General features: G+C 46.0%; 10 protein-coding genes, 2 long non-coding RNA genes, 1 other non-coding gene and 2 pseudogenes across 26 annotated transcripts in view; 7 read left to right on the forward strand and 8 right to left on the reverse strand.

The window, feature by feature from the left end:
- The first annotated feature begins 3,278 nt into the window (after positions 1–3,278).
- On the forward strand, positions 3,279–7,247 carry LOC120654619 (glucan endo-1,3-beta-glucosidase 6-like). The gene is made up of 2 exons (XM_039932194.1): positions 3,279–4,122; positions 5,841–7,247. The coding sequence occupies exons 1-2, from the start codon at positions 3,773–3,775 to the stop codon at positions 6,958–6,960; spliced, it is 1,470 nt and encodes a 489-aa protein (XP_039788128.1). The 5' UTR covers positions 3,279–3,772; the 3' UTR covers positions 6,961–7,247.
- A 1,931-nt stretch (positions 7,248–9,178) lies between these two features.
- Positions 9,179–14,088, forward strand: LOC120654620 (squamosa promoter-binding-like protein 3). 3 transcript variants are annotated; one of them, XM_039932195.1, is made up of 6 exons: positions 9,222–9,370; positions 9,469–9,727; positions 10,031–10,755; positions 10,897–11,039; positions 12,031–12,300; positions 13,493–13,944. In XM_039932195.1, exons 3-6 carry the CDS (start codon positions 10,088–10,090, stop codon positions 13,828–13,830), a joined length of 1,419 nt encoding a protein of 472 aa, XP_039788129.1. In that variant the 5' UTR covers positions 9,222–9,370; positions 9,469–9,727; positions 10,031–10,087; the 3' UTR covers positions 13,831–13,944. The 3 variants fall into 3 exon arrangements, with proteins under 3 accessions (XP_039788131.1, XP_039788129.1, XP_039788130.1); XM_039932196.1 differs by having other exon boundaries at positions 9,232–9,370; positions 9,517–9,727; XM_039932197.1 differs by having other exon boundaries at positions 9,179–9,727; positions 10,897–11,033; positions 13,493–14,088.
- An 866-nt stretch (positions 14,089–14,954) lies between these two features.
- LOC120654624 lies at positions 14,955–17,516 on the forward strand (annotated as a pseudogene).
- LOC120654621 (cycloartenol synthase-like) lies at positions 17,362–26,181 on the reverse strand. Its single transcript, XM_039932199.1, has 18 exons — positions 25,624–26,181; positions 24,136–24,321; positions 23,745–23,834; positions 23,473–23,667; positions 23,294–23,378; positions 22,769–22,935; positions 21,629–21,817; positions 20,793–20,906; positions 20,506–20,628; positions 20,302–20,424; positions 19,958–20,056; positions 19,611–19,667; positions 19,322–19,368; positions 19,101–19,244; positions 18,832–19,009; positions 18,335–18,415; positions 18,157–18,240; positions 17,362–17,838 (listed from the first exon to the last, which is right to left on the reverse strand). The coding sequence occupies exons 1-18, from the start codon at positions 26,179–26,181 to the stop codon at positions 17,719–17,721; spliced, it is 2,640 nt and encodes an 879-aa protein (XP_039788133.1). The 3' UTR covers positions 17,362–17,718.
- Positions 26,182–26,867: 686 nt separating this feature from the next.
- Positions 26,868–28,067, reverse strand: LOC120654625. The gene is made up of 2 exons (XR_005667127.1): positions 27,628–28,067; positions 26,868–27,521 (listed from the first exon to the last, which is right to left on the reverse strand). It is a non-coding gene; the product is annotated as an uncharacterized LOC120654625 (long non-coding RNA).
- A 7,607-nt stretch (positions 28,068–35,674) lies between these two features.
- LOC120654304 lies at positions 35,675–36,340 on the forward strand. Its single transcript, XM_039931807.1, has one exon. The coding sequence runs from the start codon at positions 35,675–35,677 to the stop codon at positions 36,338–36,340; it is 666 nt and encodes a 221-aa protein (XP_039787741.1).
- Positions 36,341–37,001: 661 nt separating this feature from the next.
- Positions 37,002–53,913, reverse strand: LOC120654622 (cycloartenol synthase-like). Of its 2 annotated transcripts, XR_005667126.1 has the most exons (16): positions 53,320–53,913; positions 53,063–53,243; positions 49,484–49,650; positions 48,336–48,524; positions 40,115–40,228; positions 39,842–39,964; positions 39,638–39,760; positions 39,366–39,464; positions 39,003–39,059; positions 38,756–38,802; positions 38,537–38,680; positions 38,268–38,445; positions 37,936–38,011; positions 37,778–37,858; positions 37,599–37,682; positions 37,002–37,223 (listed from the first exon to the last, which is right to left on the reverse strand). XR_005667126.1 is itself a non-coding variant. In XM_039932200.1 (15 exons), the coding sequence occupies exons 2-15, from the start codon at positions 53,124–53,126 to the stop codon at positions 37,107–37,109; spliced, it is 1,587 nt and encodes a 528-aa protein (XP_039788134.1). In that variant the 5' UTR covers positions 53,127–53,243; positions 53,320–53,902; the 3' UTR covers positions 37,002–37,106. The 2 variants fall into 2 exon arrangements, 1 of the variants encoding a protein (XP_039788134.1); XM_039932200.1 differs by lacking the exon at positions 37,936–38,011 and having other exon boundaries at positions 53,320–53,902.
- A 194-nt stretch (positions 53,914–54,107) lies between these two features.
- LOC120654623 lies at positions 54,108–56,148 on the reverse strand (annotated as a pseudogene).
- Positions 56,149–61,644: 5,496 nt separating this feature from the next.
- Positions 61,645–71,762, reverse strand: LOC120654626 (achilleol B synthase-like). 3 transcript variants are annotated; one of them, XM_039932201.1, is made up of 19 exons: positions 71,680–71,762; positions 71,176–71,374; positions 68,077–68,265; positions 67,860–67,949; positions 67,443–67,637; positions 67,226–67,310; positions 66,982–67,148; positions 66,174–66,362; positions 65,873–65,986; positions 65,363–65,485; positions 65,157–65,279; positions 64,818–64,916; positions 64,486–64,542; positions 64,301–64,347; positions 64,068–64,211; positions 63,811–63,988; positions 62,950–63,030; positions 62,782–62,865; positions 61,645–62,133 (listed from the first exon to the last, which is right to left on the reverse strand). In XM_039932201.1, the coding sequence occupies exons 2-19, from the start codon at positions 71,185–71,187 to the stop codon at positions 62,005–62,007; spliced, it is 2,106 nt and encodes a 701-aa protein (XP_039788135.1). In that variant the 5' UTR covers positions 71,188–71,374; positions 71,680–71,762; the 3' UTR covers positions 61,645–62,004. The 3 variants fall into 3 exon arrangements, with proteins under 3 accessions (XP_039788135.1, XP_039788136.1, XP_039788137.1); XM_039932202.1 differs by lacking the exons at positions 71,176–71,374; positions 71,680–71,762 and adding an exon at positions 68,388–68,776; XM_039932203.1 differs by lacking the exons at positions 71,176–71,374; positions 71,680–71,762 and adding an exon at positions 68,388–68,776 and having other exon boundaries at positions 68,037–68,265.
- An 18,312-nt stretch (positions 71,763–90,074) lies between these two features.
- LOC120654628 (molybdopterin synthase catalytic subunit-like) lies at positions 90,075–91,106 on the forward strand. The gene has a single exon (XM_039932204.1). The coding sequence runs from the start codon at positions 90,300–90,302 to the stop codon at positions 90,879–90,881; it is 582 nt and encodes a 193-aa protein (XP_039788138.1). The 5' UTR covers positions 90,075–90,299; the 3' UTR covers positions 90,882–91,106.
- Positions 91,107–91,297: 191 nt separating this feature from the next.
- Positions 91,298–91,369, forward strand: TRNAH-GUG. The gene has a single exon. It is a non-coding gene; the product is annotated as a tRNA-His (tRNA).
- Positions 91,370–93,879: 2,510 nt separating this feature from the next.
- On the reverse strand, positions 93,880–95,656 carry LOC120653903. The gene is made up of 2 exons (XR_005666891.1): positions 95,515–95,656; positions 93,880–94,116 (listed from the first exon to the last, which is right to left on the reverse strand). It is a non-coding gene; the product is annotated as an uncharacterized LOC120653903 (long non-coding RNA).
- Positions 95,657–96,037: 381 nt separating this feature from the next.
- Positions 96,038–96,956, forward strand: LOC120654305 (AIG2-like protein C). The gene is made up of 4 exons (XM_039931808.1): positions 96,038–96,151; positions 96,270–96,362; positions 96,495–96,578; positions 96,674–96,956. The coding sequence occupies exons 1-4, from the start codon at positions 96,038–96,040 to the stop codon at positions 96,746–96,748; spliced, it is 366 nt and encodes a 121-aa protein (XP_039787742.1). The 3' UTR covers positions 96,749–96,956.
- Positions 96,957–97,178: 222 nt separating this feature from the next.
- Positions 97,179–105,246, reverse strand: LOC120654629 (auxin response factor 5-like). 6 transcript variants are annotated; one of them, XR_005667129.1, is made up of 16 exons: positions 104,792–105,246; positions 104,470–104,609; positions 102,700–102,798; positions 102,566–102,622; positions 102,326–102,481; positions 102,137–102,221; positions 101,799–101,889; positions 101,560–101,724; positions 101,328–101,450; positions 101,113–101,188; positions 100,889–101,018; positions 99,163–100,772; positions 98,926–98,974; positions 98,181–98,371; positions 97,731–97,944; positions 97,179–97,648 (listed from the first exon to the last, which is right to left on the reverse strand). XR_005667129.1 is itself a non-coding variant. In XM_039932206.1 (15 exons), the coding sequence occupies exons 1-14, from the start codon at positions 104,865–104,867 to the stop codon at positions 97,746–97,748; spliced, it is 3,435 nt and encodes a 1,144-aa protein (XP_039788140.1). In that variant the 5' UTR covers positions 104,868–105,240; the 3' UTR covers positions 97,179–97,648; positions 97,734–97,745. The 6 variants fall into 6 exon arrangements, 4 of the variants coding, with proteins under 4 accessions (XP_039788140.1, XP_039788139.1, XP_039788142.1 ...); XR_005667128.1 differs by having other exon boundaries at positions 97,179–97,944; XM_039932206.1 differs by having other exon boundaries at positions 97,734–97,944; positions 98,926–100,772; positions 104,792–105,240.
- Positions 105,247–139,232: 33,986 nt separating this feature from the next.
- LOC120654631 (L-arabinokinase-like) overlaps positions 139,233–139,975 on the reverse strand; it is an 8,820-nt gene continuing 8,077 nt past the window's right edge. For 2 of the 4 annotated variants that reach the window (XM_039932209.1, XM_039932211.1), the window contains one exon: positions 139,233–139,833. In XM_039932209.1, the coding sequence (XP_039788143.1) occupies positions 139,723–139,833 (111 nt within the window). In that variant the 3' untranslated portion in view covers positions 139,233–139,722. The remainder of the gene's footprint in view (positions 139,834–139,975) is intronic. The other 2 variants (XM_039932210.1, XM_039932212.1) reach the window with 1 other exon arrangement.

The following is a 139,975-nucleotide window of genomic DNA, read 5'->3' on the forward strand; positions in this document are numbered from 1 at the left end:
CACATCAAGCAACATTTTTTTTTTCAATTTTAGATGATAAGAGAAACAAAGGTTATGGGATGGTCTGCAAGGGCACAAATTTTACGTGCTAGCATTGTCTTTATCAAGTCATCTATAGGCACTCATAAGAGACTTAGGTGGGAAGTATCACACACCGATAATACACTCTTCTTCCTTCACGCTAAGAAACCAGGTGTGGTATCCTATGGGCAACTCACACGTGGTGCAGGGCAAATCCAAATCAAACTAACATCAGGGTGTCCCTCTGAATTACAGTATTTGCTCAAAATACACGAACACTACAAATCCTACATTAACAACTGCAAATATTAAAGTACTAATCTCAAGAGAAGATAAATAAATGTTGTAGATGAAGGCATGGCCCATAATTCTAAGAGTACGCTATCTAACACCTTGCACCAGCGACTTTTTCTTTAGGCACTTTAGATGGGAAAAAAGGATGCGCAGAAACATGTAGATACTTATTAGTAGACTACCACACCCTCGACACCAACAACGCCAGTATCATGTCTTTGTGGGAACTTATGTGAAGTATAGATGAAAACCAAACAAAAGACCCAGTTGGTTGAGCTGGCCACTTATTGTCTAAACAATTATCTTTTATTTTTAAACTGTGAACGCCTTTTTTTGAGTTTAAAGGGGAGAACATATCCTATTTATACAAGGCCTGGCCCCTCCAAAGAGCCCTCGTGTGCCCCAACCAACCGGTAAGTAGGAACCTAACAAATTCTTAGATCTTTCTTTAACAAAACGAATTCTCAGACCTTTTTGACAGGATTTATAGTATTTCAATTTGCAAGTTTCTTTTTTTTTTGAAAGAATTTGCAAGTTTCCAATTACTAGCTCAAATCTAATCAATCATGCGCCTGGTCAGTCCCTCGGTCCATGCTGCTGACGTTGTGCCAACGAGGCGCCCTACCTGACATTTTAACGGTTACTGTAACTGTCGACGCCCTGCTGTCCTCACTAGTTTGTTCCCTTGCCAATTTGTTTGCTGGCAGTTTATGGAGTGTTGGCTTATTTTAATGGTCCCAGAATCAATGTGAGCCATAGCAAACCGACAGGGATAAAGAAAAAAATATAAAAAAACTGACAGCAAGAGCAACATGTGCGAACAAAACATTGTAGCCTTTTTAGGATGCAGTGGGCGGATATCCAATGCATTTCTGGAGGCTTTTCAAAGTGGAGCAGCAGGGGAATATTGCTAGCCTTTTTTTTCTTTGGCACTTTATTTTCTTTTTCTTGGAATTTTAATATAAATCCCATCCTCTCTGCACAAGAAACAGTACAAATATATTTATTTACGTGGTCTTGCCGATCAGTCGCTCTTTGCAGCTGCAGTGTGTGAGTTGAGTGCTCTATGCCATCAGCTAGTGAGGTTCCTGGAGGTGAAGGCGACCATTTCACTGTGCTAGATTAGCTCAAACACTCCTATTCTTTTCAGCAGCTCTCGCCTTTTTGTTCAATCCTGGGCTCAAATTGTATCTACTAGAAACCTGGCGCGGCTTTTGCCGCGCCCTTCGTGGGGTTTAGCCGGTGTTTTTATGTTAGAAAAAAATTTATACTTGTTTATTGTATATAACTGGAATTTAAACATGTGTGAGGACTTTGAATCTATTATTTTATCTATAGTGGTAAAGCATATTGCGAGGGCATCGGTAGAGAAAATGTATGCATTGTCGATCAAATATACGCACATGTTGAAACTCTGTTGTTATTAGGATACGGGGAGTTAATCTAAAGTTCGAAGTATGTGTGTTTATCTAAAAAAACTTAAAATTGATACTTCATTGGACAACTTCACCAAAGGCATATTTGAGTAAACAATAATCCATTGAAAAGAGTATTTGATATTAAATTAGCATGAAGTTGCGAGGAAATGTAACTAATATCAAAGGAAGAAAGGGAGTTGCGTTTGCTGCGGTAGGTATTGGTCGCAGACCATGACCATAGCTCCAGCTTTTGCATGACACCTCAGATCTAAAATGTTGAAGAAAATGAGTTGCCAGTTATTCTGTATGAGATACCTTGGGTTGCTGAGGGATTTTGCCTATCACTATCATCTATAATGATATTCATTTTATGAAATGGAGTGCCTAATTCACGTTGCTCCTAATCGACTCAAATGGGCACCATATGGTAAATTGTAAGTGAACACTAAACAGAAAAATCCTACTATAAGATTGTTGCTGTCAAATTGATCACCATAATTACTGCTCCTAAATACTAATGATATATTGCTACACATCAGCGATTTCATAGATCGTCTGATGCAAGTCTACATAGGATTTTTGATTAGGTGGTAGAGAGAGGGAGGGGGAGAAAGAATAAGGTGGTTGTTTCGCGAGACAATCGTCTCAGAGGTTAAAATATAGGAATGTAAGACCATGTTCTCACCATTATACGGATTGTTATTGTTGCCACGCAACTCATAATTTTTTGTCTATGCTGAAATTATGATATTGTGTATTTATTATAAGACAGCTTATAAGATAACTTATTTTATGTATTATCTTTTACATCATCTCAAGATGATGTAGAAATGTATGAGACCGCTTTAAGGCCTAAGTATTTTAGGAGAAAGAAATCACTACAGCTGCCGAAGTTGAAGAATCACTACAACTGCCGAAGTCGAAGAGTTCCTGAGATTTTTGGAGCCGAGTGACTCGAGTAACGTGCTGTGGGAATGGAAAATTTTCCTAAGACTAATGATGCCACGTGACAGTTTGAGATTGGAGTAACTCAGCCGAAGGATCTGGAACTGAAAACAATCCTTGCGGTAGCTATCTGGCCGTCCGATTAAATAAGTTGGTGATCCAATGGATAATATTTTATTGTAGACGTGGACTAACGTGCGCTCGAGTTCAGCCTGGTAGCAGGGTCAGGTTTGCTTTCCTTTTCACCCTTGCAAATCAACTTGGGTCGTGTTTAGATCTGTAAAATAGTGGTAAAAAAAATCACAGCGGACACTGTAGTATTTTTATTTGTTTGTGATAATTATTGTTCTATCATGACCTAACTAGACTCAAAATATTCGTCTCATCGTGTATATCAAAATTATGTAATTAATTTTTTTACATATTTATATTTAATGTTTCATATATGAGACAAAAGATTTAATATAATAGGTGAATAGTAAATTTTGGAATGAAAAATTTTAGAACTGAACACAACCCTAGAATTCCAGGCCATCTTGCTTATCGCCTCTGCTTGTTTTGAGCAATCTTTAGCAGTGTTCTTTATTGCTATCTACCTGCCTTTTGCTGTCCTTCTCAGCCAATTTATACTCACACCTGGGGCCTCGGGCTGGGGGCTTGCATGCCATCAATGCTCCCCTGAGGTGTTTATCATGTGAACATCTGCATTTTGCTATCACGGGAAATCCCCTCTCATGGTCCACTGTACGTATTCTCTAGGTGGAGTTTGGCTGGACTTCATTTATTCCCGAAGATTTGAGCTTTTGGAGCTTTATAGGTCACAAAATTCTCGTGGCGCTGGGGGAAACTCTGGCCGCCCCTCGGGAGGAGCTCTTGCCCCTTCCATTTCTTTCCAGCGAAGATTTCAACTTTTTTTAAGGCTTTGAGAGCTCAAGAGTTGGATTTCTGAAACCATTGTCAGAGGCTTGCCCTCGCCGATTTCCAAGATTTCCTCTTTATCTCTTCGTTTCCAAGATCTGAGCTTGGGATTCTTGGTGCAAAGCAGAGCAATCCACCAAAACCGCCCTAAGATTTGGAGCCGGAATAATCCATCGATGGGTTCCGGGTCCGGCCATGGAGCGGCGGCGGTGGCCGTGGCGCTGGTTTCTTGGCTGTGCTTCGCATCGGCAGGCGTCGGCGCGATAGGAGCGAACTGGGGCACGCAGACGAGCCACCCGCTGCCGCCGGACACGGTGGTGCGGATGCTCAAGGACAACCGGTTCCAGAAGGTGAAGCTGTTCGACGCCGAGGAGGGCACCATGAACGCCCTCAAGAAGAGCGGGCTGGAAGTGATGGTCGGCATCCCCAACGACATGCTGCTGACGATGGCCACCAACATGAAGTCTGCCGAGAAGTGGGTCGACACGAACGTCTCCAGCTACCTCAATGACGGCGTCAACATCAGGTATTTGCTTCTGTGTCTCTGCATCTTCTGATTACGGTTGCTGCTCTTCAAATCGCTCTGAAATTTCAGTCCTAATGATCTAGCGGGAACACTGTGACTCTAAGGAGATAGGATGATTTTCATGCTTCCGTTGCTTTGTGTTGATTGGTGGCAAGTGATTTATGATTGAAGCTCATAGCTGGTTAAATGTTTGACATGGAAAGTAGTAACTCTTCATCTCCGCACACGACAAACGCTTGCCATTTTTGTGCTAATGATCTAGGGTGGCAATTGATTTAAGCTCATAGCTGGTTAAATGTTTGACTTGGAAACTAGTAACTCATCATCTCCGTACACGACAACGGTTGCCATTTTTCATCGCACTTTTAGTAAAATTGTCTGCATGCTGTAGTTTGGACATGAAACGGCTGACATTTTAAGCTGCCCATCTATTACTTTGCATGCTTGCCTGGGTGCATCGGAGCATGTCATTGTTTGTATGTGAGAAATGGTCAGCGTGTTTGTTTCATTCGCAAATTGGGAGCTTTATGTTTCACATCACTAGGTCAATGCCTGTGCCGTTTTGAAGAATATACTTTACTGATAATTTTGTTAAGTTTGCAAGGTATGCTTAGTTGTTAACTTGTTATATGGAAATCTGAAATGTCTAAAGTTTTCACGAGCATTGCAGCAAGGTGTTGCTTGGCTGCACTAAAAATCATGTACATCTGTACTCACTCTACAAAAAAACTATCCATACCTCAACTGTAGCGATTCTCTCTGTTTTGGGAGTATTAACATTGTTCACATGTGATCCATTATTCCACGTATCAAAATTTCAAGTTTTTTTAAAAAAAATACAAAACTGCTAAATGGCATGTGCCTGGAAAAGTACCAGTAAAACATCAGAACTAATGTTAATACTGCATTGCAAAGCACTATCACATTATATACTGCATTGTGAAGCATTATTTCTTATTTATTATTACTTCAAAATCCGACTGATTATAATCTACGCGGTGCCCTACATTCGTCTTTCCGCAAGTTTTGAATAATCAGCATATTTTGTACATGCACCATGTCTTATTAAATTGGCCACTTGACCACTTCTCCCTGCCTTGATCCTTAATGGCACCACTGCTTGCAAGCAAAGCTCTTTAAAAGCAAAAGTACGCCATGGAAGTATCACATGTAACAGGCACAATGGGCACTTCCTTTTTTGCCTTCCAACAATAGCTGATAGCTTAGATAGAATAATACCAATGGCATTCACAAACTCAGATTCATGAATCGACTAACAGAATCCATAAGCTATTTAATTGATACTCTCTTTTCCAGTTTTTACGGAAAACATACAACTATCAATCTTTTCATATCTTCTGTATAAAATTTTCATGTACACATCTTGTTCGTGTAAGCTATTTCAACCTCTTTGTTGCATGAGGGAAGAGTCTACCTTGATTGTTAAGCACTCCCTTGCAATTTACAAAAATGCTGTACCAGTAACATATTTTTCTGAACTAGCTATCTGAGCTACTTGCGTGCATGTGATGACACTTCTGCTTGCACCGCATGTTGCAAATGAAAGATAGTCTATGCAAGATAGTACTTTGCTTCATGTTCTGAATCCCGCAACCAATTCCATTGACCATTCTGGAATGATGTGTTCTTGCTGTTAACTCAGTCAACCATCTGCATGATGTGGTCTCACCTTTTTATTTGTCCTATTTCACTGTTAGGTACGTTGCAGTTGGGAATGAGCCGTTTTTGGAGACATACAATGGAAGCTTTCTGCAAACCACTTATCCTGCCATCAGAAACATACAAAGTGCACTTATAAAGGCTGGTTTGGGCAATCAAGTTAAAGTCACATGCCCTCTGAATGCCGATGTCTATGCATCACCAACCACCAAGCCTTCTGATGGGGACTTCCGCACGGATATTCATGATCTGATGATCGCTATTGTAAAATTGCTCAGCGACAATGGTGGAGCTTTTACTGTCAACATATACCCTTTCATAAGCCTCTACATTGATCCAAACTTCCCTATGGATTATGCCTTCTTTGAGGGGGCCTCGTCACCCATTGTTGATGGTTCCATTACTTACACAAACATGTTCGATGCGAACCATGACACACTTATATGGGCTCTGAAAAAGAATGGCTATGGAAACCTCCCAGTCATTGTTGGGGAGATCGGATGGCCTACTGATGGGGACAGGAATGCTAATCCTCAGATGGCTCAGCGCTTCAACCAAGGCTTCATGACTCATATTGCCTCTGGTCGAGGAACGCCGATGCGGCCTGGACCTGTTGATGCTTACTTGTTCAGTCTAATTGATGAGGACGAGAAGAGCATCCAACCAGGAAATTTTGAGCGGCACTGGGGTATCTTTACTTATGACGGCCTGCCAAAATACCAACTGAATTTCGGGACAGCAAATTCAGGCGGCCTTGTGAAAGCAAAGGGCATGAAGTACCTCGAAAGAAAGTGGTGTGTACTGAAGCCTTCGGTGAGCCTCAACAATCCGAATCTCGCAGACAATGTGGGCTATGCGTGTTCCATGGCAGACTGCACCAGCCTTGGTTACAAGACTTCGTGCGGGATGCTGAACTTAGGTGGCAACGTCTCATATGCATTCAACAACTACTACCAGAAGAATGACCAAGATGATGTCGCCTGTGGGTTTCAAGGCCTTGCGACAACAACTGGCCAAGACCCCAGCACTGGGACATGCAGATTTGGTATCATGATTGAGGTCGACTCCGCCTTCTCATTGCGTCTGCAGCGGCTTGGAAGCAACTTCCTCTTGATGCTCCTGCTTGTGCTTCTCCAGCTATGCCTGTCATTCTCATAAATGCTTATTTTGCTGGAGATGAGCATAAAAGCATAAACAATCTGACAGCTTGAGGGTATTTGATGTCTGTTGTCAGTATCATTCATGTAGGAACCTTTTTTGTTTAACCTTTTTCCTTCTCTTCTGAAGGAAAAAAATTGCAGACAGCGGTTCCATCCATGCTTGGATTATTGTTAGGTTAGATTTGATCCATCAGCACCATTTGTGATGGGAATGAGGCATTGACCCAGCCATTTGCTCCCAGAAATGTGATGGCGCTGCCAACCTTTGCAAGCGTGACAGGTTCAGACTTTCCTGTTGCACCTGCGATCCATCTTCCATCATGCGTCACCTTGAGGGACCATGCTTTGCGCTCATGGCCTGAAAGGTTTGGTTCTGCTTCAGCATCAAACCAAATGCTTCGCGGAGGGCATTCTCTTCTAATCTTCACAGTTTACACATGTTTTTTTCTGCATTCTTGCTCAGTGAAGTGTGATCCACATGTTTTCTTCTGCATTCTTGTTCAGTGAAGTGTGATCTGATCACTCAAATGGGCAACGGGACCGCCAAGGACTACCAGGTCAGAGTCAGGTTTGGATCTGAGTTAGTGTGGCCCTCTGATTGACCAGATGATGCAAACAACTAGGATTTATGCTATCCTATTGAAAAAAAAAGATTTATACTGTCCAAGGTTACAACTTGCTGCAGTTGCTGATTGTGGAATCATACTCATATAAGATAGTAAAATAAAAATAAATGCAGGACCACATGAGCATCTGAGACGCCAATAGATCAACTTGCAGTACATGCTCAAGTGGACTCATGACACTATTTTGCCCAGATTCCAAGTACACACAGTAGATCCTAAGAGCCAGCAATTTTTCCTGTTCAGTCCAGACTCGAGACCTAACGAGCTGCTCAAGTGTGTGTGTGTGTGTGTGTGGGGGGGGGGGGGGGGGGTTCAAATCTCATTTCTAAAACTTGGTACAAATTTACCCCAAATATACCATACATGCATATTTACATATACAGAAAGTACCTGAAGAAATCCCCCTTATCCAACACGGCTAAAATCGAATGCTGATGATAGCTTGGATTGCTGTATATTTTGGAGGATAAAACGTTGATCAGCTCTGTTGATGGAGACGAGGGGGGTGGTCTGGTGGTCTGAATCCGGTTGGCGTTGGTTGCTGTCCTTTCAGATTCTGGATTCATTGCGAGAGAGAGACAATTATCAGCAATCTGTCCCTGTGGTTATATGTTTTGTTTCCGGTCGTTTTCGATGTCGACGTCCTTACCCCGTTTGTGATTGTGCTTGGATGGCGACGCCACGAGTTCGAGCCAAATTTGTACTGACATGACACATCAGAGGTCAGTTTGATCCAAACCTGTGCTGAAATCGCACAGCACCTAGCAAGAGCTGCAACATCCCCAGAATTACCACGAGATCATTGAGCAAGTGCGACGGCGATCAGGAGCACGCTGACGAACTGGCACCGGCACACCACCATTTCCAGTCCAGGTCACTGTCGCCGCATCCAGAGTGTATACCAAACCAAGCAAGCACCACCACGTAAAAAGCGCCACTACTTTTGTTGATCCTTTTCATGCTCACCGCTCTTTCCCTTGAGGCTGGAGCCGTGTGCCACTGCGGTTCAGAGAGGCCGGCCAGCCATTGTCGATTGTCCAGTCGTTCCAAATGTAGCAACAAGAGCTTTGCCATCAGAATCCTGGCAATCCGCCACAAAAGGCCTCTCCCTTCGTGTGGCTTGCTGTAGTACTGGGCACTGGGCAGCGCCGGCGTGGTGGACGCCCGCCGTAGGAGCAACTGGAACTGGAAGATCATTGGGCGGTGGCAGTTGGGGTTGGTGCAGCCCGCAGGGCCGCAGCAGTAGCAGTCACCGTTGGTGAGCCCTGCTGTGCTGGGGGTGTCAGAGGCAGACATGTGCATTGGTTGTTGCGGAGGAGGCAGCCATCCACTCACTGCCACTCCCTCTCCCGGACCAGCCACGCAGGTGGGGTGGAGACTGGAGAGAGAGATGGATGTTGATAAAGAGTTAATTCTCTGAATGCTATTTAAAATTTCGTCAATTTTTTGAATGTCATTAAATGGTATTGAAAGAATTTTTTTGTCTATGACATGTGGAATCAATGTCAATCAAGAAATTAGCTAAAATTTTAATGGCATTGAGGGAATTGGCACCGAAATAAAAGGCTGGTCACATCTCGGGTGCACCTGGGTCGATCGATTATTGGGAAAACCAACCCATGAACAGGGCGAGAGTTGGGTCTGTTCGCTTTCCTTCCTCGTCTTTTTGGTTTTTTTAGGCCCTGGTTCAGTGGTTCCCCTTCCCCACTGCCCTTGCACAGTTGATGCGCAAGAATTTTCAGCAAGACACAGATTCTTCATTCTCCATCATCGGAAAAGGAGGTGAGATTCTTGCTCCTTCACCCCCTAGCCTAGGAGCAGGTCGGGACCCGGAAGATGGGAGGGGGTGAAACTGGGGAGGTGGTTGTCATGGTGTGTAGGGTCCAGCACTGGAGTGGTTGACGACTTGACGGCACTGTGGTGTCCAGGCTGAGGGGAGAAGAAGACGAATAGGATATAGATCTCAGCAAGCCAGGGATGAGGGTGAGCCAGCTGAGGCCAAGCTTGTGCTCTCGTGGGCGACGCTGAGCTTCTTGCTCCTCCAGTTCATTGGAGCTCCATGGCTGCCGTCCAGCGCGGTGCTGCGGATTGAGTGGGAGGAATCTCTCGCCCGCTCCTTTTTCTGGGAGCGAGGAAGTGGTGAGTACTTGGTCTTTCTGATGCACCTTGATTGGCGTACTTGTGTTTTTGCCTTTCTTGGCGCTAGAATGATGGCGCTGCTGTTCTTGCCATGATTGACGATCCCTCTAGTAAAAGTTCTAACTGCTCTCTGGTACATGGCATCTGCATCTGCTGATAGCACCTTGCGTACTTGTTTGTAAATTTAATGATGCATAGTTGAGTGCTCAAATATATTACTGCAAATCTGTCGAATTTCTGCAACTCTCTATGCGAATCCTTTCTGTTTTTAACCTGGTTTGCCCTTCCATTTTGTTGCTTCAGAGGTAGGTGCTTTGGGATACAGATAGGAGGAGCAGCACTGGGATTTACGATTCTGGAATGAGTTCATTTGGGATGGACTGGAACCAGAAGGGTTCTGTGTTGTGGGACTGGGAGAATTTGCCGCTGATAGGCACAAGTGGAAGCGAGAGCGCTAAGGCGATCGCGACTCAGGCTGAGGCCAAGTTTTCAGCCACTGAGGTCACAAGGCATGGATCAGTGCATTCTTCCTGTGGTACTTTCTCTTCCAACTCGGAGATGGGGTATGGCTCATCTAAGAGCTCCATATCCGCGTCGATTGATTCTTCACCCAAGACGGGGAAGAACATGGAGCTCAATTTTGCACCTGCCAGAGTGTCTGACAAGAACACTGTTTTGGGAAAGGTTTATGATGCCAGAACCTCCCCATCATCAGTGATAGCCGTAAGTAGTGGAGAGCCAGTGCTTAGCCTGAAACTTGGCAAGAGAACCTATTTTGAAGACGTCTGTGGAGGGCAGAGTGTCAAGAGTTCTCCGTCGGATACAAGTGCAGTGACTCCTGCTTTGGTGAAGAAGGCAAAGGCAGCACAAAACGCACAGAACACCTACTGTCAGGTTGAAGGTTGCAAGATTGATCTCTCTTCTGCTAAAGATTACCATCGAAAGCACAAAGTCTGTGAAGCTCACTCTAAGGCTCCCAAGGTGGTTGTTGCTGGTGTGGAGCGGCGGTTTTGCCAACAGTGTAGCCGGTGAGTCGCATTAGCTTGTAAACTGAGCATCCATTTGTGTTGAAAAAATGCATGCTTTCTGTTTGTTTGCTTGAATCCCTTGCCTTGGCATCCTTTACTAAGGAAACATGTTGTACTATGTTGGCTCTCCAATGCCTGCAGGTTCCATGGTTTAGATCTCTTCGACCAGAAAAAACGAAGCTGCCGCAGGCGTCTCAATGATCACAATGCCCGCAGACGGAAGCCACAGCCTGAAGCAATTTCTTTTGGTTCATCAAGGCTCTCTGCAATGTTCTATGGTACTGATAAGTGTTTGGTTGCCTTGTGGTTTTGTGAAACCAGTGCATTAATCACTGTTTTTCTTTAACCAATTATTATGTTTAAGAATCTTTCCTTTCACGCACAGTCACAATTAAATGGCGTAAAAACTAAGGAATACAAACAACAACAACAACATGGCCTTTTGTCCCAAGCAAGTTGGGGTAGGCGTAAAAACTCGGTGTCATGATTTTTGACTTTTGAGATGTCAAATATACTTTGTGTCTGAAGTTTGCCTTGTTTATTAAGAACTCGGTGTCATGATTTTTCTTACTATGATATTAGATGGCATGATGACCCTGGCACTACCGGTAATGTATGAACTCCATCTTAAGAAGTGCTGTTTGTGATGATTTCGATAGATGGAACAAAGGAGGTATCAATAAAGTTGCATTTGTTTTATTGAGGATATGCTCTGTTCTTTTCAATTTAGATATCCAAGAAATGATTGAACTTATCTGTCCCGATGCCATCTCGCTATACAGTTATGTTTCCACATCATACTTCACTAGGAAAAGTTATATTGCATAATTTTACAAATAAATTGATCTTTTCTAGTTTGGAGACACTAGGAAGCCTTTAAGTATCTGAGTGGAGTATGGAATCAAATCTAACAGTGCTTGATGAGTCCACTATATTTTCGCCACTACATCCGTTCTAAAATGTAATTCGTTTTACTTTTGTCCTAAGTCAAACTTATTTAACTTGACCAAGTTTATAGCAAAACGCACCCAACATCCACATCAAATCAATTTCATTAAATCCACCATGAAATATATCTACTTAGTGCATTTATTTGGTACTTAGTGCATTTATTTGGTATCGTAGATGTTAATATATTTTACTATAAACTTGGTCAAAGTTGAAAAAGTTTGACTTAGGACAAAAGTAAACCAGCTTTAACGTTAATAATAATCAAATATTTGTTCTCTTGCTGAATCTGTTTTAGTGCTGAGATTGTTGTTACCTTCTTAACAGATGCAAGGCAACAGACAACTCTTCATTTTGGTCAAGCCCCTTATGGTCAAATGAGAAGCTGTGCAAGTTCTTCATGGGATAACCCAGGAGGAGCCTTCAAATTTGCAGAAACTAAAGCCCCTTGGTTAAAGCCAGCAAGAGCTGCTGGTATTGATGCCTTGCATTTATCAAGTCAGCAGGTATGGAACAACATTATGCCACATGGTGGCCATCAAGATTTTGATGGGTTCATGGGTTTCAAAGGAACCAGTGCAAAGGTCCTCAATCAAGGTAGTTTTTCCACCATTGTGAACTGATACAATATTAATAAGAATTGGTCTTTCACATGCATTAAAAGTATTTTCCTTAAAATTCCTAAACATGAAAATTCATAGATAGGCGCATGCGCATCCATGATTATTATAGGAACCTTTCATATAATTTATCTTTTGAATGATTGTTCTATCTGTGCGTTAGTGCATTACTGCTTTGAAGCTACAAAGTTGTTAGCTAACATAATTTACGACAGCCTGACATGAAGTTTTATGAGTTCTGACATTACCTGTGTCATTTCATATTGTTCATAAGTTTGCGCACACTAGTATATGGCAGGTTTCTAAATTTGCAATATGAGAACCTTTCTTTGCAAGGGGTGGTATCAGAACTTGATTGCTAGGCCACATTTGTTTCCCCATGATTTTTTCGTAGTCATGAAATGACCGTCACCTACCATTTTTAGCAACATCCTAAGTAATCTTATATTCTTATTCTTGTCTTTTTACTTGCTTCTTGCAATATGATTGCACCTTTTGCTCTAGGCTTGAATGCACTAGTGTATCATTTGTGTTTTGCAAGTGTTGAATCAGCAAGGATCTGCAGTCTCATATAAAATTAATCCAGTTTACATAATTTTCGCCATCAGTGGTTGCCACCTAAACCAGCACGCCAAGCCAACGTTTTCAGACCACTAAATAATGTGCAACCTGGGGCAGTTGTAGTGTTCTGTGTGTAAGGTAGGTCAGTATGTGGTCTATAGCATGGTTGGTTCCAAAATTTGGCATGTTGTGAAATAGATTGCACTCATGGTTGGTTCCAAAATTAGGTATGTTCCAACATAGACTGCAACCACCAAAATGTTTTCCCTTTTCTCGTACGTTGGGGAAATCAGTAAGTAGCCAACTAATGTCATCCACATAGCCAATATGCTTTGTGTCTTTCCAGGGAAGACTTAACTGATTGATTGATTTTATCATGTTGAATGGTCTAATCATCATTGATTTTGGTAGGAATATATCGTCTATATGAAAAACCCTGGCCCAACTATGCCATTTGCTATTAATGAGAGGACTAATGCACTCTTATCTTTCATATAGTTGCACTTACATACGTTGCAATTATTTTATCCTAAATAAGCCAGTTCAAAAAGTCGAGAATTTCGAATATTGATGAGCATAACAATATCCTACCTTTTACCTCTTTTTAGGCGTTGAAGCTTCTGCGGCCATCTCCGATTCAAATGGAAACCCGGATCTTCAGCGTGCTCTCTCTCTTCTGTCAAACAATTCAGCTGGTGCTGGCAACAACCACCCGACCACTCAGCCGCACCCTGGCCTGAGCACCCTCGCCAGCACCTCCAACGCAGTGATGCAAGCTTCATCACAAGGGCTCTGGCAAGACGGCACAGCGCTTGATCTTCATGCGCGGTTTCAGGCTCTCGATCCCCTGGGCAGTGGCAGCGCCATCCCAACAACTCATGAGGTCCAGCTCCCGAAACCGTCCTTGTTCGACGACTCCTCTTCCCACTATGACCTGATGCACTGACGCTTCCTTCGGTTGGTGCCTCCATTGTCCGGTTGCGAGGAAGCGGACTTGGTTTCTGATGTCTGAAACTCTGAATTTTGGATTGTTATGGTGTTCTGATTCTGAAAAAAAAAATAAAGGCCGCACAAAACTGAGGCTCGAGCTGATCCAGATTTGAGCCTCGTTGCCATGAGAATTCCTGGGATTATTGCCAGTAGCTATGTGCTTGAATAATCCGTACTTGTGATTCTGTTTATGCAACTTGATTGCTTCAGCAAAGTGACCATGGACGATTTTGTTCTGATGCCAAATTCTCAATGCCATGAATGGAACCCTTGTATTCGATGTTGATCACCGATTCACCTAGCCAACAGCACACGGGCGACGCGCCGGCTGCCCGTCATCCTTGCTGCCCGTGCCGCCACCTCCCGCGTAGCCCGCGAGCCTCGCCTCCTGTGAATGTCCTCCTGATCGCCACCTTCCCCTGCGACACAACCTATCAACCTCCACCCTCCAGGAGCCCCCGCCGCCCATCCATGATCCATCCTCCCATTCCTCCGCCGCGGCCCCCGGCTTCGCCTGGGGCCAGAGGGTGACAAACTGCCCAGGGATGTTTTAAAAAAATCTTCCTGCTCCAGATCTTTATTTACAAAAACACATCCAATCCGATCGCGATGGTTAATCGCGATCCAACTGGGCCCCGTCTTTGAACGTCTGATCATTTGTCGCTCAGATTGGCGAAACGAAAACCGACGCAGGTACTTCTGCAAAGTACACCATACTAGTGAAGTTCCCGTCAAAACAGCCCCAAATTTGGATTGGGATCCAATTTCTAGGTTGTTTTTAGGCGTCCGATCAGTCCCGTGTGGCTCGGATCGAGCAAGTGAAATCCCGGTAGGGTATTCTTATAAAATACACCCTACAAGTGAATTGCCATCAAAACACACCAAATTGTATCGCCATTCTTAATCGTGATCCAACTTTTTTTTCCTCTAATATGCAGAAGAGCTGCGCATCATTGTATTAAGTAGGAGAGAAATTTTTTTTACAGACCTAACGCCAAGTTTAGGCCCGGCAGGAACAAAGGCGTGCCGTTGAACAGAGAAGAAACAACGGACTAAAACTAGTAGAGCCTGCTCTTATCTAAGACAACTTGCCGGGCTGGGAGCGAGGCGGGGGAAAGAAGCAGCGGCAGTTTTGCGAAAAGGTCAAGGACCATGGGAAAAAGACAACAGCGGCGGCGCCACTACAACTACCAGCGAGCGCAGCCTCCCCCAGCTCACTGCTGCCAGCCGCCGGGCCCCGGCGTGGGCAGGCAACAACTCGCACTATAACTAACACCCGCAAGCGCAGGCGCGCAGCAGCTTCCACCAAGCTTCCAGAACAAAAGACTCCGCCGCCGGGGCGCAGCCCACGATCCATGGCTTCCGGTGACGAGCACCGCGGGGAGGGGGACGACTACGGCGACGCGGCCACCATGGGGGCGCTGCGGCAGCTGTACGCGGGGTACGCCTGGGCGGACGTGGCGTCGCTCGAGCCGGCTGCCGCGGCCGGCCGCGCCGTGCGCGTGCGCGGCGCGTGGTGTTCCTGGTGCTGCGGCAGGGGGCGGCCACCGTGCAGTGCGTGGTGGCCGGCGGCGGGACGGCGCGGTTCGCGGCCGGGCTGCGCCGGGAGTCCGTGGTGGACGTGGCCGGCGTCGTGTCGCTGCCCCGGGAGCCCGTCCGCGGCACCACCCACCAGGTGCTCGACGTTTTGACCCATCTCGATTGGCGTCTCTGTTTCTTGCGCCGCCGATCTCACGTCTGCCCGTCGCCCGTGTTGAACAACAGCTCGTGGAGATCCAAGTGGAGAAGCTCCACTGCATCAGCAGGGCCGTCTCCAACCTCCCGATCAGCGTCGAGGACGCCGCGCGGAGCGAGGAAGACGTCGCAAGAGCCAAAGCCGTAAGCTCCTGGTTTTGCAGCTCACACGCATCGACATTGCACAATCCTTGGTAACCTTTCAAATTCTCTACTATGTGCACAATGGATTCACTGCAAAAGCATGCATGCCACATGTATTCACGCAGGCAGGGGAGCAGCTCGTTCATGTCGGGCAGGACAGGCGGCTGGACTACCGGGTGATCGACCTCCGCACCGCCGCCAACCAGGCCATCTTCCGCGTCCAGTGCCAAGTCGAAAACGTAAGTTCTTGCCATTTCATGGGTCAAAAACATGGAGTCCAATCCTAATCTTTCGTCACAAAATCTGAAGAACACATAAAAAAGAGGTGTAATTCTGACACCACTGGTGAGTGTTTGCAAACGGCGTGCAATCTTCAGGCAGATGCCGCTGTCGGAAGGGTTCGTGGGCATCCACACGCCGAAGCTGATCGGCGGGTCGAGCGAGGGCGGCGCGGCGGTGTTCAAGCTGGACTACAACGGGCAGCCGGCGTGCCTGGCGCAGTCGCCGCAGCTGCACAAGCAGATGGCTGTGTGCGGCGGGTTCGAGCGCGTGTTCGAGGTCGGCCCCGTGTTCAGGGCCGAGGGCTCCGACACCCACCGCCACCTCTGCGAGTTCGTCGGCCTCGACGTCGAGATGGTGCTCCGGGACCACTACTCCGAGGTGAGGGCTCGTCGTCTCCACAGTCGAATGGTTTGGCTCCATAGACACATGAGCACATTGTTCTTCTCTTTCTTGTGGCAGGTGTGCGAGGTCGTTGACAGGCTGTTCGTCGCCATGTTTGATCACCTGAACAAGAACTGCGCCAGGGAGCTGGAGGCCATCCAGAGGCAGTACCCCTTCAAACCGTTGAAGGCAAGCTTCGCATCATGCTGTCGGATCCAGTCTGAGACGGGATCGATTTCGGATTCTAATCGATCGTCGTGCTGATGCTTGCAGTACTTGGAGACGACGCTGCGCCTCGACTACGACCAAGGCATCCGAATGCTGCAGGAAGCCGGGGTCCACGTGGACCCCATGGGAGACCTCAACACGTAAGCCGAGAAGAAGCTGGGTGAGCTTGTTCGAGACAAGTGAGCCTCCCTGGAGCCCTGCCAGAGATTCAGCGTTGCGTGCTTGATCTGGGATTCTGGGTAGAATGAGAGACTGATTTGGGCGTGTGTTTTCAACAGGTACGACACGGAGTTCTACATGCTCTGCCGGTACCCGTCGGCGGCGAGGCCGTTCTACACCATGCCCTGCTCCGACGACCCGCGCTACAGCTGCTCCTTCGACGTCTTCGTCCGCGGCGAGGAGATCATCTCCGGGGCGCAGAGGGTGCACGCCCCCGAGCTCCTGGTGGCGCAGGCGGAGGCGCGGGGCATCGACGTCCGCACCATCGCCGCCTACATCGACTCGTTCCGGTCCGGCGCGCCGCCGCACGGAGGGTTCGTCGTCGGGCTGGAGCGGGTGGTGATGCTCTTCTGCGGCCTCGGCAACATCAGGAAGACGTCGCTCTTCCCGCGCGACCCCAGGAGGCTAGCGCCATGACGAGGACGGGACGGCGCTGACGGCTCGCCCTGTGCTCTGACAGAGATCCCCCGTGCATGATGGGACTTGGGACGCACATAAATAAGCTTTCATGTATGTTTTTAGGGATTGGACTGCTTCTGCTTCTCCCAACATTGCTCAGGATATTGCAAGAACTGTGTCCAGACTTGCCTAAAAAGTGTCCACCGTGCAACTCCAGGTACGGAGCAACAGAACCTATCAACTGACCTGAATCTAGCTACATTATTAACCACATTGAATATACATTATTAGGATTAGGAAGGCAGCCCCTAAACGTAACGTAGCTAATTATTCGAACTACTAAACTCACCGAAGCTGATTCACGAGACAGACCTCCCATTCAAGCAAGTAGCTAGCCAGCAAGACAGTCCTCCGCGTGGCAAGGTAGAGCGACAACACAGAACCATTCAGTGGGGCACTACTGCTTGCCAGCGCCCAGGACTCGGCACCGGTACTCTCCCAGAGCCCAAATTGGGAAGATGTTCCTGTACTGGGAGTAACTGATCATGCAGTTCTTGTTGAAGACTCCAATGATCTCCTGCATTATTTTCAGCAAAAAGTTATTCAGCGTCTAAGAAAGGAAGTAATCAATAGTGGGTTGAAAGGAATAACTGAGATCCATGCAAACAGCGTTTTATCCTGGTCAGTAAACAAAATTTAAGATACCTCGAACAATCTGATGTTCACGTATCCAAAAAAAAGAGAGGAGATTATAAGCTGCCAATCAGGACACCAGCAACATATATATCTAGAATATTCCAACCATTTTGCACCTTGAGCAAAGTTTCATATTGATGGCATATGAGATGGAACGATGCATCAGTGTTAGTATTTCTGTAGATCGATTGTAACTTACTTGCTGAGGAAATTCTCCGTCTTCTGATTGCAAGTTGATCAAAACCCTCGCTGCTCGGTGTAGAGGTGTTGGATCTCTCTCAGCCTGTATGGATGAGATTTAAGATTTACGTACCATTCGGAATGTGCAAATTGTATCAGAGTATCAAAAGCCACAAGCTAAACAAAACAATGCAGACCTGTCCTGCACCAATCAGTGACAGCATGGCCCAACCAGTGTTCACTGCATGAGCTCGCTTGCCTTTGAGATTGGTGTAAACCTGAACGAGTGCAAGTTAAAAGATGTTTAGTGCAAAGGTCTTTCCAATTTCCAAGAAGGCAAGAATTATCACTGCACCCCATTGTTTTTTACTCACTAGCAGGTTAAGCATTCCAAGAAGGCAAGGGCAAGAATTATCAACTGCTACTTGTGCCGAACAATTCAGATAAATAATGTGCAAATATTAAACAGGTTTTATCTGGGCTTAGTGTCCAATGATGATTAATTACGTAATTATGGTACATTAAATATTCAAATCCAAGACCAGGTCGCACTAAAATCTTTAGTATAGTACACAGATGACGAAATTTGGAATTGACATACATAATGCAGCAAGCAGAATTGCAAGTATATCCAGGATACTGGTAATGGTCAAGTGCTGTTAAATTCTAAAGAAACTGCTAGAAGTGAATTTACTTGGTCTTGAGACGACAAATAGCTTTCTCCCCAACCACCGGAAGGAAGCTCTTTTGATAACAGAAATTCACACGCCTTTCTGATTGCAGGACTGTTCTCAAATGTCCTACCAGCAGCAACTAATCCCTTCACACCGAACCAAGTGCCGTAGGTGAAACAAACAGCCCAAGAGCCATACCTGTTGGGAAACATTGGATCAAGTAGAGAACAATGTAGAGCTATTTGGAGGCACCTTATAGAATAATATACAATTTCTGTTAAATACTGACCATGAGCCGTCGCTTTTCTGAATACTCTCGATGAAACTAGCAGCTTTGCTGATACAGTAGTCAACCTCTTTCCTGCGGTGCCCAGGGTAGAGCTTTCTGAATGATGTCAGGGCCTGAATCGCTGCTGATGTACATTCAACATACCTGCCAAACGAGTATTATATTTTTTCCAGTTTGTTTTAAACATAAAAATAAGCACAAGAAAAGTTATTGCATCTTACGGGTAATCAATCACAATGTCCCCAAAGGTCTCAGCAGGATTAATAAGCTGAATAATTTAAGAAAGAATGTCAATATAGATGAAACGTGAAGATTCGATGAACGATGAATATTCTACTTTCCAAATGAAATGTCTTATTAACCTGTATTTTATTCAATGGCAAACTGAAATAACTAAGAAATTTACTAGTGTTCTGATTAAATTGGCAATTGGAACTATATGATTCCAGTTACTAGGTTAACTTTCCATTTCAGATGAGAGTACGGTGACCCAAAATGGTTAGCACCTACCTCCAGCCAGGCATAAGACCTTGTGAGCTCATATGTCGCAAAACCACCATTATCATTCTGTAAAGGTTAACACAAACTTATGATACATGGTCCCTCCAACAGAAAAATGCATGTGACTAATTCAAATCACAGATACATAAAACAATGGAATCAAAGAGAAACTGCTAAAACCATAGTTTGATTTTAGTGTTCGATATGATATTTAAACAAGATACAAGGCGCTGCTTCCCTTTCAAGGAGTCTTGTTTTCCATAAAATAAACATTTTTTACAAGTTCACATTGACTATTTCATAAAAAACTCATTCAACAGCAACAATTAAGAGTAAAAAAAATCAAAGGTACTTACCATGTAAGACATCAGACAGCTGACAGCATCATAAAATCTATTATCTTCCAGCGATTCACCAACAATTTCAGGAGATATCTTTGATAACAATAATGAGGCCTGGAGTAAAGGAAAACAAAACATTAGATACTTAAGTCAAATAATTATGACAAGATACTGGAACATATATGATAAGGAACAAAACTAAGCCTCATCACAAGTGAGAGCTAAAAATACCCATATAGTTTGGCAACAGTGAAAAACTTGAGATGCTGAAAGAATAAAGAAAAATGTAGATCTCAAAAGGGAAAAAATTCAAACTTATAAAGTATTTTCTTATTGGTATTTCTGATGATCTAACTGACCTTCAGTCCCTCTGCAGTGCAGTCTGATATAGGCCAACCATGATCAGCAGTAGAGAATGGCCATGCACCTTTAGATGTGTGGCGGTACCAGTCATCCAGATTTCCAGGGCAGTCGTCACGAACCTTTCATAATAAATAGCCTTATCAGTACTGTAAATGGATCTGATGTTGAACCATATGGATGAAAATGCATGTTGAGTGTACCTGTGAATTCTTAATGTAGTCGTGTGCTAGTTTAAGGGTGGGACCAAACTCTTCAATAAGGTTGGTAGCCACAATGGCTTGAACTGTGAAAGCTGTATCCCAAAGCTGGCTGCCATTATAACCCTACAGTGGAAAGATTCGACCGGATTGAAGATACCAAAACAATTTGTCAATCCCATTAAGAGACAGTTAAGTATTTTATGTTGACAAGTTTGCTGCTGCGGTAGCTACCTAATGGAAAGTTAATGAGGTAAAAGGAAATGGGGCACAAAACAAGCAATAATCACCTGCATCTTCATGCCATCTTCAGCAAGCCACAAGTAATCATAGACTCGCGGAATGTGGAGCTTGAATGCCTCTGAGTTTGGATCTTCAATCCAGCAAGCAAGCATATTTAATACCTGCATACGATTTCTTGCAGTGATCAGTTGAACAACATCAAGAAATAATCAAGAAATGTTATACTAATCCAATATTGAAGGTATACACTGCTGAAACATTTCATAAACTATGAGCACATCATCAAATTTGCAGAAGTCAATTAAGTCAATAGAAGTGGCAGACAGAGTCAGAAATACACTATGCTCATGGCTGAGGAATCCAACTCATACATCAAGGCACTAACAGAAGGATTCTGATTTTGTTAACATTACAAAAATGTTGGAAATGAAAGAGAAAGAAAAGAAGTTCCACAATATGAAATTTAATGCTTATTCAAGTAGTATCTTGTTTGGCATAATCCTATGCTGTTCCAAAGGACTGTAGATTGCACGTACTGGATACTATTAGCAACATCACAAGTACTTGGCAGAATACATGTTTCACCAAATACATCACAAGTACTTTGCAGAATACTAAAAGCTGAAAGTTAAAGGAAGCACTGAAATCGCAAGTGCCTCAGCTTTTCTTCTAATTGGAGAGCAAAAATAAAAAAATTATACTAAAGTTGCCAGCACATTGCCTTGTGATGCAACAAAGTTCCTCTGATGCTCGCAGTAAGAATAGGACAAAAGAAGACTCCACTTTCTTTTGTAAAGGTTCAACGATCAAATTTTTCTCGAACACGCAGGAGAGCTGCGTATCATTGTATTGATTCAACGATCAATCATAGTCCTCAATTTACCTTGTTTACAGGACCAATGCAAATGTACCGAGTGTTCTCATCTTCATAGTGAACATGCTCCATGACAGTTTCCAAAGCTTTTTCTCTCAATTTGCTCCCAGGCCAATGCAACATAACTGGTTCAACAAATTTATGGAGTGTAGCCCATAAGACATCTTGAACAAATGGGTGTGGATAGTATAGATCTTCCTGCAGCACAAGGATATAAAAACTCTTTCAGACAGAACAATCATACGGACTTCTCACAGACAAAGGAAGACAAACATAAAAGTCCATATAAGCTTCCGTAAGTAAGCAACTTTTCAAATAGCACATCACTTGCCAATTAATGATTGCTATGGACAAAAGGGACTTCAACACAAATTTGTGTGAAACTGTGAAAGATGGATCCTAAACTTACTACAGATCTAGATCACTTGGCCCATTGGTGGTGATAAGTCGTTCTCCCTCCATTTGAAATTATAAGACTTATTTTGTTTTGTTAAGCCTTCGAAAAAAATATTCTAGTAATAAATAATTTTTTGTGACACAAAATTGATATCACTAAATTTTGTATTAAAAAACTTATGATTATGCTGTTGTACCATAGAAATTAAATATTAGTATAGTAATATTGGTCAAAGCCTTGTCCGAATGAAATCAAATACGCATTGTAAAAGAATGGAGTAAGTAATACATGCTCACAGTTTACAAATAACTGTGAAGTTTGATTTTACTACTCAAAGTAAACAGAGGGACTAAGGAGTATTTACTCCAGCAAGAATTGCAGAAGAGTCTTCCAGTTATGAGAATACATGGAAAGAAATCTCTTCCGAGAGAAAAAATAAACTTTTTTAAGCTTCTTGACAGCTTATATATTTAATACTGAGTTATGAGTACGAATCAAAGCCACAGTCTGCCAGAGAGATTGCTGATAAAGTATTATTTAGCACTTGCATGGTTACCACGAGGTTTTGTCAGCAGCAAAACATACTCTTTTGGCAGTGGGATTTCTGAACAAGTAAGGACAACCTTGGCCTCACAAGATCAACTTGGGGACTAGTAGACAACTTCATGGCACCTCATGCAATGAACTTGTGCCACAAATTGGCCCATATGTATCAATTCCTATAAGAAGGGTTAAGCATAAAGTTAACAAACCTTAGCACATTGATTGCGGGCCTTGTCCCAATCAATCTCGCTGTAAGGGTCTTTGTAGAGTTCCTTTCTTAATTCCAACACAAGTGGCGTGATTCGGCCGACAAACCTCTTCCCGTAAATGTAACACATTGGCAAATACACCATTCGGCAATGACACCACATCCTCCCTGCAAGACATTGTAACCCGTAATAGAGAATCAGCAAGAGACAACATAACAACCAAAAATAGACTACTGTTCAGAATGCGGCAATGCAAAGTAATTCAACCTATTAAAAATGAAAAATGGCCGATTTACAAATGAAAAGAATTATGATATAAGATCTATGGTCATTGTACTATTCAATTCTGGTCAAATAATTTTTTGTGAAATCTTTTGGATTGACTGTTTGCAGTGTATACAACCTTTTGGATTGAAGTACCCCTGGACTCTAGCAAACAGTATCAACTACCTCTTAGTGATAGAATGTATACATATACACCTATAAAACACTGGAGTTACATACATGTATAAAAAGAAAGCAGACCTGGATGAAATGGCAGGATATATGGTAGCAGCCATACTTCTGGTGGCACTGGGTTGTTACCAGACCATTCAAACACACCAATTACCTTAAATAAGCCAGGGAATTAGAAGGAATTATACGGATCCAAGAAGATGGAGGCAGCTCATAAATAAATAAATAAATAAGAGTAAATACACTACCGAGAGCCAAAACTTTCCCCATGATGTTATAAATGTTGCTCCACCATGGTCTAAAATCCAGTTTCGACCTTTCTCCATGGCTCCATCTCCACTATCCGGTCCCTCTCCAAGCAATCTCAAAATAACATATGTCAGTGCTGAGCCAAACATGGTGCTTGGACCCTCTATATGCAAGCCCCAGCCGCCATCTTCATTCTACACTTGCATTGGTAAAAATTAGCAGATTACATTTAGCCGCCACAGGGTTAACAGATTTAGAAATGAATCCTTGCCTGATGATTATAAAGATATCGGCGGATCTCTTTCTGGTGTTCTGATGACAAGACAGTGTTTAGTGCTCCAGTCACATACAATGCAATGATCTGGGTGAAGGATAATACGCAATTATTAGCTTTCATATAGACCAAAAAACATGAAACATATTTTTCCTCATAATCTAAAATGAGATGTTTGCCTGTTCCTATTTTAGGAGGTAACCAAATTGGCAATCGCATTCAGTCTTAAAAGAAATTGGTGCTCACATAGAAATAGAGACTCAGCAAGTGAGAAAGAAGAATAGATGCTCCTAACCATATGGCAAGATTAAATGCATTTTATTTGTAGAAATGCATATCCGAGTGTGTAAGAAAGTTCAACATATCGTGGCAGAGTTCAAGGAAGTACCAAGCCTGGCATAAGGAACATAGGGCCACCATAGTCCCCAGGCCAGTGTCCATCATGTGCCTGGAGAGTAGAACAACGGCTGATTGCCCTTTTCAAAGTAGTTGCTACGGCTTCCTCCGTAACATCTTCATGCTCATCCAGCTTGATTGCTGGAAGGTCCAGGTTAAGAGGATTTTCTTTAGCGAACTGCAGTATGTAAAAGAGAAGATATGTTTCAAATTTACAGGGAAGTGGATCACTGAAAAGGGACTGCAGAAGAGAACATTTCTTAAGATTACAGAAAACCTGAGTGCAGACTGAATTAATTGACAAAGCAATGCTCCATGTTAACCCTTTCACATAGTACTAATATTTTCATGGAGACACTGAAAAAGGTAGCTGCAGTAAAGAGACCAAGCAAAGCTGATACTGTAGAACATTTAACTGCAGTGAGTCAAATAGAACAAATGTTATATGTCTACACTCTACAGGGAAGTGGAACAAAAGAGAAACATCAGAAGAAAGCATGTCTTCTATGTTTACAGGGAACACTGAACGCAGACTCAATTACATAATTCAAAACCCTCAGCGCTCCTTTTTTAGTCATTTTGCATGGTACAGGAATATTACCAAGGGTGGTGAAAGGTTTCTGTAAGTAAAAGAAACAAATCCGAGCAAGCGCCCTCCATACAACCATGTGATGTGTGACGTTACATATGGTTGCAAATTGCAAACTGAACAACGCCACACATTTAAAAGGTACCCAATGTAAAGTTAGCTAAAAGGAGCACTCCCCCGACTGAGACATGAAGGCAATGATACTTGTCTGCAACCTGCAAGCTGCAAGAACCCGTCCTGGCACACATACCGCATTAAAATCATCGATAATCCCAAGAACACAAGTCTACGCACCGCATTGAAAGCTAGCGGAAGTTAAGGGATACGTACTGTCCCGTCAGCCCCAAGAGAATCTGCCAACGCAATCTCCGCAGCCTTTTCTAGTCAAGGCCGTGTTTGATTTTCTATAGCATAGCACAATTCCCGAGAAAGAGATCTCAGGAGTACTAAACGAAATTTATTTGCAAAACCTTTTCACGACGAATCTAATGACAGTAATTAATCGATAATTGACCACAGTGATGCTACAGTAACCATCCTCTAATCGTGCGGTCGAATCATTAGGTTCGTCTCGCGAAGTAGAGCAATGTTGTGGAGTTAGTTTTGTAAATTGACTTTATTTAGTACCCCTAATTGTTGGTCAAAATTTTTATGCTACTTGTGCTAGACGCAACCAAACAGCGCCCAGCGCCCAAACGCACGGCGGAGCCCCACCACACCACGACACCGCTCGCCCGATTGGCCGCCGGTCGACGGGTGACACGGGTCGAGACGGCGACATGCACGCGGCCGCGGCAGCCAGCCGCAGCCGCGCGAGCGCGGAGGCGGCCCCAACGACGGCCGGCGCGGATCGCAGCCATTGCTAGTGGTAGCGGGCCATCGGTTACGCACCTGCAGGCGCATGAGGAGGTCGGCGCTGTGCTTGAGGTCGTGCCTCCGCTCGACGAAGGCCCGGCGCGCGGCGTCGACGGCGGGGTCGGGCTCGGCGGCGGCGTCGAACTCCCAGACCTGGCGGCCGACGTAGCCGTTCTTCGTGCGCAGCCAGGGGTCCCGGCCCCCGTCCGCGATCTTCAGCCGCCACATCTCCTCCTCCTCCTCCCCCGCGCAATGCAGCAGTGCCGGCGGCGAAGGGGCGGCGCGAGATCCCGATCCGCGGCCCTCCTTCCTCGCGCGTGGCTCCCCGCTCCGGCTGCCCGGCTCGTGACGGCGAGGGGACAGGCTGGCCGGAGCAGCGCAGTGGAGGGGGGTTTGGGTGGGGTTTACGGACGCCAGGCCAGGGAGCGAGCAGAGCTGGGTGGGTGGGGGGCTGCCGTTTTCTTGTTTGGATCCGCCGGCCCGAGCGGCGTGGCGGATCGTGGTGGGTGGGCCTGCCGGCCGTGGGGCCAGGGGGTGCTCGTGGAGGGGCCCACGTATCGCCGTGCGACTAGTTCGCGACCGTTGTCGCCGCATGGCACCCACCCGCGCGTCTGGGCATCCCAACTGGAACTCTCCCGTCCACTCGGGCGAGCGAGAGGTTGATGCCGCCACGCTCAAAATATTAGGAGATCTGTTCCGCGACGTCATGCCAAAGCACTCAATTGTCAAGTAGTGTGGACAGGCTTCCCACTACGAGTATATTTTTATTTATTATAACTCAAACTGTTTTATATTTGATCGAATTTACAAGAAAAGTCATAATATTTTCAATATCAAACAAAGAATAATTAGAATATTATAAATATATAGTTTTATAATTTACTTATTTAATTTTTTAAATGCGGATATTTTTCTCTATAAATTTGATTAAACTTACAATACTTTAACTTAGGATAAAGTAAAATATCTTCAGAGCCAGAGGGATATATTTAATACTCATCAATTTTTCATTATAATTATAACACTACTTCAGGCAAGACTATTTGATAAGTAAAGCATCTTTAGTATGAAACTAAAATATATTAATAGAGTAATTGTTCAAAGATTTGCCATTGTGAAATAAAAGACGCAATGGATAGAGGGGAACCCGCTCCCGTGTCATGAAGTAAGGGTACTGTTGCCATCTAATAATGATGATTGAGAAATAATATAATGCACATCAATTATTTTTGTCGACATATTTCTTGTTATAGCTAGATGGACGATAATACAACCATGCATGCAATTGCTGTCTTTTGTTCTAGCTTGACATGTGGTTCAAAATTTATACAGATTACATTAACTGACAGAACACTATTTTCAGTGTATCAACATGCTCTACAGCACTTCAACTCGGATATTCCATAGGTTTTCAGAAGAGTAATCAAATCTCAAATCTTGGCACTGCGGCAATCTTGATAGAAGCTTATGATCTGAAATCTTTCGAGAATAACAATAACAACAAAGTAAAACTACGAATCTTCATCCTCCAATTTCCTTCATTCTTTCTTCGAATCTGGTAAGTTAAAAAGAAAAGGAAAAATTTTATAAGAACTGCATTGTTATATTCAGAATCAAAACATGTGCTGAATTATAGTTTAAGTTCATCTAACTAACTAATCTGTTATATTCAGTATGCAGTCAACTATGCTATATGATCCAACTAACTAATTTGTCAGAACAATAGGAATGTTCATATCGAGTTTTCATCAGCGGAGATTTCAATCAACAGAAAAAGATATTGTTGCAAGGAAAATTAAACGGGAAATCAAACACGGAACGAAGATCCTGAGAGCATGGGCCACCCTTTTGCTACTGCTTTTGGCAGATGCAGCTCCTCTGCGCCTTGCCACTAGATCCAGGGATTAAGATAATTGCTTGCGCTAGTTGTTCATCTGAGCCGGAGACAACACATGTCAACCATTCCGTGCAGAATTTGTTCAGCGAAGATAGTTTAGGAAAAAAAACAGTAGAGCCGAGGGGAAGGAGGTGCTGGCGTACCTGGTGCTCGCTTCATGGCAGTCCTCGGCGCCGCCGGCCTCGGCAAGGGTGGAGTCGAGGGCGGAAGGGCTACTGGTCCTGCTGGGATAGGTTCCCTCCTTCTCGGATGCAGATGGCGAGGCCATCGACTGCACCATCGATGCCTTCGAGGAGCGCCAAGGAGGAGAGGGAGAGTAGCACGGCGTCGGCGGGCGGGCCTGAGCCACTTGAGCCACGGAGGCGGCGGTGGCGCCGCGAAGGATTTGGGAGTGAGAGAGACGTGAGATGAGGCTGCGGGTTCTTGCGGGTCCTTGCGGACCTCCACTCTCGTCCGCGGGTTTGGCTGGCGAGTTAACATAGATCCGCAAACAGATAGCAGCTGGATCGCATCGGTCGCAAACTGCAATTTTGCGGGGCGGCTATGCGGGTTCATTTAAAAACCCGCCCCGGCTGCAACCAGATTATTGGTAGTCGGTACAGCGAACTGTAAAAAAAGATCTCACGTCATTCATATGTACTTAGTATATTGCAGTATTTGGGATACGCGAAAAAGCGAATCCCAGGATGCGTGTCACAAAAATTACTCGAGGCCTCGTTTAGTTGCTGTGTAAAATTGTAAAAATAGATTTTTTGCACATTTAAAATATTAAATATAGACTAATCACAAAACTAATTACAAAACTCGTCTGTAAACTACGATACGAATCTAATGAGTCTAATTAATTCATCATTAGAGCATGTGTACTGTAGTAATTATTGTAGCAATTTAGTATCTAATCGTAGCATAATTAGACTCATTCGATTCGTCTCGTAATTTACAAGCAAACTATACAATTTATTTTTTATTTTATTTTGATTTAATACTCCATGCATATAAAATTCTATTTCGATGTGATAGATATGAGATTTTGAATTTCGAAACTAAACAAGGCCTCGGAATATGAGTTTGACTAAGGGTCGTGACCCACTTTAATTTGGCTCGAATACTGGCTTTGTTTAGATCCCAAAATTTTACACCAAAAAACATCACATCGAATATTTGGACAAATGCATAGAGTACTAAATAAAATCTATTTGTAAAATTTTTTACACGGATGGGTTGTAAATCGTGAGATGAATCTAATAAATCTACTTAATCCATAATTTGCAACAATAATGCTACAGTAACCAACCGCTAATTATGAATTAATCATGAATTAATTAGACTCATTAGATTCGTCTCGCGATTTACAATCCATCTGTGCAAAAAAATTTATAAATAAACTTTATTTAGTGCTCCAAAATAGTAAAATTCTCTTACAAAAATTTACGCCAAAAAATCTAAACACATTCACTACTGTATAAACAACGCCACGGACAGCTAGATGTCTATATCGTTATAAGACCTACGGCTACTGATTTGTCCTCTCATCATTAATTATAAGATTAGACCCCACAACAGCTGAGGCAACTTTTAAACCAATGCAGGGAAACTACTGTGAAAACAAATCTTGTAGTTTCATATTTTGAGAAATGTCAAAATGGTTTCTGATAAATTCACTTGTATATACTTCTTGTGGTGCATAAAACGTAATTATTTCTCCATGAGAAACTAATAAAGCTTTTACATTTTTTGAAATAAAATCCCAGGAACTTTAAATTCGACCCACACACCACAACTTCTCTTTGAAGAAAAGAAAACACTAGTTTTTCAAAAAAAAAATAAAAGAAAAAACTAAAACCTGGAAATTCAGTGGCCCTCAACTTGGGGTCGAATGGAATGCTGTGGAGAAACATGGACATCAGCAACAGCAGAAATCTCGCTGTCGAGAGCTCCTCGTGGAAAATGCGCGGATTAATTGAAGAGAAGCTCCAACCATCCAGAGATCGATCGATGTGTGGTCCATAATTACTGGTACAGAGAGAAAGGTTGCTTTCTCGTGCTCCCCTGTCGAACCCACGCGCTGATGTCTGATGCCCCCGCCTCCGCCATGCCGGCGTCGTCGATCGCAAGCAGAGAGAATTGTTTGGTGACGAGAGCGTCGAGAAATTTCTACACGCTTTAAGCGAATCAAATCATTTTATTGCTTTCATGTATGAGGGTAGGGCTGGAAACGAGCCGAGCCGAGCCGAGCCCGGCTCGGCTCGGCTCGGCTCGGCACGGCAAGTGAACGAGTCGAGCTCGGCTCGGCTCGCTATTTTTGCGAGCCAAAAAATCAGGATCGGCTCGGCTCGGTGGAGGCTCGTGAGCCACACTAAACAATGTGAACTAAACTCAAAATAAATTAATTTACTTTTTTTGAATGATAACAATAATTATGTGGCATATATTTCTTATGTACATACAAATTGCTATGTTATGTGTATAAATATTAATTTATACCACTAATGATGAAGAATTAATTCATCAATCATCGTGAAATTATTCTTAAACTATATTGGGTCAAGCTCGCGAGCCGGCTCGCGAGCCTGAACGAGCCGGCTCGGCTCGGCTCGCTATTTTTGCGAGCCAAAAAATCTGGCTCGGCTCGGCTCGTTTGAGGCTCGCGAGCTGCTCCGAGCCGAGCCGAGCCGTTCCGAGCCCGAGCCGAGCTACGAGCCACGAGCTAATTTTCCAGCCCTATATGAGGGTGTGTTTAGATTATATTGGCAAAAAAAAATTGAAAGATAATCTTGCTAATTTGGAGTATTAAATAAAATCTATTTATAAATTTTTTTGTACAGATGGGTTGTAAATCGCGAGATGAATTTAATGAGCCTAATTAATTCATGATTAATCTATGATTAATGGATGGTTACTGTAGCATCACTGTTGCAAATTATGGATTAAGTAGGCTCATTAGATCGTCTCGCGATTTACAACCCATTCATGCAAAAGGTTTATAAATAGACTTTATTTAGTACCGCATGTATGTGTCCAAATATTTGATGTGATGTTTTTTGGGAAAAAAATTTGGGATCTAAACTGACCCTGAATGAGGGAGAAAAGTTGGTTTCCCATTGGGGGCAGCTGTAAAGGTCAGACCTTTGCTGACCCTGAAGTTCAGAATTCAGATAGGCATAGCGAGCTTATATATGGATCGGAGAGGATCAGAGGTTATGGACACGTCTGTCCTATCCTCTTGGAATGTGATGGGATCTTGCCCATAATCCGAACATCAAGGAGATAAAGCAAATAAAAAAAAGAGTGTATCCAGTGCGAGTGCTCCCACGTTATGTGGGGTCTGGGGAAGGGCCACGGGTGTTATCTAGCAGTCTTACCCTTGCAGTGCAAGGAGGCTGGTTCGAACCCAGGCTGCCAGGCCACAAGTGGAAAGCTCTACCACTGCGCCAGGCACGCCCTTCAGATAAAGCAAATATCGTAGTAAATTTTTCTTTTAACTATAGTCAAAGTCTGAATAACTCATAAACTATCATTTGATTCATTTTACCCCAAACTATTCTTTTTGGTTCAAATCACTACTACAATAATCTTTTGAGGCGGTTGAAAAACTTTTTAGAGGTGAGCAGACGGTTGAAAAATATTTTCAGAGGTAGGCAAGCGCAACCGGCTCTAAACAAACGCCTCTGTAAATGAAGCATTTTCAGAGACTATTGCATGTCCGCCTCTGTTAATCGTACAACAAAACCAACAAAAAGGGATGAGCTCGTCGAGCCCATCACGAGCCCGTCGAGCCCATCTGTGCTGTCGCCGTCGCCTGTCGCGGCTGCCCCTGCCCCCCTGCCGCCGCCGCCGTCACCGTGTGTGCCGCTTGCCGCGCGGAGCCGCTTCCTCCTCCTCCCTCCAGACCCGCAAATCTGGCGACCCCAGGGCGGGCGGGCTGTGCTGCCGACGGGCCTCGAGCTCCGCCGCGGACAGGCAGCCTGTGCGCGGCAGCAGAGGCCCCTCCTCTCCGCTCCTCCCCTGCCGGCGAGTCATGGCCGGATCCGCGTGCGGCGGCCATGGCGTGGAGCGGTGCAGGAGGGGATCGAGGGAGGGGGAAAGAAGGAGTGCAGGGAGTTAGGATTTGGCTCTCTGCCAGCAACCAGGCTCATATGAATTTTTATTGGGCTCGGTATATTAACCGAGACGGGGCTCATATAAGTGAACCACCTCAAAAAATAGGAGTAATAACAGAGGCGGTCATTTTAATGGTGATCGCCTCGGTTAATAAATTTTGAGAGACGGTTTTTTAACCGCCTCAGTAAGAAATGACTGTCTCGGTTGATGCTGTGCATTAACAGATGCTGCTATTTTTTTGGCCGCCTTGGAGGGGTTTTCAAAAGGCCTTTGTTAATGTTTTTTTGTAGTAGTGGATTACCCCCCTAATATAATTTTTCTTTTTCATTTCTTAATGCATAGGTGAAGTTTTAAGTTGAAACTTTACAAGATGGTAGTACACATCATAACACATGTTAGAAAAAATATATCATAATTGTTTATCATTATTTTGATAGATTCGGATATTTGATAATACATTGATCATTGGAGTTCAAAACTATATGAAAAATTATAACAATTTTTTTAATATGCATTACAAAATTTAAAATTAAATTCAACTTGTGTATGGAGAAACAAAAAAGATAAATTGTATTATAGGGTAAAATAAACTAAATGGCATAGTTTAAGGTGTAAATTAAATCAAGTTATAATTTAGGAGGGTATTCAGACTTTGGCTATTCTTGAAATGGATCAACCTGAAAAAGAACAACGACGACTCAAATATTCAGATAGCGAACACAGTGATGGCAGCAAACATGTATGGACACTGCTGTTTAATTCTTGCATAGTAAGGGTACATACACATATACTTCAGACTGATAAAACTGAGCCTCCTTTTACATCAACATCCATGTCATGGAAGACATGGCTGACTGCCCTAGAAAGACATAGCAATAATCAATCTGAATTTTTTTTTCTTTGACTACACCAATAAAAGCTCTGCAAGTATAAATTTCTATGCAATGGCATCTAGATCGTGGTGTCTACTCAAAAGTTTGAGAAGTTTGGTGGTTTATATAGATTATATTGTGGCAATGATATTTGCTCAGTTTGCAGTTTAGTTTAGTTGTATTGAGCTCCAGTTATAATCATGGTGGCATGCTTTGAAGTTGGAGGTTTAGGTGGTCCTCCTAGACATTACTAGCAGCTCTCCTTGCCATCCTCTTCTCTGCTGCAGCCATGTATTCCTACATGGACAATCGTCCTGCAAGCTTCCATCCACGTGCCAGAGAATTTTCTGGTTCTAGGTATCAAACCTTTATTGTGCTCCTTTGGCCGCCATCGGATGCCGACGCCATGGACAAAGATGTGCATCGCCGTTGGCACGAGTCTTTCCTGCCGAGCACCCGCACCGACTCCGGCGAGCCACGCCTTCTCCGCTTCTACATGGGCGAGTTCAATGGCTTCGCCGCCGAGCTCGAGGCGGTAGCCAAGAAGCCGGGGTTCCTGCTCGCGTTCCCGGAACACGCGCCTTATTATCAAGTGGAACATTTACACCGGCACCAGGGAGGGAGGCGCCTCAGGTGCTAGAGGAGAGCTGTTGGAGGTGCAAAGATTTCGCTCGCATGGATGATGATTATTGTAAGTTGATCAGCTTCTTTGCAATAAAATAAAATAAAAATTAGTCAATCTTCATTGAATTATTATTTGTAGTGGCCAGTTCAATAGTTGCGGTCATGTGTGCAACCCAGTTTTTAGTTGCGGGAAATAGTGATAGTAGTAGTTGTTGTTTTAACGAGGTATAATAGGTGTTCAATCCATACGATCCGGTAGTACTGTGGTTTTTAGACACTGTAACTCGGTACTTGTGAGAATCGAGATGAACTTAGATCCCGTTTGCTAGGTTCGGCTGGCTTGTCAGCTAACCAGCAAGTACTGTTTTTCTCTCACACCAAATCAGCACCAGCCACCAGCCACATGCCAATCAGTAGTATTTTTTTTTCTCATAACAAATCAGCACCAACCATCAGTCACAAGTTATAGAAAAGCCTGCCATGCATACATTTGTGTTAGAGAACATTGTAATATCTGATAATCTTCTCATGCATACATTTGTGTTAGAGAACATTGTAATATCTGATAATCTTCTCTGTTTGCTTCTTTTTCTGTACCAGTTAATCAACTTTCCTTTTGATTATCAGATTTTAATTCTGAATATACAGATCACTATCAGATTTCTGTATCTGGTTTCTTCAACCATGGCGGATGAGGGCAAGTAAAAGAGCGGCGGGCGATGCGATGCTCCGATGTTGGTTTTAAACAATGACGAAGTGCACGACGACTTGGGTGCACCGAACCCCGGTTGCCCGGTGCCATGGCTCTCCCTCTCCGACTGTCTTGGAATGGATCACCGGTAAATGTCAGCGAGAGTACCTCCTCGTCCAAGCAAGGGATATGGACCATGTAGACATACGCGGAAGGGCTGCCGGCGCCGGGAATGTGCGCGGCGGGGCTGGCGGTGTCGCCCCGCATGGCGCTGGCCAGTAGGATGAAAGCAGGAGCAGAAAGATCTCGTACCGACCGACACCGTATCCCATATATACCGGCCATATACCATATTTTGGGTATATTTTCAGGAAGAAACGAGAATAGGAAAAAAAAATAAAATTCAGGAAAACAGTTGGGAGCAGGAACCGAATCAGTTGAGGCATTCTCCCATTCTCCCGACCGATTTAACTGATCCCGTATTAATACGGGAAGTTCCTGTCGGGAATCCTGTTTTTCTTTTTTGTTTGTAGACATGCGCAACACAAAAGCACCAAAACATTAATGGTGCGGCCCATCATCTAAGGTGCCTGCAGTTTGGCGAGGTGGTACTAAAATGCACTGATGCTGCTCAACTGCTCCGTGGCAGCGTTGCTGGCTGCCTGGCTTGTTGCCACCCACCACGCAAGGGCTAAGGACGCGGCCCACAATGGCTCAAGCATTCACGAAGGAGCACAGAGCTGAGAGTAGCAGGTTTGATAATTTTTCTTCCCTTTATTTTCCTTTTATTATCTTTTTACAATTCATTCCTTTCATTTTTCATGTATAAGTTATGCATAGTTGTAACTATTTTGTTGAGATAAATGTTTGAAGCGGTAACACGCGGCGGTGTCCCCGTTTTGAGTTTTCGATTCCCAATCGTAATCGGCTTGTTCCCAATCGAATTATTCTGTTTCCGATATCCCGTAATATCAGTTTCGTATTCCCGTCCGCCCTTCCCGTTCCCGCACCCGTTTCCCGCCAAAATATATGGTTGCGGTAATGGTTAAGATATTTTTTTGACCATTCCCGGCAGTTTTCATCCTTACTGGCCGGTGGCCGCGGGCACGGATGACGGCCGGAAGATGTTGGCTGCCGCCATGGAGCACAACGTGACAAGAGGAGGTGCGCGTTCCAGGGTGGAGGAGGCCGTGGGTGTGGCATTAGCGGAGTGTGCTGCAACGTCGCCACCGCCGGTCGTCGGCGATGGGCACGAGAGCGAACGCTAGAGGTGGACGCTATTTCATTTACCGTCCACCTGAGGTATTGTGAACCGTTGGATTGGAATTCCGCGGACACGATTCGATGTGTTGAAGCCAGGCAATAGCGTTACTGGGCCAAGCCGAGGCCCAGCTAGTTTGAGCCCATCATTCTTTCGTTGAGGCCGCGTCCAGAAATTTGGTCCGCACGGCGCTCGCGCTCGTCGTTGACTCCACGCGAGGTGCTTCGCGTCCGTAGCGGCGTGGCAGCGGCTGGCAAGTCGGCCGTGGAGGAGAGACCGGCATGGCAGGCCGTCGACCGGGGCGTTGCCGACGCGCTCGTCGCCGCCACTTACGTATACGCGCTTCACTAGATACGTGTGTATCTTCGCCCAGGCGGCACAGCTCCGATTTGCTAGCTAAAAAAAATGTCGGTTTTTCCGATCCGATGCACGATGCAATCGCGTCCGAATCCGAACCGTGCAGCAACGGGTTAACTTTCCTTTTCCGAAACGAACTCGACATCCATACGGTCAGCCCAATATAAGTTACCTGCAGCACACCACGATCCATCCTTCCACACGCCATCACGCACCATCTCTGGGTAGTAACGCCGGTCGCGTGCATCACAAACAACCACGTACGCCGTCTGGCTCCTTCAACCATGGCCGACGGCCTGATCTCGAACAGCGCGGCGGCGGGCGGCGGCGCTCAACAACGCCTGTTCGAGGGTCCCGATCAGCAGGAGCAGTTCGACGAAGCGATCCGGGTGTTAGACCCACAAGGGCACCACGACCTGGTAGATCGGGTATTCCTGGTCCTCGAGCAGGGCGAGTTCGTTGATGCGATGCCGGTTTTCACATACGACGGCGAGCACGACCCGGTGCTCGTCGAGTTTCGTAGTCTGCTCACTGGAGCTGCCAGTCGGATGCTGGACGCCGGCTACAGCGCGCACGACACTTTCCAGGTCCTCCATCTGCTGGTGCTCATGGCCGCACGGGAGGCGGCGGGCTTTCTCGACCACGAGTCGCCGGCGGGGTCGCAGCCCGGCAGCGGCGGCGGCTTCGGAGCGGTCCGCCCGGCGCCCGCCGCCGCGGTGGCTCGCCTGGAGAAGCGAACGTTCCACGCCGGAGGAAACGGCGGCGGCATCACAGAGTGTAGCATCTGTTTGCGGGGTTTCGTGGACGGCGAGGAGGTCAGCGTGATGCCGTGTCCTCTGCGCGGGCACGAGTTCCATCCCGAGTGCATCACCAAGTGGCTGGGGATCAGCAGTACGTGCCCTCTCTGCCGCCATGGACTTGCCCCTCCTGCTGCTGCATCGATGGTCTGATCAAGTTATTCAAGAATCTACGACGCTTGCTGTTGGGCCAACGGTGGAGCGAATGTGAGGCCCACAGAATGGGCCCCGGCGCCCGGTCCTGAAGGTAGCGTAGCGTGTGAGTCTCGTGGAGTTGTGGTCGCCTGCGCGCGATGTCTGATCCTGCTTCCAGTTTTCCAATCTCTCTCCCCGGTCAAATGTAAGTACATTCGGCGCGCCGAATGTGGAGTTGTGGTCGCCTGCGCGCGATGTCTTTCGTGCCCCGGTTTTGAGCAGGTGCCGCTGTAGAACGCAGCAGCCGCGTCGCCGCCGCGAGCCCGGACTACCGGAACCTCACGCGTGACTCGGCCGTGCCGCGACCATGGAGCGCCATGGACTGTGCACGCGCATAACACAGCGCCAGCTACCAAAAAGCCGAGCCTTGAAATCACAGCCGCTACCTCACCGTAGCGAGCTATGTTTTGCTCCGTGCATGATCATCAAGCCATCTTGGCCTCGCCACTCGCACCTCTGCGCCGTCCATTCTTTTGGGCGATGACGTCGACGGCCACGAGCATGAGGATGCCAAGCTGGAGATCGACCGACAGCCACGAGCAAAGATAGCCTCACTATTTAAGTTAGTTATCCTCCCCTTCCACTAGTAATGTGGAACTAAAGGTTTGCACCACTCCGCTTCCTCATGCCCATATGAGCCTTTGAGATTTTATTTGAAATAGCTGAAATATTATTAGACCAAGCCCACAAATTCCAACACAGCATAGAGCCATGGAGTGGAACACTACTGCTTGCCAGCGCCCAGGACTTGGCACCGGTACTCTCCCAGAGCCCAAATTGAGATGTTCCTCCACTGGGAGTAACTGATCATGCAGTTCTTGTTGAAGACTCCAATGATTTCCTGTGTTATGTGGAGCAAAAAGTTATACAACGTCTAAGAAGTGAAGTAATCAGTTATGGGTTTAAAAGAAAAACTGAGATCCACGCAAACATGGGTTTATCCTGGTCCGTAAACAAAATTTGAGATACCTAAAACAATCTGATGTTTACATATCCAAAAAAAGAGGAGATTATTACGAGCCTCCAATCAGTACACCAGCAACATATATATATATATATATATATATATATATATATATATATATATATATATATATATATATATATATATATAATATTCCGACCATTTTGCTTCTCGAGCAAAGTTTCATAGTGATGACATATGAGATGGAACAATGCATCAGTGTTAGTATTTTGTAGATCGGTTGTTACTTACTTGCTGAGGAAATTCTCCATCCTCTGATTGCAAGTTGATCAAAACCTTTGCTGCTCGGTGTAGAGGTGTTGGATCTCTCTCAGCCTGTATATATATATGGACGAGATTTGAGTACCATTCGGAATGTGCAAATTGTATCAGAGTATCAAAAGCCACAAGCTAAACAAAACAATGCAGACCTGTCCTGCACCAATCAGTGACAGCATGGCCCAACCAGTGTTCACTGCATGAGCTCGCTTGCCTTTGAGATTGGTGTAAACCTGAATGAGTGCAAGTTAAAACATGTTTAGTGCAAAGGTCTTTCCAATTTCTAAGAAGGCAAGAAGTATCACTGTACCCCATTGTTTTTTACTCACTACCGAGTTAAGCATTCCAAGAAGGCAAGAATTACCAAGTGCCACTTGTGCCGCAATCTTCAGATAAATAATGTGCAAATATTAGACAGGTTTTTCCTGGGTTAGTGTCCAATGATGATTAATTACATAATTTTGGTACATTGAATCCAAGACCAGGTCACACCAAAATCTTTAGTATAGCACACAGATGATGAAATTTGGAATAGATATACATAATGCGGCAAGCAGAATTGCAAGTATATCCAGGATACTGGTAATGGCTAACAGGTTAAGTGCTGTTATATTCTAAAGAAACTGATAGAATTGAATTTACCTGGTCTTGAGACGACAAATAGATTTCTCCCCAACCACCAGAAGGAAGTTCTTTTGATAACAGAAATTCGCATGCCTTTCTGATTACAGGACAGTTCTCGAATGTCCTACCAGCAGCAACTAATCCCTTCACACCAAACCAAGTGCCGTAGGTGAAACAGACAGCCCAAGAGCCATACCTGTTGGGAAACGTTGAATCAAATAGAGAACAATGTAGAGCTATTCGGAGGCACCTTATAGAATAACATACAGTTTCTGATAAATACTGACCATGAGCCGTCGCTTTTCTGAATTCTCTCAATGAAACTAGCAGCTTTGCTGATACAGTTGTCAACCTCTTTCCTGCGGTGCCCAGGGTAGAGCTTTCTGAACGATGTCAGGGCCTGAATCGCTGCTGATGTACATTCAACATACCTGCCAAAGGAGTATTATTTTTTCCAGTTTGTTTTAAACATAAAAATCAGCACAAGAAAGGTTATTGCATATTACGGGTAATCAATCACAATGTCGCCAAAGGTCTCAGCAGGATTAATAAGCTGAATAATTTAAGAAAGAATGTCAAGTTTCGAAACGAAATATCTATTAACCTGTATTTTATTCATTTCCAAACGAAAATAACTAAGAAATTTACTAGTGTCCTGATTAACTTGGCATTTGGCATTATATGGTTCCAGTTACTTGGTTAGCTTCCCATTTCAGATGAGAGCACGGCAACCCAAAATGGTTAGGCACCTACCTCCAGCCAGGCATAAGACCTTGTGAGTTCATATGACGCAAAACCACCATTATCATTCTGTCAAGGTTAATACAAACTTATGAGACATGGTCCCTCCAACAGAAACATGCATGTGATTAATGCAAATCACAGATACATAAAAAAAATGGAATCAAAGAGAAACTGCTGAAAACAAATGTTTGATTTCAGTGTTCAATATAATATAATATTTAAACAAGATACAAGGGGGTTGCTTCCCTTTCAAGGAGTCTTGTTTTCCATAAAATAAACAATTTTATCAATTTAACATTGACTATTTCATCAAAAACTGATTCAACAGCAACAATTGAGAGTAATGAGAGTAAAAAAAACAAAGGTACTTACCATATAAGACATCAGACAGCTGACAGCATCATAAAATCTTTTAGCTTCCAGCGACTCGCCAACAATTGCAGGAGATATCTTTGATAACAATAATGAGGCCTGGAGTAAGGAAAACAAAACGTTAGATACTTGAGTCATATAATTATGACAAGATGCTTAGCACTATACTCTCAACAATGCTGGAACATAAATGACAAGGAACAAAACCAAGCCTCATCACAGGTGAGAGCTAAAAGTATTTCCTTATTGGGGTTGCTGATGATCTAACTCACCTTCAGTGCCTCTGCAGTGCAATCTGATATAGGCCAACCATGATCAGCAGTAGAGAATGGCCATGCACCTTTAGATGTGTGGCGGTACCAGTCATCCAGATTTCCAGGGCAGTCATCATGAACCTTTCATAGTAAATAGCCTTAACAGTACTGTAAATGGATCTAATTTTGAACCATATGAATGAAAAAGCATGTAGAATGTACCTGTGAATTCTTAATGTAGTCGTGTGCTAGTTTAAGGGTGGGACCAAACTCTTCAATAAGGTTGGTAGCCACAATAGCTTGAACTGTGAAAGCTGTATCCCAAAGCTGGCTGCCATTATAACCCTACAGTGCAAAGTATTGACTGGATTGAAGATGCCAATCCCATTAAGAGACGGTAACGTGTTTATGCTGACAAGTTTTCTGTTGCGGTAGCAGCCTAATGGAAAGTTAATTAGGTAAAAGGAAATGGGCCACAAAACAAACAATAATCACCTGCAGTTTCATGCCATCTTCAGCAAGCCACAAGTAATCATAGACTCGCGGAATGTGGTGCTTGAATGCCTCTGAGTTTGGATCTTCAATCCAGCAAGCAAGCATATTTAATACCTGCATAGGATTTCTTGCAACGATCAGTTGAACAACATCAAGAAATAATCAAGAAATGTTATACTAATCCAACAATCAAGGTATACACTTCTGATAAACATTTCATAACCTACGAGCACATCATCAAATTTGCAGAAGTGAATTAAGTCAACAGAAGTGGCACGCAGAGTTAGAAATACACTATGCTCATGGCTGAGGAATCCAACTCATACATCAAGGCACTAACAGAAGGATTCTGAGTTTGTTAACATTACAAAAATGTTGGAGATGAAAGAGAAAGAAAAGAAAATCCACAATATGAAATTAATAATCATTCAAGTAGTATCTTGTTTGGCATAATCCTATGCTGTTGCTAAGGACTTTTGATTGCATGTACTGGATACTGTTAGCAACATCACAAGTACTTGGCATAGAATACATGTTTCACCAAATATACATGCTATAGCTCACAAGATTTAATCATAGTGCGCTCTATGGCAAAACTTAACAGAAAGCTGCAGTCGGAATAATTTTAGTTCTCATAGACGGTTCAGGTGAAAGTAATGTGGGGAACATGGTATGGGAAGGCTTCATCACTGCAATGCAAGTAAAAGCTGAAAGTTAAAGGAAGAACTGAATGTTAGCAGCTCAATTTTCACTCTCATTGAGCTGAGAGGATGACACTCAAGTTGGGAAAGTTTTCTGGGTTTTTCTTCATTCACACTCACAATGCCATGCCATCCCAAGGGGGGGGGGCTGGGGATACATTTATACAAGGGGCTGCAGGGCAGCCAAGCTAGATGCTAAGGACACTAGTCCAAGATGCTAACTGCTAGTCCTAACTGTTGTCCTAGATGCTGTCCTAGATGCCAACTGAAAGGTAGTCAAGATGCTGTCCTTGCTGTCCTCTAGGGGCAGCAAAGCACAACGTGCTGCAGCAAGAGCATCTCCTCTTGTGCAGCCCCACAAAGACCAAGTACACAGACTTATCCATCATTCTCCCCCTAAGTCTTGTGCGTCGTCTTGTGGGAAGATTGAACCATCCCGGTCCTGGAGCAGAGCTCAAGGAACTTGATCCTCCCAAGGGGCTTGGTGAGCAGGTCCGCAAGCTGATCCTTGGTGTTGATGTAGCTCGCCTTGATGCTTCCTTCCTCCAAGCAGCCTCGGATGAAGTGATACCTCACCCGTATGTGCTTGCTCCGTTCGTGGAAAACGGGGTTCTTCGCCAAGGCCAGAGCGGACTTGCTGTCCACCCTGAGCTCCACTGCTCCAGTGTCTCTGCCGAGTAGATCACCAAGCAGTCGAGCGAGCCAGAGCGCCTGAGTCGACGCGGTGGAGGCCGCTATGTACTCGGCCTCGCAGCTGGACAAGGCCACCACCTGCTGCTTGACCGACTGCCAGCTAACGAGGCACTTGCCGAGGAAGAAGAGGATCCCGCTCGTGCTCTTGCTGGTGTCGATGTCGCCGGCGTGGTCGCTGTCACTGTACCCGACGAAGTGTGCCGCTCCAGGGCACCTCGGGTAGTGGAGACCGTGGTCGAGAGTCCCCGCAACATAGCGGATGATCCTCTTCACGGCCTGCTGGTGCTCCGTCGTCGGTCGCTGCATGAACCGACTGACGTAGCCGACGGAGAACGCCAAGTCCGGCCGTGTGTGGGCGAGGTAGCGGAGGCTCCCCACAAGACGCCGGTACTGAGTAGCGTCTACCTCCTCCGCCGTGCTGTCACGGCTCAGCTTCAGCCTCTCCTCCATCGGAGTGAGAGCTGGGTTGCAGTCGGTGAGCCCAGCGAGCTCGACGACGCGCTTGGCGTAGGCGGTCTGTCGAAGTGTGATCCCGGAGTCGTCCTGGTGCACCTCGATCCCCAGGTACAAGGAGAGAGGCCCCAGGTCGCTCATCTGGAAGGTGGCCTTCATCTCCTCCTTGAACGCCGCCACCTCCGCATCCTTGGTGCCGGTGATCACCAAGTCGTCGACGTAGACACCCACCAGCAGGGCATTGCCTCCTTTGCCCCGCCGGTAGATGGCCGCCTCGTGCGGGCTTTGCTCGAAGCCCATCCCCTTGAGCGTGGAGTCCAGCTTGGCGTTCCATGCCCTCGGGGCCTGCCGCAAGCCATAGAGGGCCTTGCGCAGACGTAGCACCTTACCCTCCTTGCCGGGGATCGCAAACCCCGGCGGCTGGTGCACGTAGACCTCCTCCTTCAAGTCGCCATTGAGAAACGCCGACTTGACGTCCATGTGATGGACACGCCAGCCCTCCTGGGCAGCTAGCGCAAGGAGGAGTCGCACGGACTCCATCCGTGCCACGGGAGCGAAGGCATCGTCGAAGTCGACTCCCTCCTGCTGCACGAAACCTCGTGCCACCAGGCGAGCCTTGTGCTTGACGACGGTGCTGGCCTCATCCCTCTTCAGCTTGAACACCCACTTAAGGGTGATCGCGCGGTGACCGCGAGGGAGGTCAGCAAACTCCCAAGTGCGGTTCTTCTCAACCGCATCCATCTCCGACTGCATCGCGGCACGCCATGCCGCGTGTCCCTCGGCCTCTGCAAAAGACCGAGGCTCGCCGTCGTCGCACGCGAGGTGCAACTGCGCCTCCAGGTCGTGAGGCACCAGTCCCGGCACCGGCTGATCACCGAGAAGGTCCTCCATCGTACGGTACCGCAGTGGCTCACCGTCGTGGTACGCGTCGATGCGCTCCTCGTCGTGAGAGAGCGGAGTAGCGAACTCCACCGGGCTGTGAGACGGTACAACAAGAACTGAATGTTAGCAGCTCAATTTTCACTCTCATTGAGCTGAGAGGATGACACTCAAGTTGGGAAAGTTTTCTGGGTTTTTCTTCATTCACACTCACAATGCCATGCCATCCCAAGGGGGGCTGGGGATACATTTATACAAGGGGCTGCAGGGCAGCCAAGCTAGATGCTAAGGACACTAGTCCAAGATGCTAACTGCTAGTCCTAACTGCTGTCCTAGATGCTGTCCTAGATGCCAACTGAAAGGTAGTCAAGATGCTGTCCTTGCTGTCCTCTAGGGGCAGCAAAGCACAACGTGCTGCAGCAAGAGCATCTCCTCTTGTGCAGCCCCACAAAGACCAAGTACACAGACTTATCCATCACTGAAATCACAAGTGCCTCAGTTTTTTTTTCTAATTGGAGAGCAAAAAAATCTATACTAAAGTTGCCAGCACATGCCTTGTGATGCAACAAAGTTCTTTTGATGCTTCCAGTAGAATAGGACAAAAGAAGACTCCACTTTGTTAGAGTATATTAGTCAACTCCGGATATGGTTAGTTTAGAATTGATTGTAATCCCAGAATAACCTTATTTCTAGGAGAGGCTACTTACCCTCCAAGCCATGTACTTCTATATATACCGCCCAAGGGGCTCAATGCAATATATCGACCACATTATACGCATCCTACCTTTTCTACATGGTATCACGAGACTAGATTCTAACCATAGGCCTCCGGCTTCCGCTGCCCTCGCGCCGCCCCCGGGGAGATCAATCAGATCGATCTCCGCCGGCGGCTGCGCCCTCGTAGGATCAGCGCGCGGATCCCTCTGATCCGCCGCTCCGTCGCGTCGTCAAGCACAACAGAAGGACCTACCTCCCGTGGTGATGCGATCTCGTCGGCTCCCTCATCGCCCCTTCCTCGCCGACTCCCCCTGTGCGCGCGGCCCCGTGCTAGCCCTCTCTCCTCCTGCGCCGTCGCTGCCCTTTGCACGACCGCGCGGCTGCGGAGGAGGCACGAGGTGCGCCAGACCGCTGCGCCATCGGAGCCGCGAGATCGGGCCGGGTTACCGCGCTGCCGGTCGATTCCGGCGCCGCCCGTCGAGATCCGCCGTCGCCGGCGGGCCGCGCCATCGTGGGGGCTCATCTCGGCATCCCGAGCACCTCGCCGCCGGGCACCTCCCGACCCCCGCGCGGGCCCCGACCGCTCCCCACATCGGCGGAGGCCGCGCCGGAATCAAAGGAGGCAGCGCCGGCGGCCCACTCCCTCGTTTGCCCGATCTCCTTTTCTTTTCTGCCCACGGTGACCAGGTGACCACGGGGGAAGGGATAAGGGAGGGGAAGGGGCACCGCTAGGGGTACCCCGAGAATGTACCCAAGGTTCATCTGTTGCTGCTGTTTTTTCCCAATCAAAGATTGGGTTTGCGTCGCCCCACCGGTCTTCGTCGACATCCCCGAAGGACGAGGTTGTTGTTGCGCCCTTCCAGGCTGCAGCAATGACGTTCGTGATCAAGCCATCCTACCGGTGTCGTCGCCTTTTTAGGCGGTGGCGCCACTCGCCGCCGGTTTTCGTCAAGCAGGCACTCGATCCGCCTCCGCGCCTCCAGCTCTTGCGCGGACATCGCCACCGATGTTCCTGAAGGAAGACGACGTCGCCACCCCTGATCTGAGCGCGACACTTGCTGCAACCTGCGCCGTCGCCACCCTTGTCCTGAGCGTGACCCAAGTCGCAAACCGCGCCGTCTACCATCGTCATCTGCCGCACCGTCCTGCTGCTGTCTTCGGCAAGAAGCTGCTGAGTTTGTGTACTCGAGCACCTCGACGACGCTTCGACCCGCGCCCTCCACGGCTTCGACCACGGCCACCTCGACTTCGACTACTACGGCACTAAAGAGCTATCATCTGCATGAGTCTCCAGTCAAAGCTTTCGCACCGGCGTTCCAACTGCAGGGGGGATACGTCTCCATTGTTCTCCAGTCTGACCGTTCGTGTTGCTACCGCTACGACTGCGGGGGGGGGGGGGGGGGGGGGGGGGTTGTTAGAGTATATTAGGCAACTCCGAATATGGTTAGTTTAGGATTGATTGTAATCCCAAGATAACATTCTTTACCTCTGGGAGAGGCTACTTGTCCTCCAAGCCATGTACAGGCCCGTCGATGAGGGTGTGCGAGGTGGGCACTTGCACAGGGCCCCCAAATAGGTGGGCCCCCCAAGTCTAGGTATAAGCATAGGTCTGTTCATTAGGTATAAGCATAGGTATTTTAAAGATCGGCTGTCCAACTGATTGGTGCTTTGTGTTAGAGTATATTTGGTAGTTGTAGATATACGTATCGTAGACTGTCATATATATCCCGGAGAGCCTTACCCCCCAAGTCATGTATTCTTATATATACCGGCCGAGGCCTCAAAGCAATATAATCCATCCATTACACCAATTCTATTATTTTACATGGTACCACGAGTTTGGGCTCTAACCCTAGGCCTCAAACCCTAGTTTTCCGCTGCTCCGGCCGCCGGCGCCCCTTCTTTCCCCACCGCCGGCGCTCCTGACCATCACGACGCGCATCCAGCGCGCCCCCGCAACGATCTGCTAGCATCCCCCTGGGAGATGTCGATCTCCGCCGGGGGGCGCTCCCTCGATCTGTTGTTGTTCTAGGTGTCGCGGCAGATCGATCTGATCCGCCGCCTCGTCGTCAAGCAGCAACAAATCATGAGGAACTCACCGAGTGTCGCCGTCCCTCCTCCGTCCACCATCGCCGCCAGCAGGCCGACTCTGCCGCTCCTGCCTCCTACGACGGGATCCACCCCGGCGGATCTAGATCCGCATCGGGGCCTCCACCACCGGCGCACCCACTCCACGCCAGACATCTACCTCGCCGCCCCTGCTTCATCCTCGCCAGGTCTTTACCCGCCAGTGGTCGTGGCGTCGGCCGGCCGCGTTGTACGTCCCTCTGCGCGTCTCCTCCCTGGAGGGGATTTGCCACCAGCGGACCAGCTTCTTCCCAGGCGGGATTCGTTGCCGGCGGACTAGCTCCGCCGCTCGGGATCTCGACGGGTCCCCTTCGTCCGCGAGCTTCATCGCCACCCCTCCGCCTCCCACACCAGGGCGCCCCCCCTATTTTTTTCTCCCCCTCTGTCTCGCTTCCTCTGTCTCTGCGGCTGTTGACCATGGTGAGCAGAGAAGGAAGAGACAAGAGGGTGAGCCCTGCTACGTGCACCCAAGGATTTCCCCATGAGATGATGCTGTTGTATCTATTTTTTAGTTTTCTCCCGATTCGCCTATCGGGTTTGAGTCGCCCACTGCCCGTCGACCTCGTGCCTCTACTTCGACATTGGCGTCGACTTCACCGGCTTCTTCCTCGTCTACGACAGTGTGGCATGGCAAGATGGACGGCGCCCTAGGGGACGCCCGTCTGCACCGCCCACCTCGCCGCTTCTTCCGCACGTCGACCCTCGCCGGCTCGTCTTCGTCTTCACCGATCGGGACGCCTTCAGCGACTTCGTTCACCGTCGTCTCGCCTCGCGCATACTCGGCCTGATCAACCGACGTGCGTGATCCACTTCGCTCCCGTGACGTTCGTCCCCGTACTGCGCGCCTCTTCCCCAAGTATGGAGGGCTGCCGCTGCTTCGCCTCTTCGGGCAGTTGTGGCACCACTCGTGGTCTCCTTCGCCGTTGCATCCTCACCGCCGCCGACTACGTCCACGACCTCATCGTCAACTTGTCGCTGCGCGTCCTTCACATGGTCTTCGTCAGGCTGTTCGGGTTCTTCGCCATCCTCTTCGAGCTCCGTCGCCGTGTCATTTGGTTCATCAGGCCTTGTGCCAGATTTTCCGGGATCACCTCTTCGCTTCGTCTAGCACAACCACATCGCCAGCGTCACCATCTCGTCCCTGCCTACTTCGTCTACTCCAGCAACAGGCAACAGCAGGCGTTGGCATCTTCTACCTTGCCTTCTTCTGCGCCTGCGACCGCCATGGAGGCCTTCTCTGCTGGTCCCCCCAGCGACGGCGTCTGGTTGTGCATCCTCCCTTGCACGTCCGGTATTGGCGACACCGGTGCGTGCCCATCGTCCCCGACGCATTCCCGAGCCTGGCAAACCTGGGCATGTGTCGCCCGATGGCCTGACTGCATCGACTTCGGCGTCGCTCCCTCTACGACTGCCTCGACGCATCGCCATCTTCGTCTCCGGCATCTTCTCCATTACGCCACCAACATGGCGCCTCATCGTGCGCCCGCGGCTTCATGTGCGGCTACCTCGTCTTCGACAACCTCAACAGCTCTACGTCGACCTCGTCTACTCTACGCACGGCATCTTCGACCATGGCTCCTCGCCCTCCAGCTTGGCTACCTCGATATCAGCACAAAGGGCTACCATCCGCATGAGTTACTCGCCGGTTTTCTCTCCAGTCGCAGCATCCGCACCACACCGACGTTATGACTGCGATGGGATGTTAATTCGTTGGCTCCTGCTTTCGGCTTCTTCTCCAGTCTCACCGTCTGCGGTGCTCCCGCTGTGACTGCGGCAGAGTATATTTGGTAGTTGTAGATATACGTATCGAAGACTACCATATGTATCCCGAGGAGCCCTTGCCCCCCAAGTCATGTATTCTTATATATACCGGCCGAGGCCTCAATGCAATATAATCCATCCATTACACAAATTCTATTATTCTACACTTTGGTTAAAATTGATTCATAATAGGTCAATAATAAAATACTCGAACCAAGGTTTAAGTAGTCACTTGTCGTTGCTCTTTTCAAAGATTAAAACTGAAAACATCTAAGATGTAGATTTAATTAGAGGTTGGATTAATTAATAATGGCTTAAATGTTTTATTTGTTTTATAATCCGATAATTATATCTGCCCCTAGTGGCTTAACTAGTGGTTAGATTAATCTGAAAGTTTTTAGGGGTGGGTGGAGGGGTCACCTGGGCGGGTAACACCATTAGTCACCCCTAAAAATGAGCCCTATTTTCAGAAGCAGGTGATGGCGTCACCCACCCTATTAAAAATACTTTTCTAAAGGTAGCTACAGTAGCCCCGCTCCCTTTATAGGAGCGGGTTACATTTTGACCGCCCTAGAAAAAAATATGACGTTCCTAATGTTTTTGCAGTAGTGAAAGTTTTTCTAAAATGTGTAAGAAGAGACAAAACACAAGCACCTGCTCAATCTTAATTAATAATATTAGACCAAATATCTTTTTTTAAAAAAAATTAGGGCCCCAATTTGCATTTTGCACTGGGCCCCAAATTTCTGGAGACGGCCCTGGCCATGTACTTCTATATATACCGCCCAAGGTGTTCAATGCAATACATCGACCACATTATACGCATCCTACCTTTTCTACACACTTTTTTTTTGTAAAGGCTCAACAAGCAATCATAGTCCTCAATTTACCTTGTTTACAGAAGCAATGCAAATGTACTGAGTGTTCTCATCTTCATAGTGAACGTGCTGCATGACAGTTTCCAGAGCTTTCTCTCTTAATTTGCTCCCAGGCCAATGCAACATAACTGGTTCGACAAATTTATGGAGTGTAGCCCATAAGACATCTTGAACGAATGGGTGTGGATAGTACAGATCTTCCTGCAGCACAAGGATATAAGAACTCTTCCAGACAGAACAATCAAGATCCTAAATGGACTTCTCAAAGGCAAAAGAAGATAAACATGAAAGTCCATATAAGCTCCCGTAAGTAAGCAACTTTTCAAATAGCACGTCACTTGCCAATTAATGATTGCTATGGACAAAAGGGACTTCAACACACATTTGTGTGAAACTGTGAAAGATAGATCCTAAACTTACTACAGATCTAGATCACTTAGCCCAACGGCGGTGATAAGTCGTTCTCCCTCGATTTGAAATTATAAGGCTTATTTTGTTTTGTTAAGCCTTTGACCAAAAATTACTCTAGTAATACATAACCTTTTGTGACAAAAAATTGATATCAGTAGATTTGTATTAAAAAAATTATGATTACGCTGTTGTACCAAAGAGATTAAATATTAGTAGAATAATATTGGCCAAAGCCTTGTCCGAATGAAATCGAATATGCCTTGTAAAAGAATGGAGGGAGTAATACATGCTCTCACCATTTACAAAAAACTGTCGAGATAGATTTTATTACTGAAAGTAAACAGAGGAACTAGGGAGTATTTACTCCAGCAAGCATTGCAGAAGAGTCTTCTAACTATGAGAATACATGGAAAGAAATTTCTTTTGAGAAAAAAAATCTATTTAAGCTTCTTGACAGCTTATATATTTAATACTGAGTTATGAGTATGAATCAGAGCCAGTCTGCCAGAGAGATTCCTGTTAGTATTATTTAGCACTAGCGTGGTTACCACGAGGTTTTGTCAGGGGCAAAACATACTCTCTTTTGGCAGTGGGATTTCTGAACAAGGAGTAAGGACAACCTTGGCCTCACAAGATCAACTTGGGGACTAGTAGATAACTTCACGGCACCTCATGCAATGAACTTGTGCCACAATGTGGCCCATATGTATCAATTTCTATAAGAAAGGTTAAGCATAAAGTTAACCAACCTTAGCACATTGATTGCGGGCCTTGTCCCAATCAATCTTGCTGTAAGGGTCTTTGAAGAGTTCCTTTCTTAATTCCAACACAAGTGGCGTGATTCTGCCGACAAACCTCTTCCCGTAAATGTAACACATTGGCAAATACACCATTCGGCAATGACACCACATCCTCCCTGCAAGACATTGTAACCCGTAGTAGAGAATCAGCAAGAGACAACATAACAACCAAAAATAGACTACTGTTCAGAATGCGGCACTGCAAAGTAATTCGATTGTTGACCTATTAAAAATGAAAAAAAGATCGATATAGAAAATGAAAAGAATTATGATATAAGATTGTTGGTGATTGTAATATTCAATTCGGGTCAAATATTTTTTGTGAAATCTTTCAACGCATACTGTGTAGTGTATTTTGGATCGAAATACCCCAGGACTACAGCAAGTAGTATCAACTACCTCTGAGTGATAAAACACTGGAGTTATGTACATCTATAAAAAGAAAGCAGACCTGGATGAAATGGCAGGATATATGGTAGGAGCCATACTTCTGGTGGCATTGGGTTGTTACCAGACCACTAGCAAGGTGGCCCGCGCAAATAGCGCGGGTATCTAGCTTTTCTACTAACCTTTTATTTTTTTTTAAAGTTGAAAAAAAATAAATTTTGTTTTGTTGTTTGAGACCAAATAAATTCTTAGACCATCGAAGTTATATCAAGGTAAATCAAGGCTAGGATAACTCATAGAATAATCAAGGTCATTAAATCATCATAAAATTCAGTGATATTTATTCCTTTATTTTTTCAATTAAAGTGATAGTTTCCCTAAATTCTCTTATTATTTAAAACTTATTCGTATTTATTTGTTGTAGTCAACGAAGGTCTCATCGGAACATCTATTTTTATCAACTATTTATAGTCTTTCTAATTCCAAGATCTAATCAACCTAAACATTTTTCCATAGATCAATTGATTAGTTCACATAGATCGAAGTATTTATAAGCATTTTCAAAAAGAATATATTAGGATTATAATTTTTTCTCATTACTAAACCATCATTCATTTAATGTAATGTCTTACGCAATGCCTATCTAAATAGCATAATACAGACTCGCAACCCTCATGCGCAAAGCTTCTCCCATCCATATTCTCTTCCTACCCTTTCTACTATAGCTCACCCAGATCCCATCGCTTCAAGCCCCTTCCTCTTCTCTTCCGACGTCTCGCCGGTGGAGAAGAGGGAGGTGGGCTGGTCCCTTTCTCCTAGTGTATATGTTGATCTGTTGTATTCGGACAGGCGTTCTGTTGCCGTGTGCCACCGCTCCCCTATAGTTGTGGTCATTTCCGGTGCCAATGGTGTCCTCATCGTCTTCTCCATTGTGATGGCTGCAGGACAGAACCAAATAAAAGTTCCTTCCCTCCTTCTTCCTTTTACTCTGCCCGGCCGCATCTCCTCACCGTTCTCTATTTTCTCAGTCCCGTATGGTTCTGCTCCGCCAGTACCTCCTCCTTCCTCTTCTCTCCTTTCTCTTGCTTCCAGGTTTCTACTTGAATATGCTTGTTTTAATTTTTATTTTGGTCAGTCGTCACTGTAGATCTGCTTGCTCGTGTTATGGATTTGCTTATGTTCTTCGCGGGAATGAATTTATGCAGTCTTTGCTTGCTAATTTTTGTTATGATTCCGGTTTGCTTCATCTCTTTCCCTGCAGCTTTTTTTTTTATTGAAGCAACTTTGAGCCTTTTTCTCTCCAGGTTCTCTTAGATCTCAACCGTTGTGTTGGAAGCCTTCCCCTAGATTTAAGGACTCTGCTTTTCTTCTAGCTGACGCCGTTTTCATCTGCATCCTTGGGTCGGAGGTGTTGGTCTTCATCAATGGGATCTTCTTCCTCTTCAAGCCTCCTGGCAAGCTTCACGACACTGGCCCAAGCATCATTATGAGCCCCTTTGGATGTCGGTTCCTCTGGTAGCCTTCAATGCGAGCTTCACGATAGTGATGACAGTGTTTTGTAGCTTATTTGTGGATTCATCCAGGTTTGCGATTCTGTGATGTGTGGAGGTGTTCATGTGTGTCTGGCCATTTGACCGGGTATGTAATTGGCTCCTCTTTGAGGTGCCTTAATATAAGACCGCGAATTCTATAATATATGTTATAGGTTTATTTTCTTAAAAAAGTAGCATAATACAGTCAATGCTCATCTTCATCAATTTTTTTCACTGTCAGATGAGGTTGCGACTGGACACATCTGGTGTCTACATGTTATGCTTCCCCAATAATCTAATTATACTTTGCAACAATGAAGTGTTGACTAATGTTTAATTTTTTATTAAATGCATATCAATACTTCATTGCAAATTTATCTATTTACTAATCATACTTGGCATAGACTCCTTGGTCATATCCTATTTTTCTTAATCATTTTAGTTTTGAAATTATCTATTTATTAATTGTATTTGATATTCACCCTTGAGTTTCCTTATTTTTCTAATTCCAAATTTATCTATTTATTAATCATACTCGGTATGGACTCTTTGGCCACATATCCTATTTTTTTTAATTTTAATTTCAAAAGTAGCTATTTATTAATTATATTTGGTATGGACTCTTAAATTAGTCTATACCGTTAGCTAATCATATTCAATATCTACTATTTTATCACGGGCTAATTTTTCTTTTCTTTTATTTCGAATTTAGGTATTCTAATCATATTCATCATGTACTCTTTGATCAAGTCCTAATTGTTATTTTTTAAAATCCAAATTTAGCTAGTTACCAAAGACTCTTAATTATTAATCAGATTTGATATGGACTCTATAAGTTAGTTTAGATCGTTAGATCTTCGTAAAATCCAAGAGCATACATTTTTCTCCTTTTTAGATTAATTCGAGAAATTTTAGACCCTCTCGGCGGACATGGTGACTTCTAACACTGAATCCGTTGTAGCCTTTTGCCTAGTCATTAGTCTTGACTTTGCGTTGACATGTATTAGCTTGTAAAAGAGAACCATAGGTAGCCAAATTCCATATCCATCTATTTACACAAATGCTATTGACATGTATTACATATGGTTTACACTAAAAAAAAGGTAGATTACACGTTGCTAGTAGAAGAATGAAGTTACGTAAATTAGAACCCACCTGAAGTCCGTATCTTTGCAATTTCTAAATTTCTAAATTGCTAATTTAGCATCTCATACCATAATAAGCTTCTCATACTAAACAATATGAGATACAAATTTACTTCTTTTAAAATTTCTAATTGTCTAGTCGTATTTGATATGGACTCTTTAAATAAGTCTAGATCAATCGTATTCGGTATGGACTCTATGAAATAGTTTAGACTTCTAACACTCAAATATGTATATAATAGATAGATGCCAAGGATTGTTGAGTGCACACAAACCCAACAGTTGGCTGGAGTGTTAAATGCATAAGTGCGTATACCCAGAATCATGCTGTCACTTGGTAAATTCTCACTGTCCCATCCCATTTATGTGTTTCGAGTAGTGCTTGAGTTCGGCCATCATCCATGAGTCCTCGACAAAGAAATGCAGATGCAATTTACAAGGAAAGAAAGAGACAAGCAAAGGACCTTTGGTGCTGAAGCCCCTCAGTTTACAAGTGGATGCCTGCTCCCGCCTCCAGGATGATAGCATTCGCGGCCCTCAGCCCTCGGCCCTCACCATGTTGTGCATGCTCAAACCATCAACTGGATCGGCCATGGATTTTGACAAGGAGCTCAATGGATTGAATCGGTAGAAAACAGCATTGGCCTTGATCGATCAGAAAACAGCATCAGCCATCATCTGTAGTGTCATGGAAATAGCTCAACGGGGGATCGATACTCACCGACGAAGGCATAGAAGACCAAGGATGTCGATGATGGCAGCGCACAGATCGACCTGGGAGACGCTTCATGGCCTTCTCCACCGAACCCGCACACGCGACGCATGTCAGCTCGATCACCGCCAAACACCGTCACATTCTCCCTCACCTCCGCCGCCTCCAGGTTGCACACGCTTCTTCCTCCTTCTCCTGTTTTGCCGGCGACCACAGCCGTCCTAGGGTACCGCAGCATGGATGGGTACCACGGCCCCCGCCTCCAAAGACAACAGCAGCGCTGGCGCCCAGATCCGCGCGCGGAGGAGGACGGGCGCCGGAGGATGGAGGAGGACGCACGCGCCGGCGGCCGGTCGGAGGTGAGAGAGGAGGACCTCGCCGGCCATGGATGCCATGGACCCGAGCCGGCCAGGGAGGAGGCGGATCCACGCCGCCGGCCACTGCGGGGAGGGCGAGATCCGGAGCGCGGGGGCGCCGGCGAGGGGGCGCCGCGAGGACGCGCGGCAGGGGCGCCCACCACTTGGTCCCGCCGGCGAGGGACCATGCCGCGGGCCGCGCCTGCTGGAGCACTGCCGCGCCGCCGCCCGGTCGCCACGCCTCCGAGCTCCGAGCCAGGCCGCCGCCTATTGCTCGCAGCTGTTGTCCACGGCGCAGGGGAGGGCCCGCGCCGCCGGAGCTCGGAGCTCGATCCGCCGTCGTCCGGCCCCGATCCGCTCGAGGGAAGAGCGGATTCGCGCCGGCGGAGCACCCGAGGCGAGGACGGCGGCGGCACTCGGATGTCGGGGTTTAGGGCCCCCGCGGTGGCGAAACAATCCCGGCAGGGCTGCGCGTCCCTCTGGCACGTGGAGCTTGGGCGACGGACGGAGGCGTGGCGGTGGCGGCCGGATCTGTGGCGGCGGTCGGCTCCGCGGCGCGATCTTCATTCTGCACTTGCATTGGCAAAAATTAGATTACTTTTAGCCACCACAGGATCGATAGATTTAGAAATGAATCCTTGCCTGATGATTATAGAGATACCGGTGGATCTCTTTCTGGTGTTCTGATGACAAGACAGTGTTTAGTGCTCCAGTCACATACAATGTTATGATCTGGGCGAAGGATAAAACACAATTAGTATATTTCATATAGACCAAGAAACAAGAACATATTTTTTCCTTACAATAATCTAAAATGAGATGTTTGCCTGTTTTCCTATTTTAGGAGGTAACTAAATTGGCAATCGCATTCAGTCTGAAATGAAATTGGTGCTCACATAGAAATAGAGGCACAGCAAGTGAGAAAGAAGAATAGATCAACTTGCTCCTAACCATTGGCAAGATTAAATGCATTTTATTTGTAGAAATGCATATCTGAGTGAAGTAAGAAAGTTCAAGGAAGTACCAAGCCTGGCATAAGGAACATAGGGCCACCATAGTCCCCAGGCCAGTGTCCATCATGTGCCTGGAGAGTAGAAAAACGGCTAATTGCCCTTTTCAAAGTAGTTGCTACGGCTTCCTCCGTAACATCTTCATTCTCATCCAGCTTGATTGCTGGAAGGTCCAGGTTAAGAGGATTTTCTTTAGCGAACTGCAGTATGTAAAAGAGAAGATATGTTTCAAATTTACAGGGAAGTGGAGCACTGAAACAGGGATTGCAGAAGAGAACATCTTTTTAAGCCTACAGAAAAACTGAGCACAGGCTGGATTAATTGACAAAGCAATGCTCCATGTTAACCCTTTCACACAGTACTAATATTTTCACGGAGACACTGAAAAAGGTTACTGCAGTAAAGAGACCAAGCAAAGCTGATACTGTAGTAGGTAACGTTTAACTGCAGTGTGTAAAAGAGAACAAATGTTACAAGTCTACAGTGAAGTGGAACAAAACAGACATTAGAAGAAAACATGTTTTCTATGTTTACAGGGAACACTGAACGCAGACTGAATTGCATAACTCAAAACCCTCGGCGCTCCATTTTTAGCCATTTTGCATGGTACAGGAATATTACCAAGGGTAGCGAAAGGCTACTGTAAGTAAAAGAAACAAATCCAAGCAAGGCGTAGCTGATAGAAGCGCCCTCATCAATACAACCATGTGATGCATGACAGTTTCCGACCACACCACGACACCGATCGCCCGCTCGACTGATTGGCCGATCGACCGGTGGAGACGACGACATGCACGCGGCCGCGGCATCCACAGACCACAGCCGGGGCGAGCGCAGAGGCGGCCGCATCGTCGCATCAGCGGGGGGAGGCGAGGCGCGTATCGCGGGCATTGCTGGCGGTTACGCACCTGGAGGCGCATGAGGAGGTCGGCGCTGTGCTTGAGGTCGTGCCTCCGCTCGACGAAGGCCCGGCGCGCGGCGTCGACGGCGGTGTCGGGCTCGGCGGCGGCGTCGAACTCCCAGACCTGGCGGCCGACGTGGCCGTTGTTCGTGCGCAGCCACTCAGCCAGGGGTCCCCGCGCCCCTCCGCGATCTTCAGCCGCCACATCTCCTCCTCCGCCTCCTCCCGCCGCAATGCAGCAGTGCCGGCGGCGAAAGGGGCGGCGCGAGATCCCGATCCGCGGCCCTCCTTCCTCGGCGTGGGCGTGTCGCGTACCGACGACGGCAAACCGTTCCGGCGATCACCGAAGATAGTAGAGAGACGGAGGAGGTGCAGGGGAGAGACAGGGACGAGGGTTTAGGGAGAAAACTTCTATTTGCTTAGTTCTTCTCAGTTAGACCGTTACAGGTTGGGCATTTATGCCAGTTCACTCGGCTGATCACGCACGCAGCACTTACACGGCCCACGGCCGATCACACACGCGACGCTTACACGGAGGCCCAACGAGTTCCCAGCCTCTAAGGCTATTTGCACTCGTTTCTAAATCCATCCTCTGAACAGAATATTTTATTCTGCTCATCCATACTCTCTACTCTGCATCCAGTTTTCGTGCACTCGTTCATACTCTATCTTATCCTCTATCTCAACTACCCATCAGGAGAACCCACGCGTCATAGACTCAATCTACCCCTCCCTCTCTCCCTTCTTCCCGTCGCTCCCTCCCCCATTCTCTCTCCCACCCCGACCGCCGCCTCCGCCTCCCAGAGCACCCCGGCCGCCCAGCACGCCGCCCCCGCCTCCAGCACGCGGCTTTCCCTCCCCACGCCGGCGCGCCGTCCTCCCTCCTCGCCCCTCCTCGTTCCACCTCCTCCTCCCTCGTGCTCCCGCGGAAGCCATGGCGCGGCGGGCGAGCTCCGCCGGCGCGTTCTCCTCCCTCCTCGCCCCTCCTCCCTCCTTCTGCCTCGCGGCCGGCGAGCGCCGCATCCTCTTCTCCCCTCCCTGCGCGGCCCCTGCTCCCTTCCCCTCCCCCAGATCCCGGCGGACGCGAGGTTCGCGGCGACGACAGCGGGCCGGAGCGCCCTTCCTCCCGGCCGCAGCGGGCCGAAGCGTGGCCGTCTGCGGCGGCGCGCGGTGGCGGCGCGCGTTTTCGGCTAGCGCGGGCCTCCCCTGCGCCGCGGCGGAGCTCCGAGCGGGCGCGCAGGCCGCGGTGGAGCTCCGTAGCGCACGCGCCGGCCGCGCCGGCATCTCCCTCTCAGCTCCGCCGCCGCCGTCGCCGCCGCCGCGGAGGCCGCGCCGCGCATGGGGCTAGGGGCCGCGCTCGTCACCGTCGGCGAGGGCCGTTTCTTCTCCAACCGGGGCCACGGCGGCCTACGTGCGGCACGACGGCGGATCTGGCGAGGACGGCGGCCGGCCACCCTCCACGGCGCTCGAGCTCGGATGGCCTCGTGACGGCGTCCCCACCCTCCTCCCTCATCCCTCCTTCCTCCCTCCGGCCGAGTGCGGGAGCTCCGGCGGTGCGGCTCGGGTCCATGGCGCCGGCGGTGCGCGCGCGGAGCACACGGCGGCGCATTTGCCTCGCTGCGGAGCACGCGCGGCCACCAGCACGCGTGGCCTCCTCTCGCCTGGGCGCGGCGGCGGAGCCAAGCGGCGGTGGCGATTGGGGACGGAAGCGGGATGAACAAATGGGACCCGCGCGGTGCTGGTAGCGGCTCGTCCGTACCGCGCTGTATTTGCCGGTTCGGAGTCCGTTCGCTACTATAGCGCAGCACGATAGAGTACCCGCTGCAGCTCGTTTTCTACTATAGCGCAGCACGATAGAGTACCCGCTGCAGCTCATTTTCCTGGAAAACGGTACTGCAGGACGCGGTGCAGGATGGGGTGGCGTACCCACGGCGGGCAGCCTCAAAGCAGAGCTTATAACCCAGCCCGTTGCCGGCGGAGAGAATAGCCAGCGTGGTGAGCATTTATGGCGGGCGGTGGCAGCGGGAGCAAGCAGGCAGCGCTGTGGCCAATGGGAGCAGCACGCCCACGAGCGCAGCAAATGAGGGCAGCTCGCGCGTGCAGCAGCCGACTAGAAGCCGGCGTGTAACAAGACGCCCGCTTCACCTTCTCTCTCCATTTCTCTCTCCGCCAGCGATGATTTTTCCGACGTGGTTGTGCTCCCAGCCCGCCTCGCTGACCTTATAATACCTGCTCTCAGCGCCACCTTGGCGGATAGCTGACGCCGGCTCCACGTCATCTTCGCAGGTAGCTTGATGAGCGGGCAGTGCCGGCTGCGAAGGGGCGGCGCCATGGAATACAAAACCGCTTGATAATCGCGATTATCGGTGAAATTTATCATTACCGATGTTAGCTGAAAACGTAAACCGACTGGAATTTTGCTGGATTTCAATGGAAAATTCAAAATTTTAAAAAAATTCATAAAAAGTAGAGAACTTATTTTTATAAAAAAACTAGACATTCCCTTGATTCCAGAATGTTGTCACATGTTGAAAGCAACAATTGTTTGTTTAGGGAAAAAATATTTTTATCGATGATGCTGCAGCTGGGAGGGAGCGAGGGAGCTGTGCTCGTGGCGTCGATAATCGAGGTAAATCGTTGATTATCGATTTGTATCGGACGATTTTCAGTTCAGCTTAGCTTCTTTTTTATTTTTCTACTCACCGATTTGGCCAAATATACTATATTGGTATACAATATTTCTTGGATGGTTGGTTGTATCACAGATATAAAATCTAGGCTACAGTATTAGATATTAGTCCTGGAGAAAAGTTTATTGTTGTACAAAATGCTATGTTAAATAGGATAATAAGGTGCATGCCTTTACTTTATATTACATGCCTAAATGGTACAAATTAAGAGTGAGTACCATTTATTCATAGCATAATTTTAACACAGATATGGTTTGATTTCTCTTCTTGTAGGTGAATGTCCAATAATTAGGACTTACTTTGGGAACATGGAGCGAAGATTAGCATTGGCTTCAAGTGCAAGTATTATCGTGTTGAAAAGGTGGAGGAGGGGCAACCCATGCCACATAACATCATGGTCAACCCATGTCACAACGGAGGACGACAAGCAACCGACGTCGATCTGATCCTCGGGAAGGTGATAGCTCCAGCTCAGTAAGTTCAACCTTCAGCTATCCACGTCCACCCTACTACCCATATCCATACCCACAACCATACCCATATCCGTACCCACAACCATATTCACACCCACCACCATATCCAAGCCATTTCATTCAACTACCGGTACATCTTGACATGAGCACTAGTGGTCAGATTGGTGAATTACAGGTATGTATGTATCTATATTACAATTTCATCATTATGTGTTCCCCTCTTATTTAAGTTCATTTCAATATTTAGGAATATTATTATGGATATCACAATTACCAACAAGAAGAGACCGAAGAATGATTAAATTGATATGCCGAATGCCTTCATGTATGGACTATATGCTTGCTAGTTTGTATGTAGTTTCTATAGACTATGTACTCTTGTTTCTATACATTATGAGGTTTGTATGAACTATGCACTCTTTTGTTTCTTTGAACTATGAAGTTTGTATGGAATATGTACTCATTTGTTTATATGGACTATACACTTCGTGGTTTGTATACATGTGCAAATTCATGTGTTTTATGCAATTCATGGGCAAAATATGTAAACATGTTTATTTCTTAGGCAATCCCATATGTAAAATTGTGCATGTATGTGTAATTTATTTAATATAATATAATACATAACCTAAAAAATTAAATGCTATCAAACCTTTATATTTTTTCCACTGCCAAAACACATTTTCAGTAGGCGAAGCGATAAATCGTTCGGTTTGCATCGATTATTGACGATAAATCGTCAATTTTCATTTTTTTTTTTGAATTTGGGTCCATTTACCTATCGGTTTTGGCGATTTTTTACCGATTTTCAATCAATTATTGTTACCGGAGCTCACTGATAAATGCTGTATGGCCGGTAATGTATCAGCTGATCCGCGGCCCTCCTTCCTCGCGCGTGGCTCCCCGCTCCCCCGCTGGGCAGGCTCGTAACGGCGAGGGGACGGGCTGGCCGTGTTGGAGCTCCGGCGAGCTCCTGACGTCCAGGAACACGAAGAACACACGCACACAGGGAACTTCACAAGAACACAAAACGCTCACGCGAGAACACGATCTTGGTGGTGGTGCTGCTAAACTTGGCAGCGTTTTCTCATGTATTAGTGAGAATATAAAGGACTCTCTACTCCTAATCGTGGACAGTGAACTGCTCGCTAAGCGCGGCATGCCGCTCCGTTGGGCATGCCATCCCGCATCCGGCGAACAAGCCGCGCACAACCCTGAAGACGCGCTCTGCATGGTCTGGCATGCAACGAGCTCCTACAGACTCGGTCAGCCATAACATGGGCTGGCTTATTCGACTGCTAACTAACCTAAGGGCATGTACAACAGCAATTACTAAGTCGTCTATATACGGTTTATCTCGTTTATCAAGGTGATTAAACGTGGAAACGGCTTGTGCCGTCGTGTCGCGAGACGACGGCGTTGGCTCGTGCTCCGAGAGCAAATCGACGCCGAGGAAGCCGTTGTACACGCAGCTTCGACTCAACTACGGTGGCGAGAGATCCGGTGTGCAGTGTGCGCACGAGCATTTTGCTTGCCGGAGGTGGCTTGCGCAGCCGCTCGCGCCTGCTCGCCGGAGGTGGCCTGCGCCGCCGCTCGCGCCTGCGCGCCGGAGATGGCCTGCGCCGCCACTCGCGCCTTCCCGACGGAGGTGGCCGCTGCGCCGCGCCAGCTCGCCGGAGGTGGCCTGCACCGCCTCTCGCGACTGCCCGCCGGAGGTGGCCGCTACGCCGCGCTTGCTCGCTGGAGGTGGCCTGCACCGCGCTCGTGCCTGCCCGTCAGAGGTGGCCGCTGCGCTGCGCCCTCTGGCTCACGCGCTCGCCACCACGCCGCAGCCTGCTCTGCTGCTCTCCCCGGCGGACTCAACAGAGCCAGAGGACGAGAGGACGAAAGAGCTCACAGGAAGATAAGGTTGGGCCAAGAGATAAGGTTGGGGGCCTCGCGAGTGTAGGCGTGCAGTGTTTTTTTTTTAATTTTTTGTTAGGTTTTAATTTTTTTTCTGTTCATCTTCTTTTGATTGATCTCAATTGTTCCAAAGAAGCAACAAAAATGCATACAAAGATCTTATTTAGATTAGATTATGTACACATACATTAATTAAATAATTTATAGACGACCAAATAGAAAATCCGTTGTACAAATTATCCATTTACTGTCTGTGTACGCTGTTCAATGTATTTACAGACGGCAGCTGTGTGTACCATTGTACATGCCCTAACGAGTCTTGAGCCTGAAGATGTGTGTGCATTTTTTTTATATCTACTCCCTCCGTCCTGAAATGTAGGTCATTCTGAAGTTTTTAAGACAGATTATAGTTGTGTAGAAAAGACTCTACTACCCCTAATTATTATGCATTGGAACTCTATTTGGGTCATTAAATATATGCTAATTAAGATAGCATGCCATTTCCCCATGCATCTCCCCCATATGCACCTTCCATACATGATTGCATGCACATCTTTCTATTGAGAAAGACCCGAAAATGTTGCACAATTAAGATGGTTGGGTCTACTTTCAACCTAGAATGTCTTATATTTGAGGACAAATTTTGAGTCCTAAAATGACCTACATTTCAGAACGGAGGGAGTATCTATAGACCCAAAAACGTTGCACAATTAAGATGGTTGGGTCTAAGTTCCCTAGAATGTCTTATATTTGAGGACAAATTTTGAGTCCTAGAATGACCTACATTTCAGGACGGAGAGAGTATCTATTTCAGGCTGAAGATATTTAATCTAACACTTTAACGTTTCACGTTTGGCCCATCCTTAGGAATGGGTTGAGAGTTTCTTTTTTTTATTTATGTATCAGAATTGGGTCTGAATGTTCACATGGCACAAAATTTAACACTCGAGAAAAAAAAAAGTGTGTAGTACTAGAATCTAATGGTGCAACAATGGACACATATTTTTTAACGAAAAGTATGGACACGTATAATTCTTGCAAATTGCAAGGGTAGGCAGTACAAATTAGACATGGATGACAGGCCAAAGACATGAAGTGAACTGTAACTAAACTTCTTACATAAGCCTCCACGTCACGAAAAGACACGGAATAAAATTAAAGCTGATGACACGGATATGCTACTTGATTCCTTCCATCTCATGTTCTTCTGTAATGCGTCACTACAGTACTACACTGCTGAATGCTGATGCAACAGTCCAACACTCCAACTAGCTAGCATCAGTCTCGTATTATGCATGTGATACGCTGATACATGGAAACAGCTTTACACCTTCACATCTTTTGTAGTTCGTATGTTCACACTCACATGGACCCATTAATCTTGTGTGCACGAAGACAGCGACGATATTCCCCAAGAGCCCAAATGGGGAATATGTTACGGTAGTTTGGGTAATTGAAGAAAAGGGAGCAGTTGAAGCATCCCACATGTTCCTGCCATCAAAATGCAAGCACAGTAAAAAAAACAGATGGACCTTGGATAATCAAAGACCAACACACCACATTAATATACAGAATCATGATAGTTCACGCTTTCCGTACTACAGGATACCTGTGAAATTATGCATCGATTACAAAGCCAAACAGATTATTTCAAAATTCACCGCCGGCATACCAAAAGAAGCATGTCAAATTTATAAGGTTACTAGAATTAGACACAATAATAATATCTGGAACATCACCTCAATACCGTTTTGAGCACGCTAACTGAATTGCAGTTGTGTGATTACGGCCCAATATATAGGCCGAGATGATTTTTTTTTTGGGGGGAGCATGTGCAGTTGTGTGATTACTGCAAGATGTATAGGTGGGTTTTTTTTTTAGCATGTAAACTGAAAATATATTGTTACACATTCTAGTCTGTAGTCACCCATTTGGGCATTTATATGATCACAGATTCATATGTGAGAAAAATGGATGTTTCATTCCTGTAATAATTAATATGCAATATGAATGGTGTTGCAATAGTCGTCCTCAACACTATATTTCATTAAAATTCTGTTCAATCTAAGAGGAGCATAACAAACTTGCTTGCTCATAGAAGCCACCATTATGAACACAAGCAGAAAGCCAGAAACATACTTGTTGGGGAAACTCTCCTGTCTCCAACTTCATATTGATCAATTCTTTTGCAGCATGATGCAGTGGTGTTGGATCTCGTTCAAACTGGTATTCAAACAAAGGTATGTGACTAGATTGATGAAATGCATATTATTGTCAAAATTTAAATCAAGTACTAGCAAATTGTACCTGTTTAGCATAAATTAAAGCCAGCATAGCCCAAGCTGTATTGACTGCATGAGCGCGGCTACCTTCAATGTTCACATAAACCTATTTAGTATTACAAGGAAAAAGAAAAAGAAGTTAAAAGACAAAATGCAAACTCTTTGATAGTCTAATATAAGTTTGCCAATGCATTAAATAGTGTGCCCTACCCAGATTAGCTTGAGGCTCTGTTCTTGTTGCATTAAATACTGGAACAGGAGCAGTTCTTATTGCGAAAGAAACTGAGTAAGATCGGCTTCTAAGAATATTTAGATTCAATGATTCAGTAAATCCAATGAATGACTAATGATTGAAATCCATTTGGATTATTCAGATTCACCATGGAGTATCATATGAGTCGATTTGTTAGTATAAAAACTCGACCTGCGAGGGGCAAGCCCCCCCTCCCCCCCCCCCCCCGGCATTGCATGTAAGAAGAGGCCTTCTCACGCAGGCCGAGACAATCCCCGAACCCCCGCCCCCGCCCATACACCGGCCGCCAGACACTCGGGCCGTCACCCACGTGAGAACGGGTCGTCCAATCGGGCCGCTTGCCGTGTGTAGGTTTCGGGGGCAGGCGAGGGGATTTTTTTACCCCCAGCCTGAAATTCGCTCCCACCGGGAATCGAACTCAGGACCTAGGGGGGGTGCCGCCGGAGTGACTAGACTAGCTGACCTAGCACTCTTTGGCTCGATTTGTTAGTATCATGTTAAATAAGAATTAATATTTAACATTATTGGATCATGTTAAATAAGAATCCAATGAAAAAAATTGTATCCTTATCAGTATTCACCAGCAAGAAAAACCAGAGCTAGAGAGATCTAGAGAACACGAATGAGAAGTACCTTTGTTTCATTTGATACATGGCTTTCTCCCCATCCACCAGTACTGAGCTGCTTTGACAATAAAAATTGGCAAGCTTTCCTGATGGAAGAGCTGTTCTCATATGTTCTTCCAGAAGCAACTAAACCTTTAATCGAAAAGAAGGCCCCATAGGTAAAACATACACCCCAAGTGCCTAACCTGCCAAAAAGCTATGTGTGTTATCAACTCTTGAACTAAAATTCATATGAGTAAGGTAAGTCAGCAAATGATGACAAACCAGGAACCATCTTCCTTTTGTCTGCTCTCAATAAATATTGCTGCCTTTCTGATAGATTCATTGATCTCTTCTGTATGATAACTAGGGTATAACTCTTTGAACAGTATCAGAGCTTGAAGCACGGAGGAAGTGCATTCTGGGTAACTGCCAATGTAGTGAGTAAATTTCTTTAGCTAAACTGGAAAGTTCGTTACGAGGCTTTTTGCTAACAATACGTCATTTGCATCACTTACGGATAATCAACGACCATATTGGGAAAACTCTCACAAGGATTTAGAATCTAGTTGATTAACAGAAATATGTCAATACAGTGGACTGGAAACAGTAAATGAAAAAAAGGCAAGATAAAAAGTACCGATGCATCTTCCTAAGGGAAAATTACAAGAATATATATGAGCAGAAGCTTGTAAAAACTTACCTCTATCCAAGAAGAAGTTCTTTTGCACTCGTATGTAGAAAAGGTACCATCTTTGTTCTGCAGCATAATGATTAGACATTAAAATATGATCTTCACAGCTTAGAACAACAACTCTGACAAAACATATAGTTAATAAACTTAAAATTTATTTGACTGACTGCTAAAAGGTGAAAAAAAATTCATAAAAGCACAGGGAGCCAAGAAAAATTATGCAGATTCTAATGAAAGATGTAATGTTCACTTTAGTTCCTTAACAGAATTATTCAGGGGCATGAACGAATGCATTGAATTGGAACATCGTTTCAGATGATTCCGTTTAAGAGAACTCATACCATAAAAGATAAAAGGCAATCGGCAGCATCATACAGCCTTTCTCTTTCTATCGGATCACCAATATGGTTGCTTGCAATGTTTGACAGCAAAAGTACAGCCTGCAAGTAAAGTTAAATAAGTTCCTTTGTATAGTGAAGTTTAGAAAGTGTGGAAAAATTAATAGAAGAAGGTATGGAAATTAACAACTGAGAATGCTGAGTGTTTTATAAGATTGCTGTTTACACACTTTACATTCACTAATTAAGATTAGGTTATGTCGTAACCTAGTAACCTGTCGGATCACTAGTTTTACTTGTCCAAATTAAGGCAAAATAAAAGGTGAACAAGAATCGAACAACCTTAAGAGCTTCTCCTGTAGTGTCAGATACAGCCCATCCGTTGTCTGCAGATGAAAGAGTCCATGATCCCTTCGATCTATGGCGATGCCAGTAACTTTGGTCACCAGGATGATTCCTCAGAACCTGTGAGTACACAAATACATGTCATGTCACATAATACAGTTGTTTATTTAGTACATGGATGATTTGATGATAAAGAAAGAAACCTGTGAATGTTTCATGAACTCATAGGCTCTCTGGATAGTTGGAATATACTCGTTGACAAGATCCGTTGCACAAAATGCTTGAATTATGAATGCTGTCTCCCAGCTCTGACAGCCATCATATACCTATCGCGATAATACAGCAGATTCCTCAAAATATAGTTATATGTTCAATAAATACAACATACTTATCATCGTACCAAGACATTTCTACTCTAATTTTAATTCACAACATATCATATCTCTACTGTCTACTAAATGATGGTTAGGCGATGCACATCCCCTGCAATTTAAAGGAAACATTAACCAGTGAGCTCAGACATACTTGCAACATGTGCAACAACCATTGTTGAAAGTAAATTTAACGTTACTTATTACTTGTAAAGTTGGAGTAGTGACATCATTAACTAGCCAATGGAAAATAACTATGACAGCAATTGTGCACTTACTAATCATATAGGTATAACGATTCTAGCAAGTACTAGAAGTGCATGAAACAGGGAAAACTTATACCTGTGCCTTCATGCCATCTTCTGAAAGCCACAAGAAATCAGGAATCCTTGCAAGGTGGTGCTTGAATGCATTTGAATTTGGATTTTCTACCCAGCAGCAGACCATGTTTAGAGCCTAAATTGCAAAGTAACAAAATGGGCACCAAGCACCAGTCCAAAGATGCACATGATAGTTAAAAAGAACCATTACAACAGAATATATACTAGATCATAAAGCAAAAGGATCACTAATAAGAACACCACAACAGAATGGTAGTACAACTTAGGTAAATTTTGAGGAGTCAACTTTTCCTGTTGTTTACCTTGTTCACAGCGCATATGCAAACATACTGAGTGTTCTCATCTTCATAATGTATATGCTCCATGAGGTTGTCCAGGGCTTTGTCTCTCAGCTTGTTGACAGGCCAACTGCTAAACACTGGTTCCACACACCTGTAGAGTGAGGTCCAAACATCATTCTGCAAGTCTGTACGTGGACAGAGGAGATCCTCCTAAATTTACAGGAAAAGAGAAGCTTAAGAAAAAAGACCCTTCATATCAGTTAGAACATTCTTGTGAGTAGAGCAACCTAAGGTTCTCTTACAGTTTTACATTGTGACAGTTTACATGAAAATAAACAAATTATATTGCTAGTTTTATTGTTAAGATAGAAGCTTGGAACTATTAATTATTTTTATTTTGCACACGTGTGGAGGGAGAGGAGGGGACGGGTGTATGCATGTTAGGGCTGCTAGTCATCCACACTCTAGTAGTCTTGTATGCTGCAGCCCAGAGCCCACATCTGTCCGGGAATGAGTCCTTTTAAACGACAGGCTATCCAAGAACCATAGGCTAGTCATAAATCAGAATCAGCCCATCAAATAGATCCTGCCCCACATTACACCAACTATCCAGACGATTTGCCCAGACCAATTAATCTTTACTTTGTTTACCACAGAAAGTGACATATCAAAGGGAATTTCAAGGATTTATCAATCTGTAACTAGGTGCTTGAGAATTTTGTGGCAAATCTATCAGCTGAGTGGAAAATTGGCATTTTTCCAATCATTGAAGGCATGTATGCAGATGGTGAACTGATGGAACTGTAAAACTGGAAGAAATTTGACAAACCTTTGCACAGGCGTTATGGGCCTTGCTCCAATCGATCTTGCCATAACAAGTGCCATAAATCTCCTCTCTTAGTGCCAGTATAGTTGGTGTAATCGGCCCAACAAATTTCTTGCCGTAAAGATAAGCCATTGGCAGATACACCATACGGGTTAAACACCAGAACTTCCCTAAAAGAACAGAGCTTAAAATATGTGTCCAATGTATTGTACCCTGGAGGTTGGAATTGTATCATTACAAGGAATACCTGGATGAAATGGCAGAAACCTGGGAACCAACCATAGTTCAGGGAAAATTGGATTATTTCCAGACCAATCATACACTCCAAGTATCTTCACTCAATCCATAAAATAGCTTGGGTCAGTTATAGTGATACTAGGGAATTAACAATACAAGTAACATGGTACTCCCCCCGGGTTCTAAAATGTAACACAACATAATCACAGATATACTCTGGTGCATACCGAAAGCCATATCTTTCCCCATTGGGGCACTAAAGTTGCACCACCATGGGATAAAATCCAAGCACGCCCTTTAGCCAATGCACTGTCCTCGTCGTTTGGTTCCTCACCAAGAAGCCTCAAGGTGATGTAGTTTGAGCATGTTCCAAACATGCTGCTTGAGCCCAAGATAAGTGTGCCCCATCCACCATCTTCATTCTACATATTATTCGTTTTGGAGAACAAAAGAAGTTAACTTAGTTGGGACCTTATCCAAACTGTGCATAAGCGCACATGTCTCGGTCTAAACTTGTATGAGGCCTAAAAGCATTGGCAAATAATACAAGGTTGATTGGAAAATATTTTAATCAATTTAGCTAAAGTCAGAACAAAATGCTACTAGTCTACCAGAGAAGTAAGTCTAAGAGAACAATGACATACCTGATGATTGTAGATGTAGCGGCATATCTCACGGCGATGTTCCGGTGATACAACAACGTTCAGTGAATTAGTGACGTGCAAAGCAAATATCTGCAAGTGAATGCTTACATATGTTTTATCCTTGTCACTTGTAACTAACAGCACTCAATTACACAAAGGGAAAGTAAAGAAAAATACACATAGGTGTGTTGTGTGTAGAAAAGTAGGAAAGGCGCACCAAGCCGGGCATTATGAACATGACCCCGCTGAAGTCACCGGGCCAGTGCCCATCACTCGCTTGCAGTGAAGAGAACTGATCCAGAGCTTGCCTCAAGGAGTTCAGTGCAATTTCTTCAGTGACTGGCTCATCCTTCTGAAGCTTGATGCGTGGCAGATCCCGTCGTTGGTGGCTGCTTTGCTTTGCACACTGCAAGAATCAAGGTTGCGAATTGCCTGACATAGGTTTGCTACCAGATATATGACTAACAACATCAAACAATGGGAGAGCGGAAATCGACGAGAACGAGCTTGCCCGCCACGGAGAGACACCTTGCGACTTGCGTTCTAACGGCTTCCCTGGCGACCGCTCTCGCCGCAATGGCAGCCCCCCACCCGCGCTGCCTCACACGCGGCCTCCACGAGGGTCTCCTCCCCGCCCCGCAGCGGGCCCTCTAGCCGGCGATACATTCCTCTTCCTCCGCCGCCGCGAGACTCACCGCTCGACCACTGACAGTGACAGTGACAGCGCGCTGCTGTATCCTGACCGGCTGGCCCATGGACCCGGCCCAAAATGCCGGCTAAGAATGGCAACGGGTCGGGTTCGGATCGGGTTGAGTCTCCGTGCACCCAAAATCGAAATCCGAAATTGAAACCCGAATCCGAACCCGAAACCGATTCGGGTGGAAATCCATCACCAAAACCAAACCCGCGGATACCCGAAATCCGAATGGATACCCGAAACCCGCGGATAAATATACACATATTCACATGTATAAGCAAGAGGCAACAAATAATAAATATTTTCATGACTCAACTTTCAATAAATTTAATAGTCTAAGTAAACAAATTATCATTAACATATTATAAAACATGAGTTTTAATTCTAAATAATTTATTTCGGATATCCATTGGATATCCACGAGTGGAAACCAAAACCCGAAACCGAACCCAAACCCGAACCTGAAAACCGTGGGCGAAAAACCAACACCAAACCCGAAACCCGAAAAACCGAAACCCGCGGATATCCGCACCGAACCCGATCCGCTGCCATCTCTAATGCCGGCCTCCTTGTTGGGTGGAGAGAGACACCCACAACAAGAGAACGAGCCGTAGGCCCCTAGCTCGGTTGGCTGGGTTCGTCGGTGGAGCGCCCGCCGTCCGCGTTCGAGCGCCGCTCAATGCGGATTTCGCACTCGGGAACAGTAGATTCCCTAAATAATCTCATATGAGTCTCTCAACGCGTGGAGTCACAAAGGGACTGCGATGCGCCCATCGCCGGAGCCTCGATGACTCTAGTAATCTCTCTAAGGACACGTCTTGGTATCTGTGTATAGTTATGGGGCTGGTTGTATATTTGTGGTGTGTGTGAGGTGTGCGTGTGTGTGGTGTAGGTGTGTGTCTGTATACGAACAGATGCTACAGCTGTATCCAGATGAGAGGTGTTAAAAAAATAAAGACACCCACAACGGATGGAAAAACTTTTACTAAAATATCGGCCATGGACCCAATTAGACCTGATCATTCATCGGGTCGGGTTCGGGTCGGGTTATTTTGGGTTTCGGGTCAAAAAATATTGGCCCATGACATAGTCGGGTCGGGTTCGGGTTGGATCGGGTTGGTCCGCAATTTTGTGTGTAGTTTTCGGGTTGAATCAGTTTTTTTGAGTTTCGGATCAAATATTTCGGCCCGTACCCGACCCGTCACCTAGGCGAGTCGGATCGGGTTTATCGGGTCGGGTGGCCCGTGATAAGCCTAGACCCAATTGATGAGGTTCCGGCCTTATTGCCCACAAATTTCATTTGGGCGGGCCAATGGTGGGCCCCCTCCCCATTCCCACGTACATGCCAGATTAGATTTTTTTTACTCGAGTCATAGGTCTTTCGGGAGTGTTGATCGGGGCCATCTTACTCTATTTTTAATTTTTTTAAAAATAATTTTTTTCTAATTATTAATTTTTCTCGCACTCATCATATTCTATACTGACTACCAGTTTGCCCACGCGCCATATTTTTAGTCCTTTTTTACCTTCCTGAGCCCTCCTCTTTCTCCCGGACTCCCCCCCCCCCCCCCCAAAGAGCTCTCGTTCCCTCCCCATCTGCCCCTCCTCCCTTACCGGACCCGAGCGCCGCCAACCCTCCGCCCCCACCCTCTCTCGCCGGTCCTCAGCACTCCTTCGTCGCCGGCCCTCCGCCCTCCTCCCTTTCTGGAGCGGTGCACGGTGGACAGATCCAGCGCGAGGAGGCCGAGGTCAGGAGCGGTGCGGCGGCCGGATCTAGGGCCCGTAACGGCACGCGGTGGCCGGGGCAAGGAGCGGCGTGCGGCGGCCAAGTTCGGCGTGAGGAACGGCGGCCGGCCAGCAGCTCGAGCTCCTTCGTCTTTCCTCCGGTTTAGGCCCACGGCAAGGCCCCCTCGGGCGCGGGCGACCAAGCCGCGTCGGGCGTCGGTGGCCGGGGTGGGGGTGGGTGGGTGGCGGCGGAGAGGGGCGCGGTGGCGGCTTCTGGCGAGGGTGATCGAGGCGGGCTCCGCGCCATGCAGGCCTATCTCGGAGCAACGCTAATATGGATGATCGTGATGCTTCCTCTATTTTACCATAGGACATACAATACCTCGGTGCAGTGTTTTTTTCCTTTGTATTGGTACTGGAGGGAGCTTTAAAGTATCCTGATGCGGAAAGTCTGACCCTGAGCGTGACCCCGAGTGACATGTCGCAAGCAGCCTACCTCTACAGGATTTCGTGTTTTGGGTGTAAAACCGTTCCTCATGTGTGATACAGTCGAATTTATTACTGAAATAATTATTTTGTTCAGAATAAATTTTTAATTGTTCTAGCAATAAAAAATATTTCATTTTACATAGTGATTTGACTATAAGTCACACACGTGTGATTCCTAACATTTGCCGGTCTTTTGGCGAATCTTTATTTATAACAGAAAAAGATCAAAGTTTCAACTCATGAATCCAAATGTTCTTGACCCAGAAACTGACATTTTTCTCATGATTTTGGAATTTTTTTCTGTGCTATATATTTTTTGCGTGTATTTTCACTCAGAAATCCAGTGTTGATGAGTTCATACGTACGCGCGCGTGTGATGACTGACGAGTGACGAGACAGATATACCTGCATGCGCATGAGGAGGTCGGCGGACTCCTTCCTCTGGATGCGGTGGTCGGCGAACTCCAGGCGCAGCCTCTCCACCTCGGCGCGCTCCTCCGGCGTGCCGGCGTCGGGGTCGAACTCCCACACCGCGCGCCCCAGGAAGCCATTGGTCGACCGCAGCTACGGGCCGCCGCCCTCTGCCACCTCCAGCCTCCACATGCTTCTTGGAATACATACATCGAACAGACTAATTATTATTAACGTGTTTTTTGAAAAAAAACAGCTTTATTTTACTCTTCAAATGCGAGACCACCGGCCATGGTGTCAAAGGGTTCTAAAATTTGAGTTCGATAATCTAAGAGCCGGATCTTAATTAAAAGCCGGGCTCAAATTTTATACAATTTTGAGTTAAAAATATAGAAAAGTTAAGTTGGATTGTGAAGAAATTACTATAACTATAATCTGTTATGCATGCGGTATAAAATAGAAAACAGAAAGGAGTGAATAAAATGCAAATGCGAGCACCTCGATCTTGAACGAACAATGCTAGAACGAAGAGGATCGACGACGCTAGCAAGAAGTAGCAGCGTCGGTGTAGGCCTGTAGCTAAGCTAGGCTAGCTAGCGAGGAGGGATTATTTAAAGGCTCCGAGCGAGGCGTGTGTACGTCGTCGCTGGTGCCTGATGATCTGATGTCGCGATCATCGTCAGCCGCGCCTACAGCCCTAAATCCACGACCCTAAACTCTAAATAGAATGATTAGTTGGTTGTTGGCACGCAGCTATACTATCTCGCTGCTCTTTTTTTTTCCATATACGCACACGATTCTGCTCAGTTAAGAAGATGTTGATCGATTTGATTTTATTAAGGCAAGAATCCGCAAGAAGAAGAAGAAAAATGCAGCCTCTTTATTTCCTGAAGCGAGCAGCAATCATACGAGCAAATTTATTGGCCATGCACGAGATGGGACTTGTGCCGTTGTGCCACTACTGTCATGCATGCCCTTGCTGCCATGTGTGGTTTTGATTGATCCGTCGCTCTGGCAGTTCAATTTATTTTACTCATTTCTTAGAAATGGGTAGCTTATCTATCTTCCCTAAAATAACCTTAAATGTTTATCTTTCATAAACAACTGGTAATTCAATTTTATCATCCATGGAGGGATCAGGATTAAGCCTAGATCGTACATTTATGGAGTTGATCGGTGACCACAGTTAGGTTAGTGCCTTATACGACTGCATGGCTGATTAATGAGTCGATGTCACGTTCAACACCGACTTTATTTCTTGACAGGGACAAACAGAAAATACTTTGTGTCGGTACCCTGTAGCAGGGATATCCACTTTTACTGTGGCAAGGCAGGACCCGCGTAGTTATCCGTAACTGCGCGCAAAGGACGGAGTAGTCAGGCCCCACGGGTCAAGCTCTTTCCTCACCAGGCCAATGGCCCCGGACCCGTTCCCCGCCTGGGGATGGGTCCGGAGACGCCACGTGTCTCTAAGGAAGGGAAGCTCCGAGCTGACAGCCAAGGCCGCGGACCCCCGTAGGGGTCCGGGGCCTCCTGCGTCCATCCGGACCCCTTACCGCGTGGGGGTCCGGAGCCGCCACGTGTCCCGGAGGTACGGGCGCGGGCTCGTGCGCGAGTCTTCCGCTAGGAGACTCGCCCACCCACCGCATTTAATGCGGATGGTTGAGGCGTGCTCTGTCGCCGCGGCACGCGGGACAGCTTTTGTCAGGCCTCACTGTGCATCGCGTATTACCAAGGTACACAGTGCAGCCGCCTGTGCTGCACCCGCGCAGAGCCCGTCTGCAGCATTAAATGGACACGACGGCACGGCACTTTTCCATCACGCCGCCTTCACGTCGTCAGGCAAAAACCCGGAGAAACGCTCCGGGCCTTCATCTCGCGCTTCACCAAGGTACGGGGTATCATTCCTCGTATCTCAGATGCATCTATTATCACTGCTTTCCGTCAGGGGGTACGTGACGAGAAGATGCTCGAGAAGCTGGCGACGCACGAGGTGGAAAGCGTCACTACGCTTTTCTCCCTGGCAGACAAGTGTGCCAGGGCCGCTGAGGGCTGTGCATGGCACTCAGCCCCCCCAAGACGAAGACACCAAGGCTGGTGGCTCCGGAGCTATCGCTCAGGGCGGTGGCAAGAAGAAGAAGAACAAGAACCGGAGCCGTGGGGAACCGCATTCTGGCGGACCAGTCGTTGCAGCAGCAGCGCCAGCAGCGGCGCCGGCTGCGGCAGCAGGGCTGGGGGCCAGAATGCACATGGCAAACACCCTCGCCCGCAAGGTGGAAGCGGAGGTTCATGCCCAGTGCATCCCACCGCTCGCCACAGCGCCGCTGACTGCCGTGAGATCCAGAAGCTCGCGAAGCGGGTCAGTGGGCGGCGTGAGCAGTCCTCCAAGGACGGTTCACCCCCTCCTCGCCAACGGCCTGGCAAGGAGAAGGCCTCCGACAGCGGAGCCGCTGCTGGGGAGAAGGAGCTGGGGTACCAGTCCCCCGCTCGGGAGCTGAAGGGCGTCTACCACGACGATGACTCCGATTCCGACAACGGCGACCACCGCAAGAAGCTGTACGTAATGTACGGCGGAAGCCGGGAGCTTGTCTCCCGGCGGGACGTGAAGACCCTTCGCCGAGAGGTCCTTTCAGTGAAGCCGGGGGTCCCGAAGGCGGCGCCTCACCAGAGGTGGATGAACACCACCATCTCTTTCGGGCCATCCGACTGCCCGGAGAATATGGCCGGAGCTGGTGTACTACCCCTAGTCACCGTTCCTGTCACATCCAACGTGAGGCTCTACCACATGCTGATCGACGGTGGGGCTGGCCTCAACGTCATCAGCTATGCAGTGTTCAAGCAGTCGCAGATCCCGGAGTCCAAGCTGACTCCCCCTCGCCCATTCTCCGGAGTGGGCCCACATCCGGTGTTCCCTCTGGGAGCATCACATTGCCGGTCACGTTCGGGACCGAGGAGAACTTCCGCACGGAGAGCGTTCTGTTCGATGTTGCGGAGGTGAACCTCCCGTTCAATGCCATCACTGGCCGACCGGCACTCTACCGCTTCATGGCCATTGCTCATTATGGGTATTTGGTCTTGAAGATGCCTTCCCCTGCCGGAGTCCTCACCGTGCAGGGTGACCGCACCGCTGCCGTCGCTGCAGTTGAAAGACTGCATGCTCTGGCGGCAGAGGCAGCACGTTCCGAGGAGGATCCATCCACCTCGCAACCCAGGGCACCTGCAAAGGCTCCCAAGGTCCAACCGTCCGATCCGGACCATGTTCCCGTGAAGACGGTGCAGATTGGAGCGGACTCCGCCAAGACCACTCGCATTGCGGGGAACCTGGAGGATAAATAGGAAGACGTGCTCATCGCTTTCCTCCGGGCAAATGTCGACGTGTTCGCCTGGGAACCGTCGCAGATGCCCGGGATTCCCAGGGAAGTGATCGAGCACAATCTGAGGATCTACCCTGACGCCACGCCGGTGCGCCAGAAGCCTCGGAAGCAGTCCGTGGAGCGGCAGAACTTCTTCCGCGAAGAAGTCCGCAAGCTCCTACATGCTGGCTTCATCGAGGAGGTCCACCACCCCGAGTGGTTGGCCAACCTGGTCGTCGTCCCAAAGGCCAACGGGAAGCTTTGGATGTGCATCGACTACACCAGCCTCAACAAGGCATGTCCTACAGACCCCTATCCTCTTCCGCGTATCGATCAGATCATGGACTCCACCTCCGGGTGTGACCTTTTGTCTTTCCTAGATGCATACTCTGATTTCCACCAGATTCAGATGTCTAGAGAGGATAGGAAGCATACTGCCTTTGTAACAGTAGATGGGTTTTATTGCTACATTGTCATGCCGTATGGTCTAAGGAATGCCTTATCCACGTTTGTACGAGCTATGAACAAAACCTTCTGTAATCTAATTAGAGACATTATTGAGGTTTATGTCGATGACATTGTGGTCAAGACTAAGGTAGGGTCAACACTAGTGGAGGACCTGTCCCTTGTCTTCGACCGGCTCCGCGCCACGCGCACGAAGCTGAACCCCGAGAAGTGCATCTTCGGCGTCTCAGCAGGGAAGCTGCTGGGTTTCCTGGTCTCACATCGAGGCATCGAGGCAAACCTAGCCAAGATCAAGGCGATCGAAGCGATGAGGCCTCCTGGCCGCATCAAGGACGTCCAGAAGCTTACTGGATCTCTCGCTGCTCTTAGCCGCTTCATATCGAGGCTGGCTGAGAGGGCCCTTCCCTTCTTCAAGCTATTGAGGAGGTCCGGTCCATTTTCTTGGACCGAAGAGGCTGAACAGGCCTTCCAAGAACTGAAGCAGCACCTCACCTCACTGCCAGTATTGGTGGCTCCAGAGCCCGGTGAGCCGTTGTTTATGTATCTTGCTACGTCTGCGGAGGCAGTCAGCATGGTGCTGGTCGCCGAAAGGACGGAGCAAGCTCGCCAGGGGGACACCAGGGTCTCCCCGGCCAAGGATGGTGAGCCGGACCCCGGACACGGGGGCCTGTCAGCCTCACCCCAGCTTAAAGGTCCAGACCCCGCACAAGCGGATCCGGAGGAGCCTCGTCCCAGTGCGAACCCAGAACCGCTGGGGGCCCAAGGACCTGATGTGGTGGATAAGGGCGAGCCGGACCCGGTAATTAAGGTCCGGACCATCCAGAAGCCAGTTTACTACGTCAGCAAAGTCCTCCACGAGGCGAAGGCCAGGTATCTTGAGACGCATAAGCTTATCTATGCGATACTTATCGCATCCAGGAAACTGCGCCACTACTTTCAGGCACACCGAGTTGTCGTAGTGACCTCTTACCCGCTAAGAGCGATCCTGCACAACTCCAACGCCACAGGCAATATCGCCAAGTGGGCGGCAGAGCTGGCTGAGTTCCAACTGGACTTCCATCCCCGCCATGCAGTCAAGAGCCAGATCCTGGCTGATTTCATAGCGGAGTGGACTCCTTCCCCAAGCAATTCTGGGGGTCCGGACGTCAATGCCGGACCCCCGGACCCGAAAATCAGGACACCAGTCTTCACCGAGCCCCACTAGACACTCTTCTTCGACGGGTCCGCTCGCGTGAAGTGGGCTGGAGCTGGTGTGGTCCTCATCGACCCAACCGGAGATCAGCTGAAGTACATGGTGCACCTTGAGTTCATGGCCACCAACAACATGGCGGAGTATGAAGCTCTGATCTTTGGCCTGACGCAAGCCCTCTCATTGGGGGTCCGGCAGCTTCTGGTGAAGGGGGATTCCCAGCTAATCATCAAGCAGGTCCGAGGGGATTGCAGCTGCAACAATCCCCAGCTCGCGGCATACCTCATGCACGTGAGGAAGCTTGAGAAGGACTTCGACTCCCTGGAACTGCAACATGTTCCCCGCGAACTCAACTCAGCAGCAGATGATCTCTCCGCAAGAGCATCTACCTGGGCATCCGTGCCTGAGGGCGTCTTCGAAAGATGGCTGCTGAGACCTATCGCCCAGCCTGCCGAACTGGGTGAAGGGGATCAAGATAGCACCTCGAAGCTAGCAATCCCGGCGGCATCCCACCTATGGTGCCAAACCTAAGCTGTGTGCTCTGTTGAGGATCTTGGTGACCTCGTGGAGCCACTCCCACCTGCTCAGGAAGCTCCCGATGCATGGATCTCTGAGATCCGGGGCTACCTGAAAGATAACATCCTCCCTGATGACGATGTGTCCGCTGAACGCATAGTCCGATTGGCTAAACGCTACGCGGTGGTAGAAGGGGATCTCTACCACCGTGGCGCCAATGGTGTCCTTATGCGGTGCATTTCCCAGGGAGAGGGCCGCGAGTTGCTCGCGGAGATCCATGGAGGTGAGTGTGGAAGTCATTCCTCATCTCGCACGCTTGTTGGCAAGGCCTTTCGGCATGGCTTCTACTGGCCAACAGCACTCCAGGATGCGGCTGAGCTGGTAAAGTCCTGCAAAGCATGCCAATTCCATGCAAAGCAAATACACACACCGGCTCAAGCTCTGCAGATGATTCCTTCCTTATGGTCATTCGCTGTGTGGGGTGTGGATATCCTGGGGCCATTCCCCCGGGCCGTCGGCGGGTACCGGTTCCTCTACGTCGCCATCGACAAGTTCACAAAGTGGACGGAGGTTACCCCTGTGGTGAATATCACAAAGAAATCGGCAGTCGCATTCCTCAAGTCCATTGTGTGCAGATTTGGCGTCCCAAACCGCATCATCGCGGACAACGGGACCCAATTCAAAAGCAGACTCTTCCAAGAGTACTGCGAGGACATCGGCATCCAGATATGCTTTGCGTCCGTGGCACATCCCCGCAGCAATGGGCAAGTTGAGAGAGCGAATGCAGAGATCCTCAGGAGACTCAAGACCCGCACCTACAACTGTTTGAAAAAGCATGGTGCCAAAATGGGTTGATGAGCTTCAATGTGTACTATGGGGCAACCGGACCACACCCAGCCGAGCCACCGGGGAGAATCCGTTCTTCCTGGTCTACGGGACTGAAGCATGCCTTCCACCAGAAATTCACCTGGGCTCACCACGGGTCCAGGCTTTTGACGAATCCATGCAGGAGCAGCTGCGGCGGGACGACGTGGACTTCGTTGACGAACGAAGGTGGCGAGCAGCAATCCGAAATGCACGCTACAACCAGGCGCTCAGGCGCTATCATCAGCGGTTCGTGCACAGTAGGGAGCTCCGGGCTGGCGACCTCGTCCTCAGACGGATCCTGAGCCGAGCAGGGCTCCACAAACTTTCCCCCAGCTGGGAGGGGCCCTTCAAGGTTACAGAGGTATGCCGGCCCGGATGCGTTCGCCTCGCCACAGAAGATGGAGTGCCGCTGCCCAACCCATGGAACATAGAACATCTGCGTAAGTTTTACACCTAGGCAGAGCAGGGAAATAAACTTTTCCTTTGTAATAAGTTAGAGTTAGCGTATGGCCCAGAGCGGTTGGGGGACACCCTCATAAACCCGACCTCTGGCATCCATCGCACCGCCGGCTAACGCGCGGCTCAGAGCGGTAGAGGTCCGACCTCGTAAACCCGGCCTCTGGCATCCATCGCGCAAGGCCATGTACATCAAGATTGCAAAGGAAATAATTTCTCCCAAATCTGTCTCTGTGTCAAAATTTAATTTCGCATTCTGATTCTCGAGATTTTACTTTTCTAACCCCCGCGGGGACCTCTACTCTTTGTTGCTACAATTAAGATCTGCATTGAGCTGCTGGACTGCCGTACAGATCTGGACCCTCTTGCTGCTGGAGAGGGATCCGGACCCCTAGGGACCTACTCTGGAGAGCGGGTGCTTGTTTCCTGGGGTGGTCCGGAGCCCTGTGTAGCCGCTTAGCTGGTTCCGTACCCAAAGCCTACACACTCCACCACACTGTAACGAGTGCTCTAGTACCTGGAGCCGGGTAATTAGGGGCCCGGACCTTGTTCCAGCTCAAGAGTTGGCTTCCTAAGCCCTACACAGCATGTCCAGCCCTATATCTCAAAGGATCGAGTACAACAAAATGACCTCACCCACTGCTGCGAAGGGTCTGGGACGATGAAGCCGGGTCCGGAAAGATCGTGTTGTTTCCTGGAATGGTCCGGAGCCCTGTGTAGCGCCTTAGCCTGGTTCCGTACCCTAAGCCTACGCACTCCACCACTCTGTAACAAACACTGAGCTACCTGGACCTGTGCATCTAGAGCCCCGGACCTGGTACCAGCCTGAGATCGGTCCAGGATGAGTCCCGCGGGCCTGCTACTAAGCTGTAACTTTGATATGGTACACAGATTAAGCCCTGACTGGTGGTAGCCAGTCTCAAACCATTGAGCCTACCTACCAGGGGGGCCTGGCATCCGCTTCAAAGGCTTCATGCAGATCATGGTCCAGTCTCAATGGTAGACAGGCTCAAAACAACTGAGTCTATCTCCCAGGGGGGCCGGAGCATCCGCTTTGACCCAAGACATCATGAATGGATTCTGCATGTGTCAAACAGCTAAGTTGCAATATCATTACTACCATATAAGCGAATTTGATTCTTCTCTCTGTAGTTCTGTATGCTACACAGGGAACAAGACGCTTTCTTGCCTTGCGAACTATGCGGCACCTATGCCCAAGGGGGTATGGAGTATCTTCTATGGCTCAGATGGCAGACAGGTCCAATCAACTGAACCTATCCGCCAGGGGGCCAGGGTGCCGGGGTGCTGCATACCGCAAATCAGCAACTGACAAACAGCTAAGTTGAAGTTTTCTTCTATTTCAAAAATTTCAACTAATACAACATTTGTTACATAATGCAAAAGATACAATCCCCAGCTCAAGGGTCTGCAGGCTCCCGCTTGAAGTAGGCGGCAACAAAGTCGACGACCTCTCGCACGCTGTCCCGAGCGGCGGCCTCCGTCTCCGCGACAGGACCATTGACCACGGGCGTCAGCGAGATGGCCGGGTCGTGGCTCCGGAGGCAGGTCAGGATGTGCTCCGCCACCATCCGGATCAGCTCGCGACCCTCGGCTTCGAGCTGACCAGCAAGGACCGGCTCTAGACACCGGAGCCTATCCGAAGCAGAACTCAGCACTGGGAGGGCGTCAGCTATCAAAGCTGGCGGCTCCGCCACCTGGATCGGGCTCATTCCAAATGGCACCAGAGCTAGGCTCGCTTCGGCCGCCTAGTCGGCAATCTGTTGGGTCCCCACGCGCTGGTCCTCCTGGTGCCTCCGGACCGCCTCCTGTACCGCCTCTTGCACCCGGGTGTCCAGAGCCGCCTTGGCCACCTCCACCTCGCGGGACCTCTCCTCGAGCTCGCGGGACCTCTCCTCGAGCTCGGCCTTCCTCTTCTCCGACCACTCTTTCAGCTTCTTGAGGGAGTCCCGCTGACGCCCGAGTTCCTTCTCTATGCCGGTGGCGTGGGCCTCCCGCTTATAGATGGACTTCCGGTCCTCCTCCAGCTCTGCCTCGGCAACAGTCAGCTTGCCTGCTCTCTCCTGCAGTTGCTCACGCAATCCCTGCAGAGTCACAGAGAAGACGTCGAGCTCCTGCCTGCGGATTTCGAGACCCTGGCTGCGAGTCTTCAGCTCAGACTGCTGGGCCGCGAGGCGAGTCTCGAGGTCGGACCGCTGAGCCGCGAAGCCAACAACCTCCAAGGCAAAAGTCTCCTCCCGCTGGGCCAGGGTCTTCTCCCGGCTCGATACTGCAAGCTCCCGGTTGAATACCTTTAGAAGGTTGGCACGATAGGCCTCCTGGTCGGCTTTGAGCTTCGACCGGGTTTCCGCAGGACGGGAGGCTTCCGCCTTCGTGTGTGCCTCCAGGCGGGTGTGCCAGTCAGCACCACATCGGGCATCACCGAGCTGGCAGAGGTCGCTGTACCTGAGGATCCCGCGCCCGCCATTGCCGCTGCTGTCGCCACCGAGGCCGCGGTCGCCTGGCCACCAGCCGACGAGCCGGCGATGGTAGAAGAACTGCTTGGGCGAGGAGCCCTGGCAACAAGCGGAGAAACCTTCAGCAAAAAGCAGAGCGCCTGGCATAGGGGAAGAGAGAAGAATAACACTAACCCAGAGGTGCCGGGTACCCAGCGTCCTCGGAGGCCCGGCCTCCGCTCCTGCTGCTCCTGCTGCTGCTCCCGCAGCTGCGATGCAGGCGCAACCCGGGCTTGCTCTTGATGCTGCTGCTGTTCCCGTGGCTGCAGCACGGGCGCAACCCGGGGTGGCTCCTGTTGCTGCTGTTGCCGCTCTCGCGCCCGCTGCAGCTGCTCTTGCGCCCGCTGCAGCTGCTCTTGCGGCTGCTGCTGCTGCTGTTGCTGCCGGCGGGAGGAATCTCTCGGCGGCGATGGTGGCGGCGCAGTCGCCACGGAGGACCCGCGAGGGCTGGCGGCCCGGGAGCTACTCTGGCCCCGCGCCCTCAGAGGTCCTCTGACGCTTCGTGGCGGGCTCCGAGACCAGGGTCCCGTCGCCCCTGAGTAGCCTGCACCGACCTGCATCCCCCGACGATGCACCGGAGCTGCTCTGTATCCGGCTGGAACCGGCTATAGCGGCGCTACTGGCCTCTGCCTGCTTTCCCTTCGTGGTGGCGCCGGACCCCGCGGTGCTCTGTGTAGCTTGATCCCCTGATGCACCAGGGATCGGAGCCCACGGTTCGGATCACCCTCGGTCTAGCGTGGGGCCAGCCCCCCGTCGTCAAGAGTTGGCAGGGTAGCCAGCACCGCCACCCTCGCGAAGTCCTCGCAGAGGGGGACAATACCCTGAGGGAGGATCAGGTTCTCCGGGATGAAGGCATCTCCCATCACGGCCCGCACCAGGACCTCCAAGGCTTCCTGGGTCAGGTCGCTCCCCTCCCCACGGTGGGTCCTGCTGCAGTCGTTGAGGCCGGTGAAGCTCCAAGCGGGGCGCGGGCGCTGCTTCAGGGGGGCGATCCGGCGCTTCAGAAAGTCTTCGAGCACGTGCCACGAGGTGAGGCCGCTCTCCGCCAGCGACTGATCTTGCCCAGCACGAAGTCGAATTCCGGCTGAAGGGACGGCTTGGCCCTCCAGGATCCGCGGTCGGTGGCGGGCCCCTCGGTCGGCAGGGCGAGACGCTCGTTGGCTTCGGTGGTGGCGATCACCCAATCCCTGCGCCACTCCTCCCACTTCCTGCCAGTAAGGCCGGGAATGTAAGGAGTCGGCAGGTCACTCCTTATCTGGAAGTAGTACCCCCACTTCGTCCTTGCTCCTTCCGGACCTCACCAAGATGAAGAAGTAGCGGAAGAGGATGACGCAGGGCCGCACTCCCACGAACATCTTGCACAAATGCACGAAGATGGACGTCAGGAGGAGGGAGTGGGGCGTCAGGTGCTGAAGTTGGAGGCCGAAGTCTTCAAGCAGCAACAACAGGAACGAAGAAATCGGCAGTCCCACGCCGGTGGAGATGTGCGAGGTGAATAGCACAAACTCCCCGGCGCGGAGGTTGCCAAGGGGAACCGAGCCTGCTCGGACCCCCCCAGCCGGTCTCCTGTGCACTCCACCCAAGCAGGCGGCGCACCGTGTTCAACTCTTCCTCAGTCTGGAAGCGGCGGGGATGAACAATGGATGCCATCTCTCTGTGGAGGTGAGGAGCAGCCTGCGTGGGGGAGAAAGGGGCAAGAAAAGCTCGGAGGCAAAGGGGCGCAAAGGTTGGAAAGAAGAAGGCGAATGCGGGAAAGTAACCGCGGTATGCGGTTCGCCCCATTATGAAGCCTGACTCAACCGGCGCGCCCCGGAACCGTCGCCGGAACCCAAGCGACGCCCGCACCTGGTGTTAACCGCCCAGTCCATGACATGGGGGCCCAGGCCCACCTGTCAGGGAGAGCGGGTAACCAACAAAGGTGTGAAAAGACGGGATCTGAACCGTCGCCCACGCGCGAAGCGAGGCGGAAGCTGAGCTGACGTGCGCGTATTAAGTGCTGCGTGGCCGAGCTTTTCGAGAACTGCGCCGGTGGTAAATGATCCGTTTACTCCGGCCGCAACAATGCCAAGTGTCGCGCGTGTGACTAGGTGAACCACTGTGCATGGGGGCCATGAGTCAGTAAGCCGTTGCGATGTGATGAGGCAGCAAACAACCTGATGGATGGTCAAAGCCGGTCAAGACACCTGCAGTAAGAAGCTTCAAGCTATGCAGAGCCAAATCGCAGTAGTGGCCCCACCAGCGGGTTCGTACCTCCCCCAAGGTGGGCCCGGGGGCCACTGTCGGTACCCTGTAGCAGGTATACACACTCTTACTGCGGCAAGGCAGGACCCGCGTAGTTATTCGTAACTGCGCGCAAAGGACGGAGTAGCCAGGCCCCACGGGTCAGGCTCTTTCCTCACTAGGCCAACGGCCCCGGACCCGTTCCCCGCCTGGGGATGGGTCCGGAGACGCCACGTGTCTCTAAGGAAGGAAAGCTTCGAGCTGACAGCCAAGGCCGCGGACCCCCCGTAGGGGTCCGGGGCCTCCTGCGTCCATCCGGACCCCCTTACCGCGTGGGGTCCGGAGCCGCCACGTGTCCCGGAGGCACGGGCGCGGACTCGTGCGCGAGTCTTCCGCTAGGAGACTCGCCCACCCACCGCATTTAATGCGGATGGTTGAGGCGTGCTCTGTCGCCGCGGCACGCGGGACAGCTTTTGTCAGGCCTCACTGTGCACCACGTATTACCAAGGTACACAGTGCAGCCGCCTGTGCCGCACCCGCGCAGAGCCCGTCTGCAGCATTAAATGGATACGACGGCACGGCACTTTTCCATCATGCCGCCTACGCCGCAAGCTACATAGCCCGTTCAGCTACGTGGCAGGCGACGCAACTAGCTACGTCTGGCATCGTCCCGACAAGACAGCGCCTGGACATGATGAACGAGGGATTCCAGGAGTAGGTAAGGGATTCCAGGAGAGAAATCTCTTTTGCCTGCGACGCCATAATGTATGAACAGTACGTTATTTTATACTACATTGTTGGGCCAACCTGTCGGGGACCCAACAGTCATGTATGCGCCTCCCTTGAGATATAAAAGGGAGGCGCTCGCTGCGCACTACAGGCTCTCCAGACACACAAGCTCTCGCGAACTCTCTCTCGAGGGAAGGCAATACAACACACAGTGGACGTAGGGTATTACGCTCCGGCGGCCGAACCACTCTAATCCCGCTGTGTTCATCGTGTTCCAGGAGAGAGATTGAACTAGGATTAGCTAACCCCCGAGTACACACCCTCTGGGCTAGGGCGGGTGCCTTCCGCCACCCGTCTGTGGTTTGCAGCACCACGACACCTTGTGCCCGCATAGGCCGGTGCCCCATTCAACGCAGTTAGGTCTTCTCCAACGACAGTACCGATGAGCACGCGGACTAGGATTGTGTTTAGATCTCCATTTTTTTCAGCGCAACAGTAATTTTGAACGTTTGACTAGTATTAAATATAGGTAACTGATAAAACTCATTCTACAACTCTGGGTGTCATTGCGAGATGAATCTTTTAAGTATTTTTATTCAGCTTTGGCTTTAAATTTAACTTTGATGTGCCACTCGTCGTGGTTTTAATTTGTGTCAGTTTCGGCTGTTCAAACATTTATGTGCTTATATTCAAGGATATGAGTATAATATGTATGCTCCGAGTTCGATCGAGTCATATTTTATCGACTCTCCTTGGTAGCTACTAGAAGGCTACATACGGTCATGTAATTTGGAAACTGTATCACAAACCCTTGTACCCTTGTACTCTCGGCTTTTCAAACATTTGTAACACATTTGGAAACTGTATCACAAACCCTTGCACCCTTGTACTCTGTATGTTTCTGTTGCTTCAGACTGATGCAACCGGTGTTATCTGACCACATGATGGTGATCTGAATGGATTGGCAGGCGTTCGCTACCACATTTATGGACCATACATGGTGGTAGTTGGCGACATACCAAGCATGGGTTCCAAGCATGGTCAATAAATATCCATGATGGTCAATTAATTCCAGATGGATCCCATTGCCATTTTATTTGCAAGCATTCATTTTTTTTCAAAAAGGGAAAACCATTATCCATGTGTAACCCAGCCATTTTTTTTCTACACCTTCGGTTCCTTTATGTCAGTTTCAATGGAGGTTTTATGAGTGGTTTCATGACATTAAATATTATCGATTTTGCTAATACGGTAAGAAAAGAGAAAGATGAAATTTTATGGGATGTGAAGATAGTTTTATCACCATAAAATCCATCTGACATAATTAGCTAGTTCTCAGTCTAAGTAACTTATAAGTGTTGCTTGGAAAATGTGTTTTCTTTTATCCTATTATATTTCTATTTGGCCATTGATTTATTTCTAACATATTACTCCCTCGGACCTTTTTTTAGGCGTATTACAGTTTTTCAAAAAGATCAATATATAAGACGTGTGCAGTACCCAAGCCTGAATTAACTAGTTTGGAGGGAATACGAAGCAGTTTTGCATAGCCAAAGGTGGTGTTTGATGGCTAAAAGTCCCTAGACTAATTTTAGTCTTTGGACTAAAAACTTTAGTCCCTACCTGTTTGGTTTCAAGGGGTGATGTTTGGTTGCTAAAAGTCCCTAAACTAATTTTAGTTCTTGGACTAAAAACTTTAGTCCCAACTTGTTTGGTTTGAAGGACTAAAATGGACTAGATGTCATTAAATGAATGCACAAAGTACCAAGTTACCCCTATTATGCATGCATCCAAGAGGTGCCAAGTTACCCCTATTATGCATGCATCCAAGAGGTGGGGACCAGGGTTAGGGGGTGAAATAGTACGTCTCATATAGGCTAAAAGTCTCAAAAAACTACTCAAGAGGGTCTTCTTATTCTCTAGCCCCAAACATACTTTTAGCCCCAAAAATCTCCCTGTTTGGTTGTTTAGTCCCATAGGACTTATGCAGAAGACCCATGAATCGGTTGTTTAGCCTCATAAGTCCCAGGGACTTATGCAAAAGACCCATGAACCAAACAGGGTCAAAGAGTAAACACTGATGCCAACGCTGGCCAATATCATGCGAGGGATCCATGTGTACTCGGCTATGGCCAATCGCACAAGGAATCAATGTGCATTGGGACTGGACCAGGAGAACGCAAAGAGCTACTAGCAATTAAACCTTCTCGTTGGCCTCTTGCTACTGGGCTGAGGTTGCCATTCTCAATGGAGTTTTATGGAGGCTTTTATGTATTAAATATTATTAATTTTGTTGACATAATAAGTAGAGAGAATTGTGGAGTTTTATGTGATGTGAGGAGAGTTTCGACACTATAAAACTTATTTGACACAATTACTTAGTTTTCAGTCTGGGTAACTGTCCCATGAAACTGTACACTGAAAATGGTCTAATAAAAGGGAGGGATCGGAGGGAGCATGAGCAGTCCCAATGTAATATTGAGGATAGTTTCTACCTATCTTAATAACTTTTGCAACTCAGCAATTTTTTTTTACGTTGCAGCAGTTTTATTATGAAGAGAGAGAAACCGTTTCTTAGAGTCGAAATCGTGTCTTCTCGGTGAATCGATGAACCAATAAACCATGCATCGAATCCGCGCTGGGAAGACCCAGCTCGTTTCTTCCTCCATCTTGCGGGATCCCTTGTGCCGCCGAGAGCTGTGCGCCACCCGTGTTAGCAGCAGCCCGCCTCCAGAGCTCACGCGTCTCCCTCCCCCCTCATCAGACTGTTTTGTCCAGGAGGCATAGAAGATGCGCAATGGGAGAGATTTGCATGATAAAATATTGGCCAGAATTTTATTTAGAGTCCAGATAGAAAAGTTGCATTGGAATGAACAGTTTCTTGGTACACATTCCTAGACTATCCATACTCTTTGAAAAATTTAATGAGACCTTAACCGCGTGATTAGAGGATGGTTACTGTAGCATCACTATAGCAAATCATCAATTAATTACCGTCATTAGATTGGTGAAATCAGATAATAAAAAATAAAGGTAGTGTATTTTCATAACTTAGCGAGCGTCGCGAAAAATTACATTCATCTCTCAAGAGGTTTTGCAAATAGAATTCATTTAGTATTTCATATGGAGCCTAGAAGTCGTATTATAAGATGTTTCAGTAGAAACTGTCGGGTACTGTGATTAGGGGGGCCCTAATCAGGGTACTAAGATCACCATGACAAGCGCGAACACATGTCAGGCAACCGGGCCCACGAAGGCCCACGGCCTCCTTCCAATCTGGAAGAAAGGAAAGGACTCAAAAGAAGCCCAACATGCGGCCCATTCGCACCCCACTTGAGCCCGCGGGACGATCTCCGCTTCGTTCGAGGGCTCCCATCGGGACCCTCGAACTGCGCCCCTCATCTCCGCCTCGCTCGAGGGTAGCGAATCTACCCCCGAGCGGGCGAATCATCTCCGCCTCGCTCGAGGGTAGCGAATCTACCCCCGAGCGGGCAAATCATCTCCACCTCGCTCGAGGGCAGCCCCTCGGCATAAGGGACAAACGGCCCTGCCGCTCACCCGCCCATCGTACGGAAGCATTAAGTGCCAACCACTCCTCCATAGTGCTCAGGACAGACGGCGTCAGGCCGCCATTCCCTACAGTGGCTGTGACCGGAGTCCCGTCCGCCAACTCCGGTCACTGCTCCGCCATCCCGGACGCTGTGGTGGCACTGTGGAGCCTGCGACGCAGGACAAGACGGGCTCGGCACTGCTCCCGTTACTATTCTGCCAACTCCGGTCGTCCGGACTCCACCTCATCACACGCATGGCCCCGGACCCGCCTCCTGCTTGGGAAGGGGTCCGGTGACGCCACGTGCCCCTCAGGAGGGACACTCAGCACACGCAGCCGGAGTCCCGGGCCTGTTCCCTCGAGGGGTCCGGGACCTCCACGCAACCCTCGGACCTCCTTTGTGCACGCCAGCACTTCGTCCAGGGGGCTGGGACCGCAGCGTGCCCCGCCACCATCGGTGCACGCAAGATCCTGACCTGCAGGGCCCACAAAACGCCATCACGCCACGTCTGGGGGACAGTACACCCTACAGCGACGACCATGCCGCCTGCTGGGGCTGGCAGGACGCCGGCGCGATCTCTGCAAGACCAAGGACGACATCCAGGATGACTGCCACGCCCGACGCCATGCCCCACAATGTACTTCCTACAGGGTTCGACCACTGCACCTCCCGCGATTCGGGGGAAAACGACGACTTCCGCGATCCCCTGTACATGTACCCGTCCCTCCTTGTGTCTATAAAAGGAGAGGCTGGCTTCCTTTAAGGAAGATGTTAGCTACCATCGCCATCGAGATCGGCCGACTCTCTAGCCCCAACAACGCTACTCGACAAAGCGCATACACGCTTCTAGCAGAGACTTGTGAGCTTTCCTCCCTCTCTCACCTTGCTTGTACCCCCTACTACAAGCACTACGGGTGCAAGATAATACAGTGCCCTCGCACACCCCCTTACTGGACGTACGGCCCCGCGGCCGGAACTAGGATAAACCCGTGCGTTACTGTGTTGCCTCTTGCATCAACATCTGGGATGAGAAAACACGCAGCATTTACTAGTTGGGATCCGGACCCCCGGGTCGGGACGCCGACAAAAACCAAACAGGGCCGGTGATTCCAGTATTGGAACTGCCCTACCGTAGGAAGAGTACACATTCGCATTATCATTATTAATTGGTGCCGACATTTTTTAATAGCGGTGGTTGGTAAATTTCTCTATAAAAAAGCATGTTCAATAAAAGAGTCTGTTATTATCTCTTAAGTTTATAAGAGACACTTATAAAATAACACATACAATAAATTGTCTTTTCCAATAGATTCACTATCACTTTCTCTTCCTTTCTCTCTCCACTTTATTTACTCTCACTGCTAGGAGCGTGTAAAGAGACGGTTCTTACATACACTGGCGGAGCTGTGTATTGGCCAACGGGGGCCGTGGCCCCCCTTGGCCCAAACTAAATGCCAAGGATATGTTGCGATTTGGAGATTTGGAGGCTCACAACCCACTGCCCAGAGTCTGACGTAAGGCAAGCCATGTCATATGAATATCATCTCTATATCTTTGTATAGAATGCTTACCTCAAAATATATTTGATCTGTCAGACACTACGCACTTGTAAACATATTGATCTATTTTATTATGCAAAATAGCCCCCCCCTATGGTTCGTTTCTAGCTCCGCCACTGCTTACATAAGAGTGTCTTCTCCAACATTTTACTTTTTCTTTCTCTGCCATGTAAGCAAACAAAAGGCTATAAAAGGCCATCAGCCCCTTGTTGTACTTGCTCTAAAAATGCTCTAAAAATGGACGGAGGAGAGGCAGAAGGCGTTGTCACATCGAATACAAATAATAAAGTAGGCGCTGCTGTTGAACACAGCCACTTGTCGTCGACCAGTATGGGCCGCCATGCTAGGAATAGTTAGGATGTTCAACTTCACGTTATCAAGCTAGAAATAACAACTGCCATCAATCATCTGATGTGTATGTTGCACCGTACCAGCTGCCGTGATCGTTCGTTTTCCGTTGAACTTATCTTCTTCCCCTATAAATAGCTATTACTGTTCATCACAACTTAAATGACAGTCCTTTATTTTCTTTCTTTCTTTCTTTCTTCGTTATTTTGAGAGAACGCTTCCCGCACAACCGCAAACGGTAACATGTGATCTAGGAAGTGGGGCTTGCTGGGCTAGGCCTATGACCCACTACTGGGCTGACGATATATATCGCCAGGCTTCAGTTCAAATTTTAATGTGGTGAGAATGGGCTAGGACTATTGGGCTGGATAATATCACCAGGCTTTCAATTTGATCCGAAATGTGGTCGGGATGGGCTAGGCTATCAGTTTCAGAAGAAAATTGGGTACCCAAGAACAGTGGAACAATCTGGTAAACCTTTTGCAAGGTGTTCAAATACAGAAGGTGCAAGTTGGCTCCCCGGTAAGTTTGGGCCAGGTTTCTCAGCAAAAATTTTTTTTGCAGGCTTTTGGTGGGCAATGTTGAAACACTCGGAATAAGATGGCGAGATTTTCTAATCACATAACTGAAACTAGAGTGTTTTATTGGCATACCTTTGGTTTCCTGCAGAAATGGGTGTTACTGTTACTCAAATGCATGCGGCAATGGTAAGGTGAAGACAAGTGCTACTTCTGCCCTGGTCAATGGTTACATCACCCGCTGGGGAAGGCCGACGATGGCAACGAGGAGGAAGCTGTTGGAGAAGGTTTGCCAAACTGAATCAGGAAGAGCTGCTCGAGAAATTTTGATAAAAAGGCTTTTATTCCTTTTTTAAATGATTAAAAAGAAGGCTCTTATTCACGGATACTGACATTCGCTATGTTCGTTTGGCTTGTCAGCCAACCAACCAGCAATATTGTTCTCTCATACTAAATCAGCACCAGCCACCAGCTATCAACCAGTCAGCAGTACTATTCTCTCGTAACAAATCAGCACTAGCAATTAGCCACAGCCAAACGAATCAGCCACAACCACAGCAGTACTATTCTCTCGTAACAAATCAAGTCACTAGCAATACAGCGATAGGAGATCTTCATCTTGCTCTGTATTTTGCATTTTTTTTATTGGTGCCCCGGGCCCAGACTACCTCATTGCACTCGTAAGCAACCGGAGGGTAGACTCGTCATTGCGGCGGCAGTTCGTCCTCTGCCTCCCAACCTCCATTGACGGAACCTTATCTGCTCTCTCCCTCCCCAGGACAGCTCCAATCCGTGCTCTGCCAAGTCAAAGAGTCCAAAAATCCCAGCTTTCCCATGGCCAGCGGCGATCTCCCACCTGCCGAGGAGGCAACGGCAGCGGCTGGCGCGAAGGAGGAGGAGGAGGACCTGATCGAGATCGTGGAGGAAGGGTCCGGCCGGCTGGACATCGCCCGGTACGTGGACCACGTCCGGGACCTGTCGGCCGGCGCCATCGCCACGTTCGAGGGCACGACGCGGGACCACTTCGCGGGGCGGCGCGTGGTGGAGCTCCGGTACGAGGCGTACGCGGCGATGGCGCGGCGCCGCCTGGCGGGCATCCTACGGGAGGCCCGGTCCCGGCACGCGCTGCGGCGGCTCGCCGTGGCGCACCGCCTGGGCCCCGTGCCCGCCGGGGAGGCGAGCGTGTTCGTGGCGGCGTCGGCCACGCACCGCGCCGACGCCATGGAGGCGTGCCGGTACGTGATCGACGAGCTCAAGGCGTCCGTGCCCATCTGGAAGAAGGAGGTGTACGACGACGGCGAGGTCTGGAAGGAGAACCGCGAGTTCTTGGACCGCCACTCCGGCGCCGCGGCTCCGGCTCCGGCGGCGAAGGCGGGCGGTTGCTGCGGCAGCAAGGTCAGGGTCCAGGAGGCCTGACTGACGGATCGCGATCGCACGGGAGTAGTGGATCTGCGAGAGTCTCTGCTGTACTCGATCGATCTCCATGGACTTTTCGTTTCAGTTTTTGCTCAGAGAAGATACTGCACAAGGCATAGGAAACTCCTGCTTGTATTGTGATGATGGAAACCCCATGAGGGGAAATAATGGAAACAGTAAGCATTTGGTATAAATGAATACTGCTGAAGATTTTGTTTGTTAGAAGACAACCAAACAAGCACAGAAGCAAAAAAAAATATTTGCTGAGTCTCCAATCCTTTTTCTGAAACTGGACTTCAGCTGGTTTAAGAACAGACTGCCTGAGCCTCCAATCCTTTCTCTGAAACTGGACTTTAGCAGGTTTACGAACAGCCTGCCTGAATAATGATACCTACATGAAGACGTGACACAACAAAGTGGCTGTAGTTTAGTGGTGAGAATTCCACGTTGTGGCCGTGGAGACCTGGGCTCGAATCCCAGCAGCCACAAATAAACCTTTTTGTTTTTTTTTATCATCCTCATATTTTGTTTCTTTTATATTATCTTTTTTTTATCCTTTGTAAAACCCCATATAGTAGCACAGAGGCAAATCAAAAGCATCGTTACCTGAAGTGGAGTTGATCTAGTATAGCTGAAGTAAGTAAAATCTACTTGTGCAAAATTGACGCGCGATCGCTTTGTTACAGAGCTAGCTAAATCAACTCACTTGAGATATCACATAATGGGGAGTAAATGAATTCCACTTGCATATCACCTAGGTGACATAGGGCTATTTACTAGGCATATCTCCTTGTGCCTTATTGACCTGGCTAAACCATTGGCTTAATGTATATCAAACCTCTGTTCCGTGTTTAGATGTCTAGGCCAAAAAAAATTTGGCATACAATCTTGCTAATTTGAAGTACTAAATGAAGTCTATTTACTAAATTTTTTTACAGATGGGTTGTAAATCGCGAGATGAATCTAATGATGATAATTAATCCATAATTAATTCATAATTAGCCGATAGTACTGTAGCATCACTGTTGCAAATCATGGATTAAGTAGGCTTAATAGATTCGTCTCGCGATTTACAGTCCATCCGTGCAAAAAGTTTTGTAAATAGACTTTATTTAGTACTTCATGTATGTGTCCAAATATTCGATGGGATGTTTTTTGGTGTAAAAATTTTAGATCTAAACACACCCATAATCTTGACTCATCCTGTCGTACAGCTTTGTCTTTAGCACTGCAGTCTGCAGGGAAGGAACACTCGAGATCGTTGGAGCCTTAACAGGAACGGCATTGGTTATGTTCATTCCTCTAAGAGGTGCCAAAAAAAATAGTGTTCATGTTCAATTTGTGGCCCCTTTACGCATGATATGAGTATTGTAGGTAATTTTTTTAAAAAAAACTTTAATGATGTGCCTTTATTGGTGTGTGCGTGCCGTGCAAACACTAAATTTCATTGAAATTTTTTATGGATCGGGATAAGGCGCGACCCATCGCGCTATATGCAACCACGCGACCCTATCTGGTCGGAAGCGCACCTCCTCCTCCCTGCTAGCGCGCGTGTCTGGTCGCGGTTGGTTCTCAACAGCCGCGCAAAGCATCTAAGGAAACTATCGCTTTCAGCTGACATCATCGCTGATGTCACCATTATAAAATAGGCATATTACTTTTAAATGAGCATAACTCTCTCATCACACATTATATTTTAAATCTGTTTGCACCATTGTATTCTTTGCAAAAGGATCTACAAAACTAGATCCATATTTGGTATATTTTGAAGCTATTTTATACAACTATCAATTTATATTGAATATGTAATCACAATATCTGTACAACATGTGTATCAATTTGTATTATATTTTACAAATTTGTATATTTCTCTCGTCAAGGATCCGTTTTCAAATTTTATTTGCATCATTGTATCTTTTTACAACAATACCTACAATATAAGATCCATTTTGATATGTTTTGAAATCATTTGTATAGAATTATCTACTTATGTTGACTGTAAAATGACAATTTATATACAAATCTATAGTGCAATATATTTACATGGACATGTAGCAATATATTTTGTACAATGTAATAGTTTATATTTATTAGCATCTTAAATTAAATAGATATTTTGTACCAACTTATTAGTATTGACTTATATAGAGAAAGTGTTACAACTTCTATTGCTTAACACTTATGAAAATATAGTAACAACTTATGTAGAGATAATGTATCAATTTACATAAAAGATGAATCACATAGAAAAATGTTACTTACAATTTGCCAGTGTGAATACACAAGCTGCTATCATAAATATATGTAGGTTGGTAAAATTATTAGTAAGAAGGGATGTAGTTTGATAGTCAGAGCATACATAAATTGATAGTGAACAATCTATACAATTTGATATCAGAATGAATGTAGATTGATAGCACAATATCTAAAAAAAGTTGTGTCTAGTATATTGAACTATATAAATTACCAAATATAACCATACAAGTTAACATAATATTTAACCATAAGTTGCTACGAAAAAATCTTGAAAACAAAAGTTTGCAACGTGAAAAAAACATGGTTTATATTCAAACAATATATGTTGCCCGCTTAGTAGCAACTTATGTTCTAGAAATATTATACGAGGTTTATGCAATATATATTCGGCATTAACTTAGGTGGAGACTTTTGAACTAATCATGTAGAGAAGATGTGTGAACTTTTGTTATATATCTGGTATCAAATTTATGTACAAGATCTTGTAGCAACTTATATGTAGACACAATATATCAACTATGTTGTATATCTAGGGATCAAATTTAACTAGAGATTTGTACTAACAAATATCGAATATAAATTACTACTTTTATATGTATAAGTTGCATTGTGGGATCATGTATAAGATCATCGACACCAACCGAATCAAGGTATAATTTGCACAGAAAAAAAAAGAGATAAGTGGCATAGAATGATCAGTACTTAAAATGAGAAATACTAAATAAGCATAAAACAATGGTCATTGCCCAAGTGAGTAATGTAGAAAAAAATGTTACAACTTCTATTTGTCACCACTTATGAAATTATAATGTAATAAATAATATAGACTTATAGAGACAGTGTATCAACTTATGAAGTAAATATTGGCAAGTTATCTACAGTAACATAGTTTAACTCCTCACATCCTTGACATTGCTCTCGTCTTCCTCCTCGGAGAGGGGGCAGATTCGGAATTTTAAGTTCTCACTTTCTTGCCATGCTGTAACCAAAAAAACTAGTAAATATATCAGAAATATGTTATAGAAAAAAAGACATGCAGATTTTGGTAAAACAAAAAGGTGTGACATATTTGACATAAGTTGACACATGACGTATGAAATTTGATACATCAGACAAGTTAAATTGAGATTACAAAAATGATTAAGTCGATACAGGTGTGCCGTAACTTCGAGATCTCAATTCCAGTTTAAACAAACACAGAACCTAGGTGTACCATAACTACAAGTAGAAAAAAAAATAACTTGATACCTCATATAACTTAACTTGAGATTAAAAAATTGCATAAGTTGATACATGCGTACAATAATTATGTGTGACAACAAAATATAACTTAATACCTCATACAACTAATTTGATATTACGAGTTTCGTAAGTTGATACAGGTGTACCATAAAACTTCGATGCGTCTCATTTGTTATCTAAAAAGGCATGTAAAAAAAACTTAGACCTCATTATTTCAAAGCTATTTTGAAAAACCTTGTCATGTAATTATTGGTCCTCTCTAGCAGCATTTCTAGGAGAAAAATTCCAATGAAGGTAATCCTAAAATCCACTGCTACCAAATGTAATCCTTAAAAAATAAATTCGGTTTGCTGAGAAGAACAAGAAATTGCCAAACAAAAGCTAAATAAGCACATAGACTCTAATGTCATCAGTCAATACAAAAAATAGTTCCAGTGGCAACTGAAAATAAAATAGGGCTAATCTGATCACTACCAGCCTACTACATAAAGTCCAGCGAACGTGAGCACCGAGCAGGGAATCCATGGATGAGCCACGTGGCTTCCAATCAGCACAAAATATTGGGGATCCATTAAGCAAACATGTCACTGAATAGCTGAATCCAGACGCTACTTGCGTGCAAAAAATTCACATAACTTGACACTAAGAGTCATGGGAAACAAAGCTTGCCATTGAGAGTGCATTTTGTGTATAGGTCTATCCACTAAAAATAACATCCATTATAGCTGGCAACCCAACAAGAGAATATTTGAGTAACGAGTACGAAACATTCTTTGATTAAAAAAATACAAACAAACTACAAGTCATGCTGCTCCTAGTATTTTTTTAGTTAAGAAACTGAGTAAATATTGAATTAAGTCTATCATTACAGTCTATGATTGCGATTGCAAAAGCTCTTGTTCAGAGGAAAAAGCCAGGTGAACACACGTGGTGCGGCCCCCTGTGGGCAAAACGTCAATCACTTAGAGCTCGCGTACGCGGCAGGGAGGCAGCGATGAGCGCCACCGAGCTGCGCCTCTCCTGCCCCTCCACGAGGTCGCGGCGGCACTCCAGCTCGGTTGCGGCACCATGGTTGCGGCACCATGGCGAAGGAGGATGGCAGGGTGAGAAGGGGGGATGGGGGATTGCGACTCACATTGAATCCGCAGCGGGCACGGGGTAAGCGACTCTCGATCCGCTCCTCGATGGGGGCACGCCGCCGCCACTCCTAGATGGGGGACGCCGCCGCCGCTCCTCGACGGGTGCACTGCCGCCGCTCCTCACCGACGGCCGAGAATCGCCTCCCGCACGGCTCCTCTCCCCCATTGCCGCAGGAGGCGGCCGTTGCCCGTAGGGGGAAACCGAAGGGGAGCGTGGGGCGGTCTGCAGCCCAATGGCTGGGTTGTGGTCTCGCTGGGCTGCCTCCGTCAGGCTACCTAGCCCGTCGCGTTGGCCTGCTGGGCTACGGGGTCGCGCGCTACGCGATGAGTCGTGTATTAGACTTTGCGATTTTTTATGTTTCTGCTTTCTCTTTCTGAATTTCTTTGAAACCTCTATGATCGAGATTTTCCTGCCAGCCAAGCCCAACTCAAACAGCGTTTCAGCCCAACGCAATGCGGGTCCAACTTCACTGACTTGAAGAAGCGAAGGCACAACGATGAACAGTGATCTGAGTCTGGATGAACCGTAAACCACTGTGGCTGGTACTGTTCACGGGACACTGCAGGTTCAGCCTCAGGGGCCGCGTCTACCCGGCCATCCTCCCCGTCCCCGGCCACGCGGTGAACGGAAAGGTCCGTCTCTCGCTGTACTGCACGCCACCAGCTGACTCACGATCCGCTGCGAATACGGTAGGAGCACGGGGATGGAGTTGCCGTCTGAACCCGTTGCCGCTGTCTGCGCTCCTAGCAGGTTTTCAAGGGGCTCACCGACAGGGAACTCCATGTGTTCGACTTGTTCGAGGACGAGGAGTATGTGAAGAAAACTGTTGAGGTCTCGCTGGCAGTGAGTACACTGGAACTGTATCATCCACAATCTAATTTTGATTGCCCACAATACCTCACATTGCTGTGGAATATTAGCTTGGATGGTTGATGGTTTCACCGATCGAAAAAGGGATCATTTGGGGTTTTGCAGGATACATCGGAGAAATCACTCGTCTACGCCTACATCTGGGCCAACGAGGGTGATCCTGACCTCTACGGCGAATGGGATTACGAGGTCTGACTCTGAATGCTAATGTATCTTGAAATGGTGTTTATGCTCATGTTTCTATTTGTTCTTGAACGGTATTCATGTCTATTTGTGGTCTGAAGGAATGGAGGAAGGTGCATTTGAAAGAGTATCTTGAGATGACTCGGGAATTCATGGAGGAACTTGGGCAATTTTAAACAGATCTCCTCTGGTTTGTAAACAGGGTCCTTGCGAAAGTTACCATAGGATCTGTGTCATAGATTCGTAGTATAGCCTCTTTTGCTCATAGACTTGACAGGTGCAATTATACATATCTTCTGTGTTTTTGGATCAGACAGATGTTACTTGAGCCATTTGGATGCGAACAAATCGACTCTTTTCTTCTGCCTGTTTATTGTTGTGCTATGATGATATGGTTTCTGCTTCCTAGATGTCTACCAGTACGTATACAGCTCTATCACCAACCGATTGGGATTTCAGGCAAATTGGGTGTTAGTACAAGGGTCCAATTGCCAGTGTGATAAAACCTGGTTATTGTGTGACAAAATACACCTACAGATGGAGATGGATAAGACGTCCAATTGTTGTTGTTGTCTGCCAGCCTTTCTCAAAGTAGAAAACAAGAAATTAAGATTGCAAGCATGTCATGTAAGTATACTCAAATGGGAAATTCATACAAGACATACTCCTAATCAGTAGGACCTCATAATCTTCATCAGCGTTTCTGAAATGAGACTGATTATGTTATATGGGTTTCAAGCAACCCAGCAGCAGTTCAGTACAAATGCTCTTCACCAAATACTTCATCTTTAGATCTGATACCACCTCAGTCTGAAGTTCAGATTTTGTCTAACCCTTTATCTGAAATCAGACACACACAGCTCTAGGTAAGTTCCATTCCCTTGCCTGCATTGTTTTAACCGAGAAAGCTACACATATATCCAAAACATAACCTAATCTGAGGAGCATTTGCCCTCCCAGATATAAAAGCCTAGACATCTACAGCATTCTGCACGGCATAGCTCTTCCAGGTCATAATTTTGTTGACAACTGAACACTGCTGGCTTTTTGCAGCCATACACCTCGTCTGTCCATTTCTGAATTGATAATTGTGACAGCCAATTCAATAACCAACATAGGAATGAAGATAGATACCGCAAGCCAACAATGCGAACGTACTTGTTGATGATCAGGTCATTCAAATTGGTCATAGAAGGCAATGGAAGGGTTAATTGGGTTCTGGTCACCGCGAGGCCTCCAGGCGTTCCCACCATCTGAGCTGCTGCAAGCCTGGTTGGAAAGGACATTGTTCCCCAAATCACCATCTAAGCTCATCTGTTGCACTTCTTGAGGGGATAGGATCCTAATGCACTTCACACAGTTCACAAACTCCCTGAGTAATGAACATCAGATTTTTATCACGATGATAACCAATAGAATCCTTCTTTCATTCATAAACAGTGCTGCCCACATTTGTATATTTGTTTTTGGCTATATCAGTATCCTCCACTAACATTCCTAGACATTATACACATATATTATTGCGTTCTTTTACAATGTTTTTTTCTTAACAACTTTTTGATAGTGTATCCAAATTTGATATAAGCACAAGTGGAAAGGTAAACTTACTCCCATGGGTCATCACCAAGAAGTAGGATGTCATCCTCATGATCCTTGTAGACTAGCTTCCAGCCTATTCTCTGTCGGTCCTCAAGTTGGCCCTCAATACCAAACATGCGGGCCAAAGCATGCTTCAATTCTTCATATCCAGAGTACCTACCAATGTCAATTGACCGGCCTACAGCTCCACGTTTGTAGACCTACAAGATTTATCTTAGTGTTACATTCAGAAGAATGAATGGCTGTAGCAAACAAAGCACATGCTCCAGAGTTTATGGCTCCAGAGTATGCATAATCATAGGAGGTCCCAATTCCATGTCCTGTCCTTGAGAAGCTTTTAAAGCTATATGTGGCCATCTCATCAATTGCTTCACAGCTAGCATACTTCTCAATTGTTATAATAACACTGCACAGACTATATACTAGCACAACTAAAATCATAACAAGTTAACAACTGCATTCTTCTCTTTACAGAGGAACACATTTATATTATATATGATTTAATAATAGTCAGAATAAAATTGAACTTTCACCACTCTGTCCTTAAATCATTAGACCTGAATTTTTGGAACAATTGGGAGGACCTACTTCACATAAATTGTCATATCTACTCCAACAGAAGTAAAATTCCTTCTTTCCATTATTGCCCCTCAATTTTCTATTCAGTCAGTAATTAGTCAATAGACCAACGAAATTATGCTACTTGAATTTTTATACTGTCAGCGAGTTGAGAATGTAAAGGAGAAGTGCAAACCTTGGTGAATGTCCGCATTCTCTGTGGAGGTGCAGGGGGCCAAGGATTTCTGTTCAACAGGGCACCATCGTTGATTGCAGAATCAATGGAATTAAAAGCTATATCAGCAGAATGACCAAATGACTGTGAAACCATGGAAGTTGAAATCTCTTGCTGAGCATCCTTTTGTATATGGTAATTGTTCTCAGCATCAGTTGACATATGAGTCTGACACTTAACAGGATTAAGTGCACTTACCAACAAGCCTTCTGTTTCAATAGGAAAGCCCAGCGGACCATCATTGCTTATCCCAAAGAAGGCATTGTTAGTCGGATCCGCATCTTGAATTTCCACATCTGGAAGTGCATCTTTGAACATTTGTTGCTGATTGAAGTTAGAAGTGGGGAAGCCTTGATGCAAAAGTCCATCTGTTTGGGTAGGCCATAATGAAGTTGCTGATGAAGCTGTTTCCAGGTTGTCTGTTGATGGTACATTGTTGAAAAGATTGTCAAGACCAGTCGCACCAGTGGGTGACTTTGAGGTGATCACATTCCCCTTCACATTATGGTTCAACTTTGGCAAATCTTTGCCCATTATTGGAGCTGCTGTTACCGCTTCAACAGATGTTGGAACCGACATCAGAGCAGATGACTGAGGCACCTTATCTATGTTAACTTTGCAATGCTCGTTCCTGCCTGTGGTTGGGTGTGCCAAATGATTTCCATTAGCTGTAGAAGGTGATGTGGAGCAAGAAGGAATTTCCTCAGTTAGTACAGATTGTACGGCACCCGGAATAATCAACGTGCTTCCAGCTTTCCCAGTAATATTGGTTGATGAGATCGGTGGAAAAGCAACATCTGACACATCTGCAAGTGCAACTTGTTTATGTGAAAGCTTCTGCTGTTGCTCTTGCTTCATTGGTGGTGGAGCCGATGATGCTTGCAGTGAAACTTTGCTATCTTGCTGAGGCATGATCCGCTGCTGGGCAAGTGAACGAGAACTCGATAGCTGCTGCATGTCCAAAAGTAACTTCTGTTGTTCCTGGATTAGCGGTAATCGTGAGAGTGTAACTGCTGGCTGTGATATGAGTGACTGCTGCTGTAGTTTCTGCAACAGCTGCAACTGAAGTTCCTGATCGGACAGTTGAGTCTGCTGACCAGCCATATTCATGAGCTGACCAGGCAACTTATTTAGCTGCTGATTATGCTGCTGCTGCTGCTGCCGCTGCAGTTGCTGAAGTAAAAGCTGCTGTTGCTGCTGCAGTTGCAAATTCTGGTCCTGCTGTTGCTGGGAAAGAAGCAGCTGTTGGTTACTGGTCCCTTGCTGGTTCTTAGTTGGAGATGACTGTTGTGGTTGCTGCTGCTGCTGATTCTGGACAATTACCTGGGCCTGGACAAGAGTGGCTTGAGCCTGGCTTAAAGGAATTGCTTGGCTAACAGGTTGCTGCTGCTGCCTCTGCTGGTTGCCAGCTTCTTGTTTCTGTTCTTGATTGGATATGGCATCGAGTTGATTAAAAAATAGCACTCCTTTGGACAGCTCATTGATAGGTTGCATTTGCTGAGGGAGCTTGGAAGCATTAAGCTGTGCACTGTTTTGTTGCAGAAGATGGCTCTGCACATAGAGCTGCCTTGCAAGCTCAGTGGCGCCAAGGTTTTGCATGGCAGGGTTGCTTAGGGTATGCATGTACTCAGACTGTATGCCTGTATTAGCTAATGTGGAGCTCTGCTGCCTGTTCATGTTCATCCATTGAACCAAACTCAGACCAGGCATTGTGGTGTTTTGGGTCTGAGCGTCCTTTAAGCATATCTCCTCACCGAGCCAAGGCATTGTCCTCTTGAAAAGGTTTTCCATCTCTGATGACTCATCATCTGTCAATTCAAATATAAAAGTGAACCATCGAAACTACGGAAAGTGGTTACATATAGTGATATGTAGTTTGAATTGCCAATCTAATACTGAAAAATGAACCATAAGGCTTCTTTACCTAATTGCCTAGGGCGCTTTACACCAAAGAAAGGCTGGGGGCATATGAAGAAAGGAGCAGCAATTGGTTCAATCTCCCACATTGAAACTCTGTTCCGCCTTTCACCTGCTGCAGACTCATCCCAGCCAACCTTCCAAATAACATTAGATCTGTGAATCAGATACAACATAAAAAGAAGAATACAAACCAAGATTGTCATCAACGATATGCCTCAGCAACCCAACCTGCAAGTTGCGCCACTGGGAGTTTTTCCATCGTACAGGATCTAGATCACTTATCCCAGTTATCGTACCCATGTACCTGAAAAACATTCAATAATTTAGTTTACAATAGGCAACAAAAACATGGATATCATTCTTTGTGTTTGAATAGATATAAATTGATTGCTTGTCAATGACTTGCAAACTAGAGCTTATGTAGGCAAAAGGAGCCACTGTACCTTCTCATCCCTAATTCCTCAGTCTCGAACATCATCCGGAATCGCATCCCTAAAGATATCTGGTTACTGTACAAGGCCTTCTGGTATTTTGCAAATGGGATAACAAATTCAGTAGGGCTAGCCCTGAAAGTTTATATTTCAGATAAATCAGTTTGATAGCTACTCACTTACATAAAAAAGGTTATTTAGAGCTATCATGGTAGAAAAATCACAGTGTAGAAACATTACTCACCTTGGATTGTAAAATATGGTAAATGGGCTATTGTTGGCAGCAGCATGGGCTGCTGCAGCGAGCACTCCTATGTGCATGCTGTCACTTGAAAGTACTGAAGAAGATATATTAGTTGGTTGTCGGCTAGCCCGCCTAATTCCCAATAGAAGTTGCTGTCTTTCGTCCCTAAATCATCATATGACAAAATTTAAGATGACATTTACACTCCCAGCTATGACAAGCTTCTGCATTGAACTTACCTAACAAAAATGACAGAATCACCAGCAAATAGTCTCTTGCCGCCCACGAAAAGGCTCCAGCCAGTAGTTAGTAAATGTCGTTTGGGCTGACCTGATTATATCAAAGTACAAAATGATTAAGAGTATTCAAACTTGCATCTACAGTCTGAGGGCATCTAGTGTTATCAGCAGTAACAGTATAGCTTTTTGCAGATCATCCAGGACATAAAAGAACAATGTGCAATGTCTTCAAACTTGCATGCAATTCCTTGTTTCAAGAGGGAAATACTTGCATAAAAATGGAAAGGTCCTACTGATACTGCCATTTTGTAGCACAGAAAGTGGTATGCTTTCCCCACCTCGAAATATGTGGCGAAATGTCCACACAGTGTCATGTATGTCTCTGGCTTGCAGTTCTTGAGCTGGAGGCTGCATATTGAAGTCCTACAGGGCAAAGGAGGAGAGTATAAAAATTACAGCAGCACTATGAAGTCGATAAACAGCAAATATTTACTTGTGGCGATGCTAGATATTCAATGGCTGCATACCAGCGGAGGTAATATCTTCTCTGCCGCACGGCGAGGCACAGAGAAGCCTCCATGTGTACTTGTATCACTTGCAGTAAGTGTCTTACAGAAGAACTCCATCTGTGGCCTTGCATGTTTTAGTGCAAGCTCGGATAGCTGTAAAGCCTCTTTTCCATACTAAACCAAAGTCAAAGCCGTGGTTTTAGGCATTCGAACAAACAAAGGACTTTTTTTTGGAAACCACAAATTCTAGATGCTCACTGTGTTCACTGGCTGAAGAGTCATCTGAGCATACACCTCATCAGTGTCCGGATCAGCCTGAGAATGAAAACGGGATGACTTTTGGACTTGCTGATTGTAGGCTACATGTCAAAAGGCAAGGAACAGTAGATTACGTGCAAAGTAACACTGTGAAGAAGACATATCAACTTCGAGGGAAGATTTGGGTAGCTTGGCACATGCGCATCAATATCCTTTTGCATAGAAGCTGCAACCTGAGTCAGAAGCATGCTAAGTTGAAACATACACTTTCTTTTCTGAAGAAAGCAAAGAGTATTCGTATTGAATAGGCAACTTTTTTTTTCTTAGCCTCAATTTCTCAAAGAATTAAGCAGCAAGTAGGTGGACCAATATTCAGTAATTTATTTGGTTGATTCACCACTACTCCCTGTTCATGTGTTCATTACCATGTTACAATCAGTACGGCACATGAGCAAATATTTATCTTTGAGACACAACTATTCAAAATGTTCAAGTCTGGATACTCATCACTCATCAGTATACTGCAGTTTTTGTAATAGAAGATCATTGCATGATATAATTAAGAAAGTAGGGCCATTCAAACATGCTTCCCCTTTTGCAAACCCTTTCTGCAGTTTGACTAAAGAAGTGAAAAGTAGTCTGCAGAAAGAAAGGAGCACCACACGAGTAAACTTTTTCTTAGATAAACTCTTAGTAAGTACCCTGATGTCTGCCATCATGTGAGACGCAACCAAATGTCATAAAAACAAAAAGATTTTATTTCCCATACTTTTCTTTTGAAATAGAAAAACTAATTTATGTTCTCATCCTTCTAAAAAGATAATATTGCAACACTATGCCTCCCCATGCTAGTTTTTGGATTTAGAACTGAGCCTCTCTTTTTTTGTAACTAGAGCAATATATCCTAATTCAAATCACAAAACAAATAGTTCTCGAAACATGTTATTCCAATGCCAAATTTTAGAAAGTGCAACAGAAATTACATTCCCAGGACCATAAATGCAAGCAGCCCACATGTACAGACGATGCTTCATGTACACCAAACTTCTTACAAGGAAATAGTACCCAGCACTCCAAAACCAACAGAAGAAAGAAATAAGTAGGCTCCACGATAGTTCGAACCACCTTGGTAATGAGCCTAATATTAGCAGGTTTATGCATTGGAGCCTGGAAGATATTAGCCACTAAGTCAAATTTTCACACTAGTAACGAACAATGGGAATCCTCTTATTAATGAAAAATTTTCACCAAAAACCTGGTAGCAACGCAGATTATAGGAACCTACTATTCCAGGTAGCTTAGGAACAATTAGTAGGTTCCATAAAGAATCGTTTTATTACTACACTAATAGTGATCTTATGCCCCTCTAACACTACAAAGGCTGTGTTTAGTTCCAAAATTTCTCTCTACAGACTTTACTATTCATCTATCACATCAAATCTTTTGCCTCATCAATGGAGCATTAAATATAGGTAAATAAAAAAATTAATTACATAGTTTTGATGTACACGACGAGACGAATCTTTTGAGCCTAGTTAGATCGTGACAACAATTACCACAAACAAACATAAAGTGCTACAGTATGCTACAATGTTTGATGTGACCCTTTTTAGCACTATTTTACGGATCTAAACACAGCCAAAAAAGAAACATTTTAGCAATAAACCTCAACATGAAAAAGTTGCAACCAAGAACTCCCGGGAAAACAGAAACTTTCACCTGAAAAAACAGAAACAAAACTACAAACTTTGGACAAGAAGCATAGAACACCGACAAGAAATTGATAAACCAATCGAAGATTTGATCAGAAAATCCCATAGAAGATGCCGAAGGATCACCAAATACTACATCCCGTTACAAGGAGAAGAAGTGCGGACTGGGCATGACGAGGAGGCCGCTCTCACCTGCTCGCTGTGACCCTGCGGGAAGTAGACGACGAGGCTGCCCACCGGCGGCAGCGACACGAGCGGGCCCGCGCAGGCGTACCACAGGTCCGCGTTGATCGCCGGCGCCTTCCGCTCCCCTGCGCACACCGCCGCTGTGGCTGGCGTCAGCGACAGAACACCAGGGGAAAAAAAGGAAGCAGCTTTCTCAACTCCGGCAAAATGCGCGCTCAAATGCAAACTACCAATTTGTTGGGCGCGCCGCCTGTCACCGCCGGCGACGCGCGCGGCGCTGCGCCAAAGCCCGCGACAGACACGCGCAAGAGGAAGGTAAAGGAAGCACCTTCGGGTGGCGCCCCGCCGGCGGAGGCGGCCGCGGCCGCGGGGGCGACGCCGGAGCTCGCCGGGGACTGCTTCATGGTCGCGCGGCCACGCGGGAGCTTCACTGCTCCTCAAGCATGGAGCAGGCAGAGGCGCCGCGCCGCGTCGATGCCAGCAAGATGGCGCCGCCGCCGGCCTGGCCTGGACGTTCTTGGCAGAAACCTACTACCACCTACTTGCTCGGGCGGCGGTGCTAGGTGCGCGGCGTGGCGGCGCCTCCCCGACAACGCGGGCAGCAGCACACGAAGACCAAGGGCCGTCCCAGAGAGAGAGAGAGAGAGAAAGAGAGGGCGAGGGAGAGGGGAGGCCCGAGGCTGAGCTGCCTGGGCTTGTTGGTGCGTTGCCTCGGGAGTTAAAACGAAACGCTCCTTCTCGCTTTTGCCTCGTCTTCTTGCGATGTGAGAGAGAGAGAAGAGGGGTCATCAGCTCACCAGTAGTAGCTCAGGCCCAGCCTGCGAGCCGCGTCTCCGACTTTTTTTGTAGTATCTCTGAAATGCAGCATAATTATTTTCCTCGCGCTAAGATTTTTCTTTCTTTCTTTTTTCTCTGATCACAAATATAAGTAGGATTCTCGGTTTTCCATAAGTTAAACTTATTTCAAATTTAAATACCACTTATAGGAAATGCTATTATCTTTTTTTGAAAAAAGAAATGCTAGTATCTTAATTAAAATAGTTATATATTATGAAAGTAGTTTTTGTATATGAATTTAAACATATTAATATTTTACTGTCAATCTATATAGATTTTTAGCCATTGATGGTCAATTTGAGTTTGTGGTAGGAGAACACTTAGTTAAGTTTGTCAATGTTAGATATTATTAGGCTTACGCTTCTAAGAGCATCTTCAAGAGTCTTTCTAAATTTCAATCTCTAAATCATTATTTGGAGAGTCATGTACATAAAAATCGCTCTCTATACATCTTCATTCTCCAACAACTTTTCTATATCTTGTTTACACTCTAGAGAGTCATTTTCGCTATCTATCTTTGGCTAGCGATAAATCCGGAATAGATGATGGCTATATTTAGATAACTACTTAGAGAAACTCTTGGAGGCTATTTTTCATCAAAATCTCTATTCCTAACAATTATGATGGATATAGAGAGTTTCTTGGAGTTGCTCTGATAGGAGAAAGTGGGACACATTTTTATGCTTGTGCGTGTGCCACCCCTCTATACATGATACACTTCATTTGGCCTGGCCAATAATAAACCGTTACAGTGCCAATGATAGCGAGTTTACAAGTGACCAAGAAAGACATTGACAACCCCATGTGCTCAAGAAGAGGTGTCTGGATATAATTTGGCAGGAGGCATAAATATCGATGAATAAGGGTTGGGAGTGGATTTGCCTAAAATTTAGTGCTAGACTAGATGTGTAGTGAACATTTTAAGTCTGATGAATGGAGCATGTTGCCTCTCTTATACATATGAGTAAATGATCAACTCATAGTTTACGGTTAATATGAAAAAACAATTCAAAACCACCCTCAAACTTGTCATCATCTTACAATCCTTCATGTTCTATGTTATCTCCAGATAGTACGAGGGTCATGACGCCTCCATCTCCAAAAACCATTTAAGCAATTTGTTCCAATTAAGTAACGATGCATCATCCCAAGACCAATAAAGAAATACTCCATGTAGTAGCAAGAAAAGATCATTAATCGTGTGTGTGAAACTGGGCCATTCGTCGCTTGCGCCTGGATTCCACGTGAATTCTAGGAGCACACATTACTGTTACCTCGTCATCCCTTCTTAGAGCAAGACTAATAGCGGCGCCGACAACCGACTGGGAGGCACAGGGTGATGGTGGCGGGCCCCACCAGCTCAGCCAATGGCAGCGGACGGAGGGCCTCTCCACTGGCTTGAGCGGGCGCGGAGCGAGATGCCCGCCTCCGTCTCTCTCCTCATCCACGCAAGCTCCCAGCCGACTTCCAGCTGATTAGCATACTTGCTCTTACGAGAAATGAAATGGGCAAACCCACCTCCTATTCATGTCAAGAAAAGAAGTGTGAATAAAGATAACTGACAGACCTGAATACAAATGAAAAAAGAACGCTAACCTACATGAAGTATTAAATACATTTAAAAAATAATTAATTATATAATCTAACTGATTAGCACGAGATGAATTTTTTAAGCTTAATTAATTCATGATTGGACATTATTTATCAAGTAACAATAAAATGTGTGCTACAGTGCCAAAATCCAACCTTTTTCACTAACTAAACACACCCGAAGCTACGAAGAAAAATGACAAACGGCAACAGTTGCATGCCAGGCTGGAGCAAACGGTAACAGCTGCATGCCTTCTACCGACCTACTAGGCGCCAGCATCAGCCGTCATTGACCACCGGTATGAACCCTAGTCACCAACGCGTTATCCACTTTTTTGTGTGATGATTTTCAGTTGTACCTTTTCTAGTGCAAGAAAAGAGAGATATTTGCTAATTACTCCAAAGAAATAGAGTTGCAATCTCCATCTCCAAGTAACCAATTGCTCAACACAACGAGGAGAACATACTCATGCTTCACTCTACCTTGTTCGGTTCTCTAAAAAATGCATAGCAACTACACCCGTTCGTTTAAGTTTTCTCTAGACAATTGGGTCTATTTGGAGGAGCTAATGTTAAGTGCTAGATTTTAGCACTTATACCTCTTTGCTTAAGTTTTTTAGTCTTGACCAAACTTTGGCCTATTCTATTAGCACTCCTATTTGGATAACACTAGTGCTAACGTTTAGCCCTTTCACCCATTAACACTTTGATCCAAACAGAATCATGGTTCCCCAAACTTATTTGTAGATATATCATACTTAAAACAGAGGGGGTAAATTATAGCGCGTGCCTGGTGACAATCTGACTCCTTTGACACCATAGAAATGAGATCGGAGTGCAAAATATTACTCTATTTCTATGGCCGTGTTTAGATTTTTACATCCAAACGCAAAATTTTTGTAAATCGCTTGCATGGTATACTAAATATAGTCGAAAAATAAATCGCATTACAAAAATGGACTGTAAATCGCGAGACGAATCTAATGAGCCTAATTAGGACGTGATTAGACACTAAATTACTACAGTAATGCTACAGTAAACATACTCTAATGATCATCTAATTAGTCTCATTAGATTCGTCTCGTAGTTTACAGACGAGATCTGTAATTAGTTTTATAATTAGTCTACATTTAATACTTCAAATATTAAAAAATCTCTTGCAAAAACACAAAAATGCAAAATACAAAGTGAACTAAGCACGCTCTATGTCTCCAATTTAACGCGGCAATAGTACATTAGAATGTCGTTTGCCTTGGTGGTGTGCACATGTTGCCAACACACAGGGAGCTCCCAAGCAAGAGATCCTTCCAAGAAAAAGGTAGAGGGACCGGAGGAGGACCCGTATCCCCAGCCAACCCATGCAAACTCGGATGATAGAAATTCTGCACATCTATGTGTGATCCACACCACACCATGCACCCACCACTCACCCTTTTTTTTTTAGCCTTTTGTACTTTCTGACCTGTAGAATTACAAAGGCCGATGGCTTGGAGTGCGGATTAGCAGGAGCAGCGGCGTATGATTGCGTGATTAGTTGGGGTGTTTAAGGCGGCATCAGGCGGCGGTGACAAAGGGCATGTTCCAGCAACTTGAGCCTGTCAGTACAGGGACAGCCCGACGGCCCTGGGCAACCACCACCTCCCTTGTGTGCACTGGAGTCTACTTGACCAGTGTCCAACTTGTGTGCTGATCAGTGTGCGACTAGGGCCGGCCGGGCTCCGAGCAACGTGTCAAGCGATTGAGTCCCAACGAGGATGCATGCAGCGGTAGAGACAGACATGGTAGCCTTGTAGGAAGCTCCTACTCCTCCGTAGGATACAAGATGACCGAGGCGGTGTTTAGATGTTTTGCAAAAAAAAATTATGATGGAATCTTGATAATTTGAAGTATTAAATGAAGTTTATTTACAAAACTTTTTACACAGAAGGGTTGTAAATCGCGAGACGAATCTAATGATACTAATTAATCCTTAATTAATTAATAATTAGTGGATGGTACTGTAGTATCACTATTGCAAATCATGGATTAAGTAAGCTCATTAGATTCGTCTCGCGATTTACAGCCCATCTATGCAAAAAAAATTGTAAATAAACTTCATTTAATACTCTATGCATGTGTCGAAATATTCGATGTGATGTTTTTTTTCATTTACGGAGTTTATGGGGTGGGAGGGCCTGAAGATGCCACGTCTGGTTCCACTTGAGCTAAAGTTTAGTCTTGCATCGATGTTTGGATGCTAATTTAAAATATTAAATATAGATTCATGATAAAAATAATTATATAGTTTCCGACTAATCTATATATTAGATATGTGATGTTACGGATTATAAATTATTTAGATTTAATAGATTTATCTCGCAAATTAACTCTAGATTTATACTACCATTAGTCTACATTTAATATTTCTTTAAACACTCGTTGTAAGCATTCAAACACCTCTTGGTGAAAAAGTTTGGGTTTGAGTACTGTAGCACGTTTCATTGTTACTTAACAAATAATGTCCAATCATAAATTACTTAACATCATTAGATTTATCTCGTAGGAATCAGTTAGACTGTATAATTAGTTATTTTTTTTTTCAACTGCATTTAATACTTAGGCCGTGTTTAGATGTTTTGCAAAAAAAATTGCGATGGAATCTTACTAATTTGAAGTACTAAATGAAGTCTATTTACAAAACTTTTTGCATAGATGGGTTGTAAATCTAGAGACGAATCTATTTATGCTAATTAATTCATAATTAGCTGATGATTACTGTAGTATTACTGTTGCAAATCATGACTTAAGTAGGCTCATTAGATTCGTCTCGCGATTTACATCCCATTCATGCAAAAAAGTTTTATAAATAGACTTTATTTAGTACTCCATGCATGTGTCGAAATATTCGATGTGATGTTTTTTTGTGTTTACAGGATTTACGGGTTGTGATTTAAATAGGGTCTTAATGCATATGTTTAAAGATTTAATGTGACATGGACTATGTAAAAAAATTTGAAAACTAAAAGCTCCCTCAGTATGCAACAGGGCGAGCAGTGCTCCCAAAGTGAGCGCCTGAGATGAGCTGAGCTGAGCAGCGGCGCGGCAGCCGGCAGAGGCAACATGGAATGATTGACGCGACGCGTGTGGCAGCCGCGGCCGCGCCCGACAGCATTTTCCGCTCGCCGGGGGACACCGTACCCCATGCCTGCCGGCTTTCTCAGCCCCCTCTGTGGCTCTGTCGATAGGCTAGGCTGTGTTTACTTGCGCGTTGTAAAATTTTTGAAAAAATATTTTTATACATTTAAAGTATTAAATATAGACTAATCAAAAAAATAATTACAGAACTCGTCTGTAAATCGCGAGACGAATCTAATGAGTCTAAGTAATCCGTCATTAGAGGTTATTTACTGTAGCATTAATGTAGCAATTTAGCATCTAATTGCAGCCTAATTAGATTCATTAGATTCGTCTCGCCATTTACAGACAGCAGTCGCAATGCGTTTTTTATTTCGTCTAAATTTAAGTCTCCATGCAGGTGCCGGAAATTTTTTTTAGAATTTTGATTTTTGTAACTAAACACGGCCTAGGCCCCGTTCGGTTGGCAAAAGGTTTGCTGCAGTAACTATCACATTAAATTTTCAGACCCATACCTAAAGCATTAAATGTAGATGACAAAAATAATTAATTGCACAGTCTAACTGATTAGCTCGAGATGAATCTTTTAAACTTAATTAGTTTATAATTAGACATTATTTGTCAAATAAAAATAAAATGTGCTATAGTAACTTTTCACCCAAAATGGCCAACTAAACGGGCCCTAGCTTCGTGTTCCCTCTGGTCAATCCAATGGATGGCTTCCGGACCCCTGCTGCTCCTGCTCTGCTCGTCAGGTCGCTGGCAGCGGAGCCGCGGAGGCACGCGACGCGCCAACGGGCGACGGCACGGCGGCAGCAACTACCTCCAGCAATGGCTAGCGGCCGTGTCGTCCCCGCCGGTCGCCGTCGCCGTGCTCTCTTCCTCGCCGCCGCGCCAGGGACGACGGAATGGGATGACGGTTTTGACAGCCCCGTGTCTCGAGACAGCAGGGGGCGCGCTCTGCTTTGCTCATTCATTCGTTCGTTCTTGCCTGCTGCAGTGCTGCTACGAGGCTACGATGGCTAGTTTAACGAGCGGCGAGCCTCGTTGTCCGCGCCGGCGTGCCCTGCTCCGGCTTGGTCGTGCACCTCCGGGGCCGCGCGCGCTGCTCGGAGAAGAAAGCTGCCGCTAGCTCTGCAATGGCAAAAGATATTTATAGGATAAATTTTATATGTGCGCTTTTCTACAAATTCTTTCATATTGTGCTACGTACGTACGATCTACACAAAAAGTATTTGTAGGATAAATTTTAGTACAACGCTAAAACAATAGTTTTATTGGAACGGAGGGAATGTAAAAAAAAATGGTTGCGGGTTCCCCGTGCTCTCCAACTCTATCAACTGGACCGACTGTACTGTGTACCGGAGTGGCGGAGTACTTGTATAACCTAGGCCCCTCCGCTAGGTCGAGCCCAGCGACAGTGCTCGAGCTGCAGCACATCCCCACATGCGAGCTTCGAAACCGTGCCCGAGCGGGAGCACCCGCACCGGCCGCTCCCCCCCTCCTCCGCACCCCCGACAACTGAGCCACCAAGGCACCAACAGATGCACCCGTGCTATGCGGCGCCTAGCCCCCAGCCGACCCCGAACCCCACCCACCCACAAACAAGAGTGCTAGGTTGGCTAAACTTAATTTAGACATGACTCAAAAAATTTAGCAAAGTTATAACATCTAACGAATTGACTAGACCAGTATACCGCCCCCCTGTAAAATGTAGTAGAAGATGTTTGGCCAAGAACAAATCTAGATAGATTTATACTATTTGTGATTAGAGGAAGTACTCTTGCAGAAATGATGGAGTGGACCGTTAAAACTCAGAATATCCGGGAAAGTACAGATACTCTCGAATTTCCTTCCCTTAAAAAAAACTCTCGAGTTTCTTCCGTGTCATTTTTCTCCCGTTTCCATGTTAGAAGTGGGCCCAAAAAAGGCCATGCAACATGGCAGCTCAACAAACTAGCAAAGTTTTAAGGGCTTAATTAGTTTGCTACCAAAATATAAGCATACCAATCTTTTTTACCAAAATGTTGGCAATGTTAGAAGGTGAGGTATCTTTTGGATTCCAACCAAACAAATGCCAAAAGTTTTTTGGCATGTCTACATTTTAGCATGACAAATTTTGACAGCCAACCAATCAGGTTCTAACAAACTAAGTGCTGGATGACAAATAGGTAGTGGCAGAAAGTATAAGTTAATCGACCTGCTATTGTCACGATGATGTAGTACAGAGCCTGCCCTGGAATAGGAACACAAACTTGGCACAGCACAGTTCATCAACCAGTAGCGGTGCTGAGCCCTGCAAATGAGTTGGGTTAAAATGAGTTTTATGGATTGAGTTTTGATACGAACACCTTGTTTAGATGCAAAATTCAAAATTCCAAAACTATCATATCGAATGAGAATCTTACATGCATGAATTATTAAATCTAGATAAAATAAAAAATTAATTGCACAGTTTGCCTGTAAATTACGAGACGAATCTAATGAGCCTAATTAGAACATGATTAGACATTAAGTTGCTATAGTAATTGCTACAGAAAGAAGGAAAAAGGTGGGTTGTAGGAAGAAGGAAGATGACCCCCCCACCTCAATTCCTGCATCCGCCCTAGTGGGGCGGAGCGGGTTCTATATAAATACAGGTTGGGGTAGGTTGAAATGAATATTTTGTGAAAAACAATATAACTATATATAAATATTGATCCCGCAATTACAGCCGGACCCTAAAATTAACAACAATACGTTCCGCCATAAAATTTTATTGAAATTGGCTGAAATTTGTTGGAGATGACATAATACGATTGGCAGCTACTCTGCGCAAAGCAGTATGGTTAGACCTACACACGGCCTCGCATCAAGAATCGAACCCTGGAAATAAAATCTTGCATTCAAAAAATAAATTTTATCGAAATTGACTGAAATTTTTTGGATATGACTCAGTATGACTATCAATTACTATGTGCAAAACAATGTGGCTAGAATTGCACGTGGGCCTCATGTCAAGAGCCGGAACTGAAAATAAAATCTCACATTCACACTATAAAATTTTGGACTCAATATGACTGACAGCTACTCTGTGGAAAACAGTCTGTCTAGACTTACACATGGGCCGACGTAGAGAATATATCCCTGGAAAATAAAATATCGCGTTCACACTATAAAATTTTATCGAAATTGATTGAATTTTTTGGAGATGACTCAGTATGACTGAAAGCTACTATGTACAAAATAGTATGATAAAACCTACACTATATATATTTTTGGAAGTGTTAGGTTTTTTTGAAGAAAAACTGTTGGGGAGATTCCCACAGCACTTCATTTTCATTAATGGGTTTTGGTACGGTACACTGAAGTCACTGTGGGCTTTTGATTTAATTCCGTATTACCTCTTTGGAAGTAATAGTTTTAATATTTATTTTATATATTTAAATCATAAAATAGAGAATTAGATCTAACTTGCATGCAGATTAGTTGATATGTGCTGGCTATGGAAATTATTTTGGCAACGTATCTGGTGGAAACCACAACTTCGTGAAAACTCGTGCAAACCACGGCAAAAAGATCGTTTAAATTCGCCAAAAAAATCACACATGTAGATGATATGATGATACACAACATTGTAAAATATCTTATCCAAACTCGACTTTGTTTGTGAGATATAAAAATAACAAATTTCTAACAAATATCTGTACAGCTTACTGGCTTGAAATTTGTTATTTTTATATCTCACAAACAAAGTCGAGTTTGGATAAGATATTTTGCAAGATTGTGTATCATCATATCATCTACATGTGTGGGTTTTTTTGGTGAATTTAGACAATTTTTTGTCATAGTTTGTACGGGGTTTCACAAAGGTTGTGGTTTCCACCAGATACGTATCCAATTATTTTAGATCCCAGATTTGTTTCTTAACGTGAACAAAAGCAAACGTGCGGTGTTTGATTACTTCGAAAAAAATATGTTCATGACAATAACGTGTATACGTGACAAACTTGGCTAGAAAAATATTTTTAGAACCATACGATGGCCGGTGTCTATGACTTTTGTAGCATGATAGGTACACATATGTATCATGACATAATCTAGTGGTAGGACTTGATCTAATGTACATGCCTGTAACGTGACTTGAAAAAAAAGACCTGTAATCTTTCAAAAAAAAAGAAGACCTGTATGTAGCGTGTTGTATGGTACGTGACCTTGCCCAATTAATAAAGTACATAGCAACAACGAGATATTTTCTCAACTTTTGTAACTCTGTCTATTTCCTTTCACTGTAAAATATAGCCGGCCAAAACAGAATTATAATTGTGATTTGTATGCCACCATGCAGAATCGTTTCGAGCTTGCAGAATGAACTAACAGCATGCGTGATTTGGGGAAAAGGCACGCCAGCCTTTTTTTACTTTTAATTAATTGTTTTATTTCTTTTAAAATTCAATGGCTCAGATTTATTTAAACTCTTGCCTCCTAGGAGGTAACCGGTGTACCGTAGCAAAGCCCTTCATTAATAGAGGTTAGTAAAAGGTTAGGAGAGATACTTAAGGGGGGGAGAGAGAGTCTAGCTACAGGGAGGTAATCCAAGAAGCTACCGAGTCTTTGATTACATGATTAAATCGAAAGAGATGAAGCAGAAGTTGATCTCTAAACTTCACAGATCAAAGATGTACTGTTGATTGCACATTATCAAAGATAACTGCATTCCTGAGCTTCCACAGCTCCCATGTTGCAGCTAGGAACACCTCCATGAAGAAATTATGCGGGAAGGCTTGTCGAGCTTGACAGATACGCTGATGCAAGTCTAGTCCAAGGTTCCATTGTATACTCAGTCTGTTCCAGCAACTTGTTGCAAACGGGCAGGCAAAAAAAAGATGTTCAATATCTATCTCTGAATTGTGAACACACAGAACACAATTAGATTTAATAGATGATAAATTAGTGGTTACTGTAGCAATTAGTGGTCAAATTATGGACTAATTAGATTTAATAGATGATAAATTTTACAATGATTGAAAAAAATAGGAGACATCCATCTGATAAAATTCTACGGTGGTGGTGAAGGTAGAAAGTACTTAGAAATACCTAAGATAAAATACCTGGTACTTCCAAAATGTGAGACTAAGTGTAACACCCCTGTGTTAATCGTCTCGCTAATCATGAGTTAACTCGCTAATCGTGGACTCAAATTCGTCGTTAACGCTAATCGCGTTCGCGTAGTAAACAGCTACTTAGCTGTGTTCGATCTCGTTTTTGTCCTTGTTCCGAGCTCCAAATCAACTTTCGCCCAAAACAAAAGTTGTAGATCTTCTTTTCCTCTACAACTTTTGTTTTGGCCAAATTTCATGTTCCCATATGAAAATTTGAGTTTCAACTGGTCAAACTCGGGCAAAATCATTTAAACGAAGAAACAGTAACTCCACTGTGCTCTCCACTGTGACGCCCCGACGCCATACCGGCGACTGTGGCCGGCGGCGAGCTTCCATGCGTCGGCCATCGCGTCTGTGCGCCGCTCTTCACCTCGCGGACGACCTCGAACCTTCCTGCCCCGTCCCGTCCTCCCCTTCCATCCTCATCCTCAAGCTCGTGCGACCCGAGTCGAGCAGAGTCGCCGCCGTTCGTCGCGTCGGCCACGGCTCGCCGCCCCGCCTCGATTCGTCGCACCCCGAGCTGCACAGCCTCGCCGTCCACCCACCCCGACCACCCACGAGCGCGGCCGAGCCCCTACCCGGCCGAAATCGCGCACCAGACCACCATCCACCATTGAAGCTCCGCCCCGAGCTTCGCCCCTCTCGTCGACGACCACCTTCCGGCCATCCTCCGCCCCAAATCGACTCACGGTGAGCTCAATCGCGGCCTCCTCCTACTCCCCGACCTATTCCCCACCCGAATCGGCGCCGCCGGCGTCGAATCGGAGCCGCGCCGCCGCGGAACGCGCCGCCGCCGCCCGCGCACGCCGCCGGCTCTTCCTGGGCGCTGCCCTTCTCCGCTGCCGCGCGCCCTAGGGCCGCCTAGCCCCCCTGAGGCTCACGCCGCCCCACCCCGCGGCCGCCGCAAGCCGCCGCCGCCGGAACGGCCGCGCGCCGCCGCCGCCCAGCCCCTGCGCCGCCGCGAGCCACGCTGCGCGCGTGCCCTAGCGCGCCGCCGCGGGCTCCGGCCTCGCCTGGCCGCTTGGGCCGCGGGCGGGTCGCGCCGCGCCGCCGGCAAGCCGCGCCCGGCGAGCACGCCGCCGCCGCCGCGGTGCCAGGCCGCCTCGCCGGCCACGGCTGGGGCACGGGCGAAACAGAGGAGGTGGAGGGGGCGGGCTGGGCTCCCTGGCAAGTGGGGCCCGGCTGTCAGCCCCCCCTTTTTCATGTTTTCCATTTCTATTTTCAGCTGAAGTGTTCTTAATTGCATAGAAATTCGTAGAAAATTCCTAAAAATGCAAAGTAAATTTTGTTAGATTTCTAAAGCTGGGATGTTTAGAAGAAAAATAGCTGTGCAGAGCAATTGTCACTTTTGCTCTGATGAAAAATTCAATTTGTGTTTAACCTAATTTATTTTGTACCACTTGTTCTATGACTCAAAAAATTATGAAAATTTTTGCAGTGGCTTAGTTCTTGCATGTGCAGTCCACTGTAAAAGTTGCAGATGCTTAGCCTATGTGCTTGGTTGTGCATCTGTTAGTGTTTGTTTTCCTTTTCTAGGGCTAAAAGAAATGTGTTTCTATATCAATAAATGTTAGAAAAATTTGGGTGGCATGCTTCCTGTTTTCAAGTTAAGCTCGCAAATTTTTGTTACTAGAGCTTATGCGCAATTGAGGGTTTTGCTTAGATTGTGCCCTAGCCTTACTCTTTTCTTTATATAAGTGTTGTTAGTTGTTATTTTCATGTATGTGTACCTCCGCAAAGCAAACTCCGGTTTTAATCCTTGCTGCTCTAAGCAAAGTCAGTAGTTGTTTTTGAAAGGAAACACTTCAGGCTAATTTGAGTTAATCATTTCATCGCATTATGTGCTCATGCATTGCTCGGTGTCCTATATGTTGCATGACATATTTTATTCGTGTAGACGCCACGACCGACGCTGTCCACGAGCTAGTTGCTGAGCCGGTCCAGGAGCCACGAGCAGGAGCGCAGCAGGAGGACGCCGTTGAGCACGCCCCCGGAGACCTAGTTAACCCCGCTGACCTGCAAGGCAAGCCCCGGAGCATAACCATAATTTAAAGTATTCATCGTTTATTTAAGTATTGTGCATTTATGTTCTAGGAGTTGAATGGAACCATAGTATGCATGTGCCCTAGGTACCGTGGGCCTATACTAGTATGCAGGTGTCGATAGAAATGCTTTGCTAAATAGGATTTCGGTAGAAGTCGAGTGATTGCTGTCACTCGCGAGTTTAGGATCTTGATCCCTTAGCTTTGGCTTGAAATGAATTGTGGAGTAAAGAGAAATGGAGACCGGGCGGAAATGAGTTGGTTTTGGTATGGAATGGATGGAAAGTTAGCTCCGCCTGTGTCGATTGAGGACCGTTCCGTTGTTGGCAGTGCTGATCGAGGATTGAACAGTACTAACCACATACCGGAAGTAGGAGGTAGTCGAAACCGGTAAGCTGTGTACCACCTTACAGCGGTGATTTGAATTCCGCCATGCTACGCTGGGCGTGGGAGTTGGCGGGTGTTGGATAGGATGCCGCCTCCGGGTTCTCCGGGAGTTCACTGCGAGGGGCCCATCACCTGGGTTTTAGCAGGCGTAGTTCAGATGCCGTGGTAATGTGGAAACAGTTGACGCGAGTGGCCCGACGGGGCTTGCATGTGTCGTGTGAGTTAGGTCCACCTTGCAAGGTTAAATCGGATCGATTCGCCGTGACTCGCGGTTATGAGAGCCTTGATCTCTTTGTCACATCGTAGTAAGAAAGTGGAATGGAAACGGAATGGAAAAGACTGGTTTGGAGTTACTAAAAGATAATCTGTTCCACCATGTGTGTTTTAGATGAATAGGCGAACTTAGTAATACTTGGTATACTAAATGGGGCTAAAATATTGAAAGTAAGGATTCACTTCTAGCAGCTTTTCAGCAAAAGCACTCCAGAGCCAAAAAGCTTTGCATGTCTAGGTAATGGGCTAAGTATACCCAGAGTCGGGTAAGCCTTGCTGAGTATTAGTATACTCAGGGTTGTTGTTGTAACCCTTCTGAGCAGGTTGTGTCCCTGCGGACTTCGAGGAGATCTGTGCGTCCTGGATTGGACAGCCGCTTCCTCCAGGTTGGACCGTCGAGTGGGCCCCGTCTTCCCCGTGAAGATTGGGCAGGTTGGCGTCACATCGGTGGGCAGGATGTGGAGCTCACCTTTTATCGTCGTCGTAGCTATCGTATTGTATTTCGAACTCAGTTTTAAACTTCTGCTGTGCGTTTGAACTCTGTTGTTTGTATTTAAGACTTTTATGTAAAACTGGTGTTGTAAATTAATTTGAAGATTTCTGTATGCTGGTAACACCTGTGCTCGTCTTCGTACGGGTCTAAGTGCAATTGTGATCCTGGAGTACAGTAGTTTAATCGGGATTTTACCCGACAGCCTGTCAGGTTACACCGTTTTAAGTGCACAGTAACTTGATTAAGTATTAAGAGGATGGTTAGTGCATTTAAGCCGGTTTAATTTGGACGGTGCTGCTACACTAAGTACCAAAAAGTGAGACCGAATACTAATTTAATTTAATGTTTATAAATACTTTCCATGGATCAACGGCAAGAAAAAAGTTCAAGGTAAAAGTACCTGAAAGTATCTATTGGTACTGTACAATCATTGTAAAAGAACTCTTAATACATTCGTCTCGTGATTAAGTCACAACTTATGAATTAGTTTTGTAATAAATCTATGTTTTGTACTCTTAATTGGTATTTAAACATGCGATTCGAGGGAACTTATTATATGACTTAAACTGAAAAAAAAGCAAACTTAGGCCTTAAGGTAAATACTATACCATGTACTGAAATGCAGTCCTGCTTTAATACTCCTTCCGTTTCAAAACGAACTATAACTTGTATCAGAATGAGTGTACCAAACTACTGATAAAACGGTCTATGTTTCATCAAAAGAATACCTAAAAAAAAGAAAACTTCTTGCAGATCTCTGGCTCCGTTATGCATTACTCCTCAGTCCTCACATAAGTCACATCTACCTGTACCAAGTTCCTTCTTCTTCTTCTTCTTCTTCTTCTTCTTCTTCTTCTTCTTCTTCTTCTTCTTCTTCTTCCTCCTCTATTTTCACCAGTTCCTTCTTTGATGCTACCGGTATTCAGAAAGATGAGTTATAGGAGCCATCATCCAGACAACCCGCATCTCATGCACAAAAAGGTTCATCATTTTTTTCACTCTTCAATTTTACACTTGCTTTCCGCATCATGTATACCAACTTTTACACTTGTCACGCCTTTTAATACGGCTAGCTAGTGTGATACGGTTTGTACTATATTTCTTTTGGTAGAATAAAAAGTGAGAGTGACAAAGCTGTATAGTATACAACACACCCTTCTTCATGAAATACAAGGGATCATGGTTTGTTATGTCAATCTTTTTTCAGAAAAATAGTAGCATTACAGTATCCATGGAAACAATAAAAATAAATTTCATATGGGTCTAATTATATTTATTTGATATTATAATTTTCTATAATTTGTTAAATTTAAAATAATTTGACATAAAAAACTCAGAGTTTTGTTTAACGAATACGCAATAGAATTGTGCATCTTTGCATTAAGATAGGAAAATAGTACGGTTACAGTGCGCTTAAGCGCTCACTGCTACATGGAAAAACTCAGAGTCGCTTATGTATTTCTAGACGGAGTTGACGATTACTTGGCCAATTTCCTAGAGTACAGTAGTTTAATCGGGATTTTACCCGACAGCCTGTCAGGTTACACCGTTTTAAGTGCACAGTAACTTGATTAAGTATTAAGAGGATGGTTAGTGCATTTAAGCCGGTTTAATTTGGACGGTGCTGCTACAGCTGGCATCAGAGCTCTAAATTGCACTGGGGTGATTACCTTGCAACGATTTTGGGTTTTTCGAAAAGTTGACGCTAGATGCGCTAAGGAATAGAATAGATAGTTCGTATGCCCTAATTATGTTTTATAAGTTATGTGGCAACTAAGTATCTATTTTATTCCAGCACTTTCAGCTTTTACTTTTTGTTAAACCTTATTTCGGTAACGACGCACCTACGCTGAGGTAAGCAAGGTAAGCATTCTGGTAGTCCTTAGAATAGCCCACGTGTTTCATACGTGCGCGGGTCCCGTATGTTGAGCATACGAGGAGGTGATAAGGCTCGATTCAAACGAGCCTGTCGCTATCTGCCGCCTGATATGGAGCGCGGATTTCTTACCGTGTGATTGTGATCACGGCCATCTCGTAAGGCAATGTTATGAGATGTAAACCTGTCATGCGGTTGGCCATGACCGTGACCCTTGGGACACGTCTACCCTTGGATGTCCCGTAAGGCGAGTGTACGGGAAGTGAATACGTTGTTATGACGTATGCAGCGCTGCCCATTCAGCGTCGAACGTCTGGGTGCCATCTCTATAGTGGATGGTAATGTATGTGTGAATATGTGGGAAACTGCATATGCGTTACCCGTGTGGCGTAGGACACATGGGGGCCGTTCGTGTGTGCTGGCACGAAGGGTCCAGAAATGGATATTATATCTGTCTCTGTGTTCTTCTGCAGGAAACTAACCACGTAAGCGCGTTATAACATCCTTGATCGTAGGAACGACTAGTCTATATATAGGGAGAGAACGTAATTGTGCCACCGATTGCTCTCGTATACCATATTTTGGTACTTGTTTGGGTGAGAAACGCTAGAACGTGGCATGCATCTTGCATTCCTGAGTTGTTGTTTATTTTTGTTACCTTCGGTTGCGCTTCACAGAAATTTATTTGGATCACCATGTTTTTACTATGTGTTCTTAAAAATTTATTTGTGTTGCGTTGCCAAGTTTAAACCTGTTTCTTTTGAAAACTGTCACTTACGTCAGCGCTATGTGTTCTTACAGATGGCTAGCTTCACGCACGTGATCGTGGACGCTGAGGGTTGGGCGCACTCCAGTGCCCTCCACACCGGCCACTTTCCTCGTCTGCTGTGGCAGATGCTCAGGGCGTTTGACTACACTGAGCCCCCCACAGTACTCCGGACACGAGTCTAGCTTGCTGGGCACCGAGCGCTGTCAGATGATTGTGAAGATTCCTGCTTGCCCCGCTCGCTTGGATTGGGACTCGTGGCAGCTCACTGTTTATGGTAGGAAGCTGGCAGACTCCTGGGAGATTGCAGCTAGGAGGGCCATTGAGGAGTTCTCAGAGAAGCATAATGCAGAGGTGATAGATACTCCTTACAGTGTGTTTCCTCTGAAGGATGAGACCACTCAGGCCTATGCAGATCGGGTTAACCGCAACCTGAACATCATGATGCCCGACTACAGCGTCAGGACAGCACTCTCGTTCAGCTACTCCTCAGCTTTGAGCAACATGTATGAGCAGCTTCGTGAGGAGAATGCGATATGCAGGAGCAAGGCTCGAGAGGCTCACCTCCATGAGCAGCACATGATTGGTACCCAGGACAAGATCAAGACCCTGAAGGCCAAGTCTAGAGCAAGGAAGATCAGGATTCAGGAGTTGCAGGAGGAGTTAGAGAACAGGACTCAGATGGTGCAGCACCTTGAGGGGCAGCTTCAGCAGGCCCAGGAGTGGATTGAGGACGCCCAGGCTCAGGTGCAGGCAGCAGCAGAGATGGAGGCTGATGCAGCAGAGGAGGAGCCAGAAGAAGACGAAGAGGAAGAGGACCCTGAGGAGATCGAGGGAGTGTCTGGAGTCGAGTCGGGACCTGGGACTCCGTGAGGACGTGGATGGATAGTGTTGATTCTCCCCTTGCAGTGTAGCCTTACTGTAGGATAGTTGGGTAGGATGACCAACATAGAGCTTTAGGCTAACCTTGGGTTGAGAATTCTTTTGTGGCTCAGTAGTTCGAGTCATGTAGGATAACCCTCCTAGTGTGGTGTGTAGCCGGGTCGTGTAAGACCCCGTAGTGGTGTGTTGTAGGGTCGTTTGTGAACCCTTCTCCCATGTTAGTTTGTTGCCGTAGCACGGCTTGGGGTGTACTGAACCTTGTTCCAGCTGAAGCAGCGTGGCTGCTTATTGTAAATTTTACTTCCGTAATGATCTTTTCTGTCAGTGTGTGAATTTTCAGATTTGAGTTGTGTTTTGATCGTCTTCGAATCTGAAACATTGTTGAGCGAGGTTCAGTTTTGCATACGTTAGAGCTACTCTGGACGAAAACTTGTTGTATTGATACATTTTCAACCAAAGCAAGCTAGTTTATCTTCCCTCGGTGAACCATATCGTGAGGGGAAGGATTCATGTTGTGTGTTCATATTATATATGCACATTCTTTATATTGCATGAATTAGTCCTGATAGCGAAATGGCTAACCAGGGGAATGATTATTTTGCAGATGGGTGATAATCATGACAATGACAATCACGAGGCACTGCCCCAGCAACCTCCCTCTTTGGCTCAAGCTGTTGCAGCTCTTATCGCCGACCACAACGAGCAGACGGAGTTGATAAGGCAACTGGTGCAAGCCCAGGTCAATGCCGGCAGAGGTCGACATGCTCCCCCGCTAGCACCAGCAGAAACTGACTATGTCGGATTTCTGGCCACCCAGCCACCTCTGTTCCATAAGGCCGATGATCCCCTTGAGGCTGATGCCTGGATTCGCACCATTGAGGATAAGTTCAGCATCCTCAATTGCACAGAGATGGACAAAGCCGCCTTTGCAGCGCAACAGCTGCGAGGACCTGCGAAAATATGGTGGGTCAATCACAAGGCTCTACTTCCCGCTGGTACACGTCTCACCTGGGATGAGTTTGTGGCAGCTTTTAAAGCCCACCACATCCCTACAAGCTTGATGAGGAGAAAGATGGCAGAGTTCCTAGCCCTGAAGCAAGGGAACAACACCGTACTCCAATATGCTCAGACCTTTAACCAGCTATCCCAGTATGGTGGTTTTCATGTGGACACTGATGAGAAGAAACAAGATTGCTTCAGAAGGGGACTTAGTACAAAGCTCCAGGACAAACTGGCTCTCACTACTTGCAACAACATTACTGATCTGGTTAATAAGGCCATCACGCAGGAAGATGCCACACTGGCACACAAAGCTGATAAGAAGAGAAAAGCACCTGCTGGATCCTCCAGCAATGCACCCCAGAGGTACAAGCTGGTTCAGACAGGGAATCAGCAGGCTTCAAACCGTCCTCCACAGCAGGGCCGTTGGGTCGCTAGGCCACCCCAGCAACAGCAACCGTGGGTACCTCGTTTCCCGACACAGCAGCAGAGGCCGCTAATGCTACAAGCTCCACGCCCCAACAACTACCCTTGTTACAATTGTGGTAACCTGGGGCACTTTGCACGAGACTGCCGTCTGCTACCTCGGCAGAACATCTACAAGACTCCAGCACTGAGTCAAGGTTCCAGCCAGAAAGATCAGAAAAAGAAGGTTGTACCTGCCAAGACTGGTCGTGTGAACTACACCACTCTGGAGGAAGTCCCGGAGGGCACTCAAGTGATGGCGGGTACGTTCTCCGTTAATCACTGCCCTGTTACTGTGCTATTTGATTCTGGAGCATCTCATAATTTTATCAGTGAAGCATGTGTGGCACGACTTCACTTACAAGTAACATGCCTAGAGAGACCCTACATTATTCAGACACCTGGCACCCGGTTAAATGCTGGCCAAGTAGTTCGAAATGTTTCCCTTACCTTGGGTGGGAAAAATTTTCCACTCACTCCCATTGTTCTTCCAAGTCAAGGGATAGATATCATACTTGGAATGAATTGGATGAAGAAGCATGGCGTTATCATCAATACCTCTTCTCGTATTCTTCAGTTCAACTCTTCCATGTATGGTTCTATGGACATTCATCTTTCCCAGCATGCAATTCCAGCCACTGTCATATACCATCTGGAGGGAAAAATTCTAGAAGTAATTCCGGTGGTTTGTGAATACCCCGATGTGTTTCCTGAGGACTTGCCAGGCATGCCTCCCGATCGGGATATTGAGTTTGTCATTGAGTTACAGCCTGGCACAGCCCCCATATCTCGAAGGCCATATAGAATGACTCCCAGTGAGTTAGCTGAATTAAAAATCCAGTTACAAGAGTTGCTGGATAAAGGCTATATCCGACCGAGCACCTCACCTTGGGGTTGTCCGGCTCTGTTCGTAAAGAAGAAAGATCACGGACTGAGGCTATGTGTGGATTATCGACCGCTGAATGCAGTCACCATCAAAAACAAATATCCACTTCCTCGTATTGATATTCTTTTTGATCAATTAGCTGGAGCTAAGGTATTCTCAAAAATAGATCTACGATCTGGTTATCATCAAATCAAAATCAGACCGGTGGATATACCAAAAACAGCTTTCTCTACTCGTTATGGTTTATATGAGTATTTGGTGATGTCTTTCGGATTAACCAATGCTCCCGCTTATTTCATGTACCTCATGAATTCGGTATTCATGCCGGAGTTAGACAAGTTCGTCGTGGTCTTCATTGATGATATCTTGATCTACTCCAAGAATGAGGAAGAACATGCTCATCATCTTCACATAGTACTTCAGCGTCTGAGAGAGCACCAGCTTTATGCCAAATTCAGTAAGTGTGACTTCTGGCTGAAGGAAGTGCCATTCCTCGGTCATGTCATATCTGCGGAGGGCATCTCTGTGGATCCCAGTAAAGTGCAGGATGTACTCGATTGGGAAGCCCCAACTTCAGTCCCTGAAATTCGCAGTTTCTTGGGTTTAGCTGGGTATTATCGTCGGTTCATCCCAGAATTCTCCAGAATTGCGAAGCCGATGACTGAACTTCTTAAGAAGGGTGTCAAATTTTATTGGAGTGCCCAATGTGAGGAAGCTTTCCAGAAATTGAAGACACTTCTCACTTCTGCTCCAATCTTGGCCCAACCAGACACTACAAAATCATTTGATGTGTACTGTGATGCCTCAGGCACAGGACTCGGCTGTGTCCTGATGCAAGAAAACAGAGTGATTGCTTATGTTTCTCGATCACTCAAGAGACATGAAGAAAATTATCCCACTCATGATCTTGAATTAGCAGCTGTGGTCCATTCACTGAAGATCTGGCGACACTATCTCTTAGGTTCATTGTGCAACATCTATACCGATCACAAGAGTCTCAAATATCTTTTCACTCAAGCTGATTTGAACATGCGTCAAAGAAGATGGCTTGAGTTGATTAAAGATTATGAACTCGAAGTGCATTATCATCCTGGCAAGGCGAATGTAGTTGCCGATGCGCTAAGTCGCAAAGCTCACTGTCATTGCATCTCAGCTATACCATTAAGCGAATCTCTTTGCTTTGAAATGGAAAAGCTGAATTTAAGTATTGTACCACATGGCACATTGGCTCATTTAGAGCTTACTCCTACTCTTCGTGATCTCATCATAGCGGCACAAAAGCAAGATAAGGGGGTGAAGGAAATTCGGAGAAGACTATTAGAAGGAGACCCTAAAGTGAATTGCTTCCACCAGGATGCTGAGAATGTGTTATGGTTCAAGCACCGACTAGTGGTGCCTAAGAATTTTGAGCTTAGAAAACAGATCCTTGATGAAGCCCATACTTCACGACTATCAATTCATCCGGGTAGCAACAAGATGTACCAAGACCTGAAGCAACGATTTTGGTGGACTCGGATGAAAAGGGAAATTGCCAAGTATGTGTCCGAGTGTGATATCTGTAGAAGAGTTAAGGCTAGTCATCTCAGACCAGCTGGAACTCTCCAGCCCTTGAATATTCCAGAATGGAAATGGGAAGATATAAGTATGGATTTCATCGTCGGCTTACCTCGAACTCAAAAGGGTTACGACTCTATTTGGGTTATAGTGGATAGATTAACCAAGTCGGCACATTTCCTCCCAGTTAAGACGACGTACTTGACCAAGCAATATGCGGAATTGTACATGGATCGCATACTATGTTTACATGGTGTGCCAAAGACTATCATTTCCGATCGAGGAACTCAGTTCGTTGCTCGTTTTTGGGAGCAATTACATGCTTGCTTGGGAACGCATCTTATTCGCAGCTCTGCATATCATCCTCAAACAGACGGCCAAACCGAGAGGATAAATCAAATTTTGGAAGATATGCTCCGTGCTTGCGTCTTGACCTATCCACATAAATGGGATCAATGTTTGCCGTTAGCTGAATTCTCTTATAACAATAGTTATCAAGAGAGCATCAAAATGGCACCATTCGAAGCACTGTATGGTCGTCGATGCCGTACACCTCTACATTGGTCTAAAACCGGAGAAAGAACAATATTTGGGCCTGACATGGTTCAAGAGGCTGAAGAACAAGTTCGCCTTATCCAAGCCAACTTAAAGATTGCGCAATCTCGACAGAAGAGCTATGCAGATAAAAGAAGAGATCCACTCGTCTTTAAGGTCGGTGACCACGTCTATCTCAAAGTATCACCTTGGAAAGGCGTGCAAAGGTTTGGAATAAAGGGAAAGCTAGCTCCCCGCTACATCGGTCCATATTCAATTGTGGAACGATGCGGTCCTGTGGCTTATCGGTTAAATCTTCCAGCGAATCTTTCTGCAGTTCATAACATCTTCCATGTATCGCAACTCAGAATGTGCCTTAGAGTTCCGACTGAAGCTGTGGCAAGTGACTCGATTCAATTAGAATCTGATCTCACTTATTCTGAGCATCCTATCAAGATTATCGATCGCAAGGATCGAGTTACTCGTCGCACAACCAACCGATTCTACAAAGTTCAATGGAGTAATCACTTCGAAGATGAAGCGACTTGGGAGAAGGAGGAATTTCTGAAATCCAAGTATCCGGAGTTTTTAAACGCTCATCCAGGTACTAAATCTTCGAACCCTTTCCGCCTGTTTGAATTCTCTCATGCTTGAATCTCGGGACGAGATTCTTTTAAGGGGGGAAGGCTGTAACACCCCTGTGTTAATCGTCTCGCTAATCATGAGTTAACTCGCTAATCGTGGACTCAAATTCGTCGTTAACGCTAATCGCATTCGCGTAGTAAACAGCTACTTAGCTGTGTTCGATCTCGTTTTTGTCCTTGTTCCGAGCTCCAAATCAACTTTCGCCCAAAACGAAAGTTGTAGATCTTCTTTTCCTCTACAACTTTTGTTTTGGCCAAATTTCATGTTCCCATATGAAAATTTGAGTTTCAACTAGTCAAACTCGGGCAAAATCATTTAAACGAAGAAACAGTAACTCCACTGTGCTCTCCAATGTGACGCCCCGACGCCATACCGGCGACTGTGGCCGGCGGCGAGCTTCCACGCGTCGGCCATCGCGTCTGTGCGCCGCTCTTCACCTCGCGGACGACCTCGAACCTTCCTGCCCCGTCCCGTCCTCCCCTTCCATCCTCATCCTCAAGCTCGTGCGACCCGAGTCGAGCAGAGTCGCCGCCGTTCGTCGCGTCGGCCACGGCTCGCCGCCCCGCCTCGATTCGTCGCACCCCGAGCTGCACAGCCTCGCCGTCCACCCACCCCGACCACCCACGAGCGCGGCTGAGCCCCTACCCGGCCGAAATCGCGCACCAGACCACCATCCACCATTGAAGCTCCGCCCCGAGCTTCGCCCCTCTCGTCGACGACCACCTTCCGGCCATCCTCCGCCCCAAATCGACTCACGGTGAGCTCAATCGCGGCCTCCTCCTACTCCCCGACCTATTCCCCACCCGAATCGGCGCCGCCGGCGTCGAATCGGAGCCGCGCCGCCGCGGAACGCGCCGCCGCCGCCCGCGCACGCCGCCGGCTCTTCCTGGGCGCTGCCCTTCTCCGCTGCCGCGCGCCCTAGGGCCGCCTAGCCCCCCTGAGGCTCACGCCGCCCCACCCCGCGGCCGCCGCAAGCCGCCGCCGCCGGAACGGCCGCGCGCCGCCGCCGCCCAGCCCCTGCGCCGCCGCGAGCCACGCTGCGCGCGTGCCCTAGCGCGCCGCCGCGGGCTCCGGCCTCGCCTGGCCGCTTGGGCCGCGGGCGGGTCGCGCCGCGCCGCCGGCAAGCCGCGCCCGGCGAGCACGCCGCCGCCGCCGCGGTGCCAGGCCGCCTCGCCGGCCACGGCTGGGGCACGGGCGAAACAGAGGAGGTGGAGGGGGCGGGCTGGGCTCCCTGGCAAGTGGGGCCCGGCTGTCAGCCCCCCCTTTTTCATGTTTTCCATTTCTATTTTCAGCTGAAGTGTTCTTAATTGCATAGAAATTCGTAGAAAATTCCTAAAAATGCAAAGTAAATTTTGTTAGATTTCTAAAGCTGGGATGTTTAGAAGAAAAATAGCTGTGCAGAGCAATTGTCACTTTTGCTCTGATGAAAAATTCAATTTGTGTTTAACCTAATTTATTTTGTACCACTTGTTCTATGACTCAAAAAATTATGAAAATTTTTGCAGTGGCTTAGTTCTTGCATGTGCAGTCCACTGTAAAAGTTGCAGATGCTTAGCCTATGTGCTTGGTTGTGCATCTGTTAGTGTTTGTTTTCCTTTTCTAGGGCTAAAAGAAATGTGTTTCTATATCAATAAATGTTAGAAAAATTTGGGTGGCATGCTTCCTGTTTTCAAGTTAAGCTCGCAAATTTTTGTTACTAGAGCTTATGCGCAATTGAGGGTTTTGCTTAGATTGTGCCCTAGCCTTACTCTTTTCTTTATATAAGTGTTGTTAGTTGTTATTTTCATGTATGTGTACCTCCGCAAAGCAAACTCCGGTTTTAATCCTTGCTGCTCTAAGCAAAGTCAGTAGTTGTTTTTGAAAGGAAACACTTCAGGCTAATTTGAGTTAATCATTTCATCGCATTATGTGCTCATGCATTGCTCGGTGTCCTATATGTTGCATGACATATTTTATTCGTGTAGACGCCACGACCGACGCTGTCCACGAGCTAGTTGCTGAGCCGGTCCAGGAGCCACGAGCAGGAGCGCAGCAGGAGGACGCCGTTGAGCACGCCCCCGGAGACCTAGTTAACCCCGCTGACCTGCAAGGCAAGCCCCGGAGCATAACCATAATTTAAAGTATTCATCGTTTATTTAAGTATTGTGCATTTATGTTCTAGGAGTTGAATGGAACCATAGTATGCATGTGCCCTAGGTACCGTGGGCCTATACTAGTATGCAGGTGTCGATAGAAATGCTTTGCTAAATAGGATTTCGGTAGAAGTCGAGTGATTGCTGTCACTCGCGAGTTTAGGATCTTGATCCCTTAGCTTTGGCTTGAAATGAATTGTGGAGTAAAGAGAAATGGAGACCGGGCGGAAATGAGTTGGTTTTGGTATGGAATGGATGGAAAGTTAGCTCCGCCTGTGTCGATTGAGGACCGTTCCGTTGTTGGCAGTGCTGATCGAGGATTGAACAGTACTAACCACATACCGGAAGTAGGAGGTAGTCGAAACCGGTAAGCTGTGTACCACCTTACAGCGGTGATTTGAATTCCGCCATGCTACGCTGGGCGTGGGAGTTGGCGGGTGTTGGATAGGATGCCGCCTCCGGGTTCTCCGGGAGTTCACTGCGAGGGGCCCATCACCTGGGTTTTAGCAGGCGTAGTTCAGATGCCGTGGTAATGTGGAAACAGTTGACGCGAGTGGCCCGACGGGGCTTGCATGTGTCGTGTGAGTTAGGTCCACCTTGCAAGGTTAAATCGGATCGATTCGCCGTGACTCGCGGTTATGAGAGCCTTGATCTCTTTGTCACATCGTAGTAAGAAAGTGGAATGGAAACGGAATGGAAAAGACTGGTTTGGAGTTACTAAAAGATAATCTGTTCCACCATGTGTGTTTTAGATGAATAGGCGAACTTAGTAATACTTGGTATACTAAATGGGGCTAAAATATTGAAAGTAAGGATTCACTTCTAGCAGCTTTTCAGCAAAAGCACTCCAGAGCCAAAAAGCTTTGCATGTCTAGGTAATGGGCTAAGTATACCCAGAGTCGGGTAAGCCTTGCTGAGTATTAGTATACTCAGGGTTGTTGTTGTAACCCTTCTGAGCAGGTTGTGTCCCTGCGGACTTCGAGGAGATCTGTGCGTTCTGGATTGGACAGCCACTTCCTCCAGGTTGGACCGTCGAGTGGGCCCCGTCTTCCCCGTGAAGATTGGGCAGGTTGGCGTCACATCGGTGGGCAGGATGTGGAGCTCACCTTTTATCGTCGTCGTAGCTATCGTATTGTATTTCGAACTCAGTTTTAAACTTCCGCTGTGCGTTTGAACTCTGTTGTTTGTATTTAAGACTTTTATGTAAAACTGGTGTTGTAAATTAATTTGAAGATTTCTGTATGCTGGTAACACCTGTGCTCGTCTTCGTACGGGTCTAAGTGCAATTGTGATCCTTGAGTACAGTAGTTTAATCGGGATTTTACCCGACAGCCTGTCAGGTTACACCGTTTTAAGTGCACAGTAACTTGATTAAGTATTAAGAGGATGGTTAGTGCATTTAAGCCGGTTTAATTTGGACGGTGCTGCTACACTAAGTACCAAAAAGTGAGACCGAATACTAATTTAATTTAATGTTTATAAATACTTTCCATGGATCAACGGCTAGAAAAAAGTTCAAGGTAAAAGTACCTGAAAGTATCTATTGGTACTTTACAATCATTATAAAAGAACTCTTAATACATTCGTCTCGTGATTAAGTCACAACTTATGAATTAGTTTTGTAATAAATCTATGTTTTGTACTCTTAATTGGTATTTAAACATGCGATTCGAGGGAACTTATTATATGACTTAAACTGAAAAAAAAGCAAACTTAGGCCTTAAGGTAAATACTATACCATGTACTGAAATGCAGTCCTGCTTTAATACTCCTTCCGTTTCAAAACGAACTATAACTTGTATCAGAATGAGTGTACCAAACTACTGATAAAACGGTCTATGTTTCATCAAAAGAATACCTAAAAAAAAGAGAACTTCTTGCAGATCTCTGGCTCCGTTATGCATTACTCCTCAGTCCTCACATAAGTCACATCTACCTGTACCAAGTTCCTTCTTCTTCTTCTTCTTCTTCTTCTTCTTCTTCTTCTTCTTCTTCTTCTTCTTCTTCTTCTTCTTCTTCTTCTTCTTCTTCTTCTTCTTCCTCTATTTTCACCAGTTCCTTCTTTGATGCTACCGGTATTCAGAAAGATGAGTTATAGGAGCCATCATCCAGACAACCCGCATCTCATGCACAAAAAGGTTCATCATTTTTTTCACTCTTCAATTTTACACTTGCTTTCCGCATCATGTATACCAACTTTTACACTTGTCACGCCTTTTAATACGGCTAGCTAGTGTGATACGGTTTGTACTAGATTTCTTTTGGTAGAATAAAAAGTGAGAGTGACAAAGCTGTATAGTATACAACACACCCTTCTTCATGAAATACAAGGGATCATGGTTTGTTATGTCAATCTTTTTTCAGAAAAATAGTAGCATTACAGTATCCATGGAAACAATAAAAATAAATTTCATATGGGTCTAATTATATTTATTTGATATTATAATTTTCTATAATTTGTTAAATTTAAAATAATTTGACATAAAAAACTCAGAGTTTTGTTTAACGAATACGCAATAGAATTGTGCATCTTTGCATTAAGATAGGACAATAGTACGGTTACAGCGCGCTTAAGCGCTCACTGCTACATAGAAAAAACTCAGAGTCGCTTATGTATTTCTAGACGGAGTTGACGATTACTTGGCCAATTTCTTATTTGCCCATCGTACCTATTGTGTGCTTCTTGTACATACGATGCCGTGGAGCCCATCTCCGTGTCATTTGCCAAGGTCAAATGAAGAATCTTTGCAAGATCGCAATGACTACCCAGGTACTTTGAAAAGCTCGTGGTTACGATTACGAATCCTGCTACCGGCAGCTAGCAGCTTCAACCTGCCGACACGATCATGGAGCCGGCAGAAACACTGTGCGTAAACAAGGATGGCCCCCATCCTTATCTACCCAGCAGCTGGCGGTAGAAGCTAACCAGTCAGTCGCCACTGCAGTCAAGTCACTGATAGCTGCCGCAGCTTAGCACACGCACGGTACAGGGCGCACAGTTCTTGTTCATGAGGTGGACTTGTGTGACTGCTGAGCATTGATCCCAGCTTGCACACAAGTGACAGCATATGCTTGCTCGCTGCCAGAACCAGGGGCTGTTTAATTGGTGAAAAAATTTGGATTTGGCTACTATAGCATATTTTATTATTATTTAATAATTAATGTTTAATTATAAATTAATTAGCATCATTAAATCCATCTCGGAGGAATCAGTTAGACTATATAATTAATTATTTTTTCAATTGCATTTAATGCTCCATACATATATTCAAAAATTTGATATGATGAGTACTGCGCAATTTTTTTGGAAACTAAACACAACCCCACTCCTACCACACAAGAATTCATGTCATGTCAGCAGATGTGCTTGGAGCTCTGAGGCTCTGCATCGGTGCCGACACATGCCTGTGTCCGGCGGCTCGCTGTGCCAGTAGCTGCTGTCGATTTGTTATCAGATAAAAATACTGTTGATTAACTGCTGACTAGTGAGTGATGTTGATTTAGTATGAGAGAAAAATATTGTTGCCTGGCCGACTGAAAAGACAACTGAACAGAGTGAATTATCTGTAGAACATGTTCCTAAAGCTGGATAGATTCGTCACTGCACGCTTGATCTGTGGAGCACGCGTGTTGCAGATGGCCAGGATCCTATCATGTCAAGCTTGCGAGTTGTGACCCTAGCTGAAAGGATTTGGGTAACCACACAACTAAGACTTTGTTTAGATGCACTCAAAATTTTAAAATTTTACAAGATTCCTCATCACATCAAATTTTTGAACGCATACATGAAGTATTAAATGTAGCTAAACAAAATAATTAATTACACAGTTTGACTATAATTTGCGAGACGAATTTTTTGAGCCTAGTTAATTTATGGCGGGACAATAAGTACCAAATATAAACGAAAGTGCTCCAGTACTTTACACCCTGAATTTTTCGTATCTAAACAAGACCTAACTTTTACTTGCGTTTTCTTTTCTTGTGTTGGTTGTCTGTGACGGAAGAATTCTTTGCGAAGGAAGATTGGTGAGGTTGTAACAGCAAGCCGCAAAGCAGATCTCTCTTTAGGCCGAGTGGTGTCATCTCATGCTTGCCATTGCAACTATACTAGCCTCAAAGGGCTTTGTTCTCCTTCACTTCACCAGGATATGATCTAAGCTTCTTTCCCCCCCATCTATAACAGAATTGACCTTGCGCATATGTCTTCATTGGATGACACCAATGCATCAACTCACCGGGAAAAATCTACACAATTTTAAGATAAAAATCAGCATCAAACGACCAAGAGAACGGCTCAGATCAGAGCGAGAAAAAAACTTCTACTTGGCATTGAAACAGATGTGCTAGCTAGAAATGAGTCACAGTGGAATTGTTCCAGAATTTTGATAGATAGATAGCTATAGCAGGTCCAAGTGCATGCATTTGCATATGCATGTGGTTAGGGTACAGGTCCAGTGCCACTGGTTACCTAATGCATTTTCTCTTTGGTAGCTTCTGTAACCTAACCATATGAGTGGGTTATGTCCAGCAGCTTATGGTGGTGTAGCTTCAGAGTCTGGCTTCCATCGGTTTGGCAGGTTTCTTGAGATGGACACTACATTGGGGAGGATGGCCCAGGTCCAATCAAGACCTGGCCCAGCTAATCACCGGACGCTGACGGGCAGGAACAGTGAGCATAGTGGGGTCACAATGGGCCGGCCTCGTCTTTGGTGATTGAGCCTAACAGTTTTGGTCAATTTGGACCTTGCAAAAGCTATTGCCTTCCCTACCCCTTTTGGTGGGAGCTGAAAGATTGTGCTTACTGGATGTGCTTTCTGAAAGAGCAATTCAGTCAGAAAAAAACTTGTACTTTTTCCATTATTTTAAAAATATAAAAAATGAAGATAATGCTGTGCCGCGACGTAAGAACAATTTGAAAATGATTCTCATGCCAGAAGTAATCCGACAGAAAGTATACATATGCTAGAGCACTTCAATTTCTGCTACATATCAGCTTCTGCCAACAGTGATTCCCTGCAACAGCCTCTTACTGCTACCTAATCAGGTGATCAACTATTGAGTCAAAAAAAGTCCAGATCGCACACTGATCACCTTATTATCCACGATCCGTCGGCTGGGTTGATCAAATCATACAGCTGCCGCCTGGTGAAAGGATGGATGCCTGAGTCCGACGCGTCTTCCCGGCCTGCCGACTTGTCATCCAGGACTGTGCTGTTGCTGCTGTTGCGATGCCTGTTTGCTTGCACGATTGCATCTGCTCTGACGTCCGCTGGATCACAAGCCATGGCACTGCATGGTTGCTGACGGTTGTGTGCGTCTAACAGTTGAAGTCGGTGGCCCCATCAGAAATTCAGAATAGAAATGGCTGTGTTGGAGATATGCAGCACACCACTCCGTGGCCACGAACAGGGTAGCGTCTTGTCTCTGTCCGAGCAAATGCATTATTTTAAGCAGCTTATTACTTCTCGAGGTGGCCTGGTGTAAAATCCTTCTTTTCCTTGTAGATTCTGGATGCCAGGTGCTATCTAGAATTGAAGTGATTTGCTGACACGGTACAGTGCAGTCTAGGAGTGGATTGTTTGGATTCGGTTAAATTTTAGATCATGACACATTAAAAAAATCATAATATTTACAAATATTAAATAAAAGTTAATAATAAAACTAACTGAAGAACCCCAAGCTAAATTGCGAGACAATGGTTACGGTAGCATCATTGTAGTAAATTCTGGATTAATTTGGCTCATTAGATTCGGGTCGCGAATTAGCACCCATCTGTGCAAAAAGTTTTATAAACATATTTTATTTGATACTCATAAATGATAATATTTCTTTTGATGTGATAGGGGCTAAAAATTCTATGAAAACAAAGAGATCTTGTTTGGATTCAGGGACTAAACTTTAGACCATGTCCGTGATAGAGAATATTGGTATTTGTAAGTATTAAATGAAGTCTAATTATAAAACTAACTGCAGAACCTCAGGGCTAAACTGCGAGACGAATCTAATGAAGTATATTAATCTATGATCAGCGAATGGTTACTGCACCATCACTGTAGAAAATTATAGATTAATTTAGCTCATTAGATTCGTCTCGTGAATTAGCATCTATCTATGCAAAAAGTTTATAAAGAATAATCCTTTTGATATGAAAGGGCTAAAAAGAAATCCGGTGAATTTGGAAGCACAATAGGACCCAGAACCACACTGGCGCTGGACGTGCGTGCGGGCCGGGCCGTCAAGGTTGTCTGGGCCCAGTATTCCTGAAAAAACGCCCCGCTGAAGTATGTATACCTCTCCACTGAGCTGAGGATTTTTTTCATTTTTATATTTAAAAAAAATTAAAATTTCAAAAATATATGGCCGTTTCGAAAAATTTCAAAACTATACCCCTGTCGCCCCCTGCCTGGGCGACAGGGGGCCTGTCGCCCACTGGCTGGGCGACAGGACCTAAACGTAAAAAAAAATTACATTTAGGTCCTGGCGCCCAAGACGCGTTAAACAGCAAACTTGTAAAATAAATATAAAATCGTAGAAAAATCAGAAAAATACAAACTCAACTGTTCTGGATTCTATGAAACAAGATCTACAACTTTTGTTACATAAAGTTTTTCATTTGATCAATGTATCTTGCTCTATTTTAAATATCAATTTAATGCACTTTTATTTAAATCTCAAGATCGATCCTTTGGATGCATGTCATCTTTGGCCATAGTGTTGCATATGGTGAGCATAGGCTTGTAAAAAATTGATAGGCCCAGAAAACATTTCTAGTATAAGCTTTTAAATTAAATCTTGCAATATGTCTAGTTTAAATGGGTTATTTATCCATGCAGCTATACTGAGTTTTAGAAGCCATAACTTTTACAGTACTATCATTTTATTTCCTAAGATCTATAAAAAAAGTTTGGTAAATTTTAGATAAGCACAGCTAGACCAAATGAATTATGACTAAGGTAAATGCACTAAATCAAGAAAAATAGTTCTTGTACCTAGAAAAATTTGAAATAATTCATTTGTTCTAGTTGTGCTTATCTAAAATTTACCAATTTTTTATAGCTCTTAGGAAATAAAATAATAGTACTGTAAAAGTTATGGCTTCTAAAACTCAGTATAGCAGCATGGATAAATAACCCATTTTAACTAGACATATTGCAAGATTTAATTTAAAAGCTTATTCTAGATATGTTTTCTGGGCCTACCAATTTTTTACAAGCCTATGCTCACCATATGCAACACTATGGCCAAAGATGACATGCATCCAAAGGATGGATCTTGAGATTTAAATAAAAGTGTATTAAATTGATATTTAAAATAGAGCAAGATACATTGATCAAATGAAAAACTTTATGTAACAAAAGTTGTAGATCTTGTTTCATAGAATCCAGAACAGTTGAGTTTGTATTTTTCTGATTTTTCTACGATTTTATATTGATTTTACAAGTTCGCTGTTTAATGCGTCTTGGGCGCCAGGACCTAAATGTAATTTTTTTTACGTTTAGGTCCTGTCGCCCAGCCAGTGGGCGACAGGGGTATAGTTTTGAAATTTTTCGAAACGGCCATATAGTTTTGAAATTTTAATTTTTTTTAAATATAAAAATGAAAAAAATCCCTGAGCTGACTCGGGCTGCCTTTGGGAAAGCCTGCCGCCATGGCCCCATGCCGTGCTGCTCCGTTCAAACTAGGAAAAAAATTCTATTTACAGGTCAAATTTATATTTTTATTTTAAACTAAAAAATTGGATATTTTACCTTCTCGAACTTGCGAAATCGAACATATGATCTCACTGGATGGTTTTTCTTTTTTATGTTTATTTTGGATAAATCTTTAAAAAATTATAGGAAATCACAAAAAAATATAAAATGAAAAATCATATTATGTTGGACTCCGCAAGAGTAGGTCTATACAGTAAACATATAATATTATATAATTTAGTAAAAAAATATAGCTTCAATTTTAGATATATATTTTCAATAATTAATTCATATCTATATTTTATGTGGTATAGTTATGGAGAAATTTTTATGGTAGTCAAATAATTAAATGATCTAGCTATAGTAAAATTTCATGCTCATTGGATAATGTATGCCTGAGTTATAGATTCAGGAGTTTAAATCCAAGCTATACAAGACTCTTCAGTTTGTTAAGAATAAATAATCTAATAACCATGAAATTTTTACTGCAACTTAATAATATAATTATTAGCTCATCATAAAAATTTCATCATAATTGGATCAAGAAAAATGTAGATACGAATAAATTAGAAAAAATATATATTTAATACTAAAAATATAATTTTTACTAAATTCTATCATACAATACGTTCAATCCATAGACCTACTCTTGTGAAGTCTAAAAAATTCTATTTTATGATTTTTTAATTCACTATGATTTTTTAAAGATTTATTCAAAATAAACATAAATGAAAAAGAGGAAAACCACTAAGAAAAACCATCCAGAGAGCTAATATATCCGCTTTTGCGAATTCGAGAAGGCAAAATACTTGATTTTTGAGTTCAAAGTGGAAACCTAAACTCAGCCTATATAGTTCGGGGAGGTAAATATAACTCTTTTTCTTCAAACTAACCAAGTAGTCGAATTTGTGGAAGGTAAACGGCCGGCGTGCTGATTGCTGCTCGGATTCGGGATGTGTGCGCCTCCAACTTTATTTAGAAAAAAATTATTTTACACTTTTAAATTATTATAAAGTTTGATTTTTCATCTTTGAACTATAAAATCGAATAACATAAATCATTCAACTGTCAAAATCGGACAAATTTAATCTTTTGCATGGTTTCAAAAGTGGTTTTCCATTTTATGAAAACTAAAAATATTCAATTTAGAACTGAAAAATCATAATTAACTCATTTTAAATTAAAAATATATAATGAGTATCAAAAGTTTTCTAAAAATTTAATCTATCTATTGGCACTTGTTGACTCGAAAAGATCACACACCAAGCTCGAGAGCACCGTTCGCCAAGCTCAGACTGCAATTACTTCAAACCGAGGCGTGCCAGTCAATTTGACCTGTAAATTGACAAGGAATCAACAAACCGTCAAATTCGAGAGCGTATCGGCTGGATTTTCGAATCACTCTCACGCAGTGTATCGGCAAGAAACTACCGATACAGAAAACGACAACATATCGAACAAGATAAGCAGGTATTAAAAAGCAATCAGCAGGAAATCGGCAAGAGACCGCCGATATCGCGAGGCCGCAACAGAGGAAGCGGAGGGGGGGGGGACCAGATGGTTGCTTATCTGCTGTTCAGGAGCAGGTATATCAAATCCTAGGAGCCTATGCTTGACGCCAGTGAACAGACCGCTGCCGCAGCCGCCGACACCGCAGCAGCACCGTCCTTCTCCACCATGACGGCAGAAGAGAACGGAGGGGAAGGAGAAAAATGCAATTATTTCATTAGGAGGGAAGGAGGGGGAGAGCGCAACATATATCTAAGAGAAAGTATTAGAGCATATTAAATGGTGAGATGGAGGAGAGAGAAGAAGGGGGCTGTAAAGTTACAGCCAGCTTCAGCACAAGAATCAAAAAATTTTGTGAGATAGACAAGTGAGCCATATATTAATGGTGGGGAGCTAAATCATGGCTGAGAGATGAGCGGCAAAGATTCTTGCAGCCACCAGCAGACTAAATCATTAACCTTGCTCTGATTAGTGTTCGTGCTACGTGCGCGTGGGCCGATTCAGTATTCTGCCGGAACCTGCAGCCCTCTCCTTGGCATAAATCTAAGCTAAATCATTAGAGTTCGTGCTACGTGCGCCTGGGCCGATTCAGTATTCTGCCGGAACCTCCAGCCCTCTCCTTGGCATAAATCTAAGCTAAATCATTAACTTTGCTCTGAGTAGAGTTCGTGCTACGTGTGGGTGGACCGATTCAGTATTCTGCGAACCTGCAGCCCTCTCCTTGGCATAAATCCGGGGTCCAGCAGGGGGTAATAATTTTGTCGTTCCACGACGGATTTTCTAAATGGACAAGAGAGAATTCTTTATTCGATATATTAGAGTTCATGCTTCCTTCCGTTCAAAAAAAGTTCATAACTTCCTTGCTTGACCTTATAAAGTCAAAAATTCGCTATATGACATTAGGTTTTAATTTGGTTCCTAAAATAATACTTACATTCATTCAAAGCTGTAACTGTTAAATGGCAATTGAAAAGGCCATTTTACCTTTAAAAGTTCAGTGAAGTCTGTGCTTGGATTTGCTATATTCATGAATTGGCATCTTCACATACAGTTTCAGTCTTGACATGGCAGCGAAATTGCAAGAAACAATCTGGAAAAAAGGATAATGAAGAGGTAGCGCTCCCACCAATCGAGAATATAAAGCCTGATGGTGACATCGTAGAAGGTGGATTTTGCGATTAATCCAGTTGATCCTGCCGTAGTCCCGTGATGCCTGACGCTCATATTCGGAAGGAGCGGCGGCAAGCTATTGCTGTACTGTACACAGTGCATTATTGGCAGCGCTGCGCTACATCCTCGTCTCAGCTCGGTTATTAACACGCTGTTCGTGGCACAAGCGCGATCCGCGAGAAAGCATGGTCTCCGGGGCTCCCTGACGAGTGACGAATGCTTTACAGAACCTATACTCTACGGCCGGATCCTTGGCTCACGTAGACGAGATGGTCACGCGGAACGGCGCCGGATCTTCAGGTACCCAAACTTGCCGGCGCCCGGAGACGAGCCCTCGAAGACGATCGGTAGGTACCCTGTAGCCGCCTTGTATCTCCTCTGAATCTGAAAGGGACCAAAAGGTTCGTACACGTTAGCACATCAGGTACACCCACAGCCTTGGTGTGAATTGTGTAACTCTGTTGGCCGGGAGAAGGTGGCGTGTACATTTGGGATAAGAAAGAGCTATGCACGAATTGTAACTCTA

The sequence above is a fragment of the Panicum virgatum genome, chromosome 1N (assembly GCF_016808335.1).
Source record: "Panicum virgatum strain AP13 chromosome 1N, P.virgatum_v5, whole genome shotgun sequence".
Lineage (NCBI taxonomy): Eukaryota > Viridiplantae > Streptophyta > Magnoliopsida > Poales > Poaceae > Panicum > Panicum virgatum.

What these genes read in the sequence shown, in the direction of transcription:
- LOC120654619 (XM_039932194.1), top strand. Translation starts at nt 3,773, where the DNA reads ATGGGTTCCGGGTCCGGCCATGGAGCGGCGGCGGTGGCCGTGGCGCTG. An exon ending in AATGACGGCGTCAACATCAG is followed by an intron (nt 4,123 to 5,840) that starts GTATTTGCTTCT and finishes TTTCACTGTTAG; the next exon opens with GTACGTTGCAGTTGGGAATG.
- LOC120654620 (XM_039932195.1), top strand. Translation starts at nt 10,088, where the DNA reads ATGAGTTCATTTGGGATGGACTGGAACCAGAAGGGTTCTGTGTTGTGG. An exon ending in TTTTGCCAACAGTGTAGCCG is followed by an intron (nt 10,756 to 10,896) that starts GTGAGTCGCATT and finishes CAATGCCTGCAG; the next exon opens with GTTCCATGGTTTAGATCTCT. An exon ending in TGCAAAGGTCCTCAATCAAG is followed by an intron (nt 12,301 to 13,492) that starts GTAGTTTTTCCA and finishes ACCTCTTTTTAG; the next exon opens with GCGTTGAAGCTTCTGCGGCC.
- LOC120654621 (XM_039932199.1), bottom strand. Translation starts at nt 26,181, where the DNA reads ATGCGGCGACAACGGTCGCGAACTAGTCGCACGGCGATACGTGGGCCC. An exon ending in GGGGAAAGTTTTGGCTCTCG is followed by an intron (nt 23,379 to 23,472) that starts GTAGTGTATTTA and finishes GGCTTATTTAAG; the next exon opens with GTAATTGGTGTGTTTGAATG. An exon ending in GCTGTCTGATGTCTTACATG is followed by an intron (nt 19,668 to 19,957) that starts GTAAGTACCTTT and finishes TAACCTTTACAG; the next exon opens with AATGATAATGGTGGTTTTGC.
- LOC120654304 (XM_039931807.1), top strand. Translation starts at nt 35,675, where the DNA reads ATGGCCGACGGCCTGATCTCGAACAGCGCGGCGGCGGGCGGCGGCGCT.
- LOC120654622 (XM_039932200.1), bottom strand. Translation starts at nt 53,126, where the DNA reads ATGCTATCATCCTGGAGGCGGGAGCAGGCATCCACTTGTAAACTGAGG. An exon ending in GAGGGGCTTCAGCACCAAAG is followed by an intron (nt 49,651 to 53,062) that starts GTCCTTTGCTTG and finishes AATGTCTTGCAG; the next exon opens with GGAGGATGTGGTGTCATTGC. An exon ending in CCCGCAATCAATGTGCTAAG is followed by an intron (nt 48,525 to 49,483) that starts GTTGGTTAACTT and finishes CTTGTGCTGCAG; the next exon opens with GAAGATCTGTACTATCCACA.
- LOC120654626 (XM_039932201.1), bottom strand. An exon ending in GCTACATCTACAATCATCAG is followed by an intron (nt 67,638 to 67,859) that starts GTATGTCATTGT and finishes AATAATATGTAG; the next exon opens with AATGAAGATGGTGGATGGGG. An exon ending in AGTTCATGAAACATTCACAG is followed by an intron (nt 65,280 to 65,362) that starts GTTTCTTTCTTT and finishes GTGTACTCACAG; the next exon opens with GTTCTGAGGAATCATCCTGG.
- LOC120654628 (XM_039932204.1), top strand. Translation starts at nt 90,300, where the DNA reads ATGGCCAGCGGCGATCTCCCACCTGCCGAGGAGGCAACGGCAGCGGCT.
- LOC120654305 (XM_039931808.1), top strand. Translation starts at nt 96,038, where the DNA reads ATGAACCGTAAACCACTGTGGCTGGTACTGTTCACGGGACACTGCAGG. An exon ending in GCCACGCGGTGAACGGAAAG is followed by an intron (nt 96,152 to 96,269) that starts GTCCGTCTCTCG and finishes CGCTCCTAGCAG; the next exon opens with GTTTTCAAGGGGCTCACCGA. An exon ending in CTGTTGAGGTCTCGCTGGCA is followed by an intron (nt 96,363 to 96,494) that starts GTGAGTACACTG and finishes GGGGTTTTGCAG; the next exon opens with GATACATCGGAGAAATCACT.
- LOC120654629 (XM_039932206.1), bottom strand. Translation starts at nt 104,867, where the DNA reads ATGAAGCAGTCCCCGGCGAGCTCCGGCGTCGCCCCCGCGGCCGCGGCC. An exon ending in AGAAGATATTACCTCCGCTG is followed by an intron (nt 102,222 to 102,325) that starts GTATGCAGCCAT and finishes TTTGCCCTGTAG; the next exon opens with GACTTCAATATGCAGCCTCC. An exon ending in GATTCTGTCATTTTTGTTAG is followed by an intron (nt 101,725 to 101,798) that starts GTAAGTTCAATG and finishes ATGATGATTTAG; the next exon opens with GGACGAAAGACAGCAACTTC.